This window comes from Podarcis melisellensis (genome assembly GCF_964234715.1).
Source record: "Podarcis melisellensis genome assembly, chromosome: Z".
Lineage (NCBI taxonomy): Eukaryota > Metazoa > Chordata > Lepidosauria > Squamata > Lacertidae > Podarcis > Podarcis melisellensis.
Genome location: NC_138547.1, coordinates 8,101,667 through 8,245,845, shown reverse-complemented (window position 1 = coordinate 8,245,845; position 144,179 = coordinate 8,101,667). Strand labels below are relative to the sequence as shown.

Genomic DNA, 144,179 nt, shown 5'->3' with positions numbered 1-144,179 from the left:
TGTAGATAATCTGCTCAATTTTAGACATGAGCTTCCTTTATCTTGCCAACAAAATACCCTTGCATTAAGATTGGATACTTTGCTCTTTTAATGGATATATTGACTACTCGTGAACTCATTAACCCCCAACCATCTTATATTCTAATTCTATGGAGGCAAAATGGAGAAAGCCAGATGAACTGGACTAGGAGAACTACCATTCTTGTTGCCCTGTCTACTATGCCCATGTACTAGCACTGGTGTAATGTATTGGTTAGTATGTTGGCCTTGGGAAACCAGGGTTCAAATCCTCACTCGGCCCTGAAGCTCACTGCGTGACTTTGGGCCAGTCACAGTCCCTCAGTCTAATCCACCTCACTGTTGCAAGAATAAAACCTGGGGGGCGGGGGGAAGCCAGGATTGCCACCTTGATAAAAGTTGGGACAGAAATGCTGATAATAGGAAGACAAAGGAGAATGAGTGTCCAAAACAGTTCACCACTCCCTATGTGCTTCTTGTTTACATGTGGTGAAGTTGCAAATGGAAGTTTCATATTTGGTGTGGGGGGGGGGGGAGCAAAGTATTTCTCCATGCAAAGGGTCCCACTGCTGCTACTCTTCTCTCTTTCACTTCTTTGCAGTCATTGTTCACACACATGCACGTTCATGAGTAAGCTACTCCTCACGAGAAGAACAAATCCCCAGGCAATCTGGATGGCCTGCAGGTGTGCTCAGAGTGGGGTTCTGAAGACTCAGGGTTAAAAACATAAAGTCCCAGGTACAGGAGTGTTGGGACAACAGCTCTGTACCATTTCCCCAATGTGTGGATACCTGTTAGTTCATTCAAGTCTTAAATTCAGTTCTCCACATTTCCTCGTCAGTTTATGAGTTAGTAGTAGTTCTTTTATTTTTAAAGTCCTCATCAGGATTTTAGTGCAAATTTCTCAGTTTAAGACTTGCCAAGGTTAGTGGATGACCAACTCTCCATCTCTTACTGAACACTTTTTGTTTCTCTTTACATTTTACACCTCTCTTGTGGGGAGTGTGGCACATGCTACAAAGGAAGGAATCAATCTGATGAAATGATATCAGCATGTAGAACAGGGGAGCTTCAGGCTTGGGTGCATGGGATAAAATGTGGTCCACTAGGCTTCTCTATCTGGTCCTTGGTTTCTCTCTCTAGGCCAAACAGACCCTCCTGAACCACAACCCTCACTGGTTCTGCTTTGCAACCTTCTGGAGTGTTTTTGCCTGTCATGGAACTCTGTTGATGCCTCTTGCTTTCCTGGATGGAGAATAGACAGGGCAATGTGAGTGTTTGTGTAGAAACCAGGTCAATGTACAAAGGTAGAACTTTGCACTTGTTGCTCTGATCACTTTTGCCTCTGACCTCCACCCATCAATGGCATGTGGCCCTCAGGAGGTTGATCAGAATGGAATGTATCCCTCATTCTGGAAAATGTCCCCCACAGTGATGTAGAATAGGTCCATCTTTGCCCAAACAATGAAGATTGTTCAATGCAGCTGACAAAGGCAAGGCAAAAATTATAGGATACACATCTGGCATACAGAAACCTCTGTTTTCTAGCACTGAAACCACTTCATCCTGTCACTGGTACTAGTTTAAGTAGGCACCATGGGTGAATAGCTCTTGTTTCTAAGAAACTGGTCAGTTGCCTACCTTGGATGAGGTTGCTTTCTCCTTTAAGGAGCAGGCTCGCAGTTTGGGGTGCTTTTGGATCCAGCTGTGTCACTGGAGGCTCAGGTAACCACAGTGTCTGGAAGTACCTTTTACCAAGTGCTGCTGTTTTGACAGCAACAGCCATTCCTGGACTGGGGAAGCCTTGCCATAATAGTTCATGCACCGATTACTTCAAAACTGGATTACTGCAATGTGTTCCATGTGGGACTTCCCTCACATTTGATCTGGAAGCTGCAGTTAGTGCAAAATGCTGCAGGACAATCACTGACAGAAGTGAGGCATGTGACACCTGTGCTTTACACTGGTTGCTGATTTGCTACTAGGCCAGGTATATAAAGCTCTTAGCAACTTGGGACCAGTTTACATTGTTTTGCGTGACTCGGCAAACCCACCTGGCAGGTGTGACTGTGCCTGCTTTAAGTGCCCCCCCTCCCCATCACCAAGGAACTATCAGCCCAAGCAACAACTGGCTCAAATCCAACATTTTCAGACCATCCATGCCAAAAATATTCACTTGTAATTTATCTCATTCATATCATCTTACCACATTTCTCTCTACCTTGGTGTCCATCGTATTCAGCCGTAGATCCCTTCAAAAAGACAAAAAGTCAAGAGAAAGTTACATCTATGATGTCCTAGACTCCCCCCCCCCCCGTTCCTTGTTTTCATTACCCTAGATTACATTTAAATGAACTTTAACTCATAATAGGCTTTATTTTAAATCACAGGTGGCTAAACTGCACCCCATATGTTAAGATACAACATCCATCACCCCTAAGAAGCTTTCCAGACTTTGGGAAGGAGGCACCATGGGAACATTTAGGGGGCTAGCCTAGTCTCCCTAGTCCATAATACCATATTTTTCAAATAACATAATACTATTTTGGGAAATTGTGGTAATGAGTATCCAGTTGTTTCACTGATAAAATTGCAAACTGTGCCCCATAAAACCTGGACTATTAGACAATGCCAATGTTTGTAAAGAGGTCAATGATGTTTTGAAACCCCACAATCTCAAAATGAGATGGAGCATCCTTAGGTGATGTGAGACACTAACAATGGGACATGAAGTTTCAGGAGTGGTAACATCCAGATTTGGATTATTGCAATGCACTCTGCATGGCACTGCCCTTGAAGATGACTCAGAAACTTCAGTTGGCCTAAAATGCAGCAGCCAGATTATTGAGTTGGGTTCCATTTAAATCTCACATAACTCCCTTTTGTTGCTAGTTCATTTCTGGGCCCATTTAAAGCTGCTTATCTTAGCATTTTAAGCCCTAGATGACACAGACCCCAAATACCTGAAAGACCACGTCCTTCTCTACAGGCCTCCCTGGGTATTAAAATCAACAGTCTTTATAGATCTTGGCCAGGGGTAGGCAGATGCGGTCCAATCACCTTCTCAGTCCGGCCCACGGACAGTCCAGGAATCAGCGTGTTTTTACATGAGTAGAATGTGTCCTTTTATTTAAAATGCGTCTCTGAGTTATTTGTGGGGCACAGGAATTTGTTCTTTTTTCCCCTTTCAAAATATAGTTCGGCCCACCACATGGTCTGAGGGATGGTGGACGAGCCCAAGGCTGAGAAAGGTTGCTGACCCCTGATCTTGGAAGTGCTTTTCGCCCCCCCCCGGGGGGGGGACACAGGGGTATGCATACCCCTAAACATTTTGTGAATCTTTGTACTTTTGTCCAGTTACTGTATTTGTTTTCCCCAAGTATAAAATGGTGATTTTCTTGAGTAAAAATGAGAGTACCCCTAAACATTTTTTTAAAAGAAAAAAAAACACTGGATCTTGGCAATTCCTTCACCCTAAGAAGCTTGGGAGAGGGCATTCTCTATGGCAGGCTAGGGCCCTAAATATTCCCTCCCCATGGAGGGTGAATTTGGCATCTTCATTACAGTGGTATCTCTGGTTAAGAACTTAATTTGTTCCGGAGATCCGTTCTTAACCTGAAACCATTCTTAACCTGAGGTACCACTTTAGCTAATGGGGCCTCCTGCTGCCGCTGCGCCGTCGGCGCACGATTTCTATTCTCATCCTGAGGTACTACTTCCAGGTTAGCGGAGTTGGTAACCCAAAGTGTGTTTGTAACCTGAGGTACCACTGTATATAAAGGTAAAGGGACCCATGACCATTAGGTCCAGTCACGGACGACTCTGAGGTTGCGGCGCTCATCTCGCTTTATTGGCCGAGGGGCCAGTGTACAGCTTCCGGGTCATGTGGTCAGCATGACTAAGCCGCTTCTGGCGAACCACAGCAGCGCACGGAAACGCCATTTACCTTCCCGCTGGAGCGGTACATATTTACCGGTATCTACTTGCACTTTGACGTGCTTTCGAACTGCTAGGTTGGCAGGAGTTGGGACCGAACAACGGGAGCTCACCCTGTTGTGGGATTTGAACCGCTGACCTTCTGATCGGCAAGTCCTAGGCTCTGTGGTTTAACCCATAGTGCCACCCGTGTCCCTACTACTGTATATAGCTTTCAGTTAATGCTGAGGACAGACCTCTTTACCATTGGTTTTGACATCTGGGATGTATATTTTTAGGATCCCTGTTATTTCTGTGATCTTACTTTGTTTTAAACTAGTTTTGACACTGTGTTAAAAAACCTTAGGGTGAAGGGTTAGTAAATAATACTCATAATGATTACATTTCAGTTCAGAATAAACAGCAGCACCTCCAGATATTGTTGAAGCTCTATTCCCATTAATATTGCCAGCTTTGGTTGGACAAAATAAAGCACAGATTGGTTGGACAAAATAAAGCACAGAAGAGATTGTGAGACACCCACCACTCATGATACCAAATCTTCCCCTCCCTCTATGGAGGGGTTTCCCCTGCCTGCATTCAGGGGTTCCCCACATTTGAAGCACAAAGGGACAGGGGACAGATGATCCCATTTTTCTAGGGATGGATGGCGATATTAATTCCAATAAGCCCCTGCCATCAAGACCATCATAGCTAATGATCAGGGATGCTCCAGATTCAGAAGCTTGGTCTTTTGGAAAAGGAACCTGTGTACAAGCCTTTGATTTATGACACCCACACCCACACCCATACCATAATTTTATATCCAGGTTAAAATTAATTAAATGGTCTTCACATAAAGAATGCACTGCCAAAAGAGGTGGTGAAGAATGCTAACATAGGGCAGATCCACACCATACTTTTAAAGAGCATTTGATACACATTCCCACAAAAAGGGAATTTTAAAAAGGGATTAGACAAATCCATGGAGGAAGAGTCTATCAATGGCTATCGGCCATGATTAACACAGTGGAACTTCCATGTTCAAAGGCAGTTTATCTGAATACCAGTTGCTGGAGGATGACAGCAAGAGAGACCTGTTGCTATCACATCCTACTTATGGGCTTCTACAGCAAGATGCTGGTCTAGATGGGCCTTTGGTGTGCTATTCTGTGATGAATCTGCCAGTATAACTTTGGACTAACCTACCTCACAGGGTTGTTGTGAGGTTAAAATGAGGATGGGATGGAGGACACTTTGTATGCTGCTCTGATTTCTTTGGGTGAAAGGCATATAGCAATGTAATAAGCAAACATTTTTTGTTTTTAAAAAAGTAATTTCGCATCTGTTTTGTTGCAATACTTGAAATAATTACTTCAAAAATATAAAAAATAACAACAGTGCCCCCTCCTAGTAAAACAATAGCAGCCGCCACCCAAAACCTTCTTAAACTGTGAGTTCAACGAGTTCTTAACATACTGCAGAGGTAGTAAGCTGGCTCTCTGGGCATGGCCTCAATTTTGCCAGATGGAAATTAATCTTGCCCTTCTTTTATCAAAACATTGCTCTGATCAGAAAGGTTAGTGTTTTCTCTTGGGTGCTGGTGCAGTTTTTTTAAATCCTGATATAGCTGGTCACTTACAAGCTTGAGGCTGCAACAACATCTGTCTTCCTTAGAAAATCAATTAGGTGGCATTATGCCAAAAATGTTATTCTAGGGAGTTGTAGTGATTGCTTGTCAGGAGTGTGGATCACTCCCTGAGGATGGCTGTCAAATGTCTTTGAGACCAATGAGATCAATGGTTGGTTTGAAGGAGGGAGAAAAGACCCCTCTTTCACCTCTCATAATTTTGTTTGGGTGGTGTGCAGGAGCATAAGATGCTGTCTTACAGTGAGTCAGAACATTGGTCCATCTAGTTCAATACTATCTATGCTGACTGGCAGTGGTTCTTTCCAGGCTCAGTCCACCTGGGGACACCAGGAATTGAACTTGGATTCTTCTGCATGCATAGCAGATGCCCTACCACTAGGGAAGGGGGACAACTTTGATTCAGTTTGCATTTAAAGCCGAATGTATATGTTTGCATTTTCCAAAACAGTTTGAGAACTGAAACATGGCCGTCCCTCAAAATGCGCACTTCTTTGAATGTTGTGATTCATTTCTCCAACCAAGCAATGTTTACAGAAATGCACATGCCAGGGGAAGGTGTGCATAAAGAATGAAAATGGTATGCCCAAATACATTATATGAGGAGAAATTGCCAAACAAAATACTGAAGAATGTTTATGGTGATTACTATTTATTAGAATTGTGGAGAACCAAATTTAAGAAAAACCAGACTGAGAGCACAAAAATTACAGAGCTTTCCATCCTTAACTGCCAGTGAGCTATGGCCCTCTCAACCTTCCCTAGAAAGATACACACACAGCTTTCTACCTGTCTGTCATTCAGTCCATCCTGGGGAACTGGATCTATCCCCTGGGTCAGATAGTTAACTCCCTCAAACCCCTGAGGGACAAGCTTGATAGGTGGCTGGGTTTACCAATCTGTCAATCACCCGAGATCAAGTTACACTTTCTCCATCAGGAGTAGGGTCAGTGGATGTGACTTCACCAAAATAGCCTCACTGGCCACATGTGGAGATCTAGCAGGACTAGGACTGGTCAAAACTTTCAATACCAATTTCTCTTGATTTTTCATTTTCCTACATCACTTTGTAAAGAAAACAAATCCTCATTAAAATTCATCAGCCCTGCCTTGGGTATTATGCAGTAGGACTCTTCTTATGTTCTGTCATAGAGGCTGGGCAGTCATGCATCAAGGATGCTGTAATTGGATCTGTTGCAGGAATTTATGTATAGGGTGTGTGGGGGGGTTGCCCCTCCAGCAGATATCATGCACATGCAACCCACTACCAAAATCAGCACAATCGCTTTTGTGACTTTGTGATTTGTCCCCACAAAACACTTCATCACAGTTTCTTTCTATCTATTCAAAGGGCCTTTGCTGCATGGTACCAAATGTAAGAATTCGCTGATAAATGTATCTATGTACTGGCTCACAGGGAAAACTTCAGAAATTCATATAAACATGTGAGCTCAGCTACTCAGCAGCCCCTCTGCCTGAGTGATAATCCCTGGCATCCTGATACATGAGTGCCAGACAGGTAGCCATTCCAGAAATAATAAACCCAGATGAAGACAAAAGGGTGTGATTAACTTGGCTGGGAAACAGGGAAATGTAAAGATCTCTTTTGTTACAATTGATGAGTGTTTTGTGGAGGGCAAGGAGAACCACGGGGCAGGGTCCAGGATGCTCAGATTACTGCCACCAGACCTCCCCTTTCATGATGTAACCGTGATGTAACCGTGATGTAGTTTGGGGGGGTATAACATGGGGATTAGCAGCTAATAAAAGTTTTGGGGCTCTTTTGTTCGGGGCTTCTTGTTCCACCTTGTAGCAGGTGGGAGTCCTGTCGTGACAGTCTTCAATAAAGACCAAGTCTACTGGCTGCTATTTTGCTCTGGTATTCCTGGCTGGTGTCCTTCTTTTTTGTCCAAGGGAGCCCTCAGATCTCTCCATTTACAGATCCTGCATGGAAGATCCAGCACAGACCCATGGGGTTGGATTAGCTAACTTTCAAGATCCCTTGTGACTCTTTGATTGTATGGCTTTATTTAGGAAAGAAATTCCATAGTGGTTGAGACTAGGAAGGATTGTAAGCTATGGAGATATGGGAATACGAAGGAGAGTTCTGTAGACCCAGGGTGGCTGAAGAAAGTGGTTGCTAAATGTCTAGAGTCTAGACATTAACGGGGGAGTTTTCCTAGTTTTGGTTTCTATCTTTTACTCAGCTGTACTGGCTTGGCAATGCTAAGAAGAGGACCAGCATGCAACACCTGATTTTCGTAGCTGGATTTGCATAAACACTATCAACCAATGTAATGACCGCAGGCTGCTACTTCTTGAAAGTATAACAACATCATTTTCTTTCTGTCCTCCCCCGCTTTTGTGACGTCTGGGAAGTGAAGCACTGACGTCTACCAGATCAAAGCACAAATCCTGGGGGCTTTGTTTCTGGCATCACGGTGTCAATCCTGGTGGTGCTCACCCTCATGGATATTATTCTGGGGGCCACACACCAATGGTAAGTGGGACCAGATGCAGATGTGCCTCCTAATTTGTGTGCTGTGCCTTACAAAATACTGCTTTCTGCGCACACCCCTCATTCCTAGTATTCAGGAGGTAGAACTTAGCCATTAATATCCTCCTTATCCTCCATAAATTTGTCCGATCCTCTATTAAATCCATTCATGTTGGTGGTGGCCATCACCACCTCTCGTGACATTGAAATCCATAGTTTAGCAAGGTGCTATGTGAAGAAGTACTTTTTTTTTTGTCTGTCCTGAATCTTCCAGACTTAAAACCATAGAATCATAGAATCTTAGAACTGGAAGTTATCCAAGGGTCATCTAGTCCAACCCCCTGCAATGCAGGAATCTCAGCTAAGGCATCCATGACAGATGGCCATCCAACCTCCAAGGAAGCAGAGTTCACCACCTCTTGTGGTAGTCTGTTCCACTGCTGAACAGTTCTTCCTATCATAAAGTTTTTCTGAAAGCTTAGTTGGAATCTCCTTTCTTGGAGCTTGAAGCCATTACCTCGAATCCTACCCTCAAGGGTAGGAGAAAACAAGGAAGCTCCCTCTTCCATGTGACAGCCCTTAAGATATTTGAAGATGGCTATCATATCTCCGCTTAGTCTCCTCTTTTCCAGGCTAAAAATACCCAGTTCCTTCAAGCATTTCTCATAAGACTTAGACTCTTGATCATCTTGGTTGCCCTCCTCTGCACACATTCCAGCTTGTCAACATCCTTCTTAAATTGTGGTGCCTGGAACTGGACAAAGTATTCCAGGCGTGGTCTAACCAAGGCAGAGTAGAACGGTACTATGACTTCCCTTGATACGTCTGTTGATTCAGCCTAGAGTAGCCTAGGCTTTTTTTGCTGCTGCATCACACTGTTGACTCATGTTAAGTTTGTGGTCCACTAAGACCCCTAGATCCTTTTCACATGTACTACTAGTAAGCCAGATGTCCCCCATCCTATATTTGTGCATTTTCCTGCCTAAGTGCAGAACCTTACATTTGTCCTTATTATAATTCATTTTGTTAGCTTGTGCCCTGTTCTCTAATCCATTAAGGTCATTTGGGTTCCTTTTGCTGAAGCCAGGAGAGCAAGACTCTCCTGGCTTCAGCGAAAGAAACCCGAAGCCTTTGGAGCGCAGCGGGAACTTGCGCTGCGCTCCAAAGGCTTCGCAACCTTGCTGCGGCTCCCGGACGTGTTCTGGGGGCTGGGGTCGGGGGAAGCTGGGGCTTCCCCCACCCCAGCCCCGCGGCTAGAAACGAAGCCAAGACAGCGAGCAGGATTCTGCTGGCTGTCTTGGCTTCTTTTGCTCTTTGGGGCTGGGGGGAAAATAATTTTTTTTCTTTATTCCCCCCCCCCTAAAAATTAGGTGTGCCCTATGGTCCGGTGCGCCCTATGGAGCGAAAAATACGGTACTATATCCACAGCATTTCCCTGATCCACCAAGTTTGTAATCCCCCCCCAAAAAAATGTGTTAGGAATCTCATGCTGGGTCTTAGTAACCACAGAATCCTTTTATAAATGCTCACAGACCGACTGTTGAATTATCTGTGCTAGGAACTTCCCTTCATAAGAACTTTGGAGTAGACCTGTTTGATCTAGTCACTAGCCCATCTAGTCCAGCATCCTGTTTGCAAGGTGGCAAACTGGATGCCCATGGAAAGCACACAAACTGTGGACCTGAGTGCAACAGCAGCACTGTCCACACTTATGAGTCCCAGCAACTGGTATTCAGAGGCATGCTACCTCTGACCATGAAGGCAAAGTACAGCCACTGTAGCTAGGATCCTTGATGGTTTTATCTTCCATGAACTTATCTAATCCTCTTTTAAAATCACCCAAGTTGGAGGCCACCAGTATAACTTGTGGGAGTGAACTTCATAGCTTTAACTATGCACTGCAGGGAGAAATAATTTGTCTGTTCTGAATCTTCTGACATTCAGCTTCGTTGGATGAATAGCCTCAAATTCTAGTATTATGAGATCCTTATATTACATCCCTATGTTATCCCATTGGGAAGACCCAGGTAAGCCCTGCCCCACATAATCGATCACATGATGCAATGCACACACACCATTTGAATGGCAATGCTTGTCAAATTTGGGGCCCCTCAGCCCCCTCAAATATTTTATTAAGGGGGCCAAAGCCCCCTTAGCCTCCAGGAGTTGGCTCCTATGCCCTTGAGACTTTGGATTTCAAACCTTTTCAGAATTTTGCTTGTGAAATTTAGCTTAGAGAGTCAGGTTTCTCCCTCCCCTCTTAACTCTTACTGATAATTTTTCTATGCAGTAGCATTAAGAAACAATTTCCTAAATTCAATGCTATTAAGATCTTGTTTCTTATTGAAATAATAACAATCCTGGAAACCAATCACATCTATAATGTTAACTTATGACCTGAAAATTTTTGGAGAAGTACTCATTTCATAGAATGGCTCTGTTTTGGTTTGCATACTGTTTCAGAAACTGCAAAGCAGGTTGATTTGCCTTTTAATGGGAATGGAATCCAACCCTCCATCTCTGTTGGCACAACTTTACAAAGTAGGTTCCATTCCTTCTAATACTGTACATGCCACTGCCCTTGAGTGACATGCCCCCCCACCTCAAACTCAGTTTCTCATGAGATTATCATGGCTATTTCCACCACTATTCATCTTATCTCACTCCCCAAACATTTGGTTCTTTGGTTCTTTCCATTCCCAAATTATTATTACTACTACTACTACTACTACTACTACTACTACTGTTTATTTCTATATGGTTTTAAACAATATACAAAGAAAAGGATGACAAAAGAAAGAATCGAAAGTAGCATTCAACTGCCTCACTGCCAGGGAAAAGAAATAAGACAAGTTAATATTGCATAGCAAATAGTCTGTCATGACTGTGTTTTACTCAGCAATCAGTTCAATTTATTGTGTTTAGTGAGCAGCCATTAAACACATAAAAATAATAACAAGAATACCTGAAGACATTTCAACAGCTCAGTGGATTAAAAAATTGTGCCTTAGGGGTTCATTTTGAACTGTTTTAAGTCATGTTTTCAGTATGTGCTTTGTACTGCTTTTAAAACTATGATCTTATTATATTTCTATGAATTTTCTTGAGACTTTTATGTAAAAAGAAACCCACAAATTAATAATGACTAATCAAGGGTTGTGAGGGAGCTTCCTCTGGAGACTCATGAGGGAGAGTATCCCAAAATCATCTACTAATGGGCCATACTTTTTGGAGGGGAAAGTATCTAAGTAAGGATATTGGATACCCCTAAAGTTATTGCTTCTGCCATTTCTTTTCTAACCCTTCTCCCCATTCTCTGTTTTGAATCCTTATTGCTATCCTTACTGAGATTCTTGTCTTGCTGGGGGTTGGACTGAATGACCCTAAGGGTCACTCCAACTCTACCGTTATATGATTTTATGAATTTAGTGTTTGTTCTGCTTAGAGTAGACCCATTGAAATGAATGAATATCTCTGGCTTAGGTTTATTAATTTCAATGGGTCTAGTGTGTGTATAATTTAGTTGGATCCAATATGTGTGTACATACATATGTGCACAATTATATGGGGCGCCTTTTTAGTCTATCAAACATTTTCTTTTCTTAAATAAGCATTCACTAGGTAGATCAGGACCATAGCTCAGTGCTAGAGCATAGTGTTTGCATGCAGAAGATCCTAGGATCAGTTTCAGTCATTTCCCAGTTAAAGGACCTCAGCATGTGATAGGAAAGACATGTCTCTGCCTTAGAATCCAAGGAGTAAAATATGACCACATATAAGACAGTTTCCAATTAGGAATGGAGGAGAATTTAAATTGAGCAAACCAACCTATTTCTCACCTTCTAGACTAATACACAAAACAAAATGTAATAGTGCTTTAAATTTTGCTGTTCTCTGTATTTGTGAAATAGTTCTTGGCTTAAAACATGCTTGAATATTGACCACATTTCTAATGAGAATTGGAGTCCAACAATATCTGGATGTCAGCATTTTACCTACCCATGTTTTACAGAATACCATCAGCAAAACAAATGTCCTTATTCCAAGACCTTGAAATCAACACGTTGAATCTGCTTGTAGGAATTTTGTGACATTTCAAGCACTAAAGATCTCAGCCTGTATTTCATATCCAGTCACCTACTCTCTGCAATGCAATTGACCGGCATTGTACAGTGGAGTTGGCTTTCATGGATCAGTTGAAGCCAAAGCCTGAATAATTGCAAAAGGTGTGCCGTGAAAGCTGAAACTCAACATTTTATCTGGATAACAGGAGTTAAGAGAGCCCTAGGGCAGAAGCTGGAAGCAACTTACCGTCCTTTGAAGTACCAAGACCACAATGGTTCCCAAAGATGCAAGAAGGCAGATTGTGAGAGAAATGATGGCGAAACAGAAGTATGTTTGGATTGGGGCACTGAACTTCCTGGTGACACTTTCTTCAGTCATATCTCTGGTAGCTTCCTGAGGACAATTCACTTGCATGAAAGCTTTCCGTTCTGCCTGAGAGTTCATCCCCTTATGAAGTCCTCAAGTCTTTCACTCCATACCTCTTTCTGATCACCTTCAAACAAGTCTCTGCTCCTTAGAGGATTCCCCCACATTTTGGCTCATGTGATCTGGAAAAAATAGATTCATCACTTGCCGTATGAAGAAAAAAAAAAGGAGAGGAGATCTGGAGGCGGGAGGTGAGTCGACTATGATCTCAACAAAGAGAAGGCTTTTCGGTACTCCCAAAACAGACTTCCACCAGGACAGTGCTTCCGTGAGCCCATTTGTAGTGCCTCACACTGAATAGTGAGTAGCAACAAAACACGGCTCATTCCCCTCTCTCAGTAGATTTGTACAACCCCATTGTCACATTTTGGTAAAATAAATCACTCTCAATTTGGGTGACTTCCTCTTTCACAAATTGCAGACTTGTTTCCTTTCTTCATGTGATGATGCAGCTACACTGAGTGATTTCCGCTTTGGAGATCTGAATTCCCAGAGCTGCTGATTCAGATATATATATATATATATATATATATATATATATATATATATATTTAGAAACAAGTGTACAGCCTCAACATAAATGCAATGGAAAACATGCTCCTTTCTTTCTACACTGTTCCACTCCATGGTATCAAATATTCACAGGTTTTTTTTCTGGGTATCTAGAGACATCCCAAGCACATTTGTTCTTTATTTATTTATTTATTTATTAAAAAATAATATTTATTACTTTTCCAACAATTTAAACACTACAAAACAAAACAGACAATACAATACAATACAAAACACCACACAACACTAACACATTAGACTAACCCAACAAAATAAAAACAGTTTAAAACACATCATACAGTTTCATCATCCTATCCTTCATTCACTTATTTCAATGACCTCCTCACACCTCCCTTTTTGTATTCCACTTCTGTTAATTGTTTCAGCAATTCCTTTCCATCTTCCTCTGTTTTCTATCCTATAATTATCTTAACATATTCTAACCTTATCTTTTCTTTTAGTACTCTAATAATCTATTTATAATTAATTCCTTCATTATTTATTTATTTATGTCACACATATACTGCTCCAGAAATCTCTGAGCAGTTTACAGCATCAAGATATCAGAACAGTAAAAATAAAAGAAATAAAAGTGCAAACACAACAAAAAGAAAACAAAGAATCAAAAATTTAAATCATAAGGCATCACAGAAGTACAAAGATACAGCACAACTCCAAAGGAATAATAATGCATTAATTCATACAAAGATTTCCTTTACAAATAATAAAGTTTTGAAAAAATAAAAGTATTTTCCATCTATGAATTCCATCATTATTGAGAATAAATGCTCTATATAGCCTTAAATGAGCCAGGCATTTGCATATGTGATGGCACTAAGTGATCATGTGCCTCAATACAGTGGTACCTCGGGTTACAGACGCTTCAGGTTACAGACACTTCAGGTTACAGACTCTGCTAACCCAGAAATAGTACCTCGGGTTAAGGACTTTGCTTCAGGATGAGAACAGAAATCACGCCGTGGCAGCAGTGGGAGGCCCCATTGGCTAAAGTGGTACCTCAGGTTAAGAACAGTTTCAGGTTAAGAATGGACCTCAGGAATGAATTAAGTTCTTAACCCAAGGTACCACTGCATTTGTATGAGAAATAAAATCATGCCACATATTTTTAAAAATGACATTTGACCTCTGCCCTTTAAATATGTTTCGTTTGTGAGAAGACCAATTTGTCAAAGCCTTGAATACCTGCAATCTAGATTATTAAAATTGAAGTTCTTTCAGTACAGCCCTGGAGATGAGAAATAATTTTTTTACTTTCTGAATCTCATTCTATTTCCGTATACAGGTTCAAAAGGGCCACTACAGTTTAGAGTAGCACTGGTCAATTGGAGAAGACAGGCGTAGCCAATGTTGTGGTCTCAAGATGCTTTCAGGCTCCAACGCCCATCAACCCAAGACAGCATGACCAGCAACCAGAGGTGGAGGGAGTTATGGGACTTTTAATCTCAGGACATGGGCTTCAGCTCCACGTTGGGCAAAAGATTCCTGCATTGCAGGTGCTTAGACTAGATGATCCTCATGGTCCCTTCCAACTCTATAATTCTATGATTCTATTGTCCAACATCTAGAGTGCACCACGTTGACTATGCCTGAGATAAGATACCCTCTTAAAACATCAGTATAAACTACAAACAACAACTTCATACAGGCCTCATAATAACTATTAGCAGATCCACAATACAAAAGAAAAAAGATCAGCCATACCTACAAAATATACAAGCATGTATTTATAGATAAAAGCACTCTCATTTCTGCTGCTGTCTCCCTACCTTAATATCACACTGAAAGGTGGGCCATGCTGTCCCCTCTCTACTGATCATCCCATTCACTGGCCCTGCTCCATGCTCACATGGAGTGTTGTTGCCTGACTGCAATGTGTCCTCCAACTGTGCAAATGTCTCTTGTTTGTCTGGACAGGAAATGGAAAAGCATAGGCGGAAGCTGTAGAAACATCTGGATTTCACATGGCTGAAAAGTAGAGTACTGTACTAAGAGTCACATCAATTGCCTTGTCCACTTTGGCTGAGGCCTCACCCAACCATGGTATGTGTACTGCTGGGAGACTGGCTACGAGGGAATGGAAACAGCTCCCCATCTCACGTCTTCCAACTGCTGAAGCTTGCCAATTTCATCTTTTCTGTTCTGTGGTGAGGTCTCACATCTTGATTAGGCTTCTTTCCCCTGCCCTCTATCTCTGCAGTGAATCAGAGATATCATTTCACTCTGGAGATGAATATTGCAGTGGGTTTGAACTTCTTGTCATTTTCACCTCTATCTGTACTTGTGGTGGTAGAGAGAAAGCATGTTAGTTTCACTAAGGCTTCTTGTGGCCTTTTGTACACAAACGTTTATACAATTGGCAGAGCGGAGCTAGGAACTGAGCATCAGGCCTGTGCTGGGGCCCAGTCAAGATGGAAGCAAGAGTTCAGGGGCAAAGTCACAAGCTAAAAGTGAACCACATCAACCCAGGAATATTATTTTCCAGCAAAATCCAGCCTAATAAGAACCCTTGTGAAACTCTTCCTGCTTCGATGGATATAGCCAGTGAGATGAGCAAGGTTAGACCAGATCTTAGAAATATGATACTGCCCAGATGTTTCACCTTTTCAGACCGAAAACCCCCAAATGTTGCCACTTTTTCTCACTTGGGAGTTGTTTCACTCCCCCTGATTGTTTTGGTTGCCTTTTTCTGAATCTCTTTCAGATTCTTTATTGAGGCGAGATTACCAGAACTGTAAAGGTAAAGGTAAAGGTAAAGGGACCCCTGACCATTAGGTCCAGTCGTGGCCGACTCTGGGGTTGAGGCGCTCATCTCGCTTTACTGGCCAAGGGAGCCAGCATACAGCTTATGGGGCATGTGGCTAGCATGACTAAGCCGCTTCTGGCGAAACCAGAGCAGTGCATGGAAACGCCATTTACCTTCCTGCCAGAGCGTACCTATTTATCTACTTGCACTTTTGATGTGCTTTCAAACTGCTAGGTTAGCAGGAGCAGGGACTGAGCAACGGGAGCTCACCCTGTCGCGGGGATTCAAACCGCTGACCACCTGATCGGCAAGTCCTAGGCTCTGTGGTTTAACCCACAGCGCCACCCGTGTTCCTTACCAGAACTGTACAGAATATTTAAAATGTGATTGCATTGTAGCTTTCTATAACAACATTATAATATTGGCAGTTCCTGGTCAGTCAGTCACTATCAGTTCAGAACCATTAGTGTATATGTGATTCCTATTATTTTTGCCCCAATGTGCATCACTTTACAGTTGTTTACATTGAATTGTATTTGACATTTTGCTACCTAAATTCTTCTGCAGCTTGAATTTCTGAACTGGGAATGAATTCAGTGTGTTTAAAAACTTACCCCTGCTTTTTGGTGGGTATTAACAAGTCCCTGAAAAACTTTGCTGAGACTGTTTTGGGAGAAATTCTGCAGCATCCCTATTAATTAACATGTACCTGGAATACTCATTTCAGCTGATATTGTGATGACCACAACTGTACAAGCCCACAGAAAATGGAGGCATCCAATACCATATGAACAGACTCAAAGTGACTGTACTTCCTCATCATGGTTTCATGTTTCATATTGCACAACCTGTAGGTTGCATTATGATCATAGCTACTCAAGCGCATAGTTAATGACAGAAAATACTTTTGCTGTTCTTTCCCACAAGAGTGAATTATTTCAGCATTGATTGAATAATGTATTGTCGGATGTGATTATGGAATTTTTTGGAGGGAGAGAAAGTTCTCATAGATCTGTGGCCCTCTCCTCCATGAATTAGTCTAATCCACTATCCGCTGTGTGAAGAAGTAAGCAATACTGTAGACAATACTAATCTGGGGGAATAGCTTTCTTTGTAACTCATGCCGACTGCCACTTCGCAGGTAAGATTCACCTTCTGTTGTGTGGGCAGGATGGTCCCTCCCCTTACCTGGCCAATCTCCTGGCAAAGCCTCCCCAGGCAGGATTGGGCGATTGGCTGAGGTAGGTGGAGACCTCCAGGTATCCAGCCTGGGAAGGATGAAGCAGCCCGAACTACCAGGAGTCACATTGGGATTCGGGGTGGGGGGCTGCATGCAACCAATCAGAAGGCGCCCCCCATTTGATGTGGGGAGCGGTCATTGGTGCGGCACAATCCCTTGATGAATAATTTATTTTCAGAAAAGGTTAGAGTAAATAAACATGAACTAACAGTACAACCAAAGTTCTTGGTTACAGGTTCCTATCTGCCTTAATGGAGGCAGTTCCCATGACACTGAGGGGATCGAAGGCAGAGAAAAACAGGAATGATAGAGGATAAATCATTATTGGAAATTCCTCTCAGGGAAGGGAGGAATAGTCTTCACTGTGGTCTAAACCACTGAGCCTCTTGGACTTGCCAATCAGAAGGCTGGCGGTTCGAATCCGCATAATGGGGTGAGCTCCTGTTGCTCGTCCCAGCTCCTGCCTATCTAGCAGATCGAAAGCACACCAGTGCAAGTAGATAAATAGGTACCGCTCCGGCGGGAAGGTAAACAGCGTTTCCATGCGTTCTGGTTTCCGTAATGGTGTTCTGTTGCACGAGAAGTGGTTTAGTCATGCTGGCCACATGACCTGGAAAGCTCTCTGTGGACAAACACTGGCTCCCTCGGCCTGAAAGCGAGATGAGCGCCACACACCATAATCGCTTTTGTTTGGACTTAGCCATCCAGGGGTCCTTTACCTTTTTTTACCTTGTCTCAGTACCTGGCTCTCACTCTCACTCTGGCATGGAATGGCAGGGAGGTGCCGAGTGTAAAAGCACTTCACCTGCTAAAAACTCTCCTACGCTGCCATTAAGAAGCATAGGTTTTCCTGTTAATTGGGTTTTTAATTGGGTTTAAAGTCAGGTGCGCTCTGAGAGATGTTGTCATCCGAACTGCGAAATTACCCAGCTGCATTGATCTGAGGTTTAAAACTGAGAAAATGATTTTATTTGGTGTGGGCAGTGGATGATAGAGAGGGGAGCCTCTAGTTTCCTGTTTATTTTGAGTTTCTTTATTAATGATTTGGCAACCCTCTCCAGATGCAAAATTTTAAAGATACAAAATTAGATTTGATTGCAGTATGGAATAAAACTTATGATTAAAATAACAATTAGTTGTGTGGTGGTGGTGGTGAGCTCTATTGATTAAATGGATTCTCTTGGAAAATTAGAGCAGATACCATCTCTACCCCCCAAACAACAACAACAACAACAACAACAACAACAACAGAGAAGAGATACAACTTTAGTGGACTTTGGCCAAAATGCAGCCGTAAAGATGAAAGGAATCTGGAGCCATGGATGAGGGAGGCATGGAGACCCTGATGGTGATTAATTAAAATGAAAGTACTTGAAGATCCTCTGTGGCGGAAGCTGGATCCCTCTTTCCTGGGCTGTGGAAATTTCTAGATGTTGACTGAGTAGTGAGAAAGAGTGGACTGGGAGTATGTTGTTGTCCGGAAACACCAAGCAAGATGAGAGCATGATGGGAGGGAGCTATTGAGATACTTTGAGAATTCTCCAGGATTATAGCACCACCCCAGTTACACTGAGAGACAACAGCATTTGGAGGAATTTCAAGAATAGGACAGCAGGCAAATGCCAAGGACTACATAACTGGACATATTCAGACTGACACATGCAGGAAAAAGGAGTTCTAATTATTTTCAATTAGAAGAATTCATTTGAAATCCTATGGAAAGTTAGATAAGGTATTAAAATGGATAGAAATTGCTAAAAATGCAGCTGTTATCTTAATGATTAAAATACCAACTGAAATGTAATTAGGTTTTAATAAAAGATATGAACCACAGCAATATAAGAACTGGACAAAAAACATTGATCAAGGAGCATGGGAAACCACTTTGATGAAATTGTATAAATCTGGAAATAATTGGAATTATTTTGATATAAATTGAAATCTGTATAATTGGCAAAACTGTGGAAATATTGGGCAAATATTGGAAAATTAATAAAAAAAATTATTAAAAAAAAGTACAGTCAAAATTCTCATGGCTTTTATCCACTAAGCCCATTCCAAATATATACATCTGATTTTATTTTCACTGACTGAATCAATCTTTTTTGTCGTCTTCAGGCAGATCATTAGCAAGAATTTCTGTTAGGGCTGCACTCAAACACATTCATTCTCTTTCATTTATTATTTCTCATGCTGTGAATCAGTGAAAGAGTATCTGCTTTGCATGATTCAATCTCCAGCATCTTCAGATAGGGCAGCGAAAGGCCCTTGCCTGCAATTCTTGGGTGCTGCTACCAACCAGGGTTGACAATAGATGAGCCAATGATTAGGCTCAGTATAAGGCAGATTCCTATGTTCGTATTTTAGGGGAAGGGTGGTAGCTCATTGGTAGTTCAGCATCTGCTTTGCATGCAGTAGGTCTCAGGTACAGGGAAGGGGTGGGCTGCATATTTCCTTCCTGCGATGAGTAAAAAATATATTAATAAATTATACATCAAATACAGCTTTGGAACACAAAGTGATCTGAATTCAAAATAAAAATAACTTTGGCAAAAAGAGATAAACTTGAAAATCTTTTTATATATTGGAGAAGGGTTTCAATGGAATGAGGGAGATATTAATGATATACAAGATACCACAGAAGATTTAGATAACAGAAGATCTAATAACACGAAAGAAGCAGAGAGAGAGAGAGAGAGGTGGTTTAGTGCTATAATCAGAGGAGTTACTCATAAGATTCATACGCTTTGACGTTAAGATGACAATAAAAATGGTTAGACCCCACTATTTAGTCATTTCAATGCTGCTCTTTGTATAGCAACTCAAGATGGCACAGAGCCGAAAAAATACAACAGTCCATTAAAAACATTAAAACAGTGTTGAAATCTTTAAAAAATAGCAATGCAACAGTGAGTCAGGGCAAATTAACATAATTCTCTGGAACTTGACATAAGCAAAGACCTGCGTACATAGGTATGAGTCAAGTGGGGTGGGGAAGACATTTGACACATTTATTAATCAAAAAATGCATTTAACATAGTGGAATGAATATTTATGAGAGAGACTTTGACATGTTTTGGCAGAAGTCAAGAGTGACTAACTTTTGGCTCTACAGATACTACCACCAATTGCTGTCTATCGGTCAGGGATAATGGATGTTGGATTCCAGAAAAACCCAGAGAGATATAGGTTCCCCTCTTGGGCATAGGAGGAGATTCAAGTGGTTAGACAGATTTAACATTCGTAGAGCTAGAATCCTGATTGATGGGCAGCAGTCAAAGAAGCCATCCTGGCAGAAGTGCACAATGAGGACGCTTACTCTTGCTCTTATTTGAGATGTATAGCAAAGTCCCATTCTCCAGGGATAAGGCATGTTGGGTGTTGTAGGGAAACAATATCTGGAGGGTCTTAGGTTCCCCATCCCTGCCACAGCCTATCTGGATAGATTGCAGCCAAACATTCATGAGGTAACTGTGGAAGACAATACATGCATGTGTGTGGCCACAGTCGTAATTCTTCTTCCTCTTCTTCTTCTTCTTCTTCGATTGTATCAATGTGCACAAAAAGCTCTTGTAAGCATTGGTCAGAAGAGGAAAGGGTCAGAAGGAAAATGGGACTGCATTCCTACACCTGCTTACTCAAAGGGACTTGTGTTGTAAATCTGCTTACTTCCGCATAGGGTTGCACTGTTGTTGGGAAGAGATAGGAATTGCTGTTGCCTTCCACATTGCTCCCTTTCCTGCCAGTTCAAATGAAGGCACAGGTGAGCCAGATATGATGGGACAGCAGCAGCTGTGAAACAGTGAAACAGAGTCAGGTAGAGAGAAATGGGGGGGGGGCGGGGGCAGAAAGGTTGCAGTGTTTGGGATTTTCTAGTTTAGAGAAAAGGCGAGTAAGAGGTGACATGATAAAGGTTTATAAAAGCATCTGTGGCATGGAGAAGGAGGATAAATAAAAGCTTTTCTCCCTCTCCCATAATGTTAGAACTCATAGACATAAAATGAAGCTGAATGCTGGAAGAGAAAAAATCTGTGGAACTCACTCCCACAGAATGCATTGATGGCTCAGAAAATGATGAGAGGGTTACCTTTGCCTGACTGCTGAAGGTCCCACCAGGAAATCTCTGACAAAGTGAGACAACCTGGGTTCTGAGAATCCATGGGGCCTTAAAGTGTAATTATAATCTCTTCTTGCTTTTTTTAAAAAAAGAACACCAATGTGATTTTAAAAAATCCCTAAACCCCTAAAAACTGAAGGGTTAGAGCAGGGCATAAGTTTCATAAAATGAGCACTTAGGGAAGCCAAATAAGAAGATCATTGAGGTGGAGGAGGCAGTGGTGGGTGTTATGAAATAAGCAATAACCTCAAGGGGAAGAAACTTCAGTTCTGGAATTTTGAGAAATAAGCCTCAGCATTTCAGTGGCAATAGATAAAGATCTGTCTGACTCTATGCTTTTGACTCTTGGCAGTTTGTGACTACAATAAGAAGTTTCCAATGTGTCATTTCCACTGGGGGTTTGCGTTCATCCTGTGTATTGTATGTGTGTGTGTGTTTGCATGGGAAAATGCACATAGATGCACAAATATTTTGGGGTGTTATTTACCACACATCTACTATCTTTCAGGGACTGCATAAGGATCCTGCAATGTTGGGCATAGTGCTGAAAAAAGAATCCGCCCTCCGCCGATAAATCCATTACAACTAAGCTGCCAAACCGAGTTCTCGTGATTCTAGAATATTAGATGACATGAGAAAGTTATCCAGTTCATCTACAAAACAGTCCTCTGAATGAGGAGATCGTAGAATTCCCCTGTTCTGTACCTTTTTTGTTCTCTTTGCTTGCTCTGAATTGTGGTTTACCTAGGAGGGTTTCTATAAAAATAATAATCTGGAAATCAAACATGCAGTGTCTGTGTAATGGTTCTAGGGGTTGCTCGTGCGTAAGCCGGTGCCAACACCTGGCTGGGTTGCATGAGAGAACCCTTTCTGTCTGGACAGCCACTCACCCGTGGCTGTCTCAATCGTTGGCAGAATCCGTCAGTGGGCGTTTCTTAAACTTTTTCTAGCAAAGAAGCTCTTTGACGCCTAGTCTCCTCCTACTCTCCCCGCAAGGAAGCCTTCTGCGCAAGGAGGGTGTGGGCAGCGGAGGACCCTTACTCTCCCCGCTGGTCCCCGGCAAGGAGTCATGGGACCGCCTCGCTGATTCCCCCATCTGCCCCCCTTCTCCACTGGTGCTACGCTGATTCCCTTCCCCAGAAGATGGGCTGCCTCTCCCCATCCCAGGACGCTCTCTGGAATCCCTCTGGAGCTTGCTCTCTCCCTCCGGCTCTGATGGCAGTTCCCTGACAGTCTGTTTTAGCTTTTTCTTGATAGGTAACAAGTATGGGAACCAAGCAAGACAAACTGGAGCTTTTAATACAGGATGGCAAATGTGGGATGAGACTCTTGACTAGAATGTAGGAATTGAGAGGTATAACTTGTTCAAAAGGAACAGACCAAACAGGACAGGAGGAGGAGGAGTAGCATTTTATGTAAAGGATATGCACACTTTTGAAGAAATTCATGACCTGGAACATAGAAAGCAGATTGAGAGTAGATGGGGGGGAATTGAAGGAGAGAGAAATAACAGTGACTTTACTGTATATGAATGCTATAGCCTGCCAAGCCATACTGAATGCTTTGATGATGCCTTACTAGAGCAGATTACCAAACATTCAAAACAGAGAGAAATAGCAATCATGGGGGACTTCAACTTCCCCAATATCTGTTGGGACTCAAACTCACACAAGAATGGAAGGTCTGACAAATTCCTCCATTGCTTCACTGACAATTTCATTTCCCCAGAAGGTGGAAGAAGCAACAAGGCGATCATCTACTTTGGACCAGGTCCTCACCAACAGGGAGGAAATGGATACACTTGGAAACTTGGTATGAAGTGATTATGTCCTCCTTTGTTTCACAATACAAAGGAAAGGGAAAGCTAAGTGTTGTCAGACATGCATTCTGGATTTTAAGAAGGCCAATTTCAAAAAACTGAAGGAGCTAATGGGTGAGATCCCATGGTCAGAAATACTCAAAGAGAAGGGAGTTCAAGATGGATGGTAGTTTCTAAAAAGGGAAATATTGAAGGCCCAAATGCAGACAATTCCAAGAAGAAAGAAAAGTGGGAGGCATATAAAGAAACCGGCGTGGCGGGTTAAGGAATGAACAGATGAGCTGAGAGTTAAGAAGGGCATTGATAAAAAGTGTAAAAAGGGGAAATCACGAAGGAAGAGTATACATGAGGAGCCAACAGTTGCTATCAGAATAGCAACAGAATAAATGATGTAAGGAGGGAGCTGCAGCCCAAGATAGGAAAAGAGGTAGTAAGGGAATACCTAGCTACTTTATTTTTATATAAATTTTATTTATAATTTTCATTGTTGCCAAACATCACATGACAGTTCCCAAGATGGAGGAACTGTTTTTTGCCTACATTTGGAAACTTAAACATTTTAAATCAATAAGATGATCAAAGTTAGAACGATCCAGATGCCTCGGGAGATACAGTGGTACCTCGGGTTAAGTACTTAATTCGTTCCGGAGGTCTGTTCTTAACCTAAAGCACCACTTTAGCTAATGGGGCCTCCTGCTGCTGCCGCGCCGCCAGAGCCCGATTTCTGTTCTCATCCTGAAGCAAAGTTCTTAACCCGAGGTACTATTTCTGGGTTAGCGGAGTCTGTAACCTGAAGCGTATGTAACCTGAAGCATATGTAACCTGAGGTACCACTGTACTGTCTCCATTTGGCATGAAAGTTCTTGAAATTGAGGAGTGGATTTTGGCCTAAATTGAAAACTGTTGGATGCTATTTTGAATCAAGGTAGTGGGCCTAACTGTTCCAAACTGCTTTGACTGGGACGCTTTTGAGGCTATCATTGCCCCATTTGGGGTGATGGTTCCTGAGACCAGACAGTTGGTTTCAGTCTGTGTTTGGAAACCGTCAGATGCCATTTTGAATCAAGATGGCACACAAATCGATGCATCCTAAACAGCACTGATTTGGACACCTGGAAATATATACTTGCCCAATTTGGCATGACAGTCCACTGACCTAAATCCCATCCCTCTTGTCCATCCAAGGGTGCCAACTTGAATAATTTTTTTTTTTGGAGGGGGGAGGTAAGCCCTGCCCCACATAATCAATCATATAACATGATGTACCAACACCATTTAAATTGCAATGTCCATCAACTGGGGGGGGGGGGCTGGCCACCTCAAATATTTTATTGAGGGGGAGAGGCAAAGGGACCTCAGTCCCTAGGAGTTGGCTCCTGTGCCTTCCCCAAATCCTCCCAAAGCAATCTGATACTCCTTTGTCTTGCCTTTGCTCCACCCTTTTCATACCTCTTTGGGTTCTGGGAGACCAGAGAGGAGGGGAGCTTGTTGAAGTAGGAGGAGAAACAACTTGCTCCATCACCACCTCTTCCTATTCACACCTTCTTCTGGCTGGTTGAAATTCTCCCCCCTCCCTGACGAGGCTCTGCACTCCACAGTAGGCAGGGGTGGGGTGGGAATCACCAGATTTGCTTGCCTCTCTGACATCTAGAGTACCCAGAAGGGCACGTCCCTCTTCTGTCCCTGGATGCCTGCCTTCCAGTACCCAACCCATGTCTTTTCCTTCCTCCTCCTCTTCCAAATGGAGCTGCCAAGTGATCTGACTCAGTATAAGGAAGCTTCCTATGTTAAGCGCCAGGCATCTGGGTGGGTCACCTGGAAATAATTTCATAGCCACCTCATGCTGATGTGTATAGTACGCTTGAATTGGGAATCATAGGGTCCTCTAAGTGTATGCAGACAACTAGCAACGCAATCCGGTTCCTGGCAGCTAACATATATGTATTTGTCAACTGAATCAGATGGAGAATATCATTCATGGCATACGGTAATGTTTCTTATGTGGTGCAACAAGGGAGAAACATTTTGTTTACATTTGCAACCTGTTCTGATTGAGTGGAAAATATATGCTGGAAGTCTCTCTCAAACACTAGTGGCAGCATTGTAAGCATTTCCCCCCTTCCAAATCTGTCTATTTTTTCCCAGCACTTAAAAAGATCACAGCTCTCTGTATCTTTTATCAGGGGAAGCCCAAGTTTCAAAATCATTTCCCCATGTTTCTATGAAATTCTAAAGAAAACAGTAAGCAATGCCTGTTGATGCATGAGACTTTAATGTCAATGCATGAGCTCCAACATTTTATAGGGGAAAGTGAGGTCACTACCTAGTTTCCCTCCCTCACCAATTCTAATCATAGACTCATAGAAATGGAAGGGATCACAAGGATCATCTAGTCCAGCCTTTCTCAACCTTTGGGTCCCCAGATGTTGTTGAACTACAACTCCCATCACCCTAGCTAGCAAGGCCAGAGCTCAGGGATGATGGGAGTTGTAGTCCAACAACACCTGGGGACCCACAGGTTGAGAACCGCTGAAACTGCCTGCAATGCAGGAATCTTTTGCCCAACATGGGGCTTGAACCCATGACCATGAAATTAAGAGTCTCATGTCCTACTAACTGAGCTATCCTAGGAGATTGGTGTTTTTGAAGCCTTGATTCCATCTTTTATGTGCTCTGTTTATTTACACAGAAAGTCTTGTACTGCTGTGTTTTAAAAGCCAAGACGGTGATTTGTGATTTGGTTGGCGATTCAGCAGAACATAGATCAGGCCCAGGGATTGAAAGTGGCCCTCCTGGCTTCTCTGTCTCGCCCTTGGGATTCCTCTTAGGCCATAACCCAACAGAGAGCCGCACCTCTTACTGTCCCTGCTTAACACCCTCATATTTCCTAGAAAACATGTTTGTTAAGAGTGTGACCCTTAACCTGTGCTATGTCCTGGCATTTTGGAGCTTGAGTGAATGTAGAAAGCCTTAACATGTGTTAAACCAAAAAGGGTTTTATTTTGGTTAGAACAGCCTACCTTTTTCGCAGAAAGTATGTTCCTTTTAACAGATGCATGGTAGGTGATGACTCAGAAGAAATATCCCCCTATCCATACTGGGGGCGGAGGAGGAGTTAGAATCTCTAGGCTATGCTCATGTTGTCAGTTTAAAACACAGCAAGGTCATTCTTTCTTTTTCAAATAATTAAAAATGAAGTTTTTTATATATGTATATAAAAACTATAGAATAGAACCAGGATAGATATGGGTTGTGGGCTCACAATATGTATACACCACTTCTCAAACCAGTGGTGAGAGTGCACTGGGTGAAGTGTAAAGGGAAATGTATATGCAGCCTTAGTTTGTACAATTTCAGATGGCGGTGGAGAATATAACACAGTGATGCTTTGGTTTGTGGGCATTGTGTGTGTTCTTTAAAGTCTAGCTACTACATGCCCAGACTTGCCTGAATTAGTCCAGACTTGCCTGAGCTGTCCCATACTTCCCTTACAGTCTTATTTCATGTCTTGCACCCAGGGATGCACCTTCCAAAAGAAGAACCACTGCACAGCTGTCCTTCAAAATTCACACTCCTCTAAACTTTCTAGTTCAGTTCTCCAGCTGAGTAATGAGCACAGAAATGTATACACTGGGGTAAGGTGGCTAGAAAAACCATATATTGATGAAAACAACATTAAAAAGGCATCGTTTTAGGGAAAATGGCTCTACAAAAATCTGTATTTTTATTGCAAACTGGAAATAAAAATGGAGAATAAAAAACGGAAATGTGGAGAACTGAACAAGTTTAGAAAAAAGAGGAACTGAATTTGTCTGATTTGTCTGTCCCTCCCTGTACCATATCTATTTATGATTATGCCCACGCATTCATTTCCCATTTCACAGTTCCAATTCCTCATATCAAGTAATCCACATACAGCCAATATTTTAGTAAGGAGTCTTGGAAATGCCTCTGGAAATGCCTTTTGCTATAGATCTCCTTTTAGCCATGCAAAAAAATAAACAACCTTCTTTTTATGTCAGCCAGAGCATGTATTAAATCTAGCCTCTGTTTAGTTCCATGAATGTGATTCTCTTGTTTCTTTTTTTTAAAAAAACACGTTTTTTTATTCAAAATTAAATCAAAACATATTACCCAGAAACATATCATCCTTATTTCCCCCCCATTTTTCCTCCCTCCCCCACCCTCCCACACAAAACCCACCCACCCCACCCCACCCCAACTTCCCTCAGTTCCAGTCTTTGATTTCTCTAAAAATGGTGTTTTCTGCATGTTACACAGTTGTATAGATCCTCAAACTATTTAGCTTATTATCATCAATAAAAAGTTTGTGAATGTTCCTTCAAAGCCAGCCAAGGAGTCCAGTTCACTTTGTTGCATCTTCAAATACTTTGAAAAGGGTTCCCATTCATCTTTAAAGTCATAGTTATCGTTGTCCCGTAGCTTGTATGTCAATTTTGCCAGTTCTGCATAGTCCATCAATTTTTCTTGCCATGATTCTTTAGTTGGGGTTTCTTCAGTCTTTCATCCTTGTGCTATTAGAACTCTCATGGCCGTTGTCGCATACATGAAGATGTTTTTCAGCTTTTTTGGCAGGTCTTTCCTACAATCCCTAACAAAAATGCTTCAGGTTTTTTAACAAATGTTAAATGGCACATTTTTTTCAATTCATTGTATATCATTTCCCAATTTTTTTAAATTACCGGTACATTACAATCCCACCACATATGATAAAATGCCCCTTCCTTTTCCTTACACTTTCAACACATATTTGAACTAGTTTTGTACCTTTTCCCTAACTGCACTGGTGTCGTGTACCATCTGTACATCATCTTCATGTAATTCTCCTTCAATAGTGAAAATCTGTAAATTTTAAATCAGTTTCCCATAATTTTTCCCAATCTTCCATCATAATGTTATGACCTACATCTTGTGCCCATTTAATCATAACTGATTTTACCTCTTCATCTTTCGTCTCCCGTTCTAATAGTATGCGGCCTTCAGTAATTTCACTTTCCCTTCAATTACTTCCGTTCGAAACCTAGTTTTTGTATAACTGAATCCTTTCTTGCTGTCTTTTTTATGTGTTTCATATATGTGTTGTCGATAATGCAACCAACTCTGAAAGTGGTCTTTGATCTCATCATAATCTCTTAATTTCCATTTTCCATCATGGTCCTTTAATAAATCAATATATGTGAGCAATTTTGCTTTCTTTCCAAGTGGTTTGAGCAGTAATGCTTCATGTTTCTTTATTAGCTAATAAACCAAAGTTATTGGTTGAGCAATATTGGTTGGTACATGTTAGAGTTAGCCCGAGAGGTAAAGCTGGAACAACTAGATGCCCATCTGACTTTATTAAGAGACCCATATGCTAGTATTATCAGGATAAGGACTGCCGAAACATCACAGCATGGCAGGCAACAGCTGAAATTATATGGGAACAGAGGAAGAGAAAAGTGAAAAAGCGGAAGTAGAGATGCTGCTTAGGATATGATCAGAACAGGGGGAAATGAAGAAACAAATGGAAAAATAAACTTCTCTTAGAATTCCCAAGCAATCTGGGTATGAGTCTGCTAGTGGTCTATTAAGTATATCTGCATGTTCATTAGCAATCCTGGACTGTAGCACTTCCACAAGAGAACATCTGAGTGATAGGCTGGACTCTTCTAAAGCACTATGCTCTGAGCATTTCTGCAGCAGGCAGAAAGTCAGCAATAAATCCTTTATTCCATGGAGCAAGTTGAACAGTAGGATTTTTATTTATTTACTTATTTTTAACAAAAAAAATAATCTAATAAAACCGCCATCCAGTTTATAACCTGTCATTTTGGAAACTATTCTTGGGACATTTAACCAAAAGTCTTTGAAAAAGATGACATCTGTGCTCCTGTTCCTTTTATTCAGAGCTCAGTCAGCAGTCACTGACCTTTTCCTTTAAAAAAAGAAAAGAAAGAAAGAAAAGAAAAAGGGGAAATTATATCCATTCATTTATACCACAGTGACTCTGCAAGGTAGGCGAGACTAAGAACATCTAGAGACCTTCAGGGCCAAGGACCCTTTAACCCTTTGATCCTTTGAGCTATTTTTAAGGAAATTTGCCAAAATCTAGACTTCCGGCATGAGTTGCTGTACATCTGGATTTCTGCCTGGACACTGTTTCCAACTACTGTATTCCGGTTGTGTCCAGGAAATTCAGATATATGGCAGCCCTAGTCTTGTGGGATCACAGAAAATCCTTGCATTGCTGCCTGCACCTCCATGGGCCACAGATCACCCATACTTGCTCAGACTGGTAGAATCTTGGATCTATAAAATCATATAATTGCAGGGTTGACAGGGACCCAAAGGTCATCTAGTCCAACCCCCTGCAATGCAGGAAACACAGCTTTGGAATCCCTTGTAGATAGGCATCCAACTTATCTTTTAAAAAGTCCAAAAAGCTTTCTACCATCTGAGGGAATTTGTTCCACTGTCAAACAGTTCTTATTGTCAGAAAGTTCTTCCTAATGTTTGGTCGGACTCTCCTTTCTCATAACTTGTGTCCTTTGGCTCAGATTTTACCCTCTGGAGCAGGAGAAAACATGCTGCATCTTCCATGTGACAGCCCTTCACATATTTGATGATGGCTATCATATCTCTTCTTCTCCAGGCTAAACATTCCCAGCTCCTTCAAGCGCTCCTCATTTGGCATAGTTTTCAGACCCTTTATCATCTTGCTTACCCTCCTCTGTACACATTCCAGCTTGTCAACATCCTTCTTAAATTGTGTTGCTTGGAACTGGACACTGGTGTGATTTGACCAAGGCAGAATAGAATGGGACTATTACTTCCCTTGATTTGGACAGTATACTTCTTTTGATGCAGCCTAGAGTAGCCTAGGCTTTTTTTGCTGCTGCATCACACTGTTGACTCATGTTAAGCCTGTGGTCCACCAAGACCCCTAGATCCTTTTCACATGTCCTGCTAGTAAGCCAGGTGTCCCCCATCCTAAATCTGTGCACCTGGTTCTTCCTGCCTAAGTTCAGAACCTTACATTTGTCCTTATTTTAATTCATTTTGTTAGCTTGTGCCCAGTTCTCCAATCTGTTAAGGTCATATTGAATTCTGATTCTGTCTTCTGTGGCATTAGCTACCCCTCCCAGTTTGGTGTCATCTGCAAATTTGATGAGCTTCCCCTCAATTCCTTCATCCAAATCATTTATAAAGATGTTAAACAACAACAGGCCCAGGAGAGAACCCTGCGGCACCCCATTTGTCACTTTTCCCCCAGGATGACGAGGAACCATTAACGAGTACTCTTTGGGTTTGGCCTTTCAACCAAATCTACCTATGAGTTGTCACGTGCCACCCACATTTTACTTGCTTCCTCACGAGAATATAATAGAGGACTATCTCAAAAGGCCTATTGAAACCTCCTTTCTCATAACTTGAGTCCATTGGCTCAGATTTTACTCTCTGGAGCAGGCGAAAAGAAGTTTGCTGCGTCTTCCATGTGACAGTCCTTCAGATATTTGAAAATGGCTATCTTATCTCCTCTTCTCCAAGCTAAACACACCCATTCCTCGTGAGACTTAGTTTCCAGAACCTTGATCATCTTAGCTGCCCTCCTCTGCACGCATTCCAGCTGGTCAACATGCTTCTTAAATTGTGGCGCCCAAACTAGACACAATATCCCAGGTGTGGTCTGAACAGGGCAGGTACTATGACTTCCCTTGACCTGGACACTATACAGTGGTACCTAGGGTTACATACGCTTCAGGTTACAGACTCTGCTAACCCAGAAATAGTACCTCGGATCAAGAACTTTGCTTCAGGATGAGAAGAGAAATCATGCTCCGGCAGCGCAGTGGCAGCGGGAGGCCCCATTAGCTAAAGTGGTGCTTCAGGTTAAGAAGAGTTTCAGGTTAAGAACGGACCTCTAGAATGAATTAAGTACTTAACCTGAGGTACCACTGCACTTCAGTTGATGCAGCCTAGAATAGCTTTCACTTTTTTTTACTGCTGCATCACACTGTTGACTCATGTTCCACCAAGACCCCTAGATCCTTTTTACGTGTACTGCTAGTAATCCAGGTGTCCCCTTATTTATTTATTTCCAAGTACTGCACATATATGTGGTTGCACGTGAGTCACATTAAGTGGGGTGACTCCTGTACATTTATCTTTGAGACACAAATAAGCATTCACCGTATTTACTTGAATTTACTTGTGGTCTGACCAAGGCGGGTACTACGACATCCCTCATATGGACACTATACTTCTGTTGATTCAGTCTAGCTTCTTTTGCTGCTGCCTGTTGATTCACGTTGAGCTTGTGGTCCTCTAAGCCCCCTAGATCAGTGTTTCTCAAAGGCTGTGGCACAGCACACTGGTGTGGCAGGAGAGGATGGCAAGTGTGGCGGGAAGATTCAAGGACAATCAAGAAAACATTTAAATGTTTAAGCACTGCTAGGAATTCTGTCATTTTGTTTTCTAATGTATTTGTTACCAATACAAAAATCAGTGTGGTGCAAGAAAATTTTTATTCTGAAAGTGTGGCCCAGAGGAAAAGGTTTCAAAACCACTGCCCTAAAGGGCTGCCATATTTCAAAAAGTGAAAATCAGGACACAAAGGTTTTTGAGCTTTTCTTGCAAAATCTCAAAAAAGAAGAAAACGTTTCTGAGCTATTTTAAAGGAGATTCATCAAAATCTAGACCTCTGATATGGGTTACCATAAGTCCAGATTTTTTCGGACATTTCAGTGATTCCCACCCAGACACTGTTTCCAACTGCTTTATTCTAACTATGTCCAGGAAATTCCAGACATATGGCAATCCTAGTGCCCTAGATCATGAAGAAGAAGAATCTTTATTTGCATCAGTCTCTCACCATAGCAGTAAAACAAAATACAATGTACTGCAGATAGGGGTGAAACTTTAACTATACAATCAAAATAAAATAAAATTGTCCACTAGCACCTTAGAGACCAACTAAGTTTGTTCTGGGTATAAGCCAAGCATAGGCAAACTCAGCCCTCCAGATGTTTTGGAACTACAACTCCCATCATCCCTAGCTAAAAAGACCAGTGGTCAGGGGTGATGGGAGTTGTCGTCCCAAAACATCTGGAGGGCCAGAGTTTGCCTGTGCCCGGTATAAGCTTTTGTGTGCATGCACACTTCTTCAGAGATACACTATACAAGATACCTTCTGGAGGCTTACATCAATAATCAGATAATAGATCTCCTAGATCCTTTTCAGGACTCAATACTTTAACACCACAGGCATTTGGGATGGAAGAGAGCACTTAATTTCTACCCAGTCTCTTATAAAAAATGAAGCAACTTCCTTATATAATCTCAATGGATTGGGAACTTAAGACACTCCAGTGAGACAGGGAGCCTCTGAATGTTGCCCAGCTCCCACAGCAAATAGATGGATGTGGTAGGGCTGTAGCCCAAGTCTCCCAAGACAGATGGATGCCAACCCAAATCCCCTAATAACTGTGCAACCTGCTCATATTCATATCTATCTATCTGCAGTGCAAATACACTTTAAAAACAGTAGGCACCATAAAATTATCAAAATGTCACATTTTAAAAGCAAATATACATAATAAATTGGGTAGGTTTGCCTAACCAAAATGTTTTTAGCAAGTGCTGAAAAAAAGTCCCTGCCTGATATCAAGAGGCAGGGAGTTCCAGAGATCAATTTGCATTTAGCAGAATGGTTCATCTGATACCATTTTTTGTTGTTGTGAGGCTTTGGATCCAACCCCACAGTTCATTCTGTCTGCTTTAAATCATTTTCAACCTTTTGCACAGGAGTTACTGTAAAGACTCAGGAAATGGTGAGGTTTAGTTTTTTGGGTTTTCTTTTTAGTAAGTTTCCGAGGAAAGAACTGAAATTAAAGCAGCAAGCTTCTAACTGCAGTCATCCTCAAGCCATTTGACTATATCACTGCCAGCTGTGTCCTCGGAAACCAGAGCAAACACTGCTTTTAATGTGGTCTCCAGAGCGAACGCTGCGGAGGCAGTGCATGAAGCTCCAGCTAATTGCAAAGCAGAGGTTTGGCTTGCGGCTTCCCTTGCTCTGCTTTGCATTATTTCACGCCTCTCCACCCTCATACCATATGACATATCTGAGTAGGAGACTATAGGAGGCTGTTTAATAGGCTTGGGGAACCTCAGGCCCGGGACCAGAGGACCTCTTCAGCATCTGTGTCTGGGCCTTGAAACGCTTGGAAAGCCACACCCCCTTTCTGCCGGCCACACCATTCACTGGCCCTAATTCTGCTGTTCCTTGGGTGCTTTTGCCTTCCTGCAGTGGTTCTCAAAGGATGTGGTGGGAAGATTCCAGGAGAGTCAAAGAAACATTTAAAATTTTCAGTGTAGTATAGTACAGTATAGAACAGGGGTGCCCAAACTTTTTTCAAAGAGGGCCAGACTTGAAGAAGTGAACATGCGTGAGGGCTGACCAAACTTGCTGAGCTTTTTTTTAGGATTGAACTTGCTGAGATTTTTTTAGGATTTTACCCCAGAACATATACTGCCACGGGGGCAGAATTAAATCAGCTGGTGGGACGGATTAGGCCCCCAAAACAGACTTTGGACATGCCTGGTATAGAATAATATAATTTTTATATAGGGGTGTGTGTGTACAAACACACACACACACACACACACACACACACACACAATGAGAGCAAGAGCATTGACCTTTCTCCTACATATTGTTGTGAACAGGGATTTTCCACTCTGACAAATATGAAAGCTCAGGAAAGAGAATGGCTTCTTGATGCTGATGAGGAGAAGAGAGTTTGCTTGTCTCAAATTAGGCCTAAGATAAATGAATCACTCAGCAAAAGCAAGCTCATACCTCTCATTGAGTCTGTTTACATGCATAAGGTACATACAAGGGTGTAGCCAGGACTTTTGTTGGGAGGGGGTCAGAACCGATGTGATTGGCCAGTTAGGTAAGTATTTCTATTGTTTCGGGGGGGGGCAGCTGCTCCCCTTGCCCTCCCTTGGCCGCTCCCATGGGTACATCCATTAGAGGCTTACACAGGCAGGAAGAAACAGATATGCAAATATAAGATGGGGGACTTCCAGCTTACTAGCAGTACATGTGAGAGGGGTTTAGGGGTTTGGGTGGGCTACAAGCTTATCATGAGTCAACAGTGTGATGTAGCAGCAGCAGCAAAAAAAAAAAAAAAAAAATCTAACGTTATTCTAGGCTGCATCAATAGAAGTATAGTGTCCAGGTCAAGGGAAATAATAGTCCCACTTTATTCTGCCTTGGTCAGACCACATTAACTGGGAAACATTGGCCTGCGAGCGCTCCAGTTAGAGAACAGCCTTTACCAAAAGTGTCATGGGCTTTGAAGGCACTCAAACTCAGGATGCAAGGGAGAAACGTGCTAAGAAGAAGGCACGCTTGGCAAATCCACACCGTGATCAACTCCCGCCCAGAAACCAATGTCCCCACTGTGGAAGGACGTGTGGATCCAGAATTGGCCTCCACAGTCACTTACAGACTCACTGTTAAAACTGTTCCAGTTACAGATAGGTAGCCGTGTTGGTCTGCCATAGTCAAAACAAAAAAAAATTCCTTCGTGCATGCACACGAAAGCTCATACCAAGAACTGACTTAGTTGGTCTTTAAGGTGCTACTGGAAGGTGGTTTTTTTTGTTAAAACTGTGTTTATGGAACACAATCTTACTTGGCTATGAGTAATCGAAGAAGAAGAAGAAGAAGAAGAAGAAGAAGAAGAAGAAGAAGAAGAAGAAGAAGAAGAAGTGGTGTCCAGGTCAAGGGAAGTCCCACTCTATTCTGCCTTGGTCTGACCACACCTGGAGCACTGTGTCCAATTCTGGGCACCACAAATTAAGAAGAATGTTGACATGCTGGAACATGTGCAGAGGAGGACAACAAAGATGATCAAGGATCTGGAAACCAAGTTTTAAGAGGAACTGTTCAGGGAGCTGGGTATGTTTAGCCTGGAAAAGAGGAGAGAGGATATATGATAGCCATTTTCAAATACCCAGAGAGCTGTCACATGAAAGATGGAGTTACCTTGTTTTCTCCTGCTCTAATGGGTAGGACTTGAACCATTGGATTCAAGCAACAAGAAAGGAGATTCCAACTAAACATCAGGAGGAACTTTTTGATGCTATGAGCTGTTCGACAGTGGAATGAACTCCCTCATAAGGTGATGGACTCCCCTTCCTTGGAGATGGCCAACCATCATGGCTACTTTAGTTGAGATTCCTGCATCGCAGGGGGTTGGACTAGATGACTTTGGGATTCCTTCCAACTCTTTTATGATTCTATGTGCTTTTGCTTGTAAAGAACGGAATCTGTCTGCCACCTACTGGTATAAAGCAGGAAATGGTTCTGAGAAAGAAGCAGAGAATGGGTGTTAAGAATGGGTGCTAAGTTAGCTGAATCCTCCCCTTTTTGAGGATTGTATATGGGAAAGCAGAACACTCCTTGAGGCACTGGATTTCTAATGCAGTTGATCTTCAGCATTTGTAAGGTGAAACCATGTATGGCAGTTCTACCAGGATGGGTCTTGAGGGATCTAGGATCCAGCTAGGTTGAGGGTCCAGATACAATGACCAGGAAGGGCCCAAAATGTAGCAGAACAGTATGGGGTACCAACCCCACCCTCCCTTTCAAAATGACTCTAGCCATTTTGTGCCAGCACCCACAAGACATATAGCAAGAGTACCAACCCTTTGTATGTCTTTTTACCCCTCAAAAGTACCGAACAAAGGAATGCCTAAAAGATTGTCACACCTCTGATATGGGCTCAGCAGGAGAACAACTCCATTAGAAACCACATCACCAGGTGATCTGTGCTGTATAATGGAGGGAGGGAGAATTGGATATTATCGAAAGCAAACGACCATCTTGATGGTCCTGATCTACCCAGAGAAAAGGACATGGGATGGTTGCTTTATCCCAACTGAGACCACTAAGTCATTGCTTCCAGTATTCTTCACTGAGTTTCAGAAGCAAGAGACAAAGCCTCAAATTGATGGTGAAAGATTCAGCTTTATCAATTGTCACATTTTTTGACTGATCGCAACATTGCCCAAGTTCTCCTATCAAGGCATTGTTTGGGGTCATCAACCCAGGAGAAAGCTGTCATCAGCACATCATTGTCCCATGACAAAATAACTGCCTTATGCAATTTCAGGCCCTTGATCCATTTAGTAATATCAACACTAACTTGCAGAGACTCTCCAGTATTTCAAACAGGGGATACTGGGGATTGAATGTCGGAACAACTGCATACTATGTGTGTGTTCTGACAAGGTGTTTTGGCCCTTCCCTGAATACATAGAAACAAGTGGCTTAATCCCATAATGACCCACCTAGCTTAGGACTGTCTACACTTGTTGGCAGAGACTCTCCAGAGTTTCAGGCAGAATCTTTCCCAGCCCTGGAAATGCCAGGGTTGAACCTGGGATCTCAGCCACTAAGTTATGGTCCTTCCCCTTCAATTAACTGCTGATAAATGATGGCTCTGTACCATTTTGAGACTTTGCCTCACCTTTAGAATAATTTGGTGCAGGAGGCTAGTATGTCCTCCATCACCATCTATACTATTGTCTGTCAACATTGCTCCATGGTCTCACAAACAAGTTCTTCCTAAACCCTTTTCCAGGGATCCTTTAACTCAGGGGTGGGAAATCTGTGATCCCGCGCATCTTTGCTTTCACTGGCAATGCCAGGAATTTAAATGGACACTGCCTGCATTTTTTCTGTCATTGCTATGGTACACACACACACACACACACACACACACACACACAATGCGGAGAGGCCTATATACATCCCTACCCCTTGAATGTACACCAAACAATATGACACATTTTAAAAAAAGACTCAGAGATTTCTGTAAAAGTAAAATTGTGCTTTTATTTAATTTTTTTAAAAATGTACAATCAGACACTGTCCTGCTGTGTTTTGGAAAGCATGGATTGTTTTAAAAAAAAACCTTGATGACAAAAAACTTAGCTTATTATTATTATCATCCTTCTTTTCTTTTCTTTTCACTTCTTTTCATTATATTAATAATATTAATCTTAGGATGAAATGTTTAAATAGGGCTGCTTTCTTCCTTGCCCTTTTCTATATCTGTGTTTTTTAAAAATATATATAGAGAGAGGTGGATCCAGACTTGCAGTGCAATCTCCACCATGCCTACTAAGAAGTTAGGTCCTCCTTCTTTGTCTCAATGTTGCCCTTTTTGAACTCAGCAGGGAGGAGGATGGGGACAAAACTAGAATGTCATTGGCTCTGGTGCCACCTACTGTTGCACACTCTGCCATCCACCCTACCAGTCCAAATGTGCACCAGCCACCACTACTCCCAGGTGAGTGGAGATAGGATTGCACCTTTAGTCATGCTTGGAGTAAACCCACTGAAACCAATGGAACTTCAGTTAGTCATGGAGAAGTCTGGATCCAGTCTGTATATATAGGAAAAGCTTCCAGATCATCAGCTAATAAAGCTCAAGGATGGCTAATAATGATCACAATAATAATGTATATATTTTGTGTGTGTGATTCTGTGTGTGAATATGCCAGATTGTGTCCTCTTCCCTGACATCCCCTCCCCTCCCCGCTTCCCTCCCTGGCGATTGTCATCTTTGGTGCAAAGAAAGCCAGCTACAGATAGGGGAAAAAAGGATGCTCAGTTGAGCACGCTACGTTTTGAAGAAGCCTTTCCCACCCCCAATAAAAAATGGTCAAGGGAGCCAAGGTTACGTCAAGCAACACTGATGCTTTGGTAAAGTTCCCATCTCCATTTCTAATCTCCCTTCCCCCAAATTTCTGGAAAAACAAACAAACAAGCAACCATTCTTTTTCTTTCTGTCAGCCAACCCCGTGGAGGATTCATGCTCTCTTTCGTCTCCCTTCAAGATTCCTAAAGCTGTATGGTCTCAGTTTCATCTCTGCAAACTGGATGGAGTGCTCATGACCTTTCCAGTGGAACCAGTTGATACCCTGCAAAAACAGAGGCAAGAACGGAAGGTTGATATAAATGAATGCGCGAACGTAACTGTTTACTAGCTGTTGTGTGCAGTTAAGAGTATCAGCTACAAGCCTTGGCATCCCTGGTTGAAATGCCATCATAGCCATCAATTCTATCGGCTGATATTTATTCCCAAGCAGACCTTTATAGCAATGGCGAGAAACGTCAGACTCAAGGGACAAAATGTGGGCTTCCAGGGCTTGCTATATGGCTTCGGGACTTTCCCCACACCACATCTTCTTTCTCTGGGCCTCCTTTAAGTGCCTGGAACTGTAGCAGTGCCGCCTGCCTGCTTGTCTAATCAGAGAGTAGGTATGTAGGCAGGGAAGCAGGAGGAAATGGGCTTTGCACTGCTGGAAGCATTTAAGCAAAGCTGAAAATATAGCCATCTGGTGGGGCTGATGTAGCTATGAACTTAGCTCAGTGGGATGTTCAGGGTTTCTTTTGCCTTGATGTAATGATTCACCTTGTTTTACTCAGTATACCCCCATTGAAATTAATGGATCTAAGTTTAGTGAGTAAGCATCAAGGGAAAATCTGCACCTGATACCCTGTGGGACATCTTCAGGAGAAGAAAGGGCTAAGGAGGAAACACTACACAAATGCAGCGTGGAGTCCCTAAGGCAGCCAGGTGGCATCTTGTATGCCTCCTTCTGGGAACTCCTGCAGCCAAGCTGGTGCCAAATGTAGTGCTATGCTTTCCTTTTGGACCACATCAGAGAGGCCGAGAGGGGGCACATTGTAATCAGGACAGCCCAGGACCTCCATACACATTGCTCAGGCTAGTGCCCCAGAGAGGGCACTGCTAACACAGCAAAAACAGCAAGGAATGCATCAGTTATGAGTCTCTTCAGCCACAGCAGGCACAACAATTATCCAGCAGTTTTGACTTCACCCCCAGAGGTGCACTGCATTGTCTCTTGATGGAGACAGATGCCAACAAAAAGTTAGTGCTATCTATTAATTTCAATGCCTACTCTGAATAGGGCTAGCACTGGTAGGACAACCTCCCATCTCCACTTCTAAGTTCTGCAAGGTGGCGACTTGCCCACTTGTACCCTGCATGACAAGTGCAATGTACAACAACTTACCTGGCTGTGGTTGTTGTCCCCATATCTACCCATCAGGTTAACACGGTGGCAGTTCTTGTACCAGAAAGCTCCTTTGTATGATAAAGCGCAGTTAGTGATTGCCATATCGTGGTCCTTGTCGTAGGTGGAAAAGGCACGTGCATTGTGATAGGTCATGGAATCGCCTGTGTGATGGAGAAAAAACATAGCGGATTTTTAGGTTGTTGCTAGCAGGAACAGTACTATACATTTTTGTGACCTGAGGTGAAGGGCAAAATAGTATGTCTCCTCTTCCTCATTCCAAATACAAGTGGCTGCTGGCTCCTATTGGAACCTGTAGGGTGGAAGTCTGGGAACCCAACAGTAGATGGCACTAGAGTCAATAACAAGTGGAGCCAAAACAAAAAAAATTCCTTCCAGTAGCACCTTAAAGACCAACTAAGTTAGTTCTTGGTATGAGCTTTCGTGTGCATGCACACTTCTTCAGATTCGTATCTGAAGAAGTGTGCATGCACACGAGAGCTCATACCAAGAACTACCGTATTTTTCGCACCATAGGGCGCACCGGACCATAGGGCGCACCCAGTTTTTTTGGGGGGAAATAAAGGGGAAAAAATTATTTCCCCCCCAGGTGCGGGGCTGGGGCGGGGGAAGCTAGAGCTTCCCCCGACCCCAGCCCTCAAACAGGCAGCTCTCCGCAAGCAGCGGGAGCGCTCCCGCTGCTTGCGGAGAGGTCCGCGAAGCCTGGACGCGCTGAGCTCAGCGCGCCCAGGCTTCGGCATGCAGGCACCTCTCCGCAAGCAGCGGGAAAGCTCCCGCTGCTTGCGGAGAGGTCCGCGAAGCCTGGACGCGCTGAGCTCAGCGCGCCCAGGCTTCGGCATGCAGGCACCTCTCCGCAAGCAGCGGGAACGCTCCCGCTGCTTGCGGAGAGGTCCGCGAAGCCTGGACGCGCTGAGCTCAGCGCGCCCAGGCTTCGGCATGCAGGCACCTCTCCGCAAGCAGCGGGAGCCCAGCGCTGGGCTCCTGCTGCTTGCGGAGAGGTGTGCGAAGCCTGGAGAGCATGATGGGTTGGTGCGCACCGACCCCTCTCACTCTCCAGGCTTCAGCGAAAGCCTGCATTCGCACCATAGGACGCACACACATTTCCCCTTCATTTTTGGAGGGGAAAAAGTGCGTCCTATGGTGCGAAAAATACGGTAACTTAGTTGGTCTTTAAGGTGCTACTGAAAGGAATTTTTTTTGTTTTGACTATGGCAGACCAACACGGCTACCTATCTGTAAGTGGAGCCAACTAATCCTAGTTTTTAACCCACCCTCTTCACTGCTGAGTTCTAATAAGGGCAACCATGAGACAAAGGAGGAGGAAGACCACAGGCAGGGCCAACCTTTGAACAGGTAGGAAGGCAGGTAGGTGGCTTGGGAGAGGAAACTGGCTGAAGAAGAAAAAGAGTTTGGATTTGATATCCCTACCTTTATCACTACCTGAAGGGGTCTCAAAGCGGCTAACATTCTCCTTTCCCTTCCCTGACCCAGGGGCAGAAGTGGTGGAGAGGACATGGCAGCATTGTCGCCCCACTGGGCTCTGGCACATGAGTGTGCTCCCTGCACCACTTTGCAAGGCTGGGATCAGACAGTCCTACCCCAGCTTTGCAATGCTGTGCAGGGCTGCCAGGGCTATGTGAGTGCACCCTTCAAACCTGTCTGATTGGACTGATTTGAAGAAGCGTCGAGGGCAGGGCTGCTGCAGCAGCAGTCTCTGTGGTCCCGTTGAGCACTTCACAGGCAGTGGTAGCATACACCCTGCTGCTGGTTCAGTGGGTTCTACTTGCTCCAATGGACTTGGCTCCATCCAGGAGCACCTCCAAGAGACCTTTGGTTGTCCACTGTTGGAACCAGAAAGTTGTACTAGATGGGCCTTTGCTGTGTTCCAGAAGAGTTGTTCTTATTCCCACTTAAGTTCATTAGATGCATATGTGGGTGGGACCTTTGACAATGGGACAACCTCCTCCACTATACCTAAGGTCAGTGGGATAGCTTAGGTGGCACAGAGCAGATAGGTTTAGGAGGAAAAGGGCAGAATGCTGCTGTTCCCTAGCATCTACCACCTGAAGTAGCTGCCCCACTGCCTAATGATATTGCCAGCCTGGTTTGTGGAACACAAAAGAAAGACTGATGTCATGTGGCCAGAAACAAAGAGAATGGTCTGAAGTAGTGATCTGAGTGAGCCGTTCCCCATATTGGAAGAAATCTGCAGAGAAATGTTCATGAATTTCTATGATGAGGTTTAAATAAGTGAAGAAATAGCAAACTAATGGTGGAATTGTGAAGAACTAAACTTTATATTTGGGGGGGGGGTGAAGAAACTGGGAGAATCAGAAATGGACAGATACATCCATCTGCTTTTGGAGGGCGGTTTACAAAATTTCTAGTCTGGTGACCACTGGCATTTTTCACCCCGCCCCTAGCAGGCTTCAAAACAAACCTTGGAAGGGTTCATATGGTTTGCATTATAAACTTACCTATCTCTGGGGATTCTCAGAACAAACAGACCCATGGAGAATAGCACACATGACTAACTTGCATCTTTTAATTCCAACGGGGCCTGCTCTGAGTTGAATTACCTGGTCACAACTCCTCTAGATTCTTTACTCCCTTTCTATTGCATGTGTTTTGTTTTTGTTGGGAGCTCATACAGCTCATTCCAATACAGGTTCCAATATAAGGGGGTGGGAAGGGGGCAAAGGAAAGGACTGGAAGGAGCCTGTGGGATTTGGCCTGCCATCTTTGCAACAAAGCAGATGTGGTCTTCCAGAACATTTTCCATGCTTTGTCACACAATGTACAGCTTGTTATGATGGGGAACCGCTAAGCACATTCTTGGCATCTTGACCCATCATGTTCCTTCTTGTGTAAGCCATATTCAGGACAGGTACTTAGAGCTTCAAGAGAGACATTGCTGGGCTCAGGCTGTTTGTTTACATTCCAAGACTGGGAAAAAACAGCAAGTTGCTCAGCACCAGGTAGATTTAAAATGGAAATGACACACAGAAGCAAAGTTACACAAAAAGAACCCATAATCCCTTGCAGGAAACAAAGGTATCCCAATGCAACCCATCTTAACCCTGTGTTAAATTGATGGACAAAAATAAAATAATGCTCCTTCTGGGGGTGGGGAACTCTTTATCAAGAAGTGCTCAACCACCACTTACCTCAGCTCTTAAATGCATTGTAAGAACCATAAATGTCAGAGCTTGGGCTTGGGTTTCGGTTTGTTCCCCCCCTTCCCCCCCATGCATAGCTTACACAAAATTAAGGCTGAGGGTAACAACAAGTTAATAGCATACATTGTTTACAGAGAGGATACCACAGTTTGAAAAGGATTTTGACAAGCTGAAACATGTGCAGAGGGCAACCAGGATGATCAAGTGTTTAGAAACCAAGCCTTATGAGGAATGGTGGAGGAGGCTAGCTATGCTTAGCTTGGAGAACAGAAGACTGAGAGGAGATGATAGCCATCTTCAGACATCTGAAAGGCTTTCATATGGAGGATGGAATAAGCTTCGTTTTTGCTGCTCTGGACGGGAGGACCCAAACCAATGGATTCAAGAAATAAGAAAGGAGATTCCTATTAAACGTTAAGAACTTTCTGAGGACTCAGCTAGAATGATAAAGAAAAAGCATTTTATATGTGCTGTATAAGCGATATAACCATAGCTGTCAACTTTTCCCTTTTCTTGTGAGGAATCCTATTCAGAATAAGGGGACTTCCCTTAAAAAAAGCGAAACGTTGACAGCTGTGGATATAACATTGTGACACCAGATGGCGCTGTGGAGTCCCATCTTTCCCAACCGGATTTCCCTGTATGAGTTTACAACGCATTTAACTGAAACGCTTCTTTGATCCAGCCTGACGGTAATAGCTGTTTGACAGTGGAATGGAGCACCTTGAAAAGTGATGGACTCTCATTCATTGGGTGTTTTTAAAGACTGATTGTATGACCACGTGTCAAGGATTCTTTAGTTATTTCTATATTGCATAGGTGGACTAGATGACCCTTGGAGTCACCTAGAATTCTAGGATACCTATAAAAGGTGACTAAATAATGAATGACTGCTGCATTGTTTCCATTTTCCATTTCCCCTACTCCGAATAAAACTTAGTTGGCTATCACCTGTTGTTGTTGTTAATTATGCTAATCAAGACTCAACAAGAGAAGAAATCAAATGAGACATGCCCCAGGTAAGGATTCCTTTCTTAGAGATATTCAGATTGCCCCAGAATCTTTTCTTTTTAAAACAACTATGATACATTATTGTAACTTCCTCCAACTTCTTCATAAAATGGAAATGAGGAGGCAGGGGCAGAGGTGTGGGTCCTTCTGTGACTGACAGCTCCAGTTTGCAATCTAAGAATGACTTTACCAGAGCATTGGGGAAGGACATAGAACACAACGGAAGTAGTTTGAGCTTCTGATTTCCCTCTGTTTTTTTCAGGCAGGTGTTACTAGATATCTATTATACTTTACAGCTGCATCTGTGATAAGGTTATTAGACTTTGTATTTTACAGAGTGTACGTGTTTATTGCTTGGATGATACTGTGTATCATTCCTGTTTAGCATATATTAACTATGCTTATTACATATTATGTACCATTAGGCATTGTTTATTATTATGAGTTACATAAATGCAACTCATAATAATAATCAGTACACCGTAATAATCAGCACATAATAATACACACACACACATACATACATACATACATACATATGTGTGTGTGTGTGTGTGTGTGTGTGTGTGTTGTATTGCATGGATTTTGTACGGCATACATATTGTGTTAGGGAGTGGCATATACTGTTCATTATGTTCTGTAGAATCATAGAATCATAGAGCTGGAAGGGACCCAATTGGTCACCTAGTCCAAACTTTTGCAATGCAGGAATGTTGTAAATCACCTTACAAACAAACAATTGCAGAGGCTTACAAGTTATTCTGAGGCTAGCACATAAACCCACCTGCTGTGCCGCTATATCCTTCCACTTTCAGCCGGTAGCGAGACCTGGCATCACCGACAAAAAACTTGTCATAGAGGGCATAGGCAGTTTCTCCATGGTCACGCAAATCCACCCGCAGTTCATACTGGCCCTGGGAAGTGATTTTGTGGAGCTTGTCCAGACCTATAGGGAACAATCAAGAACATTGGAACAAATGTATGGTTCTATACTTAGGCAGGAATAACCTGCTGCAGAAATATAAGAGGGGGAACACCTCAGTTGTCAGTAGTACATGTGAAAAGGATCTAGAGGTGTCAGCAGACCACAAGCTTAATATGAGCCAGCAGTGTGATGCAGCAGCAGAAAAAGCTAATGCTATTCCAGGCTGCATCAACAGAACTATAGTATCCAGATCAAGGGAAGTCATAGTATTGCTCTAGTCAGTCTTCGTCAGACCACACCTGGAATACTGTCTCTAGTTCTGGGCACCACAATTTAAGAAGGATATTGACAAGCTGGAATGTGTGCAGAGGAGGGCAGACATGATAATAAAGGGACTGGAAACCAAGCCTTATGAGGAATGGCTGAGCGAATTGGGTATGTTTAACCTGGAAAAGAAGAGTCTGAGAGGAGATATGAAAGCCATCTTCAAATATCCAAAGGGCTGTCACATGGAAGATGGAGCAAGCTTGTTTTCTCCTGCTCTGGAGAGTAGGACCCAAACCAGTGGCTGCAAATTACAAGAAAGGAGAATCTGGCCGAACATCAGAAATAACTTTCTGGTGGTAAGAGTTGTTTGATGGTGGAACAGACTCCCTTTGAAGGTGGTGGCAGTGCCAAATATAGGCTGGTGTAGGTGGTCCTTCTGCACAGGGCACCAAGCCAAGGGCGCAGTCCTTTGTGCAATGTGAGGGGACACTTGTTAGTAACGTACCTAGCCAGAATTCACCATTGGGATTTCCAAATCCAGCCTCATAAGTCCTCCAGTTCTGGTAGAATTCCTGCTCTCCATTCTGCCTTCTTAGAAACACCTAGAACCCCGAAATAAACATTGTTATTGTTATAAACATTGCTATAATAAGGCAGTGGCAGGCAGCATGTGTATTTATATACCTAGTGCTGCCTGTGGTGTGTGGCTGGTGATCTCGAGGCCCTCGTGCAAGAATCTTTCCCAATGCTGCTCACTCAGAGACACCAGGAACTGAACCTGGAGCCTCCTGAACGCAAAGCCTTTGATTGGCCACATAGACAGTTTATGCACCAGACCAGCAAACACAAGAAGCTACTTTATACTAGACCTTTCTAAATCCCAGCCCCTGAAGTAGATTGGGCCAATGCGGTCTTCTTGAGTTGAGGCAGTCCTGGATCACCCCTAGGATCCTGCCAGTGACTCTTTTTTTTTTTAATTCCATAATGTTTCTTTCTTTTTTATTAAAGATTTTCTTGGTTTACAAAAGTACACGCCTTGTCTCTTTCTCACCAAAAACACTGTTTCCTCCCCTGCTTCCAGGATTGAAGCCATGTCACCTGTGTACGCCTGTTCAGGGCCTCCCTCTGATTGGTCAAAATCTTCCCCGCTCCCTGATATGGTTCTGTGTTCCATTGGAGGATCATGGGAGGGAGTTGGCAGATCTGCTTCCTCCTCTCCAACATCTAGAGACCAAGGAGAGGACCTCCCATCTCCATTCCTGGGTGCCTGTCAGCCCCTCATTTACTCCTCCTCCTCTTTCCTCTTCCTCTCACACCTGGGACTGTCAAATCCTGGGACTGTCACACCTGGGACTGTCAAATCTGTGCAAACATCTCCCCGTCCCCTCTCACCCCCAGCCAATTACATGTTAATTGAGTTTGAAAATTTGTCCATCAAGTTCAGTATCATCTACACTGACAGGCAGTGGGCTCCCCAGGGTTGATCAACAATTCTACCTGGAGATGCTAAGGACTGAACCTCAACACCATGTGCTCTCCCACAGAGCCAAGCACCCACAAATCCACCATATCACCAGGAGCAAGAGTCTGCAGCATGCAGGAGACCCAGTGCTACACAGGACCCTAATCTGGATGTATTGTCTCCACTGAAGCTTTTGAGCAAGTAAGAAGCAGCTTTCAGGCAGTGGGTAGAGACTTGGACTGTTTCTTAACTTTCCCCATTCAATGCAGAAAGGGAAGAAGACTCTGTTTCTCTCTCATGCCCTTTGTGAATGCAAGAAGATGGGAGTAGATTGGTTGTAGCTACATTAATGGCTCATAGCTACCGATTGTGTGGAAAGGTAGATAAGTAATTGAGTAAGTAGAGTAGTACAAATACTCACAATCCATCCGCCTCCATCAGAACCCATGTCGCAGAACACCTCTGTAGGCTGAGACTTGTTGCCATTTAGGTAAATAGTGTAGAGGCCAGAGGCTGTTTCTCCATTCAATAGAGCTTGGGAGCAGTCTCTGGGGTAAGGATACAAGAGTCCAGCTGCAGCAAAGGGGAACAAGCAAAGAATCACTACTTGAGTACCAGCACTTGTTACCGAGAAAGCAGTGGTGAGTGGTGCCTATTGAGCCTGACACGGAAGAAGGCAGGTAGACCAAAAGAGGTTGAGGCAGAGCCAACTAATTCTAGATTTGTCGCCATATTCCTCCCTGCAGAGTTCTACAAGAGCAATACCCAGGCCCCATTTACACTATACATTTAAAGTGCTATGATACCACTTTAAACAGTCATGGTTTCCTCCAAAGAATTTTGGCAACTGTAGTTTTTAAGGGTGCTGGGAGTTGTTAGGAAATCCTCAATCCCTTTCCAGGGCTACAATTCCCAGAGCACTTAAACAGTCAATTCATATTCACTGGGAACTGGGGGTTATGGCTCTGTATGAGAATAGAGGGTGTCCTAGCAACTCTCAGAACCTTTAACAAACTATAGCTCCCAGAATTCATGGGGGAGGGGAAACATGGCTGTTTAAAGAGCTATCTAGTCTGATCCCCAGCAATGCAGGAACCACAGCTAAGGAAACATAGTGCTTTAACTGTATGGTGTAAATGTGGCATGAGACTAAGTAAGAGGAAACTGGCATAGACAGTTTGATCCTCTGGAGAAGATGTAAGTAGAAAATCAGGCTGCTAGGGGCTGTCTGGTGGCACACTGAGGTTAGGGGTGCAGTGTCCCATTTCTTTCTTGACCTCCCTTGAAAGAAAGGTGTGATTTTGTTAGGCCCAACAAAGATGTCAAATTCTGACCACCATGACAACATTTACGATGAGCATAGGAGCCAATTTCTAGGGGCCATGGGGGCTTCAGCCCCTGCAATAAAATATTTGAGGGGGCTGCCCCCCCAAGTTGATGGCCATTGCCATTCAGATGTTGTGTGTGCACTGCATCATGTGATCGATTATGCAGGATGGGGCTTACCTGCCCCTCCATATTTTATTCAAGTTGGCACCCCTGACGCTGAGGTAAATCATGCCTACATTTGAATGTAGAAGTACAAGGGTCCACACAGCTGCTCCACATCTTCCCTGGTCCTTCTCCTGCTGTGTTACCTGAAGCAAGCCATGGTTTGGCTCAGCATTATGTATGAACCATGCATCATGATTTGTCTCCCTCCAGACAAACCATGAGTGGTATGCCAAGAACAACTCATGACTATAGCTTGTTGCTTAAAGGAAAACATGGGCCCAGGTTCAGACCATGGCTTAGCTCCTGGTAGCATTGGAGCACGACGACTGGGGGAGGACTGAGAAACCACCCTTCTCCTTTGAGCTGCCTTTCCCAGCTCTACGGCATTTTTTAAAGATGCAATCAGAACTGAATGTGATAATTCAGACTCAGGTGCACAGCAGATGTATTGAAATATGGGCCAGTTTGCTTTGGGGGGGTGGGAGTAGGAAGTGTCATCTGCCACCTTCCAGTCCCTGCATGTATCATACTTGTGGTGAATATTGCTTGGATGATCTTGCTCTTCAAATTCCGGTTTAGGGCCTGCAATTTCACAGTGTACTGGGTGGATGGACTCAGCTCTGACAAGCTGTAGGAATTCGACTCAGGTCCCAGGATAACTTCCTGCAGGGTGGGGGGAAATCAATAATGAATGGAGGGTGAATGAATTAAGAATGAAGACTTGTTCCATTTTTTACATGGTTGTTGAATCATTCATGCTACCTTAAGAAAACAGTGTCAAAGATTGATGAGGCCATTTCTGTTCCTGATAAGATCTTCGCACACCACATTAGAAGCAAGGGAATGGTTTCTTTAAGATAAATCTTTCATACAAGAATATGCTGGTGGCATAGCTAGAAAGCAAGGTTAGTGTTGGTATGAACATGGCTGATACATGCACTAAGCGCAGCAGCATATTTGGAGCACATCAAATATGTATCCCCTTCTGTGGCATCTCTGTGAACATGACTGCACTAAATAGAGGGGATGTTTCTGCTGCCCAAACTCATCATGTCTTAGACACCCATCGAAAATGGTCTCAAAGGGCATTTGCTGGCAAATAATTTGGCTGTGCAATGCCAGGCTTTTATGAAGAAAGCATGGATGTGAGAAGGGCAGTACCCCCACCCCCCACCCCTGGCTATTTTCAGGGGTGGGGTGAATTTTGAAGGCAGAGGTTCAAAACTCACTGCCACTCCTCTTTGCCCTTCCTAGGCTGGCACTTGCAGTTTCTTGTCCCCAGAGATCCCATTGGAATGATGGTGGATGCTTGGCGTTCTGGGAAAACAAATATGGCAGCCTCCAGCGCAGGAAGAGCATTTTTTGAGCTTGGCCTCTTTGCTCTTAAAATTCACATCAACAGCCTGAAGTCCTACCCACAAAGGTTTTGTGTACTGCTGGAAATGTTCGTGTTCCCCTCCAAGCCCTCTGATATGTCTCATGTATATCTGAGCAGTGCAATTCTGGTTACATTGGATTGTGTCCAATATTATTTTCGCTCAGAGAAGACCCATTTAAATTAATGGTCAGGACAAACTTAGGCCTATTGGTTTCAATGGGATCTAGTCTGAGTGGAACTGGCATTGGATACAACCATAATTACCACCACCCCCATTGATGTAGAACTCCTGTTCACAGGAGGAACACAGAAAGCTCCTATATACCATTGGCCTTGTGAAATGCTGATTGATTGCCGCTCTATGGGGCCTTCTGACAGGGATTCTTGCCAGGCTTATATGGGAACCTGGGAACTTTTACAAACAAGCCATGCACTCTAAGGCTGCATTCACACAGCAGTATACTCTGATTCCCTAACATTTCCCAAATTGTTAATTCTCACATTATACTTGAGCCTTCACACAATGCAAAAGCTGGAAAACTAATGGAAGATAGCACATGTTTATTTCCATTTGATTCCATTGAAGATACATTTGCAACCACCCTTAACCTGGAAAATTATGAGATAAAGTGACAGAATTGGGGGCAGTGTACCGGCATACAGATCTTTCCTGTGGTTTTCATGAGGGGCACTTTGGTGGTGGAATGAGGGTGATGGCCAGCTCTCCTTTGTTAAAATTATTGCTCAAATGGAGAAAGAGTTTTAACTTGGGTGAGTGCTGTTTTATTGGGGGGGGGAGGTTGTTTTAAATTGTTTTTATATGTTATATATTAATTTAGTTTTTGTATTTGGGGGCTGGTGTATTGTTTAGGGGCCTTTGTTGAGGAGTGTATTTTTTATTATTCTTGTTAATTGTTTTAATAATTTTTATTATGCATGTTGTGCTTTTTATATTGTAACTTCATGTTGTGAACTGCCCTGAGACCTCTGCGTACAGGGCAATATGCAAAACAAACAGTCATGGGGAAACAAAAGCAGGCATGTGAGGAAAGGGTAAAGGAGTACATTCATACCTCGGGTTACAGACACTTTAGGTTGTGCATTTTTGGGTTGCACACTGCGCCGAACTGGGAAGTACCAAAACGGGTTACTTCCAGGTTTTGGCACTTTGCGCATGTGCAGAAGCGCCAAATTGCGACCCGTGCATGTGCAGATGCGGCGCTGCAGGTTGCAAACAGTGCAGGTTGCAAACATGCCTCCTGCACAGATCATGTCTGCAACCTGAGTGTCCACTGTAGTGATACTGTCTAACAACATTCATTGTTGTGTCACACCATGCTCAATGATGCGAATCAAATTTATTGCAACATGCTGGTATATCAGTCTAAAACTCATAGTTACACAATGCACCAGCCACTGCAGTGTGAAAGGCACATTAGAAAAGAGACAGAAGTGCTGTCATTATAATCAGAGGGAAACTAATGCATGTCTGAACGCATCCTTAATATCTGGGTCCTCCCCTTTGCAGTCTGCACATGACAGAGACTATCATACTAGACCCAAATGCTTACCTTAACTTTGCCATCAATTGATTCATAGATCAAGAGGTAACCTGTAACAGGGGCACGAGGGGGCTTCCATGTTAGCTGTGCTGTTTCAAACTGAACATCAGTTGTGGTGAGATCCCTTGGAGCATCAAGGTCTAGGAGAAAGATGAGAAGTTTTTATTTTTATTTTTTATTTTAAATATATTTTAATATAAAGATCAGTCTGCCTGGTGCCTTCCAGATGTTTTAGACCACAGCTGCCATCGACCCAAGGCAGCATGAACAATAGTCAAGGATGTTAAGAGTCATAGTCCAAAAAAACTGGAAGGAGCAAGGTTGGAAAAGATTGTTAAAGATATACAGTATAGGAACCAAGTCATGCAGACTCAGCCCTCCCTTCTGAGAATCCAAAGTCAGTGCAATATACTTGTTTTAGGACCACAAGCTTCATCAGTAACCTATGACAGAACAGAACCTACCTGTAGTGAATTTGGTGGATATGACTGTGCTTTTCTGTGGTCCCTTCCTGGCATAGATCCGGAGTGTATATTCAGAGGCTGGACGGAGGCCAGTGAGATCATATTCCACAGTATTGCCTGAAACACTCTGAGTAATTTCACGCTCTAAAACAACAAAGAAAGACAGAACATGGATCAACGAGCAACTTGGATTCAGCAGGTGCATTTGTTGAACCATAGAATCCTAGAATTGTAGAGTTGAAAGGGATTCTAAGGATAATCTAGTCCAACCCCCTTCAGTGCCGGAAGATCCAGGGATCAAACCTTCAGCCTTGGCACTATTATCACAGTGCTCTAAGCTAATGGCATATTGGATTCACTGCTTTTGCAAAGCATGTGTTGCTCCTCTTAGCTAATTTTGGCCACCCTATATAGAGAAGAGGACTCTGCAACACAGCCCACTTGGATGAGAGAGCTTGTTGAACTTCATCCCTGCCATTTTATTTTCTTTCTTAGAAATATCTCAAACCCATCTCCCATCATAAGGTCTTAAGTCAGGATACAATGCAAATTACAATTCACATTGAACCAATCTGGATCACAAATGAACTTGCCAAAAAAGCAGGCTACACACACCTTTAAAGTTTCAAACGTATTTAAGGTTGCACTATAACTTAACATGGCTACTCTTCTGCAATTCATGGGTTGTAGCCAACATTGATCCTACTCAGAGTAGACCCATTGAAACACGGCCATTGCTAAATTAGGTGCATTAATTTCAATGGGTTTACTCCAAGGACAACCCAACAATTTTAGGAGAGCTCCATGACAGAGTTAGCAAAAAATGAATAGTGCAGTTGTGGTTGGTGCCCATTGGTACTGGTAGGGCAGAAAGGAGGGAGGTCAACAGGAGGTGAACCCAGGGCCAATGACAGACTGAGACATCCCCTCGAGTGGTTGTAGGTAAGAAGAAAATTCCACAACTGTTTGCATTAAAAAAAAATATCCTCATCTGCATGGTAGTGTGAATTTCTCCTAATATACACATTTTGTATTCAGTTTTGCCTGACACACATTTTTTACAAAGCAATCTCCCCGGACATAATGCATTTTTGTTTGTTGTTATTTGTATATACACTATTCCCCCCAGCATCTGCATTTTTAGTACATATTTCTTGGGTGGAGAACTGCATTGCAAAATCTGGAGGATTGCAGATTTTAAAATATGACTTTGTTTCAGTTCACATGCTATTTCAGAAAGTGCAACTTTGGTAGTTTTGACTTTAAAATTGGATCACATTTCTCCCTCAGCCCCAGCCTTACTTCAAAGCAATGTTGACTTACCACCCTCAGTAACATAGGAAATGATGTACTCATCAACAGCAGCAATTGCTGGCTGCCAAACAGCCAGTGCTTTGGAATCAGTGATGTTCACTGCCATTAGCCCTGATGGACTATCCAGAGCTACAGAGTGGGAGACAGACAGAGATAAAATGTCACAATCTGCCTTGGTACCAGTTGCTAGAACACCTATGTGGTGTCATCTGTATTACTTCCTTCAAATCCTTTCTGAAAAAAAGACACACATTTTCTGTCAAGGATAGCCCTCTGTTGTTGTTGTTGTTTAGTCGTTTAGTCGTGTCCGACTCTTCGTGACCCCATGGACCAGAGCACGCCAGGCATTCCTGTCTTCGATAGCCCTCTAGTTCCCAGTAATGCAGTGGGTAACTAAGTCTAAATGCATGCAACTGTAATGGCCATATCTTGCTCCCTTGTTTCTCCCAGTCTTTCTCCCCCTTTCTCCATTGTTTCCTCTGTGTCAAATTTTAGGCTGTAAGCTCCTTAGGGCAGGGATCTGCCCTTTTGTACTCTCTAAAGCAATTGTGATGAATCTCTAGTCCGCAGGCCTAATCAAGCCACTTCACCCAAATCATGCACACCTGGCATTATATGTTACGCCAAATGGCTGAAAAAGAACAGGAACCTTAAAATGAACTCTTCATTTTTTTTCATGGTAAGCAGAGTTTTTGCTACCAACCTCCAATGTGGCTGGCTGCACTCAAAAATGGAACTGTTCCCTGCCCCTAAATTATGTCTGCCTGCAACCCCACATTGGCAGGTATCTTCCTTTGCAATCTCGCTTGAGTCCAAAGGAAAGAATCAGGAGCACACCTATGGTAACCAGACATCAGTTGTTTGACAGTGGTCAGCCCTATCTTTTACTCAAAGTGGCCCACCAGGAGACAGGAGCTCTGGATCCTGTTCCCTACTCCTGCTGTAAAGCATCCTGGCTACTGATCACTTAATTACCATCAACTTCTGGGACATACCTGTGGTCACAGATCCAGAAACAGGCTCACTTTCTTCAAATCCTTTGACAGAGATGATACTGACAATGTACTCCACGCCAGGGATCAGTTTTACCAGTTTAGTTCTACTCTTGCTTCCATCTACTGTCACATAATTGGGGGGACCTGGAATAGATAGTAGCTTGGATGACTGGTGGGACTAAGTGTGCAAGGTTCAGAAACCAGAAGCAAAGGCTTAAGTATTTTGTCTCCAGCATTCGTACCTTTGGTATGGGAAAGTGAAGGTCCACAAGAGCTTTCTAAATCATATTTTTAGAGGACCTTTATACAAATCATGGGAAAGGAATAAAAATCTCCTTGAAAAAAAGACCCCATGGTGGATCTCACCAATTGAGGCTTTAACGGTGAAGAAAACAAACATGGAGGAAAAAAACGCCACCTATGAAGAAATGTTAAGAAAAACAGACCAAGGGCCAAGACTTAGACCTTATGAAGAGATAAAAAATCTATTCACTGGGTGGTTGCAATACCACCAGGTGAATGATTTGCTAAAAGAGGACAAGAAGAAGTTGGGTTTTGATGACAAAAAATCAAAATTCAATGTAGAAGTAATAGAAGGTAAAAACAAAACCCTATCTAGAATCTATGACATACTTTTAGAGTGGTATACAAAGGACGAGGAGGTGAAGGAGGCAATGATTAAATGGGCAATTGACTTTGGTTATAACATCGATTTTGAAAGGTGGCTGGAAGTGTGGAATTGTAACATAAAGTTTACAGCATGTATGTCTCTGAGAGAAAATGTTTGGAAGATGCTATATAGGTGGTACCACACCCCTGTGAAGTTGGCCAAAATGTATAGACTAAAAGATAAGAAATGCTGGAAATGTGGGGAGGTGGAGGGTGACCTATATCATCTATGGTGGACATGCAAAAAGGTGAAAGGCTTTTGGGAATCGGTTTACAATGAGCTTAAAAGAATATTTAAATACACCTTTCCCAAAAGACCCGAAGCCTTTTTGCTGGGAATGACGGGTAAAGATATTAAGAAAGAAGATAGAACGATATTCCTCTATGCCACCACAGCAGCGAGAATTTTATTGGCACAATATTGGAAAGTGGAAACTATCCCCAATATAAATGATTGGCAAATTAAAATGATAAAATATGCTGAGCTTGATAAATTAACAGGTAAATTAAGAGACCACGATGAACAGAAATCTCTGAAAAATTGGAGTAAATACTGGAACTATATTGGAATAAATGCTTAATGTGATTGGCGGGGTCAGAACAAATACTACCAGCGTGTGAATTTAGGTCTATAGATTAAAAATCAAATACGTAATGGAAGCAGATATTCGATACTTACCAAAAGGATGGAAGGAAGTCCAGGAGGTGGTTTTTGTGTGGGGGGGGGGTTGTTTTTTGTTTTATCTTTTACTGTTTTGCGAAATAGCCAGATTAATCTATCTTTGTATAGTTAGAGAGAGGAAAAAGTTGGCTTGTATATCTTGACTCTTTTTTTTTTTGGTTATAATTTTTTCTTTTGTATTTGGATGTATGTTTGTTACGTGCATAACCTTAATAAAAATGTATTTGAAAAAAAAAAAAGTATTTTGTCTCCAACATTCACAATACGTTACCAGCCATAAGAGAACATAAGAGCCCTGCTGCATTAGCCAAAGGCCCATCTAGTCCAGCATCCTGTTCTCAGTGACCAATAAGATGTTTCTGAGAAGCCTACAAGAAATACATGAGCACAACAGCTCTTTCCCTACTCCTCTTCCACAGCAACTGGCATTCAGATGCATACTGCAACCAGCGCTGGGGATAGTACACAGCCATCATGGGTATGAATTTGTCTAATCTCCCCTTGAAGCCATCCAAGTGGGTGGCTGTCACAACATCTTCTGGTTGCGCATTCCATAGTTCCTTTATGCACCATGAGAAGTGTTTTCTTTTGTCTGTTCTGAACCTCCCAACATCCAGCTTCATTGGTATTATGAAGAAGGTAGAGACATTATTTCATCCCAAGGGTCATAGTCTTCCTCAGGCAACCTTGGGGGTGGGGAGGCACATCCCAGCAGAGGATGGGGTCAGAGACAAAAGTAGACAAAGCAACGAATGCAAATCTTATCTTACACACATACCATCTCTCTCTATGCTGCATCCAGGCAAGCAAGAGAAATGATCACAGTTCATGAACACTTTTAAGTCGGGCAAAACCATTCATGAAGGGCATAGATAAGTGCTGGTGGGTGATTGGGAGATGCAGCCTGAGAAGATTCTGAGGGCCAGGCATTTGGCCACCTTCAGGCCTCTGTTTCCCCTCCTCTGGCCCATCCCTGTTCATACACCCTCCTTCTTCCTTACCTCCTGTAACTGGAACATAGGTAATCCGGAAGAGGTCCACCCTTGTCCGTGGGGGTGTCCAACTGACCACAGCTGAGTCTTCGGTAATATCAGAGAATGTAATTTCCTTGGGAGGTCCCATTGCTAACCAAGAGACAGACAGCAAGGCAAACAAAGAGAAGGAGTTAACAAATTGTTGCATCAGCCAGGCTGGTTGGGGAAAAACACACACACACACACACACGGTCTCAGATTTCCAGTCCAGGAGCTACAATAAATATTTGGTCCAGTGTCATGACTGGAATGGAAAGTTCCATACCACAAAGCATTTTTACTTGGCACAGGCAAATGATTGTCTTCATGGCCAAGTTTTTGTTTTTGACAAGGATCTTGAAGTTGTAGTCAACACAGCACACAACTCCCCCCTGACCCCCCCCCAAAAGAATTGTAATGCTCAAATTCCAAGACACCTTCTGCCAGGAGACGACATCAGGATAGCAAATGCTGCACTCAAAATGGATCATTCATGGTCTTTGACAGTATGTCAGGTGTCATAGCTCTAGCTGAGAGATTCATGTGTTCTCAGTTGTGAACATGGAGCTCTTGTATTGGGGAAGCCTCTGCACATTTATGCTCCAGGGCCTGGCTATCAACTTTCCCTTCTTTAGTTTCAGTATTACCCTTTTATAGAACTCAATGGGGAGGAAGGTGGGGCCAAAACTGGAATTAGTCCTCATCTGCAGTATTCACTTAAAGCAGTACCATAGAAGCATAGAATTGTAGAGTTGGAAGGGACCCTGAGGGTCATCTAGTCCAACCCACTGCAATTCAGGAACATGCAGATGTTCCATATGGGGATCAAACCTGCATCCTTGGCATTATCAGCACCACACTCTAACCAACTGTGTCATCTGGTGATTAGTGTACCATCCCACTTTACACAGTCATGGTTTCCTCCAAATAATCCTGGGGACAGCAGTCTGTTAAGGCTGCTGGGAGTTGTCAGGAGACCCTTTCACAGAGCTACAATACCCATATTTTCCCAGGAAGAGTGATTGCTAAACTACTTTTAGAACTGTAGTTCTGTGAGCAGACAAGGCACCTCACAGCACCTCCAACACACTAGTGTTACCAGGATTATTTGGGGTAAGTCATGACTGTGCATTCATGCACACACACCTAGGAGTTTCTAGTGGAAATGTAGATTGGACAGGGCATATATTCATTATGTTTCTCTTTCCCAGCTTTTTGTTGGGGCATTTTTGTCACAATGTTTGTGCTGATGATTGGCATCAGATGTAGATACCCTTTGAGTAGAAAAAAAATGTGGCTGATGTAAATCTGTCAGTTTTGTGTACATCCTGCCCTCTTCCCCTTGGTTAAATGTCCCTGCATACTCATTGTGGATAATGATAAAACCATGTGCAAATCAAAGCTGCTCAAGTTTACAAGTTTTCATGTCAAGATTTTTGCTACGGGTCTTACATTTCTTTTGGCAGGTCAACTTGCAAAAGGGAAATAAAATGGAAGAGCTTTCCAACACCCAGAAGAAGAAAAAAAAAATCCGGCAGCCCAGTATGTACATTCAGCCTTTCCCCCCAGTTGCAATGAAAACAACTTAGGGGGGGGGTTTGAAGAAAAAAATAAAAAATAAGCAACCCACACAAAAGATGTCCATTAGCAAGCAAGAGACAAATACCAGAAGCAAATCACATTAAACTAATCTAATAAGACATGCAAGTTAAAGTTCAACTAATTTTTTCCTCTTCTAAATTTAGAGGATGTATGTGCTTTCCTAAATTGACTTTGCTTACAAAACCCAATTCTGAAACATCTTCAGCATTTCAAGATTTGTAAGGAAAGAATAAGAAAAAGCTGTCCTAAGGGCTGATGGACAGCATCTGGATCTATCCACCTATCCCTGTTCTACCCTTTCCAGTCCAAAACTCAGTGCAGCAGGGATGGGGGTCCCACGGCTCTCCAGGTGTTGCAGGTTTCCTTCTTTGCCTTTGGGGAAATCTTTTTTGCATTAGCATCAAAATTTGGGTGTATTGACAGACTGAAAGCATAAAATCAAAAGCTAATTACATGTCACTCATGCATCATGAGGACCATGATTCCTTGAAGCTCTCTGAATTGCTGCACTATAAGCAATGTTGTTGGAGATTTTAATGAACTTTTTCCTGTTACCAACTTACAGAATGAACTCCTGGGCTCCTAAGTCATTCTGAAAAGGGCTGACTAAGATTATGTCACTGATGATAGGGATGGTGGGAAGGAGGCACTGCAACAGCTAATAGATGTTTATCATGGAGAAAAGCTGTATCATAGTGGCAAAGTATTTACTTTTCATGCAGAAGGATCTAGGTTCAATCCAAGGCATCACCAAGTAGGGACTGGAATGTCTCTTGTCTGAAACCCCAGATAGCTGCTGCCAGTAAATGCAGACTGGGGTGTGAAACCTTTTTGGTGTAGCAGGTCAGATCCTTCTGTCTCTCCAGCCCATGGGTCAACTCTGACAGGTAGGCAGGAGCACCGACGTGTCAGTCACCTTGCACCATAATAACATTGACTGATTGACTTGTAGGTGTTCCTTCCAACCTGTTAAAAGCTGGCCTATGGAGTGGGGGAGAGAGAGTGATAAAACAGGATTGAACTTCCTATGACATCAGGTGTGGTCCAATTGGACATGGTTGGAGGAAAATGATCTTGTGGTTCAAATGGGGAGGCCTGGTGGATTAAATGTGGCCCCTGAGCCAGAGGTTCCTCAACTCTGGTGAAGACAATACTGAGTAGATGGACCATGGTCTGAATTGGTACAAGACAGTTTCCTACGCTTAACAAGTAAAGCCACATTGAAATAGCTGTCCTCTTTGCATGAGTTGGTCTGTGTGAAGACCTACTGACCAGTGATGGATGCATGTTCCAACATGGATTCCACAGACGTTACACCCATTTTTGTACTTTCCAATTTTTTATGGTATGAAAAGTTAGCATTGCTTGCAGCTAAATTTTATCCTTTGGAATTAATGTACTTAAATTAGTCATGTCCATCAGTTCCAAAGCCTCTGCTTTGAGTAGGACTAACACTTGGGCTCACATGATGGGATGCTCCTTCACCTTAAAAAATAAAGAAACAAGACCCTGCATATGGAAATGTAGCGTGTCAAGAAGAAAGGTACAGATGTGAAAGACACATGCACACATATGCAGGTGAGTGGATCATGCCTTTCTCATCCTTGCCACACTTTATCCAAACAATACCTGTTGTAGCGATTGTATTTACAGGTTGGGAACGTTGTCCACTGGTAACTCCATAGAGATCAATGTAATATCCTGTGCCTTCTTTCAGCCCTATTATATCTTGGGTGCGTTCATGGCCTGGTACAATTAGTTCCAGAGGGTCTGATACCATATTGGTGTCCCTTATTTTAAGAACAAAACTGTCAAAGGCTCCATCATCTGCCGTCCAAGACAGACGAAAGCCATCAGGGGTTGCATCTGACACCAGAAGGTTGTCCACTTCAGGTTCTGCTTCTGAAAGTGCAAGAGGGAGAGAAAGAGAAAGAAAGAAAGCAGGAGAGGGAGAAATAAGATTTTTAATTTCCTTTAAAAGAAGAAAAAGGAGGAGACTCCAAGGAGATTTGCCCCAAGTCAGATTAGCGTATGATGTAAATGTTCCCGTCACAAATTCAAAGAAGTGGAAAGAATCCGCTATCCAAAAAAAGGGGAAAAATGCATTCAGAGATTATGAGCAAGACACATTCTTATCAAAATATGTGGGTGTAGGTGCGATTACTCTTCAAGGACCCCCAAAGCAGCACGGCATTATCACTCACCATCTCCCCCTGCCATGCAATATTAAAACATGCTGGTAGTAAGCCTGATGTTCATTCGTTCTCTGTCTTCCATCAGAATCTCCTATTTTTCTGCTCATTTTTTTTAAAGAAGGTCATTAAAAGCAAAGCCACTGTAAATTATCTGAACATTGTCATTTTCCCGGGTTCACATCAAAGCACGCCTTTGAACAAAACAACCTATTCTTCCAATTCACAAATTATAATAAGTTTGTAGCCCCTTTAGTCCAGCACCCCTGATCCGGTGGTGGCTGGTGGCACAGAAGACGAGGAGGCTATCAGTAGGTGGAGGTGAAGCCAATGATATGCTGAGTCAACTTATTTCAGTTTTGTTCCCAACCTCCTCACTGCTGAGTTCTGCAAGACTAACACTGAGACTGGTAATAAGCAAGAAGGCAGGCAGGTGGGGATACCTGGGGTTGGTGGAGCACTGTCTTATTGAACCACCCCTTCTGCCCTATCCATACAGAAAATGGAGGGCAAGAGTGGGGAGCTTCTGCAGCCCTCCTGATGTTGTTGGGCTACTATTCCCTGTTGGCCATGCTGTATGGGACTAATGGGAGCTGAAGTCTAATAACATTTGGAGGGGCAGAGGTTTTTCATGCCTGAGCAGATGACTTTCGACTGAGGGAGAGCCTAACCAATTCCCTAGGTAGCTGGTTCTATTGTTGAGCTGCTTTCCCCTAGCAAGATGTTTTCCTATTGCTTATCTGAAACCTGATCTCCTGTAACATAAGCACAAAGTTCTAGTTCTTTTCTCTGAAGCAGATGAGAATAAATGTTTGCTCTCTTCTATGTAGCACCTCTTCAGACAAATCTGATCCACATGGTGCATGTTTGACACCTGACTGAAGCAGTTTGATTAGTGATTTCACTGGAATACTAGGTTCATATTATGCATGTGCCCAGCTTGTAATGAGCATCTGGATCTCAAGATGAGCATAGTCCCAGGTGAAAAAGCTCTTATCTGGCTGTAGCATGTCCTTCCCTCCCTGGTACCAAAATTTGAACTGGGTCAGGCCATCACAAACTAACCTTCCAGGTACATAGGCAGCTCACATGTTTGCAGTGAACTAGTTTGGTTTAAGTAGTTTGGTTTCACTGAACTTGTTAGAAAAAACCCTTCTGAACCACACCTGAAAGTGGTCCTCAAAAATTCCGGGTAAACTAAATATGAATTAAGTTCATTTGGGGGAAGAAACTTTGAACAATTTCTAGTTCTTCTTCAGATTTATTTTCTTACATGTGGGTTTTGTTTGTTTATTTACTCTTTGGGCCTTTAAACGTAAACATCACAATTGGGGTAAATAAACCAAAGAACTCACAGTCTACTGTGTGTGTATTCTGATGTCTTCTTAGTCTTAAATATATTGTATACTTCAGTTCAGCAGCTTGGGAATGCTGATTTTTTCTCTTTTTTGCTGAGGGTTACTTTGGATGAACTTAGATGGAACTGTGAACTGAACATCAACTGAACTGGCTCATTTTGTAAAAGGACATATGTGAACTGGAATTAGTTCCTCTGGGGACATAATAGTTCCCAAGCCCATGTGGCTGGCTAGTGGAAAGAGATAACTTGGCTATATGGACTTTTGGTCTGATGCAGCAGTGCACTTGTTGCACTTTTACAGGTGGAAGGAACTAAATAAAGCTGTATCACTGTTTAGCCATGCATGCTTCAAAAGCTACCAAGATTGCTGTAGCATAAATTTTCTTCTGCCTTCCGGAGCTGTGTTTACTTAGCAAGATATTCTGAGATAATGAAAGAGAGATGGAGAGAGAGAACAGAAAGGCTACAAGTAAATATGGGTGGATGTCAAATAATGCTGCTAAGCATTGGAAAAATCCTTAGTTTCTTGGCTAGGAATTGAATTAATATGGTGATTTTTTAAAAGGATTAAACACAGAGAGAGAGAGAGAGACAGAGAGAGAGAGTAGGAAAGTCAAGAGCTTCCTGCAGGGTTATACAAGGGGCAACACTAAGACTAAAATACCGAAACCCCCTGGACTGGTTGCAAGAAAGAAGATAGGCAGGTGGGTGCTGGCTAAGTGCAGACTGAGGTTGGTGGGGCAATGCAGTGATGGGTATGATCCCCACACACTCTCACATGCACATACAAAGGACATACACAAGCAGACAACCTCCTCATCAGCTGACCAAAGCAGATCAGCTGAAGAGAGGGAATATTACTCCTGTCTATCCATTAAATGATCAATGTGATGGTAGGGAAGCATCTCCACCCATCCCGGTGCTGTGTCTACTTCTATTCCTTTTCTTTTGGCCATTGGTCTTGAGAGGGCAGGACAAATTATTTATAGAGGGCTAGATCATACCCTTGAACTAGGAGTTCACTACTTGAGTGTGAAGGCACAAGCTACAACAACATGGCTGCAGCTCAAAACCAGTCTAGGTCTACTTAGTGCCTAGATGGAAGATTGCCTAGGAATCCTATGTATGCTGTGCTGTGTTGAGTTCTATGGAAGAAAGGCAATATATTAATCAACTAAGTAAAATCTTTCCCAATAGGATTCCAATGAAGCTGGATGCCTTGGCTTACAAGGAATATGAAAGCTCAGCTATGTATGCAAACTTAGATCATATTTGCCATCATTGCAGATCCTCTTGTATGAAGAAAATAGATCAGACTATCATGGAGAAGAGGTGTTTTAAGGAGTCCTGGAGTACTACTGAAAAATGTTCCAAGCATTAAGATTATTCTTCCTTCAGAAGTAAGTTCCTAACACGGATTTAAATCCTTGTTCAAAGCTTTCCAATGGAGACAATATGGTGGTGGGGCTAAGTTTAGTTAAATGGATATATTGATGGGTTTAGATGTGGGGTACCCTTCAGAATACTTGGCGGGCCATAATGTTCACTGCTGGTATTGTCCCTGCCATCATTTTGCAGAATGACCTAGCCCATAGGGAGTTTAACACTCATGGAGTTCTTGAAAGCGCAAGTTTTCTTGAAGTTAACCATATCTGTGAGCCTGATCAGTGTTTGGATGGGAGGAGAATTCTTCTCTTGCTGTGTACCTCATGCAATCTGCTTTTCCAAAAGTAGAATAAATAAACAAGGGAAGAGAAGTAGAATGTATAAACAAAGATTCAATCAATGAAGATACATTGAAACTCCCCCTTTGGATAGGGGTTCAAAGACATCTGAACAAATCAACATCTGTTGGTTCTCTCAGTTTGGTTCTCCAAGAGACAGGGAAAATAGGGCATCCAAGAAAGAGAAGTATGGGAGTCATGTTAGTGGATGTGTCAGTAGCTAGTGATGAGGGGAACCATGGTTTGTAACCAAATGAGGCATTTAAAAAAAAAAAGTGTCCAGAGGAAGGATGAAGAAAGTGTGCATTAGAGGTAGAGAACATTCCAGTTGCATTAAAATACCTGTTAGAGCAACAACACTTAAGGGCCTAGTTTGTCGACCATGAGCAAAACCGTAAAGCACAACCTCATAGCCAATGCCAGTTATGAGACCTCTAAGTGTCAGCTGACGCTGGGCTCCTGAGAGGAGGAACTCCTGGGGGTCCAGCAGTTTGCCAGAATCCACCACGATTATTAGAAAGCTGTCAAAGGCATTCTCTGATGCCATCCAGGACACTGTAAAGCCATATGGATTAATGCCTGAGACAGTGAGGTTTTCCAGTGGGGGCAAAGGCTCTGAAAGAAGGGGAAGGTGTGAAAAACACAAAGGAGAAAAAAAAGAGTTAGATAAGACAGTGCGTGTAACTTGATATAAACCACAGGTCTGCATGGGGGAGCAGGGGAAACTAGCAACTATTACAGTGTAGTATTAATGGTGAAATAATTGTATATAGTTTTCAAGGTAGATTCATACATGCATATCCATCACTCAGTGGGCTGTATCCAATGCCAGTCCTACTCAGTATAGACCTGTTGAAATCAATGAACTGAATAATTTGGGTCTACTCTGAAGAGAACTTAGTTTGGGTACAATCCAATATCTCCATGAATAGCACAGTCAAGTTTCATGATGTGGTCTATGTTAGCTGCATAAAGGGTTATGCCGCAGTTTGAGACCAGGTTATTAGAAGACCCATCAACACCTGCATGGACCTGTCCTAGTCATAACCGAGACTATGGAAGCTCTGCTTCAGTGCCTTCTAAGATCTATGCCCGTGTTTCCCAAACTTGGGTCTCCAGCTGTTTTTGGACTACAGTTCCCACCATCCCTGACCACTAGTCCTGCTAGCTGGGGATGATGAGAGTTGTAGTCCAAAAACAGCTGGAGATACAAGTTTGGGAAATGCTGATCTATGAGGGTGGTAGACAAACTTCAGTGTGTTTACTCAGAAGTCAGTCTCAGTGTGGTCAATGGAACTTGCTTCTAAGTAATTGTGTATAGCAGCAGAGAACCTGTGGCTCTTTAGATGTTGTTAGACATCATCCCTGACAATTGGCCATGTTGGCTGGGATTGATGGCAATTTGAGCCCAACAATGTCTAAAACCTCTGGCAAAGGAGAATTTACCACCTTCCAAGGCAGTCCAAGATCTCATGGCTACAATTACACGAAGATGGAGATCATATTAACCGCCAATGTTTTCTTCTCCAGACACACAGTAATATAAATTTAGTATTGTCCATTGCCTACTGCTGTTTGGTTTAAAACAAACAAAGAGGCAACCCTCAATTGAAAGTCAATCAACTTTGCTCCACAAAGCTGTAATCCATCAACATTCTTAGATATGGGATAGGCAGTACATGGTGAAAATGCCGCAATCATAATTGCCAATTCATTTAATCCAAATAGGAGGGGAATGGAAGGGGTGGGGGGAACAAACACCCAATGTCTTTTAAATGGGTACCTGTCATCAACAAAGAGATGAGAGACTCAGTGTGTCTCCCGCCTGTGGTTGTGCCCTGAATGTTAATGTCATAATCAGTATAATCTACTGAGCCTGAGACGAGAGTGTCATGAGCCTCTCCTGACACCGAAAGCTTCTGAGACTCCCGGAACAAATGGGAATCTCTAACATTTACAGCCAACTTTGCAAAAGGCACATCTCTTGTGGTCCAGGAGAGGTTGAATGTGTTGGCCTTAGCATTTGTGAGTGTAAGCATGCCCAGCTGTGGTTCGACCTCTGAAGAAAAAGGGAACACAAAAAGCGGAAAGAGAAAAGCATTACTGGTTGGCAGCCATGTGGTGGTAGAGAAAACAGAAGGTGCATCACTTAATCAACAACATGTGATGTTCCCCACCCCTGGCACAAAACCACTAAGTCCAGAGTATAAAAATGACATAACTTGCATCAATGGATGGTCTGCTCATCTAGGAGAGCCCCCCCAATAAGTCTCCCTTCTCTTTCCCCAAGGTAAGATGTTTTATTTTTTGCCCCAGGAATGGAAGGGAGAAAGATGGGTGTGAGCAGGGACCAAAGCAGAACTGAAGCAGGCACCAGCTCCCAAGAAGCTGTGCTTGCCTCAGCACTGCTTGCTGCATGTGTGAAACCTAACTGACCCCAATTAAGGACTCATGCTAGAACTGCCCTCATGCTGCCATATGGTGACAAAGCAGTGTTGGCATGGTTTTGTAATGCTCATGTGCCTTTAAAGAAACAAGCTCAATGTGATCTCATGATCACCTGAAGATGGTGGAATGTACAGCAACACAGAAGACAGATATAGCACCACCAGACTTAACATGCAAGTTTGAAATAGTTTCTCCAACATTTCTCCACCACTTGGATGTTGTCAAAGCATGCTTTTCCGGTCAGATCAGGCATAGCCCTTGGAACTTAAAAGCTCCTGCATGCAATGCAAAATGAAAGAATCCTGTCAGGCAAGACATAAATAGGATCTTGGTTACCCTGGAGGTGCCTTTGTTAGCAAAACACGCTGGCATCTTGTGGAAGGTATGTTATCATCCTAACCCCAATTAAGGATGATTGGTAGAAGTGACTGTACTCTTGGGCTGGAAGCTCAAGAAAGAGATGGGCTTTGCTTTTCCATGACCAAGTATTGACTCAGCATAATAATATATGCAGAGATGCCAGGCAGATGAGACTCTTGATATGTATAATGGAATTGGTACCAACCATGCAGCTTCCCACCTCTCTTTGGTTGATACATTGCAATACTGAAAATATAAGTAACTGAGGTGTCTTATAGGTCCAACAGCAGAACACTGATATGTGCCATCATAAAGCAAGGTGGCATGCAAAGATTTATCTCTCAGGATGACAAGAACTGTGGGATAGCAAGGCCTCATGATGAAAACATCAAGGCAGGAAGAAGAAAGACAGAAGAAGTGCAATGATGGTCAGTGATGGGAGATCAGATGCAGTGATGCTCTAGAAAGATGTCTGCTGGAACAAGTACATACACATATATTTATATATGCATATATGTATGTTGTAAGTAGCACACACACATACACACACATATGTGATGTAGATTAGTATGTGTGCATATATAAAAGAAGTCCTTAATTGTTGGGACACAACAGTTGTAACAATATTGTCCTCCTTTCAGATTTACTCCGGTTCTGAGAAATAAGCACCCTTTCTAAATTAAGACAGGAAGGAAAATATCATACTTGGGGAAACTGCACTTATGAGTAAAAGGAATCAGAGAAAAGGCAAACCTTGGAGGGGATATACCTGTGGTAGCCCATGTCGTCAAGGTCTGGCTACTTTGCCCATCAACCAAGCCATGAAGCTGGAGGGTATAATTAGAGTTCGGTCTGAGATTGATGAGGACAAAGCTCCGAGAGTCCCCCGGCACTGTGTGCTGCTGGGAGTCCAGAGACTGGTTGTTGGTGTTTCTAACATCTAAGAGGAAATGGTCAAAGGCAACGTCCTGTGCTTCCCACATGAGGGACAGGCTGTCAGAGGAAGTATCTGAAACTGTGAGTTTGCTAAGGAGATGTGCAGTTACTATGAGGAAAAAACACATTGGAATCAACATGGGCAAAACTTCCAAGGTGGAATACAATAACAGAAGAACTCAAGGATGCAGAAGAAACATGCCCGGTGGAATCCTACCTGTAAACTTTGGGTTGTATCCGGCTAAATCCTACTGAGCATATATCCACTGAATTTAATGGACTTAAGTTAGTCACTGGGTCTACTCTGAGTAGAGCTAACATTTAAAGCAACCTTTAAAGGGTGCTTTTTGGTTGTCCAATGGCAAAAATACAGGAAAGCAGTGGGTAACGTTGAGACGACTAGGACTGGAAAATGAATCAGTTTTAAAGAGATATATGCACAGAATTCTAACCCATGGGCTTTTCTCACACTGAACTGCCTCTTGTATTGAGAACCCACTCCTGTCTAAACTATGTGCACTGTTGGTTTGTTTTTGATTTTTTTAAAAAAGTCTGGATAATTATATACAAAATTATGTTTAAAAATACATCTATGCATATATTTGTGACAATACCCATAAAATGTCAAGCCTCATGCTGTACTCTGTTTCCTCTGGATACTCTTATATGTATATTGAAACATACACATTTTGATATCAACATGGTGCTCTCCAGGTTTTGTTGGACTATTAGTCCCACATAGACTGTGCTAGCTGAGTCTGCTTTATAGAGTTATGTGTGTTGCTGTGTCTATCTATTTATGTGCAGGTTACTTCAGTAAATCTTTAGTAAATCTGGGGGGTATAGTATGTGTATAATATTATTTGTATAATGGGAAACTTCATATTTTTAGTGAAACTGGGGTGGGTGGAGACTTTATTGTTAAGATTAAGGCCCCACCTGCACTACACATTTTTAACACATCAAGGCTGCCAAGAATTGTTAAGAGACCTCTGTTCTCTTCACAGAGATACAATTCCCAGAGTTCCCTGGGAACAGCGATTTGTTGTTACACTCATTAGTTCTTCACATGTATAACCAACATCTGCAGGGGGCTACAGAAGATGCTAGATGTGGCCACATATATTCAGCAGACTTTCCATTCTCTTCCCTATGAACCTTTGGAGGATCAATGGAAAGTATAATATACCTTAGAAAAAACTACTTAGAAATTTCCCAAGTCCATCAAAATAGGATATTGTGATGGACTAACAACCATTTCTATTCTCATTTTCCCTTATGTGCTCATGTTCTACACTTCTAGAAAAAATGGCTGCTATTCTTCATGGAACATAATAAAATCTCTGCTGCACCACAGCAAAGTCCCATAATTTAAATAGGCATTGAGTGAATTATTATTATTGGTCCTAAATCTGCCACCAGCCATCTTCACCAGATAAACCCTACTTTCAGTGTTTATAAGAGAGGAAGAAGAACTTATCTCTGTTACAAAATTGTAAGAAGAGCTCTATTGGATTAAAGCCAAAGGCCTACCACAGTCCACCATCATGTTAACACAATCTGTGATTCCCCACGACTGGTATTCAGAGGCACACAGACTAGAGGGAGAACTTGGCCATTGTGCCTCATGATAGTCTTACCCTCCATGAATTTGCGTACTCCTCTTTTAAAGCCATCCAAGTTGGTGGCCATCGTTACCTCTTTCACAGTTAAACAATGACTTTAAAAGCGGCATACACAAATAGTTAATTTTCCTCTTCATTGCCCCTTCTCCCTACCAAAAAAAAAAAAAAAAAAAAAAGCCTATGAAAAAAGGTCCAAATATCTTTTCATGTAAGGGAACACTTCAGCACACTTACAATTTGGGTTGTCCATTTCTGCAACTCACCAGAAGGCAATAGGAAGTGTGAAAGAGTAAATGGTGCTGAGGTTAAGGACGGTCTTGAAAAGGAAACTGAATAACACATGATACACATGAGGTAGGATCATATACCTGTAGTAGCTGTAGCGCTTAATGCCTGAGTACGGAAACCACGAGTAACTCCATAGAGGTAGATAATGAAATTAGTTTTAGGGGACAGCCCTGAGATATGAGCAGCCTTTAAATGGCCTGAGATGTTGTATTCCATGGGTTCCAGCAACCTGTTGGAATCAATAATTTCAATGATAAAGCTCTCGAAGTTTCCTTTGGTGGTGATCCAGGAGAGATTGAAGCCTTCAGGGGTGATGCCCCAAACTGTTAAGTTGCTGACTTCGGGCTTCATCGCTGAAGAAGGGAAACAACATTGAATTTGATTTTAATTTTGATTTTAACTGAAAGTTCAAAGTCTGTTCTATTTGACTTCAAGTCCCGAGCTGAACAATGCAGGAGATGAAATGGGGGAGAGACCAGCTCAAGCAAGCAAATAAGGAAAGAAGCTAAAAGCCAATGCAAAATAGATGTCGAAGATAATCAAGGCCCCCATGCGTAGAAGCAGAATGCAGAGCAGCTCCCTAGGAATGATTTTGAGACTCCTCCTACGCACAACTCTAGAGGGGAAAGTTGCAATAATATCTGTTAGATCACACACACACACACACACACACACAAACTAAGCTGGGAGAAAACTCTCAGGAAATAGCTGCACATTTTTGAAACACTTGCAAGGAACCTTGGTAAATACTGTACTGAGCTGATAGCATATGGAGTGGAAGAAGAGGCATATTATGCTGCCTGGAGATCTTCAGAATACAGATGATTATAAAAGAAATTAAATGCAGAGGAAAGTGCCTTCGAGCATAGATTTAGGACTATGGTTTTCATGCTGGAAGATTACTTTAATCTACAGCCAAGCCTCAGTTCCTTTCACTCAGTTCCTCAATATTCTGCTAGGGATGTTCTTCAAATAAGGAAAGCATCACAAATGATAAACCCCTGTCTCTGTTTTTTAGACGAAAATAGCAGGGAAGCAAGTAGCATGTCAGAAAGTGGTTCCACGGGTTACCATGAAATGAAATAGTCAACCTACAGGAGATTTGCTCGTCATTAGGGAGGGATGGAAACAATGCAGGGTTGAGCAGATGCCATTCTCTCTCTTTCTGCAAAGGAAGGAAGGAAGGAAGCAAGAAATGGTGGCTGAAACATGTGAGCAGATGCAAAAAAAGAGAAGAAGATACCTGTCATGGATTCAACTGAAAGGGGCTTTGTTCTGTAGCCCCGAGTCACACCATAGAGAGTGATAGTGTAAAGAGTGCTTGGCAGGAGGCCAGTAAGATTCGCAAATCGCAAATAGCCTGGGATGGTGATATTATGTCCATTTTCTGGCTGGTTTGGCTCCTGCACCTGCATGACAAAGTTCTCAAAGGCCCCTTCTCCAGCTGTCCAGGTGAGCTGGAATCCATCCCAGTGAACCTCTGAGACTGATAAATTCCCCAGCTCAGGCTCTTTTTCTAGATATAAAGGACAGAGAGCCAAATTGGTTAATCAGATTTGAAGGTCAAAGCAAGCAAGCAAAGGAGTGATGAGGTACCGCCTGTCTCAAAGCTTTCATGATAATGAGTTCCATTTTTACCTGGTTACGTATTTATGAGCCCATCTCCCTTTCACTTATACACACACTTCAAGAGCTATATGTCCTAGGAGACAACCTGGGGATAAGATTTCCAAAGGAGATTCAGGAACACAGCTGAGGAAGTAGACATCAGCGAAACCACCTATAAACCTTGATAGCCTCAGTAAAGCTATAGCTTTCTAGCAAGCAAGAATGTTAAGCTGTGGGATCTAAAAAGGCAATTCAGGGACTGATTTCCATCTGAAATTCATTTTGCAAGACACACACATATAGTCTGCTGCTTTACAGTAACCATTAACAATTCAATATTTGCTCCCCCAAAGCTATTACAGGAATGCAGTAACGAATGAGGTAAATGAGGTAAATATTTTATTGTGGGGACCAAAGCCCCCACAGCCCCGAGGATTTGACTCCTGTGTTTTCAAGGAAGGGAGTGGATAGTGCTCCCTATATCTCCATATTAGTTGTCTTCTATTGGCAAGGGGAGAGAGTCCTGTTTTCATAGTGAACATCAATTTCATATTTTCTGGGATACAGTGGTTAAATGGGAAAAATGTCATGCTTTCAGCAACTAAGAAAAGAGATTTTCCTAATATAATGCATTTTTGTATGTTATTTTTACTAATATGCATGCTCCTGTACACATTATACTAGTATATGCATATTTGTACACATTTTTTGGCTGGGGAACTACACCACAAGATTCAGAGCAGTATGGATTTTGATGGTTGTGCTTCAATTCACATTATTTTGGGAAAGTGTGAATTTGGCAGGTTTATCTTTAAATGCAAACTGAATCCTGTTTCTTCCCCATCCTAGTAACAACCCAGTGCACGATCTGTTTCTATAACATTGCCAAAGCAAAGCAGGCATGAGCTTGGACTGAGAGCTACATGTAGCTATTCTGAGCTCTCTAAAAGGAAGAATGGAGTAGAAATATAATAAATATGAGAAATATAGGGGCCTAGATGAGGCGACAGTAGCCAGGCATAGCAGGTAGATTAAGAAAAGAATAAATACAGTCTTGAGTTAAGAGCTTCTTGGATGGACAACAGATATCTGGCTATAAACATTCCTTCCAAAAATGAAATTCCTCTATTTATTATACTCTAAGCAAAGCCTCCAGCTTCTGCGGCTGCCATTTCTATATATGGTTCATATTGTTCATATTGAGAATATGAATGCTATAAAGAATTTAAATGTGATCCCTCACTGTTACTTCAGCCATAGCTCAGCGGGAGAACATCTGCCTTGCATGCAGAAGGTCCCAGATTCAACCCCGAACATCTCCAAGTAGGGCAACGAATGTGTCCTGAGTGGACAGCTATTACCAGGCAATTGGGGACAATAGTGTGCTAGATGGACCAAGGGTCTGCTTCACTTTAGGGCAGCTTCCTATCTCCCTAAATCATACCAGATGGGAATGCTTTCCTGGATGCTGACTGGGGTAAATCTGTCTTCTTTTCTACCTAAAGAGATGGATCTGAAACCTCAGGGAGTGGCTGTTAGTATTGACAGCACAGGGCCTAGATGCAGTGGTTTTCTATCTCCCAGGACTCAGCCAACCCTTTACAATGGAGTGGGAACTTCCTGCTGCTGAGGAGGTGAAGAGTATGAAGCATTTTTACTGATGTTAATGAAAACAAGTAGAACTTTGACTGTCTTTGTCTCAAATGGAACTATACTTCAGTCTGTCTGTGGTCCTTGAGCAGAAGGAGTTAACCAGAAGGAGAGTCAGTGTGTCCTAGTGATTGGCATGCCAGAAAAAGGGTGGGGGAGACTCAGGTTCAAATCCTAAGCTGCAGCTATGAAGCTAAGTCTACCCTACCACACAGGGATGTTGTGAAGACAACACTGGTGGGGCAGGGAATGTGTGTCACCCTGAGCTTCAAGGAGGAAATGCAATTTAAATCCCTGTTGTTACAGTGGGATTTGAGACCATCTCACTTAATCTGGATCAGGGCCTTGGAACTATTCATACCATTTCTTTTTCTATTACCCCAATCCCACAAAACAAATCCAACTAAGTTCTGCTAAGAGTAGACCCACTAAAATCAATGTACCTAAGTTATTCATGCTCCTTATTTCCCAGAGTGTGACTGACATCGGCTGCAGCTCTTAAAAGCCCACTCATGTTTTGCTTTGGAGGAATGCTATCAAATTGCCCCCATCTTTGCTTCCATGGGTTGTTCCTGGGGGACATCAACTTAAGAATTACAGAAGCCAATTCAGAAAGCCAAGCCTGGGTTACTCAAGCTGCCTGATGCTAAAGGAGAACAAAGGGACTCAGTGTCATTTCACAGCAGAAGGGGTGAAGCAACATGTCTTGTATGATTTGGCTCAGGATGGAAGATTCCTTGCCTTAGAGGCAATCAAGGGAATATAATAAGGGAACCATCACCTCCCTGAGTCACATCCCAGCATCCTTCTGGGCCCTTGTTTGAATGGTCCTCCTGGTGCTTATATATTGGGACAAGCACAACTTCACTTGGAGGCAGAGGGAGACAGAACAGCGGCTAGCAGAACTTTGATGCAAGAGCTCCTGTACTTATCAGTACTTCCCCGGAACAAACTTGGGCCCCAGGTTATGGGTGCCCAGTGCACGTGACGTCATGATGTCACATTGCAATGTGACATCATTACGTCACACACATTCCCCGGCCTCAGAACCCGATTTCCCGTGGCATCGGAAGTCAGGTTCTGAGACCTCACAAGCCTAGGACGGCATCTCTGAGGTCTCACAAGGCCTCGGACATGACTTCCGGTGCTTCATGAGGCACCAGAAGTTGAGTCAGGGGCCCTGTGGTGTGGGTGCTCGGGCACTCAGAGCCCCCTATAGTTGACAGGAAGAGGTGGGTGGGGAAGAAATAACTCTGGGCTGATGATCACTGATAAATAAAAAACAAGAAAACCCTAGGTGGTTTAGGCTTTGATGCCAGAAATGTCCAGATTTGGACATCTGAGCTCACTTGTTTATACAACTTTTGCTCAGACCTCATTTATACAATCCCTAGAAGAATATGGAACACAGGAAGCTGGCTTTTACTGTGTCAGACCTTTGGCCCATCTAACTCAGTATTGTCTACATAGTGTTGTGACCAATGTAAGTCCTATTCAGAGTAGACCTACTGTAATTAATGAACATGCCTAACTTGGATTCCTTGATCTAAATGGGCATGCGTGCTCCCAGTTCAATACAACTCACTGACTGGCAACAGTTCTCCAGGGTTTCAGGCCAGAGTCTCTTATAGCCCTACCTGGAAATTCTGGGGGATTGAAGCTGGGAATTTCTACATGCAAAGCATGTGCTCTACCACAGAGCTACAGCCCTTTCTCCTGGAAGATGGGAAGCTGCCTTATACAATTGCTCAATCTACTCTGTATAGAGTTTACACTGGCAATGGCTGTCCAGGACTTCAGGCAGGAGTCTCTCCCAGCCCTAGCTAGAGATGCCAGGGGTTGAATGTGCAGTCTTCTGCATGCAAATCAGGTGTCCTACCACTGAGCAGGAATGGAAATGCCCGTCAGAATCTGGACCTTCCTCATATAGAAGTTGACAGATAAAACTAGGCAAGATGAGAGCAATGAATACCTTCCCACCATCCCTTTCACACAATAGACCTTTACGTACCCAATAATTTATTTCATGCAGAGAGATTCCAGTTATTTATAGCATGTGCATTTTTTAGAGTTTTGCCTTGGCAGATGGTTAAAAGAAACTGTCTGCCTTGAAATTTTCAAATGATTCGTATTGGAGATGAGACTATAGAAGAAAGCCCTTTCCCTTCCTTGTGGTCCCTAAGTACTCAATACCTAAATGGGGGAAATGTGGAGCATGTGCTAATTTGGGGAACATCTGCATTTCACTGTCCTGGGTTCTCAAAACCAGATGGGACTATAGAGGTGAAGAAAAAACCTTCCATGTGGTGTTAATGAGCTGCCCATGCCAGTCCCCCACCATCAAAGAACTCTATTTTTTATTGCTAGAACATAAAAGGAACAATTGGGATTTCATTAACATCCAGACACTAATCTGAATATCAAGGCACATCTTGTAACTATGTACAGAAGGAAACTTTGATCTTGTTACTTCTTTAGCTGCACAGACCACCAAAACTGGAGCTAAAGACTTGGAGTGGCTGGGAAACTCATTCCTGAAAAGTTCTTTCCTAGAAAGAAGATGCTGTTATCATATTTATGGCTGCAAACATTAATCAGATGTAAGCTTGTGCCTTTGATGGTTTCTCTCCCAGTGAATGAGCTTTTGCATGACAAGGGCCATATTCACACCATACATTTAGAGCACTATAGCACCATGTTAAACAGTCATAGCTTCCCACAAAGCTACCAGTCCCAGACTTCCCAGTGAAGAGAAGTTGATTGTTAGACCACTCTAGAAACTGTAGCTCTGCAAGGGGACGGGGGGGGGGGGTCTCCTAAGAAATGTCAGCACCCATAATGAATTACAGTTCCCAGATTGTTTTTAAATTGGCTATTTAAAGTTGTATCATAGTGCTTTAAATTTAAGGTGTGAATAGGGGTAAGTTCAGTGTCCCTAACCTGTCCCAAGTCAATCTAGAAGACTATTTAATGTGGCAGCTTGAATCGCCATGCAAATAACTGCACAGTGTCCTGGTTCCATCCTTGGCAAAAGAGGCATATTACAGGGCTCATCTTTGGGGTCAAAGCACATTTGCTGCTCATGTGCCTGTCCACTGGAACTCTTGAAACATTAAAATGATGCAAACATAAGCTGGAGCAAGAGGTAAGTGGGGCTGATGACAGAAAAGGTATATTATGGGCTGCCTGTCTTTTTTTTTTTTTGTCTGCTGTACCCACACCCTATAGCAATTTAAGCCTACAATTTGGTTGGAGGCATGAACTGAAGGGTCAGAGCCAAAGGGTCAGTGTACAAGGGGCTATTGGCTTCAGGCCCTCAGCCATGTGCTGTAAACCATTGTGCAATCCAAGAACCTATTTGGGGAGATGCAAACACAAGGCACGTACCAGTAGAGCCAACCACTGTTGCAGGCTTGCTCTTGTGCCTGCCCTTCTCTGCCACAAGGTTGATGGTGTACTCTGTCCCAGCATCTAGGGACCTTAGGATGTGAGATGTGCTATCGGCAGGAATCTCCATTTCATTCTTCCTCCCATCAGGGGTCATGTAAGTAAGGCGATAACGATCAATTTTAGCCCGGGGTATTTTCCACCGCAAAGTGAGAGTTGTCTCGGTAGGATCAGTGATTTCCAAGTCCTTGGGACGATCCAGATCTGTGTGCAAAGATAAATAAGAGAATTGTAGAGTTGAGGGACCATTTTGGGCCATGTAGATCAATCTATTTAACAAGGCTCAGTTAATGGACAATTGTGTTTGGGTGGAGATGGAGCAGTATATTCTGTTGATCCTGTTCTTCTGGACTACAAGCTGTGTAAAAAGTGCAGAGAGAGATTGAGTCCCCTTCTTCTGAGAACTGTTATTGGAAGATTCCCAAACATTTGGTACTGTATTGCTTAAGAAACGTTTCCTCCTATATTACTGAAACGGTTGCAAAAGGGTTGTGGGGGTTGCAGGGGTGTGGAAGCAAAAAATGTAACGCATGTTGGGTACAGATACCCCCCCAAAGTGAACAGTATGGTACAAGTCCGCTCACCTTCTGTGGTGGGCAGCACTGTGGCCAGGTATCCAGGCCCATGCAGTGGTCCCATGGGGGGACAGGTTTTGACACCCCCCCCTCATTGCCATCTCAGCCATGTCACCAACGTTTGAATTGCAGCAAGGGCAAAATGACCTCAGTGCATTTTAAGCAGCTAATGTGACCATACTGTACCCTTAAACACATTACATCTAGTAAGTATTTATCCTCTTCAGTGTAACAATCCCATGGATATTCAAAGAGTAATACCATTCTTTTAAAATCTTTGAATCCCCTTTGGCAGGTTTGGGAAACCTCAGGCTGGAGATCTGAACACAGGCCTCAAGGCCTCTCTCTCCAACCCTCAAGACTGGGATACTTCCCAGGGCACACCCCTCACTAGTCTTGCTTCACAAACTCCTCGAGTCTTTCTGCCTGGTGAAAATGTGTCTTCCTTGAACTCTAATAATGCAATTATCAGACTGCCTACATGGAGGAGATGGAGGGGTATGTGTGTCTAGAAACTGTATAATGGTGGCATTTACAATTGCCTTTCAACATACTTCTGTATCTGGCCCTGACTCCATAGACCTGTGGCCCTCAAAAGGTTGCTCAGAAGGGAATGTGGCCCTCGGGCTGAAAAGGGTTCCCCATCCCTGCCCTATGATGAAATTGTTAGTTGCGCAAACAGTGTTGCCTCTGCAAACCCTTAGATAGATCCTGTTGCTTGGCTGCAATTTTGTATGCGCTTTTGGGACACATTTCCTGATATAAGATACAGTGGTGAGCAGATGGCCTGCAGTTCAGACCTGGCCTAGTGACAACCACTGGTTGACCACCACTATTAGTGATTTGAAAGAAACTTTTTAGTCCATGCCAATGTCCTCTTCAGAAGTGGCTTCAAGAGGGAGGTAAACAGCCCTACCCACATACCAGTTTTCTGACTCCCCTCTCTATTCCAGGACAGGCAGAGTGCCAGTTAGAAATTTGCTGATACAGGAGGAAAGAGTGCAGTGTGCTCCAAATTTACGTGGCTTTATGCATGACAGAGCCTAGCAAGCTCTCTCTGCAATTTTGAAATGTACATATATCCGCAGAACGTTGGCACAATATTTATCCATTTTTTGAAATCACTGGTCTAGTTCAGTCCTGGGAACTTTGTTCTCTGTAGTTCTCTCTGCATTGAAAAAGGTATTGGTTCTAATCTAGATAATGTGAGTTGTACTCTTAAGAGTGCAGAAAAATCATTTGGGAAAGTATGTGGGATATTCTGAATGTTCATTCACCTGGTGCCCAAGGTAATTTAGCACTTCCTATGTGAATGCACACTGCATCCAACAAAAACACTGGCCGGGTTTGTATGTAATAAGCAAACACGTAGGCTCCCTGACAGGAGAATGAAGCCAATTTGCTTCTCCCCAGCCATTTTGGTGCTGTGCTGTGCCAAACTAAGCCATGGTTTGGCTCAGCATGTCATCCAAGCATTGAGCCAGGATTTAGCTCTTTCCAAACAGACCACGAGCTCATACAGGTTTGCTCTATAGTTTACAGCTTGTGGAGAGAGTTAAAGCACAAGCCCAGGTTTGAATGACCCTCTAAGCCAAACCACAGTTTAGCTAAGCATAGCAGCAAAGTGAGCAGGGAGGTGTAAGGCAGCCATGATCTCCTCTCTGGAAACCTGCACATTTGCTTATTTGCACCATACCACTATTTGGCTCAGGGTTCCATACAAATGGGGAAAATGTGGGTTTCAAAGAGGTCTGTCTAAAAGTTTTGGAAACCAATATCACAAGAAGGGAACCCCAACTATACATGCAAGTCCTGGTTTAAGTGGGCTGTGGTGATGGTCTACAGTCTCACTAACTGCCAGCCCATTAGAGCAAAAATAAATGATAATAATACTTATAATGATTCCTGTTTTCACTGGCTCCCCTTATTTTTCTAGGGCCCAGGGGCCAAATGTGGCCCTCCAAGCCTCTCTATCCAGCCCACAGGACTCCTCCCCAGGGCATGGACTCCTCCCCAGGCCATACCTTCTCCTCAATGCCCATCTCTCAGCAGCATTGCCCTGTGACTTTTTCAAGTGCTTTTGCCTGAATCGTATGTGACATTGGATTGTGATTATTCCCCTTTCTTCTCTGGATGGAGGATGTTGAAAGGTATGTGTGTGTTTAGAAACCTCTCACTTCTGCAAAGCTGGAATGGAGCCTACCTTTTGTCTCTGGCCACACCCACTACTAGCGTGCATCTCTAAAAGGGATGCCCCTGAGGGGAAGCATCCCTTGAGCTGGAAAAGCTTCATTACTCCTGTAATACTGAGTGTTTAATGGAGACTGTCACAGTCAGGGTCATGCTGCAGCCCTGGGTGACAATACTTGAATCAAGACCTGCATAATGTATTCTGTGGCTCAGGAACCCAGGCATCAGTATCTTAAGCTGGGAAAGATGGAGAAAGTATTTATATCAAATCTGGACAATCCAAAGGCTTTGTACTGCTAGTCGATCACTGCTGCTATTCCTTTCTGTGTCTGAAGAGGGCACTGAAGCCTGGCTACACATACAATCCACAGCCCCGGGGTTCCTGGCAGGCAATTTGTTTCCTCTTATAAAGAGGATGAGACATTTTCCTACCAGTTCCAGCATTAATAGTGGAAGGAGAGCTCTCTTTGTCCTGCTTCACAGCTGTCACTCCAATGCCATATTCTGTTCCTGGCCTGAGACCTAAACAACAACAGCAACAACAGAAATAGCTCTTTATTCATTTTGCCATTTGATGAAAGAAGTTTCAATTAATTATATGTTCTTAAATCAATCAATTAATATATTAAACAAGTATACATTTTCATAGGAATAAAACCTTAGTTGTGAAGATTTTAAAAGTGCAATTATTTATCTTTTATATTAAACATATATGTTTTGCCATCTCTGTCAGTCAAAAAGGTGTCCCCCTCTTTTATTTAATAAAAGAGATTAAGAACTTGTGAATGCCACAGCATGATAGGATTTGTAGTCTTATAACTAGCCCTGCATGATAAGATTTGTAGTCTTAAGAATGCAATCCAAGCCTGAGGCCATGCAACTTATATAGACATTTGGTCCAACAGGTGAACCATACCTGTGAGTGTAGCTTTGGTTGTGGCTTGGTCACTTCTGGGTACTGTGACTTCAGCATGATCTCCACCAGAAATGGGGGCATACTTAATTCTGTAAGCTTCCGGTGTTGCTTGGCTGTTCTTCCATTCCAGGGTGATGGTGCTGTCTGTCTGAGACAGGTGTTTCAGATTTTTGGGAGCATCCAGTTCTGGGCAGAAGAAGGAAGATGGTTAACTGTTAGCAAAGTTTGTGTATGCAGAACTGCAGGGGAAGCTTTGGGCTTAACAAATGTTAGGACATGTTCCCCATTAGTGATGGGCAAACTTCCTTCTGCTCTGTTCAGATTTGGTTCAGCATTTATGAACTATCTCTTTCTAACAGCACAGTGGTTTCTGCCCAATGCCAAGCCTACTTACAGTAGACTCATTGGCATTAATGGACATGACTAACAGGTTCATTCATTTCAGTGGGTCTACCCTGAGTAGAACCTAGTTGGATACAACCCAATACTTTCAAGCTTGGTATGTTAGCATAGATAGGAAATCTGTAGCCCTTCAAGTGTTGCTACACTACAATCCCAGTGAACACTAACCATTAGCCATGCTGGTTGGTACTGAAAGGGATTGGCATTCAACAACATCTGCAGACTGCAGGACTACAAGTTCCCCTCCCTTGTGATAGAGCAGCGGTTTCTGGATTAAATCCCAGGGTGCCTTGGTGTTCCTCAGAAGATTCTCAAGAGATTCCTCAATGTGGTGCACACCAGTATTCCCAGTACTCCCAAGCATTTCCAGAGAAGTGTGTCTGCAGATGCACTTTGGGTGAGCTTTGGTGCACATCTGCAGTTCATGTGGAGCAATAGTGATGCTCAAAGGCTTAACTAGTACACTGAATGTGCCCCGTGGATTGCTCCATAATGTTCTGCAGTGCACCATGGTTCCAAGACAGTTATTTGTTGTCAGAAAAGTAAAAAAAGGATTGAATCAATTCTCCGAAAGTAGATAGTTTTAAAAGTAATGGATTTGGTACTTGGTAGAAGTCTGCTCTGAGCCTGCAGAGCTCAAGGGCAACACGCACTGGCCTCTGCAATCAGCCAATAGATCAAGGCCCGCTGGGGGCCTGCTCCCCCTGTCTCCCAGGAAGAACAACATGTCAAGAAAGAGACTAGCCTGGACCCATCCATTGGCTGAAGCAGCTGCTGCTGCTTTGCCAGAAAAGGACACCCTGCTCCAACTACCTGTTGGAGTTCTTGAACTGGAACTGTAGAAGCAGGTAATGGAAAAGACGACTCTGGTCCCAACCATTGACCAAAGGAGCAAAAGTCATCAGCTGCTATTCAGGCAAGAACTCCAGCAAGAGAAGACCAGCCTGGTCCCAACTTGTAGCTTATGGTTTGCCAATTTGCTCTGATCATACACTTTGCTTTGCCAAGTGATCTGGGAGAAAGTCAGATCCAGTACAATTAATACAAGACTTGACAAGCACATAGAGCTGAAAAGGGAAGTGGGAAAGTGTGTCTGTCTTCCAACTTCCTCCCCCAGCTCTATGCAGTTCTCAAGGGATGAAAAAAAGTAAATTCCTCACCACCTCATGACTAAAAGGGCATTGAGTGAGAGGGAGCTCAGTGGGTGTATTGGCACCAAAGTTATAATTCAAGGACACCATTGCATCCATCGCTGCCACACTGGAAACCATGGTAGGTAGGTAGGTAGGTAAGTAGGAAGGAGAACTCTGACCACTTATTACCTGTGACAAAGGTTTCCGTCACAGGGTCACTCTCCATATCCCCACGTCGGGACACTAGGGTCACCTCATATTCGGTATGTGGTTTCAGATTCCCAATAGAGTATTGGCTATCATCCTTTGAAAGGTCGATGGTTGTTCGGTCCCCTGGGACATCCTTGGGCCCAAAAGTCAGCTCAACACCATCAATCTCAGCCAATGGTTTAAACCATGTGATCAGTGCTGTAGTGTCTGTAACATCATTTGCCTCGATCTGGCTGGGGGCATCAAGCTCTGTTGAGTACGAAAAAGGATGAGACAGGGATTTAGAATATTTGGATACCATACAACTCCTTGATGAATAGGCTTTTTAAAGGGTGCAAAAATAAATTTGAATGAATTGCAAAAATTATCTGGGGTGGGGGTGTGCAGAGACCATACATCTCCATCTCAAAACAGTCTTCATTTTCATTTAATTAATTAATTAGCTGGCTAGTTAATTTACCACATTTTCTAATTTTCTTTGTACTGTACTGTATCTAATAAAACATATAAAACTTGATAAAATATTTTCCACATGTGGTGAGCAGCTATTCAATCTGACAGTTGCTACAGGCACATGCAGAGAGCCCGCCCCCCCTTCAGTACTGCTGCCCACTCACTAACCCTCTGGGGAAATCCATATTCTTTTTGCAGCAGCAACGAGAACTGCAGTGACATAAAGTGCCTTTATTGTTCCTCTTTACTGCTGTAAGAATCTAGACACAGCAGGAAGGTGACCCAACAGAAATACAGAGAGATAGTTTTTTCAATGGATGGCTCTACATCCTTCACAGTTCCATTGTACTCTTCCTTTTCCTATCCCAATGTGTGTCAATATTATGTCACTAATCTCTCCAACAGTGTTGGCTCCCAGTTCTTGTGGGGCATCTGGAAGGAGGCTGTCAGTGGGCCCCCAGCCCATGCCTTTCAATTAGGCCTCCTCCCCATTATGAAATGAGTAGCCATCTTGTTAGATGCAGCCCACACTATGTGAGAGGTTAAAGGTAAAGGGACCCCTGACTGTTAGGTCCAGTCGCAGACGACTCTGGGGTTGTGGCGCTCATCTCACTTTATTGGCCAAGGGAGCCGGGTTTGCAGCTTCTGCGTCATGTGGCCAGCATGACTAAGCCACTTCTGGCGAACCAGAACAGTGCACTGAAACACTGTTTACCTTCCCGCTGGAGCGGTACCTATTTATCTTCTTGCACTTTGACGTGCTTTCGAACTGCTAGGTTGGCAGGAGCTGGGATCGAACAACGAGAGCTCACCGTGTTGCGGGGATTCGAACCACCGACCTTTCAATCGGCAAGCCCTAGGCTCTGTGGTTTAACCCGCAGCGCCACCCGTGTCCCACCTATGTGAGAGGTTAGGTGACTGCAGTTCTGAGAAGCAAATTATCTTTCCAATTGCTGCCCGTTACATTGTGGAGGTGAGGAGGGAGGACATGTGAGAAAGGTTTCAACTCCCATGACTTGCTCCTTGGCTATCATGCCCTAAACCAAGAATCCTCATGTGCCAAGTGGTCCTACCACAGGAGTTCCAAGGAGGAGACTTGGTTCTTCCCATGTGGACCTGCTGAAACCAGATCCCTCATCTTGTTCCTTGAGCTCTAAGGAGATTCCTGACCAATGGGTGAAACCTGACCAGTGGGTGGACCAGAGATTCCCCAGAGGATCAGGAAAGACTTGAGGAGCTTTCTTTAAAGAAAGAAGGGAGATGGGTATGTTCAGAAAGAAAAGACTGAGAGGTGAAATGATAGCCATCTTCAAATATTTGAAGGTCTGTAACACGGAAGGTGGACCAAGCTTATTTTCTGGTGCTCCAGAGGGTTGGATCTGAACAAACGGATTCATATTACAAGAAAGGAGAATCTGACTAAACATTAGGAATAAAGTTCTGGTGGTAAGAGCTGTTTAACAATGGAATGGACTACCTTGGGGAGTCATGGACTCTCCTTCATTTGAGGTTTTCAAACAGAGTTTGGATGGCTATCTGTCAATGAATCTTTAGATATGATTCTTGTGTTGCAGGGGGTTGGACTAGTCAACCATTGATGTCCCTCCCAACCCTACAGTTCTATGATTCTGTAATTCTAAATCCCCCAGCTTGAAACTTTGCTGCGCAGAAGACACCAATGTGCACAGAAAAAGTAACAGGCCCTTTAAATAAGATTATACACCAGTTATCCAACTCCTGAATTTTAAAATGAACTGCTTTTGGGCAGGTTAAGGCTTTGACTGAGTCAGATAAAGACAGTCTCATATTGCCCAAGTTTGAGTTGGGCTATCTGGAGTGTTCTGCAGCTGTTGAGGGGCAGGGTGTCTGGTGAGAAGAAGGAGCTCTTCTTGCATGGGCCCTTTTCCAGCAGTGGAAGTTAAGAGGAATAGGTTGGTTTGACTGGTTTGTTTTCTCCCTTCCCTTTCACAGCACAGGCTCTAGTGTTTGCTGTCAGACCTTGGCATCTCATTTTCTCACTATGGAAAGAGCACTGATTTTTCAGTATTCTGCAATTGCAGTCTCTATTGGGAAAAATAGATTCAAATCAACTAAGTAGTCTTTAGTGTTAAAATGTTCTCCAGTGATAATGCTTGTGGTTTGGATATAGAGTACTTCATTATGTTTTTGTTGATGACCTTGCTCATCCTTTGTTTGGTGAGAAGCCTCTTGAAGATTGCAGCAACTATCAGTTTTGACGGTTGCTACAGTCATCCACTGCAAATGCCATCCATTCTAGCTTTCTCTCAGCATTGCTGCTTGCTCACCTTCCCAGGTTATCTATTTTCTTCTCGCAACAAACAAGAGAAGCAACTCACTAAATAGTCAAACTAATAACTGGCACAGTCACCTAGAGGCTAATCACATTCAGTTGCTACTTACTTGTTGTTATTACCCTGGAGAGGCCAGGTCCTCTGGTTTGATTCTTCACAACATAAAGAGACACATTATATTGTTGTCCTGGTGCCAAGCCTGGTTGCAGATACGATGTTTGAGGCTTCTTTAGACTGTTCCTGATTCCCACATTGTCTTCCTCCTTCTGCAATGCATAAGTTAAACAATTGGAATTTAAAGAAGGAAGAAATGTAACCAGGACCCTTCACATCACAAGGGACCCACTCATAGGTCATATCTTTCCTTACCAGGCTGTTAAAAACAATCTCCCATCCACTGAATGGGATGTCCAGGGGGTCCCACTCCACCTCTACTGATGTCTCTTTAATAGATTTGAACTTCAAGCCATCTGGAGCGGGCAAATCTGGAAAGCAATAGCAGAAAGCAGATGCATGAGGCATGGCTTCAGCATTCAAACCATATTCATTAAAAATATATATAGAAATACTCCCAACACTATATGCTGGAACACTACTTGAAAGCCAGTAAGCTACAAAGAAGAAATCCGACATACTGGGAACACACTATCAAACTTTCCCCCTGTCATTCTTGAGGAAGGCCCAGGATTTAGGACTGAAACAAAGCAGTTCCTCCAAATCCATCAACTCATTGGAAGGTTGCAAAGAGCCACATTCCTGTTTGCAATGTGGGGTGGGGCGTGTCAGTACGCCTTTCAACCGATGTCAGTGACTGGGCTCAATAACTGATTCTGCCCCAACTGGGCTAGGCAACTGGAGCACTTTCAGAGACCTTCCAGTTCTGGAAAGCAGGTCTCAGTGCACTGGACTCACAACTGTGCATTGTGAGCACCAGACTCAGCAGAGAATAAATAACGCGGAAGCTAGCTGTGAAGCATAGCTTCTTTTATTTCTAATAGCTACTGCAAACTAAAGAACTTCTGGCTTGCATGAGTGTTACAGCTCCCACTCAGCCATCTAGTCACTACATAGATAAGACTCTCTCCACACACAGAGTCAGGCAGGCAGTCAAGAGTGGAAGAGAAGAGCAGTTTCCACCCCCTCTTTTCTGAAAACATCAGATCAGGAGATTCTTGCAATGGGAGGGGGTGAAAATATCAACAGGGCAGGAGGGGGGCGGCTGTAAAAATGGCTTAAATCTTTTCATGCTCTGCTCCTTGGCCCATTTCCCCCCTTTGCCTACATGTTGTCATTCCAGAGTAAGAGCATTGCCTTCACTCAGGCTTTCTGATGAAGTGCCTTCCTGCTTGGTTCTGCAAGGGGCAACACAGAGAATTAGGAGGAGGAAGCTGATAGGCAGTTCTACCCTCTGGGCTGGTCCTAAGTAAAAAAGGTAGGCAGGTGAGAGCTGGCAGGGCAGTGTCAGGCCCCATTCACCCTACTGGACCAGCCTCCTTTTCTAAATAAAATGTGTTTTGCACTTGGCTAGTACTGGAGAAAGGATTTCTGAACCAGGGGAAATGATGGTTGCCCCAACTAGTACCCACTTAATTACATCTGGGCTCATAGCATAGAAGCAATAACATAGAAGCAAACAGCAGTGCACCCATGTATTCCATCCTGATTTTACAGGAAGGTAAGTGTTTTGTAGACAAGCAAGTTAGTTGAATGGCTCAGCTGGCCTTTAATGTACTTACAAGTGGCTACACGGGCACTAATTGGGATGCTCTTCTTGTTCTTCAGGATGGCAAAAACACGGATGAAGTATTCCACACCAGGCTCCAGCTCTCGGATGGTGGCTGACGTATGGTTCCCAGGCACTCTGAACTCAAAGTCTAAGCCACCAGTTCCGGTAGGGATGTAGGTGATGAGGTATTCATTGACCACATTTTCATTCTTCCATTCCAGGTTGACAGTCTTGTCAGTCACATCTGTAACTGTCAGATCTTTTGGAGGCAATACTAACAAGAGAAATTAAAAGATAAAATAAAAACATGTACTATGGCAGAGAATCAAATGGCATGTGTTTTTAAAACTGAGACACAGATCATTTGCCCTGCTAAGGGCTAGGCTGCATGATCAGGGTAGTCATTTTGGACTGTAGGTGGGGAATGAGGGTTCTGATGGCTCCCACCAGCACCCTATGTATGCTAGAACCTGGATTTCATATTGCTTGTTGTTGTTGTTTTTAGACCCTATGCTGTTCAACATAGTACAGTGAAAAGAGGTTTCTATTAAATGCTTGTGCTGAACCTTTAGCTCGTTTCTAACTTTGAAGCCATCTGCACTATGCATTTAGAACAGCATCATAGCACTTTAAACTGTAACGGCTTCCCTCAGGGACTCCTGGAAACAGTTTGTTTAGGGTGCTGAGAGGAGGTTGTTTTTCTCTTCACTCTAGCCTTCTCTTACTTCCCCTCCATGCTTTAAAGCTCTGTCCAAGTGCTCTTTTTGTTGTTGCTGCTCCTGAGCTTTCCCCAGAAAAACCTGCTCTTTACAGCTGAATTGGAGGAAACGGAAATCCACAGAAAACCCAAATTGCTTTTCGTTGCACTTCAGTTTTAAAGAGCAGGTTTTCATAGGGAAAGCTCTGGGGAGGAAAAGAAAGAGTACTCAGGCTTGGAACTTGAGACCTCTGCCTAGAAAGTGTGGGGCAAAATGGGCCAATGACAAAATGGGCCATAGATATTGCTTACAACATATTAAGTAAACCTACAAAAGATTATGTACTGGTGGTACTTGACACCCAGAAAAACTAGTGAAAATGTATTTAAAAGGGTCTATTTTATGCTGGAAGTGCCACGAAGTGGAGAGAACCCTGAACCATATGTGGTGGCCATGCAAATATGCTCATGTAAATTATCCACACAGAATTAAAAACAGATTCTCAAACTCACATTTCCCCAAATACCAGAGGCCTTTCTATTAGAGATAATAGGTGATGACATTCCAAAAAAGGCACTCAATATTTTTTTGCATGCAACCACTGCACCTAGAATTGTATATGCAAAAAAAAAAAAAAAAAAAAAAGGCAAGAAGAAGGGATACCCACAAAGGAAATTTGGCAGAACAAATGGATAGAATGCATAGAATTAGTAACAATGATGGCAAAACTAAGGAATAAGGATGAGTTAAAGATAAGAAAAGAGTGGAGGTGTTTTGGAGATTATCTTACAGGGTATAATATACAATTTGACCTACAAGTAGGAGTTAACATATGAGTAGCAGATAACATCAAAAAGGAAGTCTTGAAATGATAATGGGTAAAATATGAAGATATGCAGCAGATCAAGATTTCCATAGTATGCCACAGAGAGATGGATTAGGAAGTCTTTGGAAAAGAAGTGATGAATACAGTACAATGTGTGCATAAAAGCTGTTAAAATTTCATAAATAAAAAACAAATAAATAAAAGAATGCTGAGAATGATGGTTCATCCATGTGGGCAACTGCCCCACCTTGCCTCCCACTGGGAGCCCATGCACATAATGATAACTGTTTGGGTGGTACTTACCATCAGAACAGTCATCGCCTACATAACCTTCTTCACAGACACACTGTCCGTTGACACAGCGACCAAGATCATTGCAGTTGTTGGGGCAGGACTGCTCGCTGCAATCTTGTCCCTGGTATCCCTCGTCGCATATGCACACTCCGTTGATGCAGCGCCCTTGATTGTTGCAGTCTTTGGGGCACTGCAGTTGGCTGCAGTCTACCCCGGTGAAGCCCTCTTCACAAACACACTGCCCGTTCATGCAACGGCCTCGGCCACTGCAGTTGTTCACACAGGCCAGTTCTCGGCAGTCATCCCCAACAAAGCCTTCATTGCAAACACACACACCATTGATGCAGCGCCCACGGTTGTTGCAGTCATTGGGGCAGGTCCTTTCAGCACAATCCTCCCCTGTGTAGCCCTCATCACACACACACTGGCCATTGATGCAGCGACCATGCCTGTTGCAGTCTTTTGGGCACCGCAGTTCACTGCAGTCCACCCCAGTGAAGGCGTCATCACACACACACTTGCCATTGACACAGCGTCCCCGGTCGTTGCAGTCATTGGGGCACTGCAGCTGCCCACAGTCCTCACCCACAAAGCCCTCATTGCACACGCACTGCCCATTGATACACCTTCCATGGTTGTGGCAGTCATTAGGGCATTTCAAGTCTCCGCAGTCATCCCCCATAAACCTCTCATCACACTCACACTGCCCCTTGATGCATCGGCCACGGTTGTTGCAGTCATTGGGGCACCGCAGTTCACTGCAGTCATCTCCCATGTACATTTCATTGCACACGCACTGGCCATTCACACAGCGACCGTGATTGTTGCAGTCACTGGGGCATCTCACTTCTCCACAGTCAAGGCCCAGGAAACCCGCATGGCACACACATTGTCCATTAATGCAACGGCCGCGTTTGTTGCAGTCTTTGGGGCACCTCCGGTCAGCGCAGTCATCCCCCATGAACCCTTCATAGCATACACACGAACCCTTGTCACAACGACCATTCCCATGGCAGTTGCTGGGACAAGTCATTTCCCCACAATCTTCTCCAGTGAACCCAGCATCGCAATAGCAGGTCCCATTAACGCAACGGCCACGGTCGTAGCAGTCGTTGGGGCAAATAAGCTCACTGCAATCTTCTCCAGTGTAACCTTCGTCACACTCACACTCCTCCTCCACACAGCGCCCACGGTTATTGCAGTTATTGAGGCACAGGGATTGGCTGCAGTCTGTCCCACTGAAGCCTTCTGTACAGATGCACTGCCCATTGACGCATTTCCCATTCTCACTGCATGGCACCAAGCAAACTTCCTGGCTACAGTCCTCCCCGGCGTAGCCATCAAAACACACACACTTGCCATCAACACATTTGCCTTGGTCATTGCAGTCCCCAGGACATGTCAGTTGCCCACAGTCCTCCCCTGTGAAGCCTTCATCACAAATGCACTTGCCATTGACACATTGCCCTCTGTTGTTGCAATTCTGGGGGCATTCTGGTTCAGAGCAGTTGGGGCCCTTCCAACCAGGTTCACAGATGCAGCCACAGACATCATTACTGTAGTTTCCCCGTCCACTGCAGTAGGGAGTAGCATCAATGTGACCTGTGCCAGTGAAACAAGGAAGCAGGCCATCATAAAAAAATACAGCAATGGCTAACAAAGAAGCACCAGAAAACATTATGGATTAGAAGTTTCCCTCCGTTAACATAAACACATGAGAAGAGCCCTGACGGATCAGGCCAATGGCCCATCTAGTCCAGCATCCTGTTATCACAGTGGTTGCCTGGATGCTTATGGGAATCCCACTAGCAGGACCTGAGCACAACAGCCCATTCCCCAACTTGTGATTCCCAAGAACTGGTATTCAGAGGCACACTGCTACTCTTTCCAAGTCCTGGTTTAAGTCAGAAATTTTCAAAAAAAATCAAACTTGGGGAAAAACCAACCAATCACCTGTACTGGCATCCTTTCAGCTTCTGACAATACTTACATAGGCATTCCCTTTTTCTCTTGACTTGAGGCTCCTGTTTTAACTGCTTAAATGGGATTGTTTTGTTACATGTTTTGGTGATGCAAGTTTATGTTGTTTTAATGTTTTATTCTCCAACTAAATTATATCTGGAACAGACTCATTGAAATTAGTCATGACAATTCATTTCAGTGAGTCTTCTCTGAGCTATGTTCAGTGTTCTCTGTCTGCTGAAGCAAAAGTCTCTTGGGCTAGTGGACGTCTGAGTGTTAGCCGTGGGCAAGCTGAAATTCATTGCAGGACAGAGTGCCAAATATGTTGTGCAGCAAAGTTACCACAAACCTGCTTATGCATTTTCTTGTGCATTCACAAACAGAACACGTATGCCACTAAATGCCTTTAACATAGAATTTACATTTGATACAATACAATGTGCCTTTTCATTATGGATGTTTTTATATTTGTGTAGCTGTTTTTGTAACCCACTTACATTCTTATCTTGGCATTAAGCAATTAATGATAATGAGAAGTTGGTTCACTGACTTTTCTGCCTTCCTTGGCATTCTTGATTCATAAACCTGCACTGATAAAACATGGTGGGGAGGAATCTCAGTAACTGCAAATGTATGTGTGATTTCAGGATTGCTTTTGTGTGGCCTTCACTGGATGAACTGTGCATGGGGAATGATTTTCCAGGGCTGACAACAGGGGCCTGTATTACCATGCTCCTGCTAAGGCCCGTCCTCTAGTAGGGTACCTACAGCCAATCCCAATTGCTTCCTAACTGTGATGCACTACCTCCTTGCATATAGTCTATCCACCTACCCAGGGGTAGGAGACTCAGGCTCCAGAGCCATACACAACCCTCCATGCCTCTTTTTTTGGCCCTCGAAAGGACTCTCTCCAGACCATAGAGCCTCCCACAGGCTGCATCCAGCCTGAGTACATTTGGGTGGCTGGAATGCTTCTTTGATAATGCTTCTTGCTTGCCTGGATGCTGGATGGAGAATTGTGATGTGTGTGTACAGACCTCTCACTTTTGCATGGCCGGAATGCAACTTATTGCACAAAAGTGAGATAGAATCCCTAGCTACCCACCGTCTATTCACAACACACTCACCACTTAAAACAGGGAAAAGTACCAGCCACACTGGGGTTTATTTTGTGACTGCTAATAGGATTTAATATTGATTCCCCTTTAAATGTTGAATGTTCTATGCATTTTGTGTTCTGAATGTGTAAGTAGGCTCTTTGAAGAAATATTTGGGAATGTGAGGTATACATTATTAAAGAGAATGAACAAATAAAACAATTGCACCCTGTACCTGTTATCCATCATGGGCCTTTCTCGACTACAACTTCCTTTCCTGATTTATTTATTTTGGTCCACCTAATAGATTGAAAGCCTTTTAGGACAGCAGACATCTGAGGAATCTGCAGTTTATTGTGCAGCATTTCTGAATCCCACAACAATAACACCTGTTGTTATGGCTTGGTGGTAGAACATCTGCTCTGCATGCACTGGACCATCTGCTCCAGAATTCGGCAGCTGGTCTGGTTACTGGGAGTGGTAGTTTAGACCATATAACACCAGTCCTGAAAGACCTACATTGGCTCCCAGTATGCTTCTGAACACAATTCAAAGTGTTGGTGCTGACCTTGAAAGCCCTAAATGGCCTCGGCCCAGTATACCTGAAGAAGCATCTCCACCCCCATTGTTCAGCCCAGACACTGAGGTCGTCCTCCAAGGGTCTTCTGATGGTTCCCTCACTGCAAGAAGTGAGGTTACAGGGAGCCAGGCAGTGGGCCTTCTCAGTGGTGGCACGCTGTGGAATGCCCTCCCATCAGATGTCAAGCAAATAAACAACTATCTGGCTTTTAGAAGACATCTGAAGGCAGCCCTGTTCAGGAAGTTTTTAATGTCTGATGTTTTATTGTGCTTTTAATTCTGTTGGGAGCCACCCAGAGTGGCTGGCAAAAACCAGCCAGATGGGTGGGGTATAAAAAATAAATTATTATTATTATTATTATTGCCAGCATCTCCTGGTAGGACAGGAAGTGCTCCCTGCCTGAAACTTTGGAGAGCTGTTGCCAGTCAGTGTAGACAATGCTCGACTAGATGGACCAGTGGTCTGACTCAGCATAAGGCAGCTTCCTTTGTACCTAACTCAGCACCCCAGTCATTACATTGTTGAAGGGCCACAGCTCAGTAGTTGGAGCATCTGCTTTGCCATACCTATTGCTGGTTGTCCACTGGGGCAGCACCCGGATCCACTGGTGCACTGGTCTCGCAGAGAGGACACCAGTCCCTCCAGTTCCTCCAACCTACTTAGGAGATCCTTGATATCAGGGGCTGCTGCACAGCCACAAGCCCGCCGTGGGATGTTTATCCTGTGTGTGAAGACAATCTGGTTCTCCTCATTCAATGTATGCTCCTGGTATTGCTTGTCCTGCTCAGTCTGAGTCTTGAGTTCTGAGTCGCCACTTGCTGAGTCCAAGTCCACAGAGCAGAGGTTGCCTGCGGGGACTTTAATATTGTAGACATGGTTAAAGACCACAGGCTGGTTGTCCTCCGGCAATGTGACATTGAGTCCAGCCTCCCTCTTCTGCCGAATAATTCTTTTGATGAGTCCACCATGAACATGTTGATGGAATAAAGCGATGGTCACCAAGGCCAGTACCCAAACATGGAGGCCCATGTTGAGGTTCAGTTCCTTGGGAATTCTCTTATGGCTTCAAATCTCCTTTATGTTCACAATAGAAAGGAACAATGAGAAAAGCTCGTTTCGATGTGATTGTGCCGATCAGCTCTCCCTCCTATCAATGGTCCTGCAACAGTTAAAGTTACATGGAGCAAGTTACTTCTCTGTGAAACCAATATCATGACAGGGTGGTTGACCTCCAGGAAGAGGTCAGCAGTGAGTTCAGAAGCGATCAGTTTGCAACTGAATAAGACCTTCAAAACTGTGGTGAAACAGAGTGGCAGATGCAGACTCTAGGATATGCTGAGCCCAAACCATTTAAGTTGTTGTGGAGTCAACACCAGCACCTTGAACCAAATCTAGAAAGTGATATGTAATACAGATGGGTGAACACCCCTTGGCTTGATCTAGAAGAAAATGTGTCCTTCTGAGCTTCCTTGATTGGTGGGGAAGGTCCTCATCATCTGGATGAGGCCTTTGTGTGGCTCGTGAAATATTAGCCTGAGGTGGGGAACCTTAGGTCTGGGGGCTAAATGCAGCCTTTAAGGTCTCTCTACCTGGCACTTTGGACTCTCCCTGAGCTACACCCACTCTCCCTAGGCCATGCCCATCACCAGTCCTTTTCCATGTCCTCCCTTGAGTGCTTTTGCTTGGCTGGAATGAGTCCATGGACTATTACAATGCCTCTTGCTTGACTGGATTATGTTTGTGTGTATATTTGGCACGGTTGGGATGTAGCCAACTGTACAGAAGGTAAGAGTTACATCTGTTGCCACACCCATTTTTGCATCTATTGTTGTTGCTCTTGTTGTTATTCTACCACACTATTCAGTTCAAACAAACACTCAAATAAATAAAAAAAGAAATAGAAATCCAGTACATAATATTGAAACCTCAAATGCAGTAAAGAATAAATACCATTCATTGGAAGCAGCAAAACAACTTCTCAGATCCATAATTGTATTCCTGAAGATGAGGGTAGCTTGAACCTTCCCACACTTTGCACTGTTAAGTTGGATGGCTTTGTTATTGCTTGCCCCCCTTGTATGCCCTCCAACATTTCTCCAATGAAACGAGGGACATCCCATTCCATATTGATAATTTTCCTATTCATACCCGACACATCTTACTGCATTGCCCTAGGCACTCTGGACAGCTTCCAACACATATAAAAACATAATAAAACAAGAAACATTTTAAAAAATATATTCCCTAGACAGGGTTGTCTTCAGATGGCTCGGGGGTCAGACAATTCCATACCCTCCAACATTTCTCCAGTGAAAATCGGGAAATCCTAAGGCACTGGCTTCTGCCAATTACTTCTTGGTATCTCAGTTTACCTTTTCATAATAAAACATAGAGCCCCTGGGGCACAGCAGATTAATTCTGTTGAAACAAGAGAGGCAAGAGAGAGGCCACTGTGTGCCCATAATTACTTAAGTATGCTTAGAGAGATGTTAAACCAAGGAGGTGGGCTCATGATACCTCTAGCTCCATCAGGCAGGAAGACAGAATGTTGTTGTTGTTAATTTTAGGCCTGTGCACTGGTTTCAGTCAAAGTCCACATCCTGAACAAAACAGGGCCAATGGAGGGAGATCCAGGCTTTGGCTGAGGCGAGCAAGTTCTAGACTGCCCAGGGTCAAGGATTCCAAAGTGGCCAGGGCTGTTAGGGTATGAAGCATCAGGTAGGAAGAAGATTTGGCTATTTATCTATGCATCTTTTCCCAGATGATACACAAAAGAGCACATTAATACTGAGCAGGATTGAACCCTAAGGTGATTCAAACCAGCAGGCTGCAGGTGTGTGATACGCCAACATGATCATTTCAGGGAATGTTCTAGTGAAACATCACCCAGCAGGATGGACCCTCCTGTTCTGCAAGGTGGTCAAGAGGAGGGGATGGACACACAGCACCTCCTTCCTTTGCCCCTCACAGCCATAATTAGGATTTTAAAACCATTCCTACCACTGAGTTGATTTGGGTCCAGATCCAGGTTGGATGTTCCCTGGGTCAGCCCAGCCTAGGTTTGGGGGAATTTGGGGGCCCATTGCATTGGTGGGGAGGCTGTGCATTGCTCTCCCTTTTTTACATTTCTCTAGGCAATTTACAGATATACCATAAAACAACTAAAAGTATTTCTAAGCACCTACAGAAAACAACAAAATGAACACCCAAGGCAGATACCTTTTCATCCAGCTGGAAAAGCTTGTCAAAACAAAAATGCCTTTAGTTGTTTCTGTAAAGTATGGATAGTGTATGCCTGTCATATCTCAACAGGAGTACTTTTCTGCCAGGATGCTGTTAGCATCAATGTATGTGTGCATCATGCAGGAAAACCATAAGCAGTGGAGACTGATTTATTGGGGCTAGTGGGGCATTGCCCTACCAACCTCAGCCTGTCCTCAGCACATCCCAGACCTCCTTGCCTTTCTACTTCCAACCATTGCAGGGAGTGGCCCTGCCTGTCAGCTTCCTCCTCCCTTTTTGTAGAACCCAACTGAGAGAAGAAGGTGAACAAGAAAACAATTAGTTCGCTCTACCTATATCTTTGGCTCTGGTTGTGCCTGTCATTGACTCTGGTGGCACCTGCTGTTGGGATCCCAGCCTTCTGCACCACCAGTTCTAATGAGGATCAGCCTCCATTGGTCAGAAGATTATTTTATTATTATTATTATTATTATTATTATTATTATTATTAGGCCTTCTTATGAAATACTCTAAAAGAATCTAGATGCATGGGATAGATAATCTAGAAGACTCTGGGTATTATCAGGTTTGGTCAAATGCAGTTACCTTGTGGAACCCACATTTTAGTAGCTTCCTTACAAGAATATCATGGGGGTGGTGTCCATAGCATTACTGAAATCAAGATGCACTATGTCCACAGAATTCCCTTGTTCCACCAAGATTGTAACTCATGGAATTAGCTGTCAAAAGATGCAGCAATAGCCACCATGTAGCTTAAAACAAGGATGAGGAACCTGTGGCCCTGGACTACAACTCCCTTTCACCCCAGCCAGTACAAACAATTGTCAGGGATGTTGAGATGAGCTGTTAAATGAACTACTTGTTGAGACTCCCCCTGCCCAAAAAAAATCCAACACAATACACAGCCAAATATAGCCACAATTGTTAATGAAATAGAATGCACTGTGCATGGGTAAAACTTTTCATATACTCCCCATAGTATTAAATCACATGGAACAGGGGTGGGGAACTGGAGGTCTTCCAAATGCCATTGGACTACAGCTCCCATCATCCCTGACCATTGGCCATGCTATCTGGGGCTAATGGAGTTCAACAACACTGGGAGAGCCGCAGGTTTCTATATTCACTGATGTAGAAAATAGAAAACTCATTTATACCAAGGCAGGTCATTGATATCTGTCCATGGACAAAAGCTGGCTTCCTTGGCCTGAAGCAAGATGAGCACTGCACCCCATAGTTGTCTTTGACTGGACTTAACCGTCCAGGGGTCCTTTACCTTTTACCTATTCCCTTTTCTGCCTGAAGGTGGTTCTGTGGCTTGAGACCTCAACCTGAAGCCTTCAGCTAAATCATAAGGTTACCAGAGTTTGGATATAATCTGTAATAGTTTGGTTAGTTTTGTGGTGTTCAAGTTCCAAGTTCTGCAGACCCTGAAAATCCCCAATAACCAGAGGCCATAGAACAGCCTTCCCTAAGCTGTTGCCCTCCAGATGTTTTGAACTACAACTCCCATTATTATTGACCATACAGATTAGGGCCAGTTGGAATTGGAGTTCTGAACATCTGGAGGGCATCAGGTTTGAAAAAGCTGCCACAGAAGTGCCAATGTTCTTGTTCGGCAGCCTTCTCTAACTCAGGTCAATTTCTCTCTGCTTATATATTTAAAGCTGCCAAGTGCTTTGGTGTGGGAACTTGGAGGAACCAGTGAGGTCAACTCACTTGTGCATGCTCCAATGAGATGCAAGGGACCTCATTAGGGCAGATTAACAAAAATGAACAGTGGCAGTCAGAGGAGGCTTTCATGGGGAACAGCTTGAAATGGCTTGCCTTGCTTAAGGAAAATCTGCTAGTAGATCCAGTTGCTGCCAAAAGACTCTGGGCCACAGGCCATCTTTTCGCACTTGGTGGGGGGGAACCAGTGTGTCTTGAAAGGGTTTGGGGTTTTTAAAAGAAAAAGAAAAAAGAGAGAGGAGGCAGATTGAGAGGACTGCAGCTTTTGACGCAGCAGGAGTGAGAAGACTTTTGATATGTCATTGCCATTGCTGCTCTTTCTTAATGGGTAAAAGACTCTCTGCCTTCGATGGTTCAACTGTATGGAGAAAGTGGAAAATAAAAATAAAAATAGGATTTCCCCATGTTATTTTACTTTATTGCAGAGATGGGGAACATTTATCTCTCTGGATATTGTTGGAATTCAACTTCAATCTCCCCAGATCATTGATGATGTTGGCTGTGGCTGATGGGAGCTATTCTTTGAAGGCAGAGATTATCAGCAGCAGTGGGTATTTGGGACAAGCATCAAGAATATATATTCACATCCACTTCACAATGACAGGAATCTGGAATGTGAACTTTCATACTCAAGTATACCCTGTATACTCAAGTATACGCCATACCCAGGTGCTGTTGAACTCCTGTCCTCTTTGTGGGCTTCTGAGAAGCATCTGGTTGGCCATTGTGAGAACACAATGTGGAGCTGGATGGGTGTTTGATCTGATTCAGCAGGGCTTTTCTGATGTTCCTAGGATGTTCCACTCATCATCGCGGTTGTTGTCATTTAATTCATTCATTGCTGCTTCTTTTTTCTTTTTTCTTTTTAAAAGGTCTTAGAATGACTCACACAACAGAACATCCATACCACACATTCAAGCAAATAAAACACAAAGATTAACAATAGCAAACTAGAAGAGAATATCAGTCATAAGTAAATAGTCAAAAAGCCCTATCTTCTAATAATAAAAGGTGGGACTGTGACCTGACTCAACAGAGCTCTTCTGATGTTCCTAACTGGGAAGAAACAGTGGCTGAAGGCATGCCAACAGTAACCTCTCTTCCTGCTTTTGCATTGTTATAGACAAAGGTGCTCAGTCATTACCCGACAAATTTATCTATGAGGGGAAGGGCAATAGCTCAGTGGCAGAGCACCTGTGCTGCATTCAGAAGGTCACATGGCATCTCCAGGTAGGGCTGGGAATAGGATCCCCTAATGAAATCCTCCCCTTCATGGATCACTATAGTTTAACATAGTTAAAGCTATGGTTTTCCCAGTAGCGATGTATGGAAGTGAGAGCTGGACCATAAAGAAGGCTGATCGCCAAAGAATGTATGCTTTTGAATTATGGTGCTGGAGGAGACTCTTGAGAGTCCCATGGGCTGCAAGAAGATCAAACCGATCCATCCTGAAGGAAATCAGCCCTGAGTGCTCACTGGAAGGACAGATCCTGAAGCTGAGGCTCCAATACTTTGGCCAACTCATGAGAAGAGAAGACTCCCTGGAAAAGACCCTGATGTTCGGAAAGATGGAGGGCACAAGGAGAAGGGGACGACAGAGGATGAGATGGTTGGACAGTGTTCTCGAAGCTACCAGCATGAGTTTGACCAAACTGTGGCAGGCAGTGGAAGACAGGAGTGCCTGGCGTGCTCTGGTCCATGGGGTCATGAAGAGTCGGACATGACTAAACAACAACAATGAAATCCTAGAAAGCCACTGCCAGTCAGTGTGGACAATATTGAGTTAGGTGGTCTAATGACCTGAACATAAGACAGCTTCCTATATTTCTGCTATACATTTTTATTTTATTTTATTTTATTTTATTTATTTTATTTTGTACATACATACATACATACATACATACATACATACTTGAATTGGCCTGTGACTCTTCCATCGCAAAAGAGAAAAAAGCTGTGTGTGACAGGAACTTTTGCCAGTGTTGTTTGGGGATGGCTGTAAATGGTGTAAATGGATCCCTTTGTTTATAGCAGATGTAATGATGGGCAGGCATGGATAGAATTTCAAAAGGAACTCACAGCATGAAGGCATCACCAAGGGGAAAGATGATTCCCTTTCTCTCTGGCTAAACAAATGCAAAGGAACTTGATTTGCAATGGTAAAATAAGAGAAACCCAATCTCTCTAAGGGCGAATTCTAGACACTCTCAAGAAACAGGCATGGCTTACTGTTGTTGATCTTAATATATAATTATTTCATTTCATTTATTAATTGCTTCCCCTGAGCCATCCCAAAATGATATACAACATAACAAAGACATATGTAAAATGGCTACTTATATATAAACCTTTGAAACAATTGCAAATAGAAACATTCACACACAGCACATACAACAACTGGGATAAAATATAACCATTTAGAACCAGTGTGGTGTAATGATTAGAGTGTCAGATTAGGACCTGAGAGACCAAGATTTAAATATGTAGGAATGGGTTTAGACACTAAGAGAGGATATATTGTTTACTTATTATTTATTCCTTGCTCACGTTAGTAAGATCTTCAGAGTATCATCCTTTGTAGCTTAAATTTGGAAACTAAGACAAGTTTGATTTGACATTCTAGGAACAACAATCCAGGATGATTTTAAGGCAGGCTGGATTTTCCTGGTATTACCTCTCCTTCCCCACCCCTCTCAAACAAGAACAATCACACAAACATTGTTTTGTGAAGAAATAAAAGTAGTATTTACTTACATAATCTAGGTATTGAAGCATCAGTTTACAGAAGCAAAATAAAGGCAGGTTTATAACTACTATCTAAGTTACAAGAATACAAAAATAGTTTCTGAGCTGCAAAGCTCAGACATGCATATGTGGTCAACTTGGAAGCATGATGAAGAAAGAGGAGGCTACCCAGGCAGGAAGGAACTATGTAGTGTTACAGCTTCCTACCAAGGCAGACAAAGGAAGTGATCTCAGAGAGTTCTCTCTAGCAAATTTTACAGGAAAGCTCTGTGAGCTTCAGCCCCTTCACGGGCTCATCTGGCAAAGCATGAATTGCTGGCCTGACTCCAATAATGTCCCATGAAATCCCCACTCATTTATGAAGCTCACTTGGTGACTTGTCCAGTCCCTTGTCCCTCAGCCTAACCCACCTCACAGTGTTGTTCTGTGGATAGAACAAGAGCAGAGAACCATGTACACCATCTTGAGCTCTTTGGAGGAAAAGGTGGTATATAAACGTAGTAAGTAAAATAGAAAATAAATTAGAAGGCTTCTTGAAAGAAGGCCATCTTTAGAAGGTGCACAAAGGACAAAAGAGAAGGGAATTTTAAAGGTTAGGTGTTTCCACACTAAAGTCCTGGTTTCAATATTGTGAGAAATGGACCTCCTGATAAGATGGTCTGTGGAAAACACCCTATCCTGCAGAATGCTGTGATCAGTTGGGTGTTTAGAGGGGTATGTAGTAATATTTCATTCATATATACCAGGGATGGGGGAACCTATGGCTTTCTAAATGTTGGACTCCATCTCTCATCAACCCCAGTCAGCAAGGCCAGTGGCGAAGGATGATGGGAGTTGGAGTCTATAAACTTCTGAAGGGTGATAGTATATATTAGCGATGGGGAACCAAATTGTAATCTCAGTTCTCTGAACACAGCCAAAATGCAAAAGGTGGAAGAAAGAGGAAACTTGGGGAATGCCAAGGTTTGGATAAATACCCCCCAAAATGGAGTGTGACTCTACATGGGGGAGCATCCCCAAATCTCAATAAGTTCAGAGTATTCTCAGTGGCTATGGAATGCTAAGTGACTGTTCAAAAGGGAGAGGAAGTCATGCCATCTTACTAGTAGAAGTTGGAGGCTTATTTATGTTTTCTTTCTTGCTTGCATGGCTAGAATATGTCAAACAGGAGGAAAGCAGACCTCAGCACATCTGCAATCTCTTGTTAATGGGATATGTCTATCAGGGATGTCTCAATGATTTGGCGCTAATGATATGCAATTAACAGGAGTTACAGGAGATTAAATACCGAGACATGAACACAGAATGACTAATTCTGAATTATGAATGCCAGTTGCTTATTCAGACAGAGCAAAATTGATTGTTTCATTTCCAGGAGTGAGTTATGAGGAGCGTGGAGATCCTTTTATTTAGGCAAGGCTTTTCCGTAAATCTGGCCAGCTAAATATAACCATTACATAATGCACTCCTTGGTGCTACTTATTCAAACATCTGACTCAAAGCAACTGTGTTTATAAAAAGTATCCAAAGTTTATCTGACATAACCCACAGCAGTCAATAGATTCATGGCTACAGTGGATGGGCTTCAGCTGTGAAAGGTTTCACTGCTTGGTGTTTTTGGCTAAGACGGGTTGGCGTCAAGCTTGTTAGCAAAGACCCAAAGCGCAGTCCATCATCCCTCCAGTTCTACTATGTAGTAGGGATAGGCACAGGCTATAAATTTTGGTTCACCCTGAACTTGAAGCTTCAGAAAACTGTCCAACAATTTCCAAAGTGCTCCATAGGCTGCCTGATTTGACTCTCATTTTATCAGAGTGGACTTTACCCCATCCCACTGCTGTCTGAGATCAGAAAAATGGCTATACTTTCCCTTCCTTTTGATAGAAGTGGGTGGAATTTGCAGGCATACTAGCCCTTCCAGGGTGGGTAAAGCCTTGCCAATCACAGGCAAATAGCAACTGCTCTATGTGAGTTTCTTGTGTTGCTAGGTTTTGAGATATGTAAACGCTTCTGTAAAATCTTCCTGTAACTGTGTTTCAGGAATGCTCTTGTAGGTTAGAGTTGCTTGATGAAGACTTTTTCTTTTAATTAAGTTTTCTAATTTTTAAGTTTTATTGCATTTGTCAACTCCATTTAAAAAAATCTCTTTGTATACCACTTAGAATCTTCACCACTTAGAAACCATATATATCTATATAAATAGCTGGAATATATATATAAATAATAAATTTCTGTTAATTTTGATGTCAGCTGAACTGATCCATACCACCAGGCTTAAACTGCAGGTTCAATTTCTTTCTTTTGCTGCAAATTAACGTGAAATTGGGATTGACAGGTGAAACTGACACAAATCAGTGGCTGTCCTATCCACTCCCTAAGTCTGAGTGGTAGAAACTATTGGTAGAAATTATACACAGAACTTCCCATAATATTGACACTTGTGATCCCAATTCTCAGTAGGAAAAGGTTTGGAGCACCTACCCTGCCAAACATGAGCCTGACCAAACTGCGGGAGGCAGTAGAAGACAGGAGTGCCTGGCGTGCTCTGGTCCATGGAGTCACGAAGAGTCGGACACGACTAAATGACTAAACAATAACAACCCTGCCTTCAATGCCTTTCCCAGGCTTGAGGTAATTTTCTGGGGCCTTGGGACAGGGGGAAGAGAAGGTGGAAGAAGGCTTCATACACAATGAAGGCAGACATAGTTTGTTCACACAGGAAAGCAGCTCTGCATGAATTTTGTCAATACCCCTAAAGCAGGCATGTCCAGCTCCCAAGAGACTGTTATCTATTCCCAGTATTAAAAAAAACTGGCAGTGATCTACCCATTGTCACTGGAGGGAGGAGGAGTGTGCGTGCGGTGGGTGCCCAGAGTTTTTAAGCTCCCCCCGTAACTTTTTGTACAAAATAGGATCCCAAGATCCATCAGGATCAGCCAGGGATCTACTGGTAGATTGCGATCTACTGGTTGGACATCCCTGCCCTAAAGGTATCTGGAATAGACTCAGAAATGAAGAGCACCTTTTCAAATGAAGAAGGTGACAGTTTTGAGACAACTCTGTCTAAACCACAGGTGAAAATCATCTCTCCCCCCCCCCCGAACAATGGCTTTATTTCTTCTGGGCAACCTTGTGGGGTGACATGTCAAAAGCTTGTGGGTGTGACCAAAGGCAAAGTGGGTGGAGCAATTAACATAAATCTCACCTTTGTAGAGTAGGCTAGTTTCTACACACACCTCTATTCTCCATCCTGATAACCAAGAGGTATTATCAGAGCTCAATGGCACATTCCCATCAGGGATAAACATTCAAGGAGGGCATGAAGTAGGGGTGGTAAGGGATGTGGCCTGTGAACAATCCCACTACATAGCACAACATTCATTCACCTCAATCTGAGGGTGCTTTCTCCTGGCCTGAACTTTGTGAGCATTGCTGGGCACAGATAGATCTCATTTTAGGAGAGTCAAATTGGCTCCACTAATTGGATCATGAAGCACTAGAAAATGCAATCAGGACTGGAAAAAATGAGGATGCATCGAAAGACAACTCATCAACAGCATGGAAACTGACATATGTCAAAATGAGGAAAGAACACTAGTATGTTGGAGAGAGGCTTTTGGCAAATCAGCCAACTCAAGTTATTGATAAGAGGCCATTGTTTTGGTTGTGTGTGTGTATGTGTGCGCTTGTTTGCGTGATAAGGAAAAGTGATAACGTAAATCACCCATTAATAGGGGCAGGGGATGAAATTCAATTCAATTCACATTTCAAGGCAAACCTACTTCATTCACACTTTCCAAAACAAAATGCAATCCGAAACACAGCAATCCTTCAAAATTCACACACCTCTAAATTTTGCAGTGTATTTCTCCTGGTCATGTGATGCACACAACATTGCCTATGCAAGGGTAAACTGTGCATCGAAATGCATATATTAGTGGAAATAGCATGCAAATAAATGCATTATGTTGGAGAAAATGATCTTGCAATAATTTGTATAGTAGGCAAAAACTACCTTCAAAAATATACATATTAGGAAAAAATTACACTAAAATGCTGATGAATGTTCATGAGGACTTTAAAAAGAAGTGCAAACTAATGTGGAGCGCTAAATGAGAAATGGAGGTCAACTAACATGGACAGCATTTCCCACCCTTACCCACTGGTAAGCTTGCCTCTTATCAGCAAAGCCGTTGCTATTATCTTCCACCCTTTTCCAGGGCCTGTCCATAAAGGGCCTCGGGTAGATCCAGTTTATACAAAGGCCATAGATTGAAAACAGCAGGTCACCATGGCACAATGAGCAGCAACGATCAGACTGAAGAGGGGGAACATTAACTCTGTTCTAAAAATGGAAATGGAGCTTCAGAAGTAGGCCACACAAAATGACTCCCTGGAAAGCAAAAAAAACCTGCTTCCCCGCCTCCCTGCCAGCTTCTCTTTGGAAACTCTCACTCACTCACTCTGCCTCTGCAAGCTCATTATAGGCAGTGCCGTGCCCTTAGATTAGAACCTGATGGAAATTCAGCTACTCCACCTAGGGTGTCCATGTACCCTAATTTGCACAGGAAGGTCCTCTATTTGGGAAGGAAGCCTGTTTGAAGGAATCCTCCATTTGAATGACTGTCTAGTCCAAGTCTGGATTGCAGATAAACAGCCCTAAGAAGGGAGAGCCGCATAAGGCATACCTCAGTGGTGGAAGATCTGCTTTGCATGCAGAAGGTCCCAGGTTCAATTCCTGGTGTCTCCAGGTAGGGATAGGAGAGAATTCTGCCTGAAACTCTGAAAAGCCACTGGCACTGACTAGATGGACCAATGACTAATGACCAGTGACACTAACTGAAGCCAGAGGGACCAAAGATCTGACTCAGTAAAAGGTAGCTTCCTATGGTCCAGGGAAACTGCCCACCAACAGTAAGCACCTGGTTAGCAAACCAAGGAAGCACACAGACCTCCTAATTAATGTCTTCCCAACTAGAGTAGGGAACTGGGCATGTTTAGCCTGGAGAAGAGGAGGTTAAGGGGTGATATGATAGCCATGTTCAAATATATAAAAGGATGTCACATAGAGGAGGGAGAAAGGTTGTTTTCTGCTGCTCCAGAGAAGCAGACACGGAACAATGGATCCAAACTACAAGAAAGAAGATTCCACCTAAACATTAGGAAGAACTTCCTGACAGTAAGAGCTGTTCGACAGTGGAATTTGCTGCCAAGGAGTGTGGTGGAGTCTCCTTCTTTGGAGGTCTTTAAGCAGAGGCTTGACAACCACATGTCAGGAGTGCTCTGGTGGTGTTTCCTGCTTGGCAGGGGGTTGGACTCGATGGCCCTTGTGGTCTCTTCCAACTCTATGATTCTATGATTCTAGAGTAAGATGCATTTGATTTCTGCTTAAAGTATAGTAATTACTTCCAGATTTGCATAAATCAGCATATACTAATTGCATAAAATCATACAATCTTAGAGTTGGGACCCAAGAGTCATCTAGTCCAACCCCCTGCAATGCAGGAATCTCAGCTAAAGCATCCATGACAGATGACCATCCAGCCTCTGCTTAAAAACCTCCAAGGAAGAAGAGTCCATCACCTCTCGGGGGAGTCTGTTCCACTGTCAAACAGCTCTTACTGTCAGAAAGCTTTTTCGACTGCTTAGTCAGAATCTCCTTTCTTGTAACTTGAAGCCATAGCCTCAATTTCTAACCTCCAGAAAAGGAGTAAACAAGCATGCTCCCTATTTCATGTGACAGCCCTTTAGATATTTGAAGATGGCTATCATATCTCCTCTCAGTCTCCTCTTTTCCAGGCTAAGCATACCCAACTCCTTCAAGCGTTCCTCATAAGGCTTAGCTTCCAGACCCTAGATCATCTTGGTTGACCTCCTCTGCACACGTTCCAGCTTGTCAACAGCTTTCTTAAATTGTGGCACATAGAGATGAATACATTTGTCCCTATTGAAATTTATTTTGTTAGCTTGTGCCCAGTTCTCCAATCTGTTGTGGTCGTTTTGAATTCTGAGTCTGTCTTCTGTGGCATTAGCTACTGCTCCCAGTTATGCAAATTTGCTCCCACCTGCAAATTTGATGAGCATCCCCTCAATTCCTTCATCCAAATCATTTATAAAGACGTTGAACAACAATGGGCCCAGGACAGAACCCTGCACCACCCCACTTGTTACTTTTTTCCAGGATGATGAATAACCATTAATGAGTACTCTTTGGGCCTGGCCAACTCCTTTAGGCCTGGCCAGCCTAAACCTAACAGTTACCTTGTTCAACTCACATTTTACCAGCCTCCTCATGAGAATATCATGGGGAACTTTGTTAAAAGCCTTACTGAAATCAAGATCAGGGTTCAAAATCCCTTCTCAGCCATAACACTCACTGGATGACCCGGTGCCATTCATTCACTCTAAACGACTGCACAGGGCTTTTATGAGGATCAAATGGGGAGGAGGAAAAGTAGGTATGCCACCTTGGGATCCTTAGAGGAAAGGTGGGATATACGTCTAATAAAATAAATAAAATAAAATAGCACAACGCAGAACAGTACTTCGCCTTCACCGAAACACACACTGGAGTTTTCAGATCAGTTTTCCCCACACCCCAACTACATGTGCAGCAAGTTTCCCCACCACCCTGTTTCCAAATACCCCTCCTTTTTGAAAAGACATATGTGGAGCTGGCAAAGATCTGAAAAAGATCTTTTTTAAAACATGCCTTTGGAAAGTTCATTTGCCAAGTTACACATGGTCGGGAGCTCATTTTTTGTCAATGACTTCATTTTGAATTATGCCAAGCCCTTTACAGCTTTCATATATATATATATAGGCCTTGTAATTCTTTTCTCTTTTTTGTCACCCTTTGTACTCCCCCACGCCCCAAAATAAATTGCAGCAGCTAATGTGAAGTTTAAACATAAGGCTGATGTTTCAGTTTCAGGATCCTTGGGACTTCTTTTTTGAAACACAGATCAGATTCTACAGCACACCCTCCAATATTTCAAGGTGGGCAAATTGGGACACACACACACACACACAAACAAACATACACCCCATTCTACCACTTACTCACCCACTCACTGATGCCTGATACACCACCCACTTGCCCCCACCTTTCACCCACATTCACTTCCACCGCACATACACCTGATGTCACCTTACCTTTGCTCACTCATGCATGGGCATGCCTGTCAGCTGGCTGGCTGCTGCCATGTGCCTCTGCCTGCCACCACACACACACACACACACACACAGAGGGCCACAGTGATGTACTTCCAGAAGTGGCACCGGCTTCCAGAAGTACATTGCTGTGGCCCTCCTTGTGTGTGTATGGCAGTGGTCAGTGGCAGCCAGTTAGTGAAGGCGCAGAACCAAAGAAAGCACTGAACCATAAGAAATCCCAGGACATCCTGGGTTGGAATCAGAAACCAGGGTGGCTTTTGTAATTCCGGGAAGTCCGGGTTAAAATGGGGCAGTTGTTCAGTATGCTACAGGCCTTTCTAATATGGTGTTCTAGCTATTAATCCATTTATTGAAAAGCTGTTCCACTGGATGAAGCCAATCTGGTCTTTTTTAAAATAGAAAAGTTTGACCCCACCGAGCCTGGTCCATTAAGGCAAAGAGGCTGTTGCCCCACCAACCACATTCTGCCCAGAGCCAGAGTCTTCTAATCTTCTTTCTTACTTACAACCAGCCCAGGACATAGCCCTGGCTGAGAGCTTCCACCTCCTCCTTAGTCTCATTGCTGCCTCCTGTAGAACTTAGCAGGGAGGAGGATTATTGGAGAAAAACTAGAATGAATTCAACTCTGCATGTCATCAGCTCTAGTTTCACCTACTTCTGGGCTCCACACCTTCCACCCCAAGTGTCCCAGTGGCTGAGCCGGATTTAGGGCAGCAGTGATTCCGTCACACTGGGAGTTGAGCCTAGGGGCGCCTCAGGGATTTACAACTATCATGTATAGTGAATTGATCAGAAAGGGGGTGGGTAGGCCACCAAATTTTGTCCTCACACTAGGTACCACTGAAATTTGAAAAACCAAACTCCACCCCTGCCAGTGGGCACCATTAACTTCCTTTTACTGCCCAGTATGACGGAACCGATTTTCATGTCTGCATTAATCAGTGATAGCAGACTTTACTGGCAATGGCTGAGAATGGAAACAAGCAGTTCAGATGTGCCTGCAGGCCTAAAAGGGCCAGCGCCCTCTGCTGAAAGATGGTGTGCTGAATCTCCACTTTCTCGTTCTATCTCCCAGAGAAGATAATTTTTTGATTTCACCACATCTGACAGAACTAGGCCAAGCAGCTGTGGGGATGTGTGGAGGAGATTAACACAAGCCTTCTAGGAACCATTTATGTGGTCTCGTGCATGGTGGAAAGGGATTTTTCGTCTTCCCACACATGTAAATACACTAGTACAGAAATGTTCTTAGCAAGCAATGGATGGAACACTCGCTGAGCAACCCAGGAATTATTTAGGAGGAGGGGGCAGGAAGTTCATCAGAAGGAAAACTTATCGACTCACCATCCTCATAAAAGAGAGTGGAGGTATATTTAGGCCACGTTGTACATTTAAAGCAGTATTAATGCCATTTTGAATAGTCCTGGCTTCCCCAAAGAATTCTGGGAACCATCATTTGTAAAGGGTGCTAAGAGTTGTTAGGAGACCTTTATTCACCTCAAAGAACCACAGCTCCCAGAGTTCCCTAGGAAAGAGGGATTGCCAATTTTTTTTTTACTGATTTTCAATAATTTAAAACAAATTACTACCAAATTAATTCAAATTATGTTCCTTCTTTTTCCCTCCCTGCATTGCTGCTCCAAGTACATTAGCTTTTCCAACTTTCATTTCAATATTCATTCATCCCTTTTCCCTGCGCATCCCTAGGAAAGAGGGATTGATTGTTAAACCACTCTGAAAATTGTAGCTCCTTAAAGGCACTAAGGGTCTCCTAACACCCTTAACAAAGTATAGTTCCTAGTTTTCTTTAGGAGAAGCTATGTTTAATGTTGGTTTAAATGTGTGGTGTGTCATTAAAGGCCCTGGTGACCTCTGTGGATAGCCTTTTACCAGCTTTGTCTGGTCATATAACAATAACTTGGTTGCTGTAGCCCAGGTAAACTTGAGGCTGGATTACTGCAAACCACTTTATCTGGGACTTCTTTTGGGCCTGATCCAGAAGTTCCAGCTATTGCAGAATGCAGTGGCTATACTGCTGAAGGGAGCAGATGACTAGCAGCTTGTGATACATTTGCTGAAGCATCTGCACTGGCGGCCCACATGCTGCCAGGCCACGTTCAAGCCTTTTATGTTGATAAAATAATACCTTAAGGACTGTCTGAGCCCTTATGGTGCAGCTTAATCACTGAGATCATATGGAGGAGCACTGCTACTTGTCCCCTGTGTTACAGATGCCTGAGTGGTCTCAATTGGAAGTCAGACATTTAGTGTCCCATGCTATGGAATATTCTTCCAGTAGAGAGTTGAAAGACATCCTCACTTTTGAATTTCAGACATTTCTTGAAGACTGTTTTATGCTGAGAAGGGAACAGAATGTGATTCTATATCTATCTATCTATCAATCATCTATCTATCATCTATCTATATCTATCTATCATCTATCTATCATCTATCTATCATCTATCTATCTATCTATCTATCTATCTATCTATCTATCTACCTATCTATCATCTATCTATATCTATCTAACTATCTATCCAATGTCTTTGTTCAGAAGCTGCTGAATTGCAACTTATTACCAAACTTAAAACCATGGAGAGACCTGGTCTGAACAAAGACATTGGATTCTTATCTCATTATACATGACACAGCCATTTTTCACCTTCTCACCCCTTGCTTTTTCCTGTAAGACCTATTGCAGTCGTTAAGAGTCGTCAACGGGCTCATCACAGCTATCTGCCAATCACCCATTCCCACCACCCTTCTGAGTAATACCCCTCCCCACCTTCTCACTATATAGAAGGGTCTGGTAACTTCTGTTTCAGTGTATCTGAAGAAGTGTGCATGCACACGAAAGCTCATACCAAGAACTAACTTAGTTGGTCTTTAAGGTGCTACTGGAAGGAATTTTTTTTCTTTTATCTATATCTATCTATCTATCATCTATCATCTATCATCTATCTATCTATCTATCTATCTATCTATCTATCTATCTATCTATCATCTATCTATCATCTATCTATCTATCTATCTATCTATCTATCTATCTATCTATCTATCTATCTATCTATCATCTATCTATCTATCATCTATCTATCATCTATCTATCTATCATCTATCTATCTATCTATCATCTATCTATCTATCTATCTATCTATCTATCTATCTATCTATCTATATCTATCTATATCTATCATCTATCCATCTATCTATCTATCTATCATCTATCTATCTCTATCCACACACACACAGCTAGATTTGTCTGATCATGACAATGGGTCTTAACATTAGTTTGGGACTATAAATGGTCAAACAGTGAAATGAGTTAGCAAAAGGGGAAGGAACATTTCAGAGACTGTAGAAGTAATGTTTCTGTTCTTACTCAGCACCATTGAGAATTTTGTTTTGCTTTGTTTTTTGAGTAGTGACTTCAGTTTGAGAATTGACAAGTTGGAATGGATTCAGAGAAGCACTCCAGGGAACTAAATGGCAAACTTCTGTGGAGAGATTGAAGGCACACTGTGTATGTTGTTTAGCTAAGAGAAAAAGGATTTACAGAAAGGAGAAGCTGACAGTTTGTATTTAAAAGGATGTCAGAAGCAGGGAGGGAGAGAAGGGGAGGAAAACTGACCATCCTGTCTTCCATAGCCAAGACAAGGAACAATGGTTTGAATTTGGCAACCTTCCCCAATTTTGTTGAATTTGGGGATATTTAAAAAAGGCTTCTCATTCAGATTTCTCCCCTGATTTTGGGAGTTCTGAAAATGTCCTGAGCCTTCTTCACATGAGAATGAATGCGTACAGACCACTGTTAACCAGTGTGGTACCTTCTAGATCTGGACTATAACTCCCACTCTCCCTGACTCTCCCATGCTGGTTGGGTATGCTGGGAGTTCAAAATGTCTGGAGGGAAATGCATTGGCTAAATAATAATAATAATAATAATAATAATAATAATAATAATAATAATAATAATAATTTTATACCCAGCCACTGTGAGTGGCTCCCAGCAGAATATTAAAAATAGAATCAAACATTAAAAACTTCCCTAAACAGGGCTGCTTTCCTATGTTTTCTAAAAGTCAGGTAGTTTTTTATTTCCTTGACATCTGATGGGAGGGCATTCCACAAGGTGGGCGCCACTACCAAGAAGGCCCTCTACCTGGTGCCCTGTAACCTCACTTCTCACAGTGAGGGATTCGCCAGAAGGCCCTCGGTGCTGGACCTCAGTGTCCGGGCTGAACAATGGGGGTGGAGATGCTCCTTCAGGTATACTGGGCTGAGGCCATTTATGGCTTTAAAGGTCAGCACCAACACTTTGAATTGTGCTTGGAAATGTACTGGCAGCCAATGTAGGTCTTTGGGACCGGTGTTATATGGTCTTGGTGGCCACTCCCAGTCACTAGTCTCGCTAGATGTACAGGGAATGAACAGTATTGTTCCAGCTCTGAGCTGTTGGTCCCATCCTGTTTGAGTGTTTGGATGATGGTGTAAAAAGTTATTCTTTGCCTAAGTGATGGATGTAGCTCAACAATAGGGCATCTGTATGCAAAAAAGTCCCAGAACAATTGATAGAATAACTTTACATTATCTCCTTTGGACCCTCTCTATGATGGTGCTATGCATTTCTGCACTTAATTCAAGATGTGGTAAGCCAGTCCTTGCTCAATCAGCTGAGTGCTGCACTGGACCTCTGCCCTGAACTCCTTCCCTAAGTGCACCACTGATTTTGCAAGGAGAAAACTACAATATGCATTTAGCTATGAGCAACAGATGACCAAATCAATGGAAGCAGCCTTCTGTGAGAAAATCTCCATTTGGAAAAGATAGCAGTGTTCTGCTTTGGAAGAATGGACCTTGGGTGGATCTACACACAGGGAAAAACCCACTATAAATAAGTCAGAAATTAAATCGTTTTAACAAGAGGGAGGGAAACGCTATGGAAGATTGCTTAGAATTTTTTTCTTTTCTTTTTTTCTTTCCAGCATCATCTGGCCGGATGTTTATAACGTATTCAAAACACTTTTTCTTGACTAGTGTAGCTGAGTCCAAGCTTGAGGGATCTCATACTATCCTTATTTCCTTAGCACAAAACATGGAGGGGGGGAGTTGGGGCACTTCGCAGAAGTGAGTCCCCGTGCTGCATTTTGCTAGTTTAGCACAGTGCATGGGGACTCGCCGAGCAGGCGGCTCGGTTCGGGGGCAGCTTGTGGGCCAGTTAAATGACCCCCATGGGCCACTTGTGGCCCATGGGCCTTAGGTTGCCTACCCCTGCCCTAGGACAAACCTTGGTTGAAGCTTGTGGTTAGTCTGGAAACAGCTAAACCAAGAGCCTGGGTTTGGATGACATACTAAACAGCACAGTGGCAGAATGATTGGGTAGGAACAAAGTGGCCTCAATCACCTCTCTGGAGCTCACATGTTTGCACCAAGTCACTAACGCTATCCATTTGCAAAACTGGTAAGTTAGCTTTGCTTTCAATTCCTCCCAAGGAGACAGATTGGCACAGCGCTGTTCCACGTATTTCACAGCAGCAAAGCTGAATCTGCTACTCTGTATACACTAAGGACCCATTCCTACCAAATATACACTAAACAGCTAATCTGGACTCAACATGTGTGCTTAAGCAGCCCTGTTTGGCGATTCTGCTCACAGTTAACACCACCACATGAACACAGATCAGGGCTACACCAAGTAGCCTCTCTCCTTGCCATCTCCACATAGGATGCAAATTTCTCATGGGAGGAGGATGTGGCTCAATGGTAGAACATCTGCCTTGCATTCTAAATGTCCTAGAGTCTCCTCCAGCACCATAACTCAAAAGCATCAATTCTTCGGCTAGCAGCCTTCTTTATGGTCCAGCTCTCACTTCCATACATCACTACTGGGAAAACCATGGCTTTAACCTTTGCTTCTAGCATTGCCCAACACTAGCACGTGGCCCCTGGAAGGTTGCCTAGAAGGGAATGTGGCCCTTGGACTGAAAAAACAACAACCCTGCTTCTGATGTGAATGAGACCAGTCTATTCACACAGAGGTCTCCCTCTCCCACCAATTCCAGCTGCAAGTCCTTAAAGCTCTCCCTAGCATTTTCTAATCAAACAAGAAACATTCTCATGAGAGAAAGGGCAATCAGGTTTCTGCATAATGAAATGTGTATTTTAACCTTAATTAGATGGACATGGCAGGCTCTGCCTACTCATTATGGCTGAAGACATGTCAAGTCTCCTTTCAGCTCCTCAGAAAGCAGTACTGAAACCCACCTCCCATTCCCGCACCCTCCCCACACATCCTGCTTGCCAGACAGACAGCCTCTTGTCAGGCCAAGGAACTCCCAACTCTCCGGCTTATTTACATCACATTTGGGGAGGGGGATATTTCAGGATTTCCTGGACAAGTGCCTGGTTCTTAATTTTTCCCACATGTGGAGAACATTTGCCACTGACAAAGAGAGTCTGAGGAGAAGAAAATACTGTGGCCAAACCTGAGAGCATCCTTTGAATACAAAGCAGATTATTGCTCACTCTTAACAGCTTTGTGTTTCACCAGCAAATGGGCCACTAACTTGTTCATTTTTGTTTCATTCTCAGGTTTCCCTCTGATATTTGTTGGTTTTTGAACTAGCAGTCAAAGTTGATTTTTGGTTAGCAGTCGTGTCCGTGTCAAACTCTAGCTCCAAAAACTAACACTGTGCACCATCCCCCACCCACTCGACCCAATCCAGGCCAACCTGAGGAATCCAAGATCCACCCTCAAATCAACTTGGGTGTGGGGCAAATGTTTAATAGGATTTTTAAACCCTAATTAAACATAGGGGCAGGAGCTTCCTCCTTCCCCATCCACCAGCCATGCAGTAGACAGGAGGGTTCAATCTTGCTTGGTGCTGCTTCATCAGTGTCTTCCCTGAGGGGAATTTGCTGGTGTTGCCTACATCTTGCCTCCAATTGCCATGTTACCAGCGCAATCCACTTTTGGGGAAGGAAGTCTTGAGGAACAGCTTGCAAAATTCAGGGGAGACACATTTAAGTTTGTGCATTATTTCATGAAGTGCAGATGAAGCAGGTTTTCATTAGAATGTGAACCACACTGGATTTCCCTCCCATCCTCAATTCAAAGTCCATTTGGACACCTTTAGCCAAAGTGATACAATGCATCCCTAAGGTCAGAAATGTCCTGAGAATGTTAGGTGTTAGCAACCTTGCAAGCCCACAGTCAGCAGAGGGCAGCATTGAGAGCAAGAGATAGTGTATTTTCCCCTATGTGGTTTCCTGCCAAACTCACAAGCTCCGCCCCTTCCTCCTTTCTTGCAGGAGACAGCCACGAGAGAGTAGCTCCACCATGTTGACTTAGAATTCAAAGCAATCCTTCTAAATATGAAGTAAGTGTAAATAAAAAAAAATTTCTTCTTTATCAATGAAACCTCAGTTTTATGTACTCTTTTATGCAATACTGGTAATATGTGCTGTAGGGAGTGGATCCCTCCAACTCTCCTATATAAACCTAATTAAAAAAGAAGAAGCAAGTAGAACATTGCACGGGAAATTAGTCTAGCAGCATCTGAAGGGCAGCATGCTCCCTATCCCTATTCAAGGCAGCAGCATGAGGAGACTTAGCACTTAGACAGCTGATACAACTACCGCCCTAATCAACCTGCTTCCATCAACCCATCAGGTTCTGCCTAGTCAAGCACCTGTTCCCATCTGCTGTGTTGCTACCTGCACCCAGCTTCCTCCTGTTGCTTTCTGAACTTCAGCAGCTGCTTTTGAAACATGGCTCAGTTGCTGGAAACTGCAGTAGGGAACAGATGCTGTTTCATTCAGGTGCTGTTTGCTGTCTACTAATTGGGGCATCCTGGGCTAGAAGGACTAATCAGCTTACAATATATATACCCCACCTTTTCCCCTGATGGGGATTCAAGGCTTACAGATGAAAACGAGAACTGCTATAAACAGAAAAATCAATCATTAAAATACAATTAAACATTGATAGAATTAAAACTATATATTATTTAAACTGCAGATGGTGACAGCAGTCACGAAATTAAAATACGCCTTCTTCTTGGGAGAAAAGCGATGACAAACCTAGACAGCATCTTAAAATGCAGACACATCACCTTGCCAACAAAGGTCCATATAGTTAAAGCTATGGTTTTCCCATTAGTGATGTATGAAAGTGAGAGCTGGACCATAAAGAAGGCTGATTGCCAAAGAATTGATGCTTTTGAATTATGGTGCTGGAGGAGATTCTTGAGAGTCCCATGGACTGCAAGAAGATCAAACCTATCCATTCTGAAGGAAATCAGCCCTGAGTGCTCACTGGAAGGACAGATCCTGAAGCTGGGGTTACAATACTCTGGCCACCTCATGAGAAGAGAAGACTCCCTGGAAAAGACCCTGATGTTGGGAAAGATGGAGGGCACAAGGAGAAGGGGACAACAGAGGACGAGATGGTTGGATAGTGTTCTCGAAGCTACTAACATGAGTTTGATCAAACTGTGGGAGGCAGTGGAAGACAGGAGTGCCTGGCGTGCTCTGGTCCATGGGGTTACAAAGACTCGGACACAACTAAACAACAACAACAAGAACAATTTAAACTATATTAAATATGTTAAACATACCAGGATTTACAATAAAAACAGCACAACACCAGCCCTTTAATTAAAAGCAGCCACTCCCCAAAAGCCTGTTGGAGCATAAAAGTCTTCACCTGCCGGGGGAAGGACAGCAAGGAAGGAGCCAGTCTGGCTTCTCCAGGGTGGGAGTTCCAATGTCTGGGAGCAAACATTAAGAATACTTCTCTTGGACTCTGAAAGCTAGAGCCTTACAGTACCCCAGCAAAATCTTTAGGGCTCACACCCTGTTTCTGAATCTGATATATGCTAAACCAGTTTGTGGATTCTGTACGCACCAGAATATTCCATTCATGCCAAAAGCTTAAAGTCTGAAAAATGGTGGAATTGATCACAGCTACTTTATTCCCTCTCAAGTTCTTATTCCCTCTCCTCACTTCAGAATCTCCTGACACACAGCAAATTAACACGTAACGAAGAACCAATATGAGAACTTCTCTCTTGATGTGCTAGCTTTCTACATGAAGGGACCACTCTCAACATGCAGACTAATACACTGGCATTTTAAAGCAGAACAGTCCCACTTAGGAGGATTGTTCAATTTGCATCTTCTAACATATTGATTGACATACCAAATTGCATAGCTGGAAGGACCATAAAGGCAATCCCTGACCCAATCATGCATCTAATGCAAGGTTTCCCAAATTTAGGTCTCTAGCTGTTGTTGGACTATGATTCCCATCATCCCTGACCACTGGTCCTGGTAAATATGGGGGTGGGAGCTAAAGTCCAAAACCAGCTGGAGACCCTAGTTTGGGATCACCTCCTTATCTGACCCACCTCATTTCCCAGGGCAACCTACCTAGACAATAGATGGGCTGATTACACATTTGCTGTATGTACAAATAATGGTCCTGGCCCCTTGACCAACTGTACTAAAGGTAAAGGTAAAGGGACCCCTGACCATTAGGTCCAGTCATGGCCGACTCTGGGGTTGCGACACTCATCTCGCTTTATTGGCCGAGGGAGCCGGTGTACAGCTTCCAGGTCATGTGGCCAGCATGACTAAGCCACTTCTGGTGAACCAAAGCAGCGCAAGGAAACGGCGTTTACCTTCCCGCCGGAGCGGTACCTATTTATCTACTTGCACTTTGACGTGCTTTTGAACTGCTAGGTTGGCAGGAGCAGGGACCGAGCAATGGGAGCTCACTCCGTCACGGGGATTCAAACCACCAACCTTCTGATCGGCAAGTCCTAGGCTCTGGTTTAACCCACAGCATCACCCACGTCCCAACTGTACTACTGAATATATAAACTAATCTGCAGACTTCAGGGCATTACTTCCCAACACAACCTGAACTCTAAACCTGAAGAGTTTTGTAATTCCCCCTGCTAAACATTGATTGTTTGTGTGTGAGAGAGTGGGATCACAATAAGAAGGAGAGGTCTCATTGTAAACCTGTCTTCCACCTCTGGTAGCCAGGTGTGGAAATTGTTTCTCTGCTAAGGATACGTTCCCATCCTGCCAATGCTTATCTCTTCAGATTATTTAGAACTACTCCTTTTAGTGGGTTGCATTTTCTCCCCAGCAAAAGTGGAACCAGTTATACTTTCAGCACATTAAGCTGATCCAAGACTGTGCCATAAATAAATTACCAGTTGCTTTAAAACAATAGCCATTGGGAGCACTGGGAGCACTACATAGTGCTTTGTGTGTGCTTGCAAGGGGATGAAATAAGACACAGTAGTGAAATAGGAGCTGGCAGGCGGGGAGGGGGGGGGAGTTGCAAGTGCACACACCCCTCTGTCCAGGCAGTTTCTTGGCAGTCCCAGGCAAGTCTAGTCAGTCAGGAGTAAGCTGCACTAAGTTCAATAGCACTTGTTCCTGGGTAACTGTGTGTCAAGTTGAAGCCTAAATGTGCTACTGGCTGGGTTGTATTCAGACTTCCTCATAAGGGGATGCTGAAAGTGGGAGCTGATACAAGGAGGGCTGTAAGCTGAATGTGTTGCAATCTGGCTGGTGTGTCCCATGTGCTTTCTCGTGCACAATCCACAGCCTATTCTGATGCATGTTCTTGGCGCATCCTCTTTTCATTTACTCAGAAGTGAGTTTAATGGGACTTATCCCAAATGGAGTCCTCTAGACCTTGCTAGCTGGAGGCCACCATTGCCACTGTCCTCAGTGGCACTTCTTTTACCCAGCCATATCCCCTTCCCAGCCTTACATCATACCCTCCTTGAGCATCCCCCCCCCCCGGACTCTGCCTCCCCAGCTGGGATATGTCCTTAAACTTGGATGGCCTGGGTGGATAACAGAGAGGGAAGTGTGAGTGAAACTAGTCTACCGTACAAAGCAGGGGTGTAGCATGGTGGGATCAGGGGTGCCATAGCCTTGAGCACATGATTTTGAGGGGGTGCAAACCAGGCACCCTCATGCAGGGATCCCCATCCCACCCTGCCTGCTGCTGGGGGGTCTCTGGGTCCTAGAGCCCAGCCTGGCCTCACTGCTGTGTCCCTGGCCCCCTTGCTGAATGACCTCCCAGTGTTGGGGGGATTCACCTGCGCAGGTAGGCAGTTGTGCAGTGTAGCCCCGCTTGCCTGAGTGGGGAAGCTTTATTTTATTATTATTTCAGTCTGAAACCAGTTCCCCATCCATGGTGTTTAAGACTGCAGTGTTGTGAATCTAATCTTACTTCATTGTGAGTAATTCTATTAAGCAAAGCGGGAGTTAGTTTGGAGCAAACACTCATAAGGTCAAGCTACTGCTCTCTCTCCCATGGGACTGAGTGGTAGATGCAACATGATCCTTCAGGCATTTCCTCAGACACATTTTCTGTTATGTCTGATGGGGTGTTTAGTTAGGAATACAACTTTAAATGGCTTAGATTTTAATAGTCAAAAACAACCTCTCCTCTGTGAAAAAGCTGCTTATCAAAAACCCTATGATAGTTTCCTTTAAGATTCCAACTTTCACTTTAGGCAGAATTCAGTGCAATCTTCAAAGTGGATTTCACAGCATTGATGCTTTTTAACTGTGTGATAGTTCTGAATTAAAACTGTAAGCCTAAGCACACTTAGGTGAGAGTAAACCCTTCTGAACACAATATTAACCATATGGAGAACAGATCCCCATTGAAAATCATCAACATGCTTAACTTAGGTCCAATAGTTTCAATGGGTCTACTCCAAGTAGAATTGTTGGTTCCAACCCAGTGGGTATGGCTTCTGAATGAAATAGGACCAGCCAGCTTCAGATCCATACTACATCACACAAGACTTCTGAAGTACTTGGGAAAGCGGGCAAGAAAATGTTCCATTAATAAAAACCTACAGCCTGTCCTGAAATATATTATACAACTGCATGTAGCTGGCAAGTTGAGAAGCTAGATCCAGCTACTTAGCCAAGCCAAAGGTTACAGACCCATTTTTCTTCTCATTCAACTCATGAGATCCCATGCTTGCACAAATGCACTATTCAGCCAGCTGGTGCACAGAAAAGTGTAGAGATGAATAAAACTATCAGAGTGATAGGCTGCTCAGTGTGGAAAAAAAGCAGCTTGCTTCAAGAGCTGTGGAGAGGTGGGAGAAGAGAAGCATTTTCCATCCTCTGGCACAGATCACCCTCTGTTTTCAATAGCCAAATGAAAGAAAGATACATGCTGAACTTTGCCTTTAATTTTTTTGGTCTGGAAGCCAGGCGCACACATTTCAGGAAGAAATTGGAATCCACCGCCAAACACAAGATGGGCTTCTTTCTTTCTTTCTTTCTTTACAATGAACAAGGTTCATTTGCATCTTTAAAAGGTTACATTCCCAATGCTATCAGTTAATCTCCATCACCCCTTGAAGTCTCAGAAACATGAATAACCCCCATTTCCCCATCCTCGCCATTTTCATTGTGTGTTTGCTTTGCTACTTTAATTGGGGTGTGTGTGCCTGTGTGCGTGCATGCACACCCTCCATTAGCATGCCTTCATCTCTCATTCATTCATTGGCTAATTTATGCATCCACTGAAAACACCATAGAAACACAGAACTGATCCCATCTGGCATTACACAAAATAAACAAACTTTTAAATTTCTGCATATCTATATCTGTATCTGTATCGTCTATATCTAAATCACCTAGTAATCTCAAAAGCATCTCCAGGTCCAAACTCCAGCAACTCAGAAAAAAAGAACCATAAAAGAATAGAACCTATTCTAACACATTTACTTTTCCATCCCCTGAAAAATGCCATGCTCAATGTTGGAGAGAAGACTTACCTGCTTGCCTTTGATATGTGTTAGTTCCTTGTGGTGTGTCAAGTCTCCAGGGGATAAATAGGATGCTTTACTCTTGTCCGCTTCTGTCTTGAGGGAAAAAATTCAGAAAACTTGTCCCATCTATGGTATAGACGGGACAAGTCAGAGAGAGAAAGACAGAGAGAGGGGAAAAAGAGAGGGAGGGAGAATGTTTGACAGTAAGGCAAACTCTGGTTGGAGTAAGCAGTTTCTGCTGGTTTATATAGCTGAGTAGATCCTTAGCTCATTCCACTGTAATGGGATGCCTTCAAGGCACAGACTCTGTAGTTTTGCAGTTGGCAAATTAAAGGCACAGGTCCTCTCTGGACCCTGCGCTTGCTTGTGTGAAAGACACAGGCACTCACATATATAGGAGCGGAGGCACAAAAGGCATTTGCATATAATTTATGATGAGAGGAAGGCATAACCGCACCCCCTTTCCTCCCCACTAAGGGACTGTGTGTGTGTGTGTGTGTGTGTGTGTGTGTGTGGAGGAAACTCAGCTCAAGGCATCAAATGATTCAGAGGGGAGAGCATTTCCCCAAGGAATATTGCACATTTCATTATATTTTTGTTAACACCCACCCACCCACACCCACCCCACATCTCCCATCAGATCACTAAGGCTGCCAGGACTCTCTAGCACAGTCCTCTTAAGGCAGCACCATATATATCCAGTGTGTGCATGTGTACACACACAAGTGTGAACTAGTTTTCCAGTGCTCATGAAAAGTATATGTTTTGTTGATAGCTGGGGCATCTCAAAAGCAGATGCTTAGGTGAACAGAGTCAGCTGTGATTTTTATTCGAGGAATTTTATGCCTTGCGCAACCAGCTGAAGTTGTGGCTACACTTGGTCTACAGGTGCCTCTCCCAGAGTTTTGACAGTGGCAGGCACTCACTGACCCCCATGCTGACAGCTACCAAGCTGGGCACGGTCTAGGTAGAGAGTCTGCCCTACACTCAGTGTCTCAGCTTGATCAAGTCCCAGATCTCTTAGAATCATAGAATTGGAAAGAGTTGGAAAGAACCATGAAGGCCATCCCGTCCAACCCCCTGCAATGCAGGAATCTTTTTACCCTATGTGGGGCTCAAACCCATGACCCTGCGGATAAGAGTTTCATGCTCTATTGACTGAGCTACCTTGTCTTGTGCCAAGGACATTCACAACACCCTTGTGGAGTGCTCAAACAAGATCATGGGCAAAGCCCCATCCCAGGGGGTCCTTGAGGGCTGCCTTCAAGGTGTTTCTGCCGGATGTTTCAGCTTGAATTGCTGGGCGAGTGTCAGTTCCCAATGTGACCAGAAGGAGGCAGTCCTGTCAACAGAGACAGACAATGAGCAGAGATTCTCGTGGTCCTACCTTCTCTCCATTCCTTTATAAAATCCTCCCCATTTTAATATTTTAATGGGGTGATGTTTCAAATCATTTTTAAATCGTTATGTGTACTTTTTAAGTTAGTTTTCTATAATTGCATTTGTTTTTAAGGGGAGAGGGCCAGGGCTGCCTCAAAAGTATGGCCTAGCCAATATAATGGCTGGGGAAGTACAACTTGGGTGGATAAAATGGCCCTACTCAAAGCCTTTACCTCTGTGCACATGGGTGGTCTGACACTAAGTAAAAGTGAAACAAAAGAAGTGCCATGGTCAGATCACTTCCTGGCGCAACTAGACTTCTCTGCAACCCTTCCCCTCTGCAGGGAGGTGGGACCAATTTGCATGGTCCAAATAGTAGGGAATACATTATCCCATGTTGATGGCCTCCCATCTGATTCCCTGGAATGTGGAGTTAACCAGGGCTACCAACTGTCTGTGTCCAAAGTACCCTTTCTGCAGTGGCGGAGGAAGTTGCTTGGGTGCTGCAGGGCCTCCGGAGTCTGCCTGCCTCCTCCCACTCAGCCACTCTACAGCTGGGGGGGGGGCAGGCACTGGGCAAACTGTTTGGGCAGCTCGGAGCCTGCACAGGAGAGATGCATGGCTCGGGTGCACTGTAGGCCCTGCAGCAAGTGCCACCCAGCACTTTGTCACCACCCCCGTCAGTGGTGACACCCAGGGCAGCCCACACCCACCCCTTCCTCCATCTCTGCCTCTCTGATGCTGTGGAGCTCAGACTGCCTCAGGGTAAACTGGGAGGGGTGGAGACCATGGGGTGATGAAACAATTGTTGAGACTGCTAGAGTACTATTGGTGAAAACACAGGTCAGGGTTCAATGCTGAGCCTACCAAGTGGCAATAATGATAGTAAAGAAGGCCTTCTTCACCATCTCTTTTGCATCTGCTGAAAACAGTTCCAGGAGACTCTTTCATGTAGTTTAACAGTACCACTTTCTCCATCAGGGTCCTGTAAGGACTCCAAAAATTATTTTGCATAGTTCCCCCCGCCCAGATAAACTCGCTCAAATTTGGAAAGAGGTTCACTCCACCACAGGGTTCCCAACCCATTATGTATGTATTTATATATGTGTGTGTGTGTCTGTGTGTGTATCTATCTATCTATCTATCTATCTATCTATCTATCTATCTATCTATCTATCATCTATCATCTATCATCTATCTATCATCTATCTATCTCTATCTATCTATCTATCTATCTATCTATCTATCTATCTATCTATCTATCTATCATCTATCTATCTATCTATCTATCTATCTATCTATCATCTATCATCTATCATCTATCTATCTATCTATCTATATCTATCTATCCCTGTGCTGATTCAGCCACTCCACAGCCCCTGTGTGGGTTTGCAATGAATCATCTAGCAGCATCAGCTTTTAACTGCTCTGCAAAGCATTTAACAATGTGTGGGGCAAGGTGAGAGGAGGGAGCCACTTACTCTGATGGATGGATGTCTGATAACTTTACATGCAGTTTTCACTTCCGACAGAAGCACACATGCTGGAGCCATTAGCCAACACAGGGACTAGTTTCGGGGGGGGGGGGGGTTGGAGTGGAGAGAGAGAGAGAGAGAGAGAGAGAGAGAGAGAGAGAGAGAGAGAGAGAGATATTCACTATTCAGGCATACCAGTTACTGACAGTGGAGAATGGAGTAGTCATCATGGCCATCAACAGACTTCTCCTCTGTTGATTTGTATAATCCCCTTTGAAAAATAAACAAATAAATTACACTTTTTATTTCATTTCATTTTTTAAAAAAATATTAAAGATTTCTTAGTTTATGTAAATACGTGCATTGTGTCTTTTCAAGTTGTGTTTTCTACAGATCAGCTTCATTTGTTGTGAGACATTAGTGTTGCATGCAGTATTAGGTTGGGAAGAAAAGGGGGAGAGGGAAGGGAGAGTGGTGGGTGGGGTGGGGTGGGGTGGTAATGCTTCTATTCGACTACTTAGTGTATGTGGGGAGGGGGTTGTGTCAGGGTCACTTGTATGGGTTCTCTTACTATTCGCTTGTTGTATTTCCTCGGTGGTGAGGGAGGTTGGGGGGTGGTCTATCTGGTGGTTTGTTGTCTTTGGTTGGCTGTAGTGAGATTTGCTTATGTGTGGGGGTGGGGGTAGGTGGATTTTAGTATACTTAACCTCCCAGTGTGGTGTAGTGGTTAAGAGCGGTAGTCTCGTAATCTGGGTAACCGGGTTCGCGTCTCCGCTCCTCCATATGCAGCTGCTGGGTGACCTTGGGCTGATCACACTTCTCTGAAGTCTCTCAGCCCCACTCACCTCACAGAGTGTTTGTTGTGGGGGAGGAAGGGAAAGGAGAATGTTAGCCGCTTTGAGACTCCTTCGGGTAGTGATAAAGCGGGATATCAAATCCAAACTCTTCTTCTTCTTCTTCTTCACATCTGGTGCAGCATAATGGTTAGAACAAGGGTGGAGAACTGTTCTGAGCCTGAAGGATATATTATGTGGTGTTTTTTTTTAAAAAAAATATTTATTAAAGTTTCAAAAAAATTGCAGAAATAAAGAAAAAGAAAAACAGAAAATACAAAATACAGAAAAGTAAAAACAATTTAAAAAATCCATCTTTCCAGGTCTTGTCTTTCATTTACTTATTTCCTTGACCTCCTCACACCTCCCTTTTTTGTATTCTAGTTCAATTGATTATTTCCGCAATAATTCCTTTCCATTCTTGTTTTTACCTTACTAATTTATCTTAATATATTGTAACTTTACATTCTGACCTGTTAACAATCCATTCTTCCTTAACCCTATATAGCATTACTGCTAAAACCACATTACATCATTCCAATATCCTTTTAGCATTCCTTAATTTTACAGTGTTTCTGTAGATAGTCTTTAAATTTCTTCCAATCTTCTTCTACTGACTCTTCTCCCTGGTCTCGGATTCTGCCAGTCATTTCCGCCAGTTCCATATAGTCCATCACCTTCATCTGCCATTCTTCCCGGGTGGGTAGATCTTGTGTCTTCCAATACTTCGCTATAAGTATTCTTGCTGCTGTTGTTGCATACATAAAAAAAGTTCTATCCTTCTTTGACACCGATTGGCCGACCATGCCCAGGAGAAAGGCCTCTGGTTTCTTCAGGATTAAGGCTTTCTGGGAGATGATCTATACTGAAGGATATATTATGGTACCTAATGGGCAGCTTCTCAAGTGCCTTTACATGGTTGGGGCAGGTAACCATGCTTGAACCATGCTCATTAACACCTCTTACTTTCCTGAATATACAGTGGAGAGGTGCATGTTTAGAAACCTTTGGCTTTTGTGTGGCTGGAACATAGCTAACTGTACAAAGCTGAGAGTCTTATCTGTTGTCCTGCCCATCTTTGGCTCCACTTTCTCCCACAATTAGCATGCAGCCTATGGAAGATTGCCCATAGGGATGGATCTGTCAATTTTGGTCCTCTTTGTCTCTCCTTTTCCCCATCTTAAATTCAGTTCTTCATGTTGCTGCAGAAATTTACCCTTTCTATACATATAAAAAATTATTCATGTTTTAGTGCAATTTTCTCTTAATAAACACCTTTTTTGTAGGCAATTTGCCAGTTGTGCAGATTTTTGCAAGCCATTTAACTTAATATAATGCATGTTTCAAGCTATTTTCATTAATTTATTCATTTTTTATGCACACTCCCCCCTAATTTATACTTTTTTGTACACATTGTTTAATTGGAGAACTGCATAACAAAATTCAGAGAAGTGCTGTTTTCAAAGGATGTCTGTGTTTCAGTTCTCGTATTGTTTTGGGAACTGTAAATAGAATTTCTCCCCCATCTCTACCAGTAGTTCAATGACAGGTACTGAAGTGTTGAGTATTTTTGCAAGGCCAGAAGTGTCCTTGAACTCTGATGTGGAGGAGGACAGAGAGAGGTGTGTGAGTAAGTGTAGAAACTAGCCTACTGTACAAATATAAAATGTACATTCATTTCTCTGCCCACTTTTGTCTCTGGTCCAACCCACTACAGTGGTACCTGGGGTTAAGAACTTAATTCGTTCCGGAGGTCCGTACTTAACCTGAAACTGTTCTTAACCTGAAGCACCACTTTAGCTAAAGGGGCCTCCTGCTGCCATCACACTGCCGGAGCACGATTTCTGTTCTCATCCTGAAGCAAAGTTCTTAACCTGAGGTAATATTTCTGGGTTAGCGGAGTCTGTAACCTGAAGCGTATGTAACCTGAAGCGTATGTAACACGAGGTACCACTATACTTGCATGAAAAGGTTTCTCCAAAGGGAATATGGCTCCTGGGCTGAAAGAGTTTCTACACCCCAGCCGTAAGTTTTCCTCAAACAATGAAGTCGTTCCAAGCTTCTGTTGATTTTCCTGGCCCTTTTCAACACCTACTCCAGTCCCACATATCTGGAAAGGAAGCCGCATGGGACAAGATCCTCTGATTAAGCCATATAGTGTGTACAGTTCCTTCAGCCCTTGTGTTTTCTTCTGGGCCATGTATGGTTCTCCAGTTCCTGTCATGGTGGGAGGCCGTGGCTGATGAGGTCATTCCCGAAAGGCAGACAAAGAGAGCATAGGGAGGCATAATGCCTCATGTTTCTCTCTGCATTTCCGGCACAGCAGCGTACACCTCTGCTCATATCCTGCCTCGACGTCTTTGGGGACGAGAAGGAAACCTCCAAGCATATGGGATTTGACTTGTTCACATTTTCTGTGGCTAACTTGTGTGTGTGTGTTTAAATTATTATTAAAGACAGCTGCCATCCCAAAATCCCTTCCAGCAGATTTCAGTAGCTCCGTTGCAATGCTCTGATGACAGATTCTCTGCAATCTTTTCCCGTTGCTCAGCTCAGACTTGCAGAGCAGGGAAAGAGAGAATGTTTGGCAGTTCAGAAGGAATGAGTAAGCTGTCATTATGTTCGCTGCACACGATTATGGAGAATTAAGATATAATCTCTCTCCCTACCCCCCACCCCAATAACAACTCCCTATCACCTTGTTTTTCCAGGTAGGAAGATGGTGGTGAAATCCCGTGCAAAGCTAACATCAGATTGAATCCTGGTAAGACTGAGATGCTGTGACTAGATAATTCTCGAATCTGAGAATGAGGGAGGCAACCTTCCCTCTATGGGACATTATTCCAAAGCCTATACACAACTGGTGTTGTGGTTAGAGCATTGGACTAGGATCTGGGAGACCAGAGTTCAAATCCCCACACTGGAATGGAAGCTCAATGGGAAACCACATTACTGTCTCTCAACCCAATCTACCTCACAGGGTTCTGCAGAGGGGAAAACAGAGAAGGGCCAACAATGAAATCGATTCTACATTTAAATGTGAACCTTCCTGTTATGTACTGAAGTTCTCACCCTGGGCCAGCAGGGGGATACTGTAGATAGTTATGCAAATGAAGGATCGAAAGTGACGTTTAGTGATTGGATAGTTTGTATGCAAATGAAGGATCGAAAGTGACGTTCAGTGATTGGATAGTTTTAGAAAGTTGCAACAGTTACGTTGTTCTGGAGCTCTATATAAGCAGGCTGACTGAGCTCCTCAGTTCAGTTCTGTTCTGGCCTTTGAATAAACAAGAGCTGTTTGAAGAATTGCTGTGTCGTCTGATATGTTCGCCCACAACTTAACACTTCCTAATTTCACTTTCCAAAGCAATAAGTGAACTGAAACACAGATACACTTTGGATATCATCACCAAAGCTTCTGATTGGCTGCTTGCCTGGCTGTAGCACTTGACTCTCTTTTCTTGCGCCACTTTCAAGTGCTTTGGAGCAAGAGCGTGAAGATGCAGAGTGGGTTTGGAGGGGCTGCGGCACAGAAAGGAGAAGACAGCTGCAATAATGATAATAATAATAATAATAATAATAATGTTATCATGTATACACTGTCCATCTAGCTAGGTTTCCCTAGCCACTCTGGGCGGTTTACAGCATATGTAAAAACATTATAAAAACATCAAGCTTTAAAAACCTCCCAATACAGGGCTGCCTTCAGATGTCTTCTAAAAGCTATGTAATTCTTTACGTCCTTGACATCTGTAGGAAGAGTGTTCCACAGGAAAGGTGCCACTACTGAGAAGGCCCTCTGCCAACAGTGCATGTTTATTTGTCATTTGGAAAACCCATTGAATTGGGGTTGTGTGTGTGTGTGTCATGCACGTGCTGGGGCGATTTTGAATTCCTCTGTGTGAGAGAGGGAAAGAGCAGGAGGAAGGGAGACCGAGTGACAGGCAGTCACCTCTCAGCTCCCAACTGCAGCAGCACTTCCTGATTGAAGCCCCCCAGGACAAAATCGACAGTCTCTCTCTCTCTCTCTCTCTCTCTCTCTCTCTCTCTCTCTCTCTCTCTCTCTCTCTCTCTCTCTCTCTCTCTCTCTCTCTCCCCTTCCTCCCCCAGTGTGCTTACTCCACATCCCCCCTCTCCCACTCTCTTTTCCCATCCAATGATCCCTCCCCAAACCACAAGACCCCCTTTCTCTCCCCTTTTGGGGGCGTCCTCCAGAAAATGAGGCTATGTTTGGCTCTGGAAGATCCTCCCTTTCCCCAACTGGGACTTACTGATTTAATCTCCCTCCTCCCTCCTTTACCTGCATCTCTGCTGCGCTCTCTGATTTTTTTCCCCAAACGAGTTTTCCTCCCTCTTCGGTTTCTGATCACTCCCCATTTGCTTGCTCTCCCTTTTTCTGTTGCTTCATTCCCTTGCCCCCACCCCAGCCGCTCACCATTGCATAGCTTTCTCAGTGCTTCCCTTGCCCCTACCCCCCAGCACTCCCCTCTCCTCCTCCAGACCCTCTTCCTTTCCTTCCCTCTCTCTTCTCCTTCTGCTGGGATCCCTCTTCCATTCGCCCCCCTGACTCCCTCGTCCTGCCAAGGGCTTCCCCTCCCCCTCCCCTCCAAGTCCAGTGTTCTACCCCTACACTACACTGCCCAGCATCTGCCTAATGCTGAGAGAGAGCCTCATCCAGGCTCTGTCCATCTCTTGAAACCTCTCCCGGATCGTGCAATCTTCTGCTTGTTTTAGGGCCATAGCTCAGTGGCAGAGCATCTGCTCTGAATGCAGAAGGCCCCAGATTCAATCCTCGGCATCTCCAGGTGGGCCTGGGTAAAGAGTCCCTGCCTGAAACCCTGGAGAGCTGCTGCCAGTCAGTGTAGACAATACTGAACTAGAAGGCTGTGAACTCTTTTTTGCTTTTTAGAATTTGGCAACCCTAAAAATATCTATCTATACTGATGGCGGCTCCCCAGAATTTTAAACAGGGTTTTCTCCTAGGTCTACCTGAAGATGCTGAAGATTGAAGCTGGAACCCTCTGTGTGCAAAGGAGATGCTTCACCATTGAACTATGGCAATTCCCCAAGGGGAGTTGGGATGAAGAATTCAGACCCTGTTGTGCTTCCCATCATGTGAATCAGGTGGTAGGTTAGGGAAAAGGGAATGATTTTGAGTTTATTTTCTTCTGCAATGTGTGGCATCAGGACATGTGCAGTTTAAAATTGTGCAAAAGAGACTGTAATGATTCATTTTTGTGTTTCAATTACCCTATCTCAAGGAGCAGATTTCAACACACTGGCTGCCAAATTGAATTTGAAGAGCTTCCTGTAGGATGTTGCTATATTAATACTATCCTATTGTTTGTTTTGTTTTATTTTCTACATTATTTTTTTTTTTTTTGCAGTCATACTGCATCATGGGTCCTGTGAAGGTTAGCAAGGATTCTCTGCCTGATCTGCTTCAGGTCATGGCAGATGTTCTGCTGGAGACACGTAGTTTGATTGTCCCAGGGGATTTTAAAATCCATGCAGACACAACCTTACAAGGAGCTGCTTGGGACTTCGTGGAAAGTACGGCATCCATGAGGCTGTCCCTGAGTAAGTTTGGCCCAACTTGTAGCTGCAGACATGCCTTAGACGTGGTGTTCACCTCTATGGATATGGGTGATCTGACACGAAGTAAAAGTGAAACAAAAGGTCATGGTCAGATCACTTCCTGGTGCAACTGGACTTCTCCACAACCCTTCCCTTTTGCAGGGAGGTAGGACTGATTCAGATGTTCCACCCCCTCCACTTAATGGATACAAATGGTTTCCAAAGAGCGGTAGGTGATGTTTTATCCTGTATTGATGGCCTTTCAACTGATTCCCTGGTGACCTGCTAGAATGTGGAGTTAACCAGGGCTATCGACTGTCTGGCTCTGAAGTGCCCTCTCCAATTGCATGGAGCCTAGACAGCCCTATGGTTTCCACCAGAGCTGAGGGTGATGAATCAATTGCTGAGTCAGCTAGAGCGCCAGTGGCAGAAAACTTATTTTGTATCAGACCAGATCTGGGTTAGAGCTCAACAACAAGCCTACCAAGTGGTGATAGCAATAGCAAAGAGGGTCTTAATCACTGCCTCTATTGCATCTGCAAAAAACAGCAGCATTAGACTCTTTCAGGTGGTTCCCTCACCGTGAGAAGTGAAGTTACAGGGAACCAGACAGAGGGCCTTCTCAGTAGTGGCGCCCACCCTGTGGGACGCCCTCCCATCAGATATCAAGAAAATAAACAACTATCTAACTTTTAAAAGACATCTGAAGGCACCCCTATATCGGGAAATTTTTAATGTCCAATGTTTTTTTAAAAATTATGTGCTGTAAGCCACCCAGAGTGGCTGGGGGAACCCAGCCAGATGGGTGGGGTATAAATAATAAAGCCATCATCATCATCATCATCATCATCATCATCATTATCCAAATAGGTTATCACTGCTATGCACTGAAACATTTCCCGCCCCCAGAAGCCCACTTACCATGCAGCAACATTCCACCTAGTGAAGTCTGAGATGGAAAGGGATGCACACAAAGACAGAAGATGAAAGGACACCTCCCCACACACAACAGGGTAACAGTTGAAGACAAACAGCCCCAACAAGGGGAAAGGGTTTCAGAAGAGGCAAGTCCTTTTGATCTCTTTTGACCTGTACCACTATTTACAATGGAGGATGCTGTCTTCACCCTTGACTCTTTCCTTGATTGTTTTCCATTCCTCCATCACACAGCCCCTGGTATCTATTCCTTCCCTCTTGCATTTGATCAGGTCTAATCTGCTACTGCCAAGCACCAGGTGTGCACATGGTTGCCATGACACATTGCTATTCTGGCTTCCTCTAGGTCCCAGTGCCCATCAATTCCCCTAAACACCCTGTTATTTGGCTCCCCTGGCTTTTACATCACAGTCACAAGGAGGGGGAAATGGTTCATGTCAGCATGACTCATTAATGGAAGCACTGAAGGCATGGGAGATTTTGGACTAGTTGCCAGAGGCAGCATTATTTCATTAATCTATTGGAATGCACAGGGGATTTTCTTGTGTTTGTTTTGCTAACCATTGTTTAGAAAAGTTGTAATACAGTATTTGGATTAACTTGATTAATCATTAGAATAACAGCTAAGTTAAGAAATCAAGAAAGATACCAGTGGAACCTACTGGAATTGTATATTAAAGAGGAAATAGAAATCTCATATGAGAGTCTTGATTGCATGCTGTTGAAGACCATGTGATGATTTCTTTTTAAACATTATTCTATTTATATAGTAAACAATATAACTATCTATACATGACGTTACAACTTTTGCTTTAACTCTTTTCCTTACAAAATCTTTTTTTCTGACATGTACACTGAATGCAGTTTGATAAAAAAATTGAGAAATCTAATGCATTCAAACTTTATTCATGACAAATGTTTCAACAACAGCAACAATCTTTATTACGGTCCAGAGACAAATCGTTACAAAGCAATACACAATTCATACAGCCTACCTCCAGGTACTACTCTGGTTTCTCTTCAGATCGTATAATGTTTTAACTCTCCTTAAAACATTCTAATACTTAGATTTTTGCACTTCTTCTAACTTGCCTAATCATTTCTCTCCATATTACTAACATTGTCTTTTCCATGTCTGACAACACTTATAATTTCATAGTGTTGCATCAGTAGTCTGTATAAGCAGGTTAGGCAGCATCTAATCAATCTATTAACAGAACAACCTGGAATTGCTGACTCCTTTCATGTCAAGATTCTACTTGAGGATAAGATTGATACTATTACATAGGGTTGCCATACATCTGGGCAGATTTTTATATTTTACAAGAAATATCCAGGGGGCTGGGTTTCTGTTTGTTTGGGTGGTATGCGCATGCTCGTGAAGGTGACAACCTTGAGTTGGTCACGACTGGACCTAATGGTCAGGGGTCCCTTTTCCTTTAACTTTACCTTACTGTGTATTTTCGGTCAATGGACCACAATAAAGCTCTCTCTGTGTAAAAACAACTTAATAAAACAACATCGGAAATATGTACATTATATAGCAGACTGATAATAAATAACAAAAAGGCAGCTGGTTGGAAGGTATGCAACTTTCCCCACATGCTCTCACACCCCTCTCTACCCTCCATCAAGACATGGAAAAGACACTATGAGAGTTGAAGGACACATTCCAGCCAGGCAGAAACACAAAGCCAAGCCAGTAAGGGGTGGGGTTTGGGGAGAATTCCAAGGGCCAGTCAGAGACTCCTGGAGGGCCACATATGAGCCCTCGACCTGAGGTTCAAGTTTTGCAGGACACTCTTACCATTATTGATTACTTTCTGTATTAGCTGTTCATTCATGGCTCAGGAATGAATCAGTGGCAGGGGCAGGGGGGGACAAGGATTGCATGCAGTTAATTAGAAGCAGATTACTAGCCCTGCCAGACAGAAGCCTGGTCGTGTCTTACACAACCAGTGTGTCTGAACAAGCCCTGGAGGGGAAGTGATGAATTTTTCACACCTGTTCCTTCCAAGATTAATGAGAATGCTCGAGAAACTCACTGAAAGCCCAGAAAAAAAAGGAAAAAAAGGCACAATTCCAGTAACTTTTGGCTTTTAATGGACTGAAAATTTCCTGTTAGGACAGACTTTGGGCTATAGCATGGAAAAAAAGAAAAAAGAGAAGGAGAGAGAGAGAGAGAGAGAGAGAGAGAGAGAGAGAGCGAGCGAGAGAGAGAAGCAGGCAGTGTGGGAGGAGAGACCTCAAAACGACCCAGTCATTTTGCCTTTCCCAGTACTGGAAAGGACGCATAAGGGATGCCTGGGTTTGTTTCCAGCAAAGTTTCCTTCACCAAAGGCTTTGATAGAGGTGAGACAATACAGATTGCCCCATTAGCACAGTGGCGGCGTCACAGATGGCGTCAACTGCCACGTTCCATTGAAAATATGTTCCATTCCGGCAGCCACTGCTCTCCACTTTTATGGGAAGAAGGGAAAGGAGGCTCCCTCCAAAGCCCCTTGGGACTGGAAGAGTGGAAGATGGCACCAGAGCCAATGACAGGCAAAACTAACTAATTCCAGTTCTGTCCCCAACTGCCTCCCTACTGAATCCTGCAGGGGACAACACTGAGACTAAGGCAAAGGTAGCTGATTAGACTGATTGTAAATAAGGCAGGCAGGATGGGGTTGACTTATGGCTGGCTGAGGTTGGTGGGACAGTGCTCTATTTGCTCAAATGCCATGGCTGGCCAACCCATAAGGCAAGGTGAGACAACTGCCTCAGGTGGCAGGAACTAGAGGGGCAGCATATCTAGCCCCCAAGGAGCACATTGCCCACTGCTGCTGCCACTGCCATGGTGGCAGTGACAGTTGTGGCACACTACTTGGAGGCCAGATCTGCTGCCCCTGTGGATCCTGTTGCCTTGGCAGCTCCCCCCCCCCCCCGCTCTGTAATGCTACTTTTAGAGGGACCTCTTGGTGAATAGGAAGCACTGTTGGTCTCCTCCATCCTTGTTCCTGATGTAGAACTTTATTGACCCCTTGTTCCTAATCACTTGCCCCTTCTTTCCTGAAGGGAGGTGGGAACCATTTTTTGTTTCACCTCAGATGCCAAAATGTCCTAGACTGGCCCTGCCAAATGGACCAACCCCCCCACTAGTCCATACAGAGAGAGAGAAAAAGAGGTGTCAGTAATCAAAACTACCTCCAAGCATGCACATGTAAGAAGCTGAAAAAAAAGATCCCTCAGCTACATGGATGAGGTCCAACAATGGAAGCCAGATGCACAAAACACTGGAACATTTGTTTTCTTCCCACTAAGTAGCTGTTCCTTCTTTCCATTCCTGGAAAGACTGGAAGCAGAACATTCCTGCGTGGTTGTGGCCACCTTCAAAATCTTTCCACCCCTTCCCTAAAGCAGTATTTCCTATAGCTAAATTTTCCAGAGAGATATACATGTACAACTGGCCCCACCCACATATACCTTGAGTATATGTGTCACAATAAGTTTACAGGATCAGTTATTTTGGAAACAATGGATAAAAAAAAACTTCAAAAAGTAAGGGTTATATTCAATGCTAGTTCTATTCAAAGTAGGCTAACTAAAAATAATCAATGGCTACTAAGTACTAATTTTGATGGTGATGTTCTGCTTTAAGCTGTCAGACAACAATGCTTCTAAAAACCAGCAGCTGGAAAATACAGTAGGGGAGAGGCCTCTTGTTCTTGGGTCCTGCCTGTGGGTTTCCCTTGCTGGCCACCATCAAACAGGAGGCTGTAGCAGATGGGCCACTGGCCTTGTTCCAGCAGGGCTATTATTATATTCTTAATGGACAAGGCTCGCCTAGATACATTAATGAGTCTGCTAAGAGCAGGGGTAGGCAACCCCAGGCCCAGGGACTGGATGCGGCCCAATCACCTTCTAATTCCAGCCTGTGGACGGTCCGGGAATCAGCATGTTTTTACATGAGTAGAATGTGTCCTTTTATTTAAAATGCATCTCTGGGTTATTTGTGGGGCCTGCCTGGTTTTTTACATGAGTGGAATGTGTGCTTTTATTTAAATGCATCTCTGGGTTATTTGTGGGGCATAGGAATTCGTTCATTTTCTTTTTTCAAAATATACTCCAGCCCTCCACAAGGTCTGAGGGACAGTGGACCAGTCCATGGCTGAAAGAAGGTTGCTAACCCCTGGAGTACATCTTAGCTGGATACTGTCCTAAGTAGCCACCAACAGCCATTGATCAAGCAAACTGCTTTTCCTTTTTGTGTATTCAGGTGTAATTTTTAATTTATTCTTTCTGTGTAATTTTTAAAAATGCAATAAATAAATGAATAAATAGTGCTTTTTTTTAGGTCAGTACGCATCGGCACGGCATACTGCCACCTCTTTCCTCCCCTGCCACCATCTTGCTGCCACTGCCTGTCTGCCCTCCCTCCCTCCCACTCGCTCGCCCCCCACCTTTGCCACCTTCTCCTCCTCCATTGCTGCTGCCTTCTGCAGCTGCAGGCACAGCCTTCCTGAGGGCCGTACCAATTCACCTTCCAGAAAGGGGTCTGGTGACTGTAAAAAGGGCAAGCTAGAGCTTTACAACCGTCAGGCACCTCTCTGGAAGGCGCTTTGGTGATAATAAGAACAGAGGCACTATGGCCCGACCCTTATGATCGCCAAAGAGCCTTCCAGAAAGGTGCCTGTCGATTGTAAGGCTCTGGTGCACCCTTTTAACAATCATCAGGTACTTTCCTAGAAGGCACTTTCGGGGTGGAAAGGGTCGCGACAAAACAACTCTGGGAGGCTGTGCCTGCAGCCACGGGAGACAGCAGCAGCAGAGAAGGAGGAAGCAGCAAAGGTGCAGGAGAGGAGTCAGCAAGTGGAGGGGGGCAAGCGGCAGCGAGGAAGGTGGTGGGCACATGGTGTGTTCTGGCACCTATTTTAGTTTATTTTTAAAAAAGCACTGGATAAGATTATCCCTGCAACTAATGGCACAGCAATGAGAGGACAGCTCAGGTTGGCAACATTCTCCTAAGAAGTGAGTAATGCTGACTTCGTAAAGGCATCCTCACATCATTCCCAAATGCTTTTAATTAAACTTTGGTCTGGTTCACATCCACACTGTCTGGCTAGCCTGTGCCGCAAACAGTCTGCGATGCAGCTACAGCAGAAGCATTGTGAAACCTGGCTCCCCTGTGCTGAGAGACAAGGGCCTTGTTGCCCTTAGCATTCTTGGAGAGGTGAATCAGAGTTGGTGTTGACCCAGCACCTTCCAAAGAACCGTGCTTCAGGGATGCACGCTGGAGAGGTGCCATTGACTTCTGTAGGAACTGCAGTGACTCACTTTATGCTTCCAGGAGCAGCCACTGTTTCCCAAGTCCTATTTCGGTACTGTAGGCTGATGATCTCATTCCGCCAGAATTCAAAGTCCTTCTTCAAATATATTTTTGAAACAATAGGGATGTAGTCAGAAAGAGCTCAGCTGTGAGTATGCTGGTAGATAAATTCCACAAGCCAGGCTTCATTCTCCACCTTCCCCATCACATTGGAGTGTAAATGATGACGAGAGCTTTCAGAAATCTCACATTTGCTAAGGAAGGTGCTGCCTCTAGAGCTGTGGGTTGATGAAAGGTGGTGGGTTGCTCTTCCTCAATCATTGCTTCAGGAGTTGGGTCAGGAGACAGGGCTTTCAGGGCTTCTGGGTGAATTTGTTAAGAGGCCTTGACAGCCATCTGTGGAATTCTGAAGCAAAGCTGCCACTCCAGAGTCCTTGTCTAACATGATAGGCATGCAGAATGTGTGGGAGGCTGCATCCTTAGGAGCAGAGGGAGAGGGATGAGTGCAGAAGAGTGTTTCTAGCCCAGAAAGTAGCTGCTGCTATGCTGAATTTAGGAAGTTGCCTTCTACTGAGTCAGACCACAAGTCCCCTAACCAAGCAGTGGTGGCTGATGAACATCAGGACTGGTAGGGCAGAAGGCAGAGAGGCCAACCGTAAGTAGAGCCTATACCAACGGAATCAGAACCAGTGGCTGGTCGCATCAACTAATTATGGGTCTGGCCCTCCCTGTTGAGCTCTACAAAGAGAACACTGGGATGAAGGGGAGGAATCTGAAATCCAGTGTTGCTCCCCCTGGAGTGGATGCAAGAAAGAAGGCAGGTGGATGGTGATTGAGAGCAGTCTGAAGTTGGCGGGTCAGTGCTTCATTCAGAGCCAGTGTGGCGTAGTGGTTAAGAGCGGTAGTCTCATAATCTGGGGAACCGGGTTCGCGTCCCCGCTCCTCCACATGCAGCTGCTGGGTGACCTTGGGCCAGTCACACTTCTGTGAAGTCTCTCAGCCCCACTCACCTCACAGAGTGTTTGTTGTGGGGGAGGAAGGGAAAGGAGAATGTTAGCCGCTTTGAGACTCCTTAAAGGGAGTGAAAGGCGGGATATCAAATCCAAACTACTACTACTACTACTACTACTACTACTACTACTATTCTTCTTCTTCTTCTCCTCCTCCTCCTCCTCCTCCTCCATTTGTCCTAAGGAACCAGCCTCTGCTGTAGTCCAATGTTGTCTACTCTGACTGACAGTGACTCTAGGGTCCCAGGCAGAGAGGGCTTGTCATCTGATGTGTCCTCTGTGGGAGGAGGCTTGCTGAGGGGGGTGAGGGGTTTTTTTTTGTTCCAAATGGATTGATCAGGAGCATCCAGTGGCTAATGCTGGGTCTCTTGTCTGACAATCCATTTGAACCTTTTCTGGAGCCAGACTTGGCACCAGTCATCTTCTCCCAAGATAATTCCAAGATTTCTCTGAAACCAGATGAAACCCATCCCAACTTGGTAGGTCCCCAAGATCACCAGACTCCAGCTCCTTGAGCTGCTCCCACCCTTCCTCTTGATCTGACCAGCCCTACTGTGATATCTCCATGCGAGTCATCACACTTGAGACTTATCCACACTTACCTTTTCTCTGTGCTTTCCAGGCACAGTCCATGTTTTAAGGCTCTATGTCCAAGTGCCTTTTCTTTCTTTCTTTCGCTCCAGAGTTTTCCCTGCAAAAGCCTACCCTTCAAAGCTGAATCAGAGCAAATGGCAAAGAGAAAACCTGAATTGCTGTTTGTTATGCTTCGGCAATAAAGAGCAGGTTTTCATGGGAAAAGCTCCAGGGCAAAAGCTTTAAAGTGTGGGACTGTGCCTGGAAAGTGCCAGGTGTGGATAAACCCTAATTGTGGATGGGTAACTTCAAAGCTGCACTTCTTGCTCTTCCTCCTTAGGATTCTGTGGGTGATATTCAGTGCTAGAACCCTGCTCAGAATAGATGCTTTGAGGTTCACATGACTAATATGGAGCAAACTTGTTTTGTGCCACTCCAGAAGGTAGGATCTGGATTCAAACAACAATAAATGAGATTCTGACTAAACATTAGGAAGCACTTTATAATGGTAAGAGCTGCTTGACTGTGAAATGGACTCTCTTGGATGGTGGTAGACTGTTGAAAACCTCATTGGAGGTTTTTAATCAGATGACCATTTGTCAGAGATTCTTTAGCTGTGATTCCTGCATTTCAGAGGGTTGGACTATAAGACCTGTGGAGCCTTTTATTCTATGATTCTATTATGTGAGGCTCATTCATTTAAATTCTAAGGAGGACTTAGTTAAATACAACCAGTGTCTTTAAACCAGACTTGGATAGGGAAGCCCACTGAAGAGAGGACATTTTCCTTCCAACATGCAACATAGGATAAATCACAACTGTGTGCCTCACATCCTTGGCAGGTTTCCCAAGATATCTAGTCACAGTCAATCTGTCTTGTTACACTTGTTACACAAACAATTTCATCTGCCACTAGTAAGTCCACTAGCTGGCTCAACTGGGGAGCCACGGCCCCTACGGCAAAGGCAATTTGCAATGTAATCTTTTAAAGCGTCTGCAGAGACATACAGGGGACATTAAACAGATCTGTTCTCTCCTTGTCGGGACATATAAACAAGCCCAAATGCCAAAGCCGTATGGAGAATATCAAAGTCAGGTAACACTTAGTTAAGCTCAGCACTATGGAAGGGAGAGGGCCAGAACAAAACACAACAGGGGCCTTGTCTGACATAACTGCTGTGATACATCACATAGCCCCCACATTGCTTATTGACCACACTTGTAGACCTAGCACCCTAGTGCTCTTCGAACCAAAGGGCTGTCTGGGGAAAGACCATGCTTAAGGAACAGTTTGCTTTAAAATATTTCCCTCTCTTCTGACTGTTTTGTGAACCTTCATTTCCTTCTGCTCACTAGATGTTACTAGTAGGGAGAGGGAACCTTCAACTTTACTGCCTGTGCCTGTTCTGAGGGGTTAGAGGCAATATGGTCACCTGTTTAATAAAACAAGTGACCTGGGCTTGTGTCTATTGCTCCCTGAGGTCCTGTAAATGTTGCTGTACAAACAACTGGGTGCTGTTGCCAATCAAGCTGGGCAGGCCTCAGGATGGTGGGATCTACTTTGTTGGTTTAGATTTAGAATATAAAATGAACCTGTTGCAATGAGCACCCAGCATCATTCCAACCAGATGGACATTGACCAACCAGATGCCTATAGGAAGCCTACACAGTGGACATGAGAACAGCTGCAATTTTCCCCACCTGGAATTCTGAGCATATTGCCTCTAATGTTGAAGGTAGAAAATTATCACCATGGCTAGTAGCCATGGATAGCCTTATTGTCCACAATTTTGTCCAATCCTATTTTAAAGCCATTCAAGTGGTGGCCATCACTGCCTCTCATTGGAGCGAGCTCCATGGTTTAAATATGAGCTGTATGGGCTTCCAGGTGGAAAAATCAAAATTGGAAACAGAACTGTTAGATCCCAAAACTAAGATACTATCAAGAATGTATAACTTGCTGTTGAAATGGAATACGCAGGATGAAATGGTTAAATCTGCTATGATTAAATGGGCACAAGATGTTGGACATAATATAATGTTTGCCGACTGGGAGCAGTTGTGGAACACAGGTATGAAATTCACGGCATGTAAAGCCTTAAGAGAGAATATTATGAAAATGATATACAGGTGGTACATGACACCAGTCAAGCTTGCAAAAATCTGCCATTTGCCCGATAATAAATGTTGGAAATGTAAAGATAATGAAGGTACATTCTTTCACCTTTGGTGGACGTGCCCAAGGATTAAGGCTTTCTGGGAGATGATATATAATGAAATGAAAAAGGTATTTAAATATACCTTCTTGAAGAAACCAGAGGCCTTTCTCCTGGGCATGGTCGGCCAATTGGTGTTAAAGAAGGATAGAACTTTTTTATGTATGCCACAACAGAAGCAAGAATACTCATCACAAAGTATTGGAAGACACAAGATCTACCCACCCTGGAAGAATGGCAGATGAAAGTGATAGACTATATGGTTCTGGCGGAAATGACTGGCAGAATCCGAGACCAGGGAGAAGAGTTGGTGGAAGAAGATTGGAAGAAATTTAAAGATTATTTACAGAAACATTGCAAAATTAATGAATGTTAAAATGATGTTGGAATGAAATGAAGCGGTTTTAGCAACAATGTTAAAAAAGAGTATGTAAAAATGGATTGTTAATAGATGAAAATATAAAGTTATAATATGTTAAGATTAAGAATTAATAGATGAAAATATAAAGTTCTGATATATTAAGATTAAGAACTAAGATAAAAACAAAGAGGGAAAGGATTTGCTGAATTAACCATTCGAATTGGAATACAAAAAAGGGAGGTGTGAGGAGGTCAGGGAAACAAGTAAATGAAAGGCAAGACATAGAAGGATGGATTTATTTTTAATTGTTTCTACTTTTTTCTGTATTTTGTATCTTTTGCTTTCTTTTTTTCTATTCTTTTTTACTATTTTTGTAATTTTCTTTGAAATCTTAAAAAATATCATTAAAAAATATAAATAAATAAATATGAGCTGTATGAAGAAGTAATTTATTTTATCTGCCTGTATAGGGTGAGTGGATAAATTTAATTCACAGAGCCAGCCCACCTATGATGCAGGGTGAGGCAGCTGCCTCAGTTGGAAATGGAAGAGGAGGTGGCCCCATGAGTGCCCCATCAACACTGCAGAAATAACCCTGGTAAGTGAGGCAGCAGAAGCAGAGAGATACAGTATTCAGCCACCCAGCTTTGCTGCTGGTCTCCCACACCACTAGGGGCAGAAAGGGACCAAGGGGAAAGTTCTGCAAAATACATCCCTTCTCACTGAGTTGACGAGAGGGGAGGTGTTCTGTCACCCAGCTTTAACGCTGGATGGGAAGGTAGCTTTGGAAAGGGCTAGAAGCTTTCCAGTGTACAGAACTGCAAAGACTAAAGTGTGCGCATAAACACATATATTAGTGAAAATAACATACGAAACTCTTCTGAGAACCAGCATAGCCAGGCTGGATCAGCCACATTTCTTCAGATGGACTGCAAGTCTGATAAATGATCATTTGTTATTATTGAGGCGAATATATCACTGAGACTAAGCAAATAAATTAAATCCCTTTTCAGAGATGCATGACAACAAATGTGACATGTCATCACACATTAACAAAGTTATGAAAGCTGTAGCCTAAACAACCGGGCTTCAGCAGCCCATTTTATTATTTTAAAACTCCTGTTTGGAATATTGTAATGCTTTGCACACAGGACCACCCTTCAAGAGGGTCTGGAAAATAACTGGTGAAGGATATGGCTGCAAAATTTCTAACCAGGATCAGGCATGAATGAACCTATAACATTGGTTCATTTTTTAAAAAAAATATTCTTTGGTTTCTAATCCATTTCCTGGCTCAAAGCACTAATTTTGACACAAAGTCCTGCATAGCTTGGTAACTAGATATGTACCTAAAAGATTACATCTTCTCATAGGTCCTAGGATTCTAAGACCATCTATAAGGGCTGTTCCCTGGGCGCTTCTCCATACAATCTGTTTATTGAACATTCATCCTGATTTACTTGCACAAAGGTTAGAGGTTAGAGTATGATTTGATTTGTTGGCGGGGTGGTTATACAACAGTAAGCATCAGAGGCACCAACTTGTGCCTAAGATTGAAGGGCCCCAAGGTATGTTGCGCATGTGATATCATATGTGCAGCACGCAGCGCACATTTGTGACATCAAGTGCCCAGCGTGTGCCGTGTGTGTGTGACATCATGTGTGTGATGTGCAGCATGCATGTGACATGGCTTCAGCAGCTGGTGGCTCCTCTCACGCTCTCACGCTCAGGAAGAGCCAGGCGCTGAAGCCATGCCACACTTAGCTCTGCACCTGGCCTCTTCTGCCCCATCAACATTGAGTGGGCCCGGCTCCCTCCCAACGGGGGGTGTCAAAAACACCTTGGCCCCATAGAGCTGGTCCTCGCGGTGAACATTCATCCTGATTCACTTGCAAAGTGCTTATATACCCTCCTGCTATTGTTTTGTTCATTCCACACTATTCTAAACATTTCTTTGTCACTTTTCGAACCACAAGAATTCTCTTTTTAAAAGTGAATTTGTTGGACTAGGTGGCAGAGCACTTTAAGCGTATAAACCTAAGTTAATGATACACTCGTGAAACCTTCCCACATAATAATGACAGTCTGGGGGCACTTTGAATGTCTCCTCAAGCTCAAGTCCAGAGGGTGGCTGCATGAGAGGACCTGATACCTAACATTGCTTTATCTTTCTGTTTCGTAACTGCTTTCTGTTCTTTAACTCAGAGAACCCCATTTATGCAGCAACTTGGAAACACAATCAATCCATCCATCCATCCATCCATCAATCCATCAATCAAATATCTCAGTCTGTCAAAAATTATTTGAGCAAATCCATTTACTGACAGTGATGGGGGATTAGGGCTGGAAAAGGCATTGTATCGGGGTGTGGACCTCCAGGGGAATACATTTCCCAATGGTAATGGGCAGTAAACCACATCATAGGGAGAGTGACTTCAAAGATATTGTGCAGATCAAAGAAGAAAGTGGGAGGAATTATGTTTTATAACAGGAAAAATATTGCTAACAGTTGCTAGCAATTTACAACACTCACATATTTTTAAAAAGAGAGTAGACAATGGGTCCAGGATGAAAAGGAGGCTAATCCAATGGGGTTTGCTCCATCACGGCAGTGTTTCCAAAAGTGGGTGATACCACCCCCTAGGGGGTGCTGGAATGATCCAAGGGGGCAGTAGTAGTCTAGGGTGCAATGGGGTGGGGTGTTGAATAAAAATTAGGGGTCAGTTGAAGTAAAAAGAAAGAAGAAAAGAAAAGAATATTTTGTAAAACTGTTCATACCTCTTTCATCTGTTGTGTAATGACGCTTACCGATGTAACGTAGAGTTAAAACCCGATTGGATTTTGGACCCTTTTTCAAGTGCAAACACAGAAGAATCTCCAAAATTACAAGAAGAACTGATAGAAGTAACAACAAATGAGGAATTGAAATTGAAATTCAAAGAAGGCTGCTGATCGCTCTAGCGGCAAAACCAGATACCTACATTTTATCCTGGATTATGGGCTATGGTACAAAAGTTTTGAGTTGCATTTCCTTCATCATATTTAGGGGAAACGTGGTTGCATTTCCTTCATCATATTTAGGGGAAACGTGGATTCAAACGAAAAAAGAAACCGACTGCAAATAGCTAATTGTGGTGATTTAAGAATGCTGCTGCCAAAAAAGAACTGAACATTAATAAATTGATAGCAGGGCACAAGGTTCATCCTTCTCATTAGGATTGTTTCAAATGGTTTTCATAATTTTTATTTTAATATTATTCTTTGTTATCTTAATTTTCTGTATGTGATGTGAATGTTACTATAAATAATAAATAAATAATTTTATAATTTCAAGCTTCAAGGTGCCTTATTTACAACAACATCTTTCTTTACCATAGTAAAGATATAAAGATGTAAAGATGTAATGTTGTGGAGTGTAGGTAGAAATAAAGTCACATTAAAAAACAAAAATATGTCTCTACATCTTTCTGTTTGGTTTGTTCTGCTCTGTTCTGTTTGTTCACTTAAAGAAGGTAGATTTCCAGGGAGGTGCTGAGTAATCCCCCCCCCAAAAGTGTGTGGTAGGCCAAATAGGTTTGGGAACCTCTACATTAGGGGGTTGATCCATTCTAAGATGTTGTGGGATGTGCAAAAAGACTATCTTGTGCTGCTAAATGAAAATATTCAAGGTTTTGGGAGAAAAGCTGTGGCAAAAAAAAAGAGAAACTGTCTTTCAATTATATTCTGGCTATGCCTACAAACAAATATCCTTTTCCTGTTCATTTATATTGTCTTCTCTTGATCTCTTTCATGTGACATTGTTTTGCCCCCAACTAGGGCTGAACCATTGGGCATCAGTGTGTGGGACTTTTCCACTCCCATTTGTGACTAGCACCGAGAAAATCTATCATCTACCTCTTGATCCTGATGACTCCCTTGGAGATTTATGGTCACCTTCCTTGGGTGATGCTCCCACAAGGAAATAGGCACTCATCCCAAAGGTTGTTGCATTATTGTACAGGGGTACCTCGGGTTACAGACTCTTCAGGTTACAGACTCCGCTAACCCAGAAATAGTACCTCAGGTTAAGAACTTTATTTCAGGATGAGAACAGAAATTGCACGGTGGCGGCGCGGCTGCAGCAGGAGGCCCCATTAGCTAAAGTGGTACCTCAGGTTAAGAACAGTTGCTGGTTAAGAACGGACCTCCAGAATGAATTAAGTTTTTAACCTGAGGTTCCACTGTAATTGTACATGTATAAGTTATTTTTATGTTGTGACACAAATGGGTCTGCGTGTTAGCAAAAAGGTAAAAGGGTATTGGGAAATGTTTTATAATGAATTGGGATAATGTTTAAAATTACTTTCCCCCCAAAATCAGAGTCCTTTTGGTTGGGGATAACCCAGACTGAAATTCCCAGGTATCAGAAAAGGTTATTTATGTGTGCAACAACTTCAGCCCGTGTTTTGTTAGCCCCAAAATGGAAAGTGAATGAGGTCCCAACTAAAGAGGATTGGCAACTTAAGTTGACAGAATATGCACAACTTGCAGATTTAACACATAGAATAAGAGAGCAAGAAGAACATACATCTAAAGAAGATTGGAAAATATTTATTGAATATATGGAAAATAACTGTGTAGAGCTGAGAACCCTGGCAGCACTAAGATAATTTCAACAGAGTAAATAATTTTTGATGGATGTAAAAGTGGGAAATGGTTATAGCAAAATATGCAGGGGTATAAAATGCATAGCTGTCAACTCTTCCCTTTTCTTGCGAGGAATCCTATTCAGAATAAAGGAATTTCCCTTTAAAAAAGGGGAAGCGTTGACAGCTATGATAAAATTAAGCATGGAAAGAGAAGAAAGGGAAGTCACAGGATATTTTAAGATTTGAAAAATGTTTATTTGAAATTGTAAAACAGAAAATGTAATACAAATTATTATAATAGAAAGTGCAGGTAAGGGAGAAAACCACTCAGATCTGTGAATTCTAGGCATGGGACAAGTGAAAGTGTGGATGAGCCCTCAGTATACGACAGCTTCCCATGTCTTGTTAAGGGCCATAGCTCAGTGGTGGAGCACCTGCTTTGCATGCAGAAGAACCCAAGTTCAATCCTCTGCACAGCCAGGTAGGGTTAGGAGAGTTAACTTGGAGAAGCTGCTGTCAGTCAATGAAGACAATACGAAGCTGGAGGGACCAGTCTCAGAGTAAGGCAGTTGTCTATTTGGGAGGAACCATAGAAAATCTGCTTTGCATGCAGAAGATCATAGCTTCAATCCTAATATTTTCAGGCAGGGCTGGGAAAGAATGTTAATTTGAAATCCTGCAAAGTGTCTGCCAGTCAGTGTTGTCAATACTGAGCTAGCTGGAACAAAGGTCTTAGCTGGCATCAAGGCAGCGTCCTATGTTCCACTAACAATCACTGGCTGGCAACTCTGTTTGAAACCAGGTCAAGGGCAACACACTATCAGATACTGTAGTTACTGCTGGCTTATACAATCACTTGATTGTAGTTGTCACAGAATAGTGAAGGCCCTATAAAATGAATCACAGAATGAATGCAGAAAGGGTTTCCTTCAGAATGAAATGGTTACAGGAGTATCCCCACCACCAAAAGAAGAAATGTTGCAAGAAAATGCATCCAGCTGGAATTTGGCCAGACAAACTAGACCACCAACTGTACAGGATCAGAGAGGTCAGTGGCTGACCAGTGCCAGCTGCAAAGTCAGCCAATAGCCCACCCTTTCCAGATGATGTCTCTTTGTTCTCCCAAGGTGAACAAAGCCTAGCAGAAAAAGAAATATACAGTTTCCCCTGCCCCAGCCTCCCCATTTCAGGTTTATCCCCATCTTCAAGGTGCTGATGCAACTTTCTATACCAGTGGGTCGCATTCAACTCAGTTTTACTCTGAGCAGAATCACTGAAATTAATAGATCTTAGTTATTCTCAGTGGCATTTTTCTAGAAAAAGAGGTGGCGGAACTCACCATGAATGCCTCCCTTGTTCTCTTAGAATGGCAATGGCGCCCATCTGAGAGGTGCCAGAACTGAGTTCTGGTGAGCTCCAGCTGAAAAAAGTTCTGGTTATGCTCATTCATTTCAATGGGTTTACACGGGGTAGAACTCATCTGGATATCATGCAATGTTTGAAAAATAAATCTTGAAATTTGAAGTGGTTTTAAAAAATCTAATTGCATTTCTAAAATGTAGAGTGAAAAATCAATTCATAGGAATAACATAGGAAACTGCTTTGTGCTGAGTCAGACCATTGGTCATCTAACTCATTAGTGGCAGCAACACTTCAGGGTCTCAGACTAGGAATCTTTAGCTGCCCTACCTAGAGATGCTAGGGATTGAAACTGGAACTTTCTACATGTAAAGCAGATGCGCTACCATTGAACTACAGTCCTCCTCCAAAACCAGACAAGTCATAGGGTTGGTACTATGCCTATAGGAAACACAATGAGCTGCTTTGTATTGATTCAGACCAGTAGGGTCTACACAGCCTGGAAGAGGCTTCCTCAACCTCGGCCCTCCAGATGTTTTGAGGCTACAATTCCCATCATCCCTGACCA

General features: G+C 43.3%; 2 protein-coding genes across 7 annotated transcripts in view; both read right to left on the bottom strand.

The window, feature by feature from the left end:
• The window catches only part of TNFSF8 (TNF superfamily member 8), a 25,495-nt gene extending 12,494 nt beyond the window's left edge, over window positions 1-13,001 (bottom strand). Inside the window, exons 1-2 of the mRNA XM_081896640.1 lie at window positions 12,390-13,001; window positions 2,225-2,270 (exon numbers count right to left, since the gene is read on the bottom strand). Coding sequence (XP_081752766.1) covers window positions 2,225-2,270; window positions 12,390-12,587 — 244 coding nt within the window. The 5' untranslated portion in view covers window positions 12,588-13,001. The remainder of the gene's footprint in view (window positions 1-2,224; window positions 2,271-12,389) is intronic.
• Window positions 13,002-36,944: 23,943 nt separating this feature from the next.
• TNC (tenascin C) lies at window positions 36,945-118,361 on the bottom strand. 6 transcript variants are annotated; one of them, XM_081896260.1, is made up of 27 exons: window positions 117,962-118,361; window positions 90,797-91,389; window positions 86,601-88,193; window positions 84,784-85,047; window positions 83,417-83,532; window positions 83,157-83,313; window positions 80,262-80,531; window positions 78,538-78,723; window positions 78,054-78,143; window positions 74,797-75,060; window positions 69,395-69,667; window positions 68,232-68,504; window positions 66,072-66,347; window positions 64,278-64,553; window positions 62,837-63,109; window positions 58,848-59,120; window positions 55,605-55,727; window positions 53,253-53,396; window positions 52,267-52,386; window positions 50,944-51,087; window positions 50,489-50,619; window positions 48,070-48,202; window positions 46,467-46,618; window positions 45,089-45,185; window positions 44,176-44,337; window positions 39,181-39,344; window positions 36,945-38,061 (listed from the first exon to the last, which is right to left on the bottom strand). In XM_081896260.1, exons 2-27 carry the CDS (start codon window positions 91,257-91,259, stop codon window positions 37,951-37,953), a joined length of 6,528 nt encoding a protein of 2,175 aa, XP_081752386.1. In that variant the 5' UTR covers window positions 91,260-91,389; window positions 117,962-118,361; the 3' UTR covers window positions 36,945-37,950. The 6 variants fall into 6 exon arrangements, with proteins under 6 accessions (XP_081752386.1, XP_081752387.1, XP_081752388.1 ...); XM_081896261.1 differs by having other exon boundaries at window positions 90,797-91,304; XM_081896262.1 differs by lacking the exon at window positions 64,278-64,553 and having other exon boundaries at window positions 117,962-118,359.
• Between the last annotated feature and the right edge of the window lie 25,818 nt (window positions 118,362-144,179).

Coding starts and splice junctions, on each gene's coding strand:
- TNC (XM_081896260.1), bottom strand. CDS start 91,259: ATGGGCCTCCATGTTTGGGTACTGGCCTTGGTGACCATCGCTTTATTC. Junction 66,348..68,231: donor AAGCGCTACAGCTACTACAG/GTATATGATCCT, acceptor TTTTCCTCATAG/TAACTGCACATCTCCTTAGC. Junction 45,186..46,466: donor CTGATGGAGGCGGATGGATT/GTGAGTATTTGT, acceptor TCGGGGTTCTAG/GTGTTTCTAAGAAGGCAGAA.